The sequence below is a fragment of the Microtus pennsylvanicus genome, chromosome 5, assembly GCF_037038515.1.
Source record: "Microtus pennsylvanicus isolate mMicPen1 chromosome 5, mMicPen1.hap1, whole genome shotgun sequence".
NCBI classification, from domain to species: domain Eukaryota; kingdom Metazoa; phylum Chordata; class Mammalia; order Rodentia; family Cricetidae; genus Microtus; species Microtus pennsylvanicus.
In genome coordinates this window covers 55,791,122-55,935,300 of record NC_134583.1, presented here as the reverse complement: position 1 = coordinate 55,935,300, position 144,179 = coordinate 55,791,122, and the positions used below count along the sequence as shown (strand labels likewise).

The 144,179-nt window shown below is 44.9% G+C and overlaps 1 protein-coding gene across 2 annotated transcripts; it reads right to left on the bottom strand.

Moving 5' to 3' along the window:
* Positions 1-26,633: 26,633 nt before the first annotated feature.
* Insc (INSC spindle orientation adaptor protein) lies at positions 26,634-141,540 on the bottom strand. 2 transcript variants are annotated; one of them, XM_075974833.1, is made up of 13 exons: positions 141,445-141,540; positions 115,054-115,154; positions 92,678-93,023; positions 91,737-91,789; positions 89,914-90,037; positions 74,321-74,434; positions 65,371-65,496; positions 47,182-47,353; positions 43,793-43,971; positions 37,607-37,673; positions 34,655-34,810; positions 33,269-33,345; positions 26,634-27,270 (listed from the first exon to the last, which is right to left on the bottom strand). In XM_075974833.1, the coding sequence occupies exons 1-13, from the start codon at positions 141,538-141,540 to the stop codon at positions 27,142-27,144; spliced, it is 1,740 nt and encodes a 579-aa protein (XP_075830948.1). In that variant the 3' UTR covers positions 26,634-27,141. The 2 variants fall into 2 exon arrangements, with proteins under 2 accessions (XP_075830948.1, XP_075830949.1); XM_075974834.1 differs by lacking the exon at positions 141,445-141,540 and adding an exon at positions 139,325-139,699.
* Between the last annotated feature and the right edge of the window lie 2,639 nt (positions 141,541-144,179).

The window sequence follows — 144,179 nt, the reverse complement described above, 5'->3', positions numbered from 1 at the left end:
TTGACATGTTTGTTCTAGCAATGAGGGAAACTCTGTCTCATACTTCACAATGGTCGGTGATTATTTTCTTTACAGAACTTCCAGGAAGAACCATTAAAGAAAGTGTGACCAAGGATGAGCAGAAGGGGAAAAATAAGGACCAGAAAGGAAGAAAGAATGGAACGCTGACTTTCTCAGGCTCGTGAGACGCTGTGAGGCTGTCTTCTTTGTACTTTAATTTCTAAATTCTCTACATGTAATATATTCCATGTTCATGATAATACAGTGTTAGCTTTATGAAAGTGTCAACTCTGCCGTGATGTGCAATGACACATGAGGAACTAATTGAAATGCATTCTCCCATTGATGCACAGGGCAGTTTCCCCCCAGCCTAGGCAATGGAGCCTTTCCCTAGACAGCCTGGGGAGAGGCAGAACACAAGCAAAAATAACCATGGGTCAGTCACCTTCTCAGACCGTGGCCTGACCAGAAAGCATGTGCCCAAATAAGTACGCAATTCCCCACTGGTAGCTCCAAACAGGCAGGACTCAGAAAGAAAGCTGCTAGGTCTGCAGAGACAAAAGTCCCAAATCCCTGCAAATATTTGACAGTAGCTGGCCCGGCCACTGCTCGAGGTGGTCTTGCTGTTGCCCACTTAAACCCCCTTCCTTGAGTACACTGATCCACACGTCCTCATTTTCTGCTCTTCAGCACATCGACACAGAAGCTCCCAGTCTCAACAAGCACACTTGAAAACAGCTCTCGGAAGTAGGCGGAGCTCAGCTCTGACCCGAGTGGCTCACTAGGGCCTGCATCAGGACCAGGCCCTCCCTGGCTCTGAACATTTTACATTCACTGATAAAATTTAGTGACAATAGAGGGGCTTTCAGACAGAGTGTATCTAATTTGGAGCATCCTCTTCAAAGCCAGCTCTAATACTATCTATTCGTGTGATGTTAACAAAAACCTGGGACATCTCTGTGCCCAGGCTCATTTTCTGTAAAATGGTGATGCTGATCAACCATTCCCACGTCAGAGGCCAGCAGGGAGGAGCAAGGAGGCTCCCTGTGTTAACCACTCCCCAGCCCGTGGATAAGGAAGGCTCTTCTGCTCTGTTTTTATGAAGAAAAGGAGCAGAGCATTTAAAAAATCCTTTACTGGCTGATACTAAGATTAGAATTAAAACCCCTCAGATCTTGGTCCTCCACCACCCGATCTAGGAATTGTTTATTAATTTTTGGTTCTAGAGACATCAAAACAAATTTGCATCTTTTTTCCCTAGAGAAGTTCCAGAGGGACTGGGAGAGACAAAGTGAGAGAGGGGCAGAGAAAGAACAGTGGCAGAGAAAAGAGAGAGAGACAGAGATGGGGACGCATAACAGATTGAAACTGCCAGGCTGGCAGCAGGAACGAACCTCGGAAAAGATGCTCACTTGCCAGCTGGGCTCTGCCAGCGATGCTTTTTTTTTTTTTAATTTTTCTTGTACATTTGTGTTCACACTTCTCCCTCTTGTGGTCCATTGGAAAATCACAGATGCTCTCTTCCTCTCAAACATGGTAGCTGTGCCTGGCTAATGCAAGCCAGGCAAAGGTGATTGGGTCAAACTCTACTTGAATTACAGAATGGGGAGGGGAAGCCAGACTATGTGGTATACACCCCCCCCACAAGTCCTTCTCCAAATTTTATTTGAGCAAAGAGAACCTTCCATTCTCATCCCTGAAGGGAAGAATAACCCCCAAGAGACAAACAAAGCCAAATCCTTCAAGGGAGACCCCCAAAGAGCTTAAGGAGCTACTGAGAAAGAGTCATTTAGGGACAAGCCATCAGAGAAACAGAGGATATGTACAAGCAAGTCCAAAGAAGAGCCAATCCTCTACTGCTATACTTACCCCACTGAAGCCAGTCACACTGTCACTGACACCCAATGCGCCCCTTCTTCAAAGGGTTGGGTAAATGTCACTCTCCGTAATGCCTTCTGACACCTCTTCTTAGTCCCTTCCCTCTAGTGGATATGTGCTGCCTGTCCTCTCTCTCCCTGCTGCGCCTTCCCCCAGTGTAGCCCTGGCCTGGTTGGCTTTCTATTGCAGTTATGTGTGCCCTTGTCCCTCCCTCTAGAGATGTAAGACAACAGCCTGGGCTCCATGTAACTCCAGGGATCCATCCTCCTGCATGGAAGGTATACAGCCACATTTTATGAATGTGAGCCACGCACATACAGTGTCTCCATTCCATATCAGGGACTAGGAGAGGCTGTATCTGAAGGTAGGCTACTCTCAAAAGGCACTGAGACCTTTCCCTGAGAACTTTGGAAAGACAGATATCTATGCTAAATTATAGCCCACCTGTACTTAAATGATTCCTGCAACTTATCTTTAAATGCTTCAAAAATAGGAAGGAAGGAAGGAAGGAAGGAAGGAAGGAAGGAAGGAAGGAAGGAAGGAAGGAAGGAAGGAAAGAAGGAGAGAAAAAAGGAGGGAGGGAGAGGGAGAAGAGGAGGGAAGGAAGGAGAACATACAGGAGAGAGGGAGGAAGAAAGGGAGAAACAAGAGGAGCTCAGGAGAGATGAAACACAGGAGGGAGAATGGAGGTTAAAAGAGGCTGCAATGGAAAGTGACATCTAGCTGCAGGATATATTGCAATTCACACCCACTGGAGTTTTCTTCCTATCTTTCTCAGTTTTGAATTGTTTCAAAGACAAAAAGTTAAAGTAAGTGTAAAATAAACTATATTTAAGGTGGTTTACTTTTTAAAAGTGAAGTAAATACCTGGGTAAAAAAAATAAAACCAGAACACAAGGCAAAATGAGTTTTACATCCCAGAGCATAGGTGGGCTTTAGAGCTTACAAAGTAAACATAACTGAGTATAAATTCTGTGTGTGCATGCTTTTCTAGGAAGACATTATTTACAGCTTTTATCAAGCATCACAGGTTTATAAATCCCACATCCCTCTAAAAGTATTAAAATAGCGGCTTACAGAGAGACAAAAGAAATGCTATTAAGAATTCAACAGTTGGAGAGGATAGATTGAACAAGTCAAATTTCAAAGACAAGAATTATCTTGGAAAACATTCAGTCACAACACCACACCCTCATCCACATGGGACAGGGAAGCCTAAAGAGAGGGCAACGAGACTGAGTCCAACAAATGTAGTGTGTATCACTGATTCCGAAATAACTAGGACCACAACGATTTCCTTATGTCACGGGGCTTCCCCTGTCTCCTAGAAAAGTCATTCTGAAAAGCATTACCAGACAACAATGGCCATCTTGTCAGCTCTCATAGGCAAGGCCATGCATCTTCATTTGAAACCAGATGAGCACATTCTCACAGGGCTGATTGCAAAGGAAGCTTGGTAGAGGGGGTTGGTGGCAGATCACGGGGAACACAGATACTCTCAGCTGTAAGATCGAGGGAGCGGGCCACTAACTAAGATTGATGGGTGATGCCAGCCCTGACAGGCCGAACACAATGCTGGGATGGCCAAGTGGGGGAAGAAAATTAGTTTGCAAGATTAGAACATATTAACACAAGTCAGACAACTGTCATGTCACAGCTCCTCACCGTAATGCTGATTGGCAGGCAAGCATTTCTGATTCTGATGGCCATGGAGCTGAAGCGTCTGCAATCTGTCTCGCATGACATTCCTCCGGCTGGCAAGTCCCTGCTGCTGGAGAAGTCAGCTTTTCTTAGAAATCTGTGTCTCCTTGGGTCTTGTTTGGCAGGCCCCAGGCCAGAGCTACATGGTGAGGTGGGACAGGGAAGGGCAGATATAGCAGCAATCAATGGTGTCAGATCCCAGGGGAGAATTTCTCAACGTCGTTCAACAAGTGCTGTTGGACAAGGCTCAGGCCAGGCACTGGGCTGGGGAGAACAGAGAGATGCAAGAGAGGAGGCCCCACCTCACCAGAGAACCCAGACTTAGATGTGGAGTCAAGTTCAGTAATGAAGCAAAGCAGGCCAGTATTAGTAGCGGTCCCTTGGTTAAACCTCATCGGATTGATTCTAGAAAATGCTACCATCTCTCCTCCATCCCTCCTCTCCAGACCCCAAAGCAGATAAACATATTTCCTTTCATTAATACTCAACTAGAAGAGTTGGAAATCAGTCATGAATCCTTGAGACCCAACTCCTGAGTGGTACTATAGGACTGGTACTACATGATAGCTTGTACTGTTTGGTATTTTCAATGTGTCTTTTGTTTGTCTGTTTTGTTTCAAGACAGGGTTTCTCTGTGTAGCTCTGGCTGTCCTGGAACTCTCTTTATAGACCAGGCTGGCCTCGAACTCACAGAGATCCACCTGCCTCTGCCTCCCAAGTGCTGGGATTAAAGACGTGCGCTCTCACACCCAGTTTCTAGATGGATCTTTTAACTGATAGGATGAAATAGAAATAGAGAAGAATACTTTGTCAAGTGTATGTCTTAGTGCAGGAAAGATAGGCTGCCTTTGCTATGGCAGCAACTCTAAAACGCCAATGACTTACTTAACCCAGACAACACGGACTTCTCGCCTCTCTAAATCAGCTGCTAGCCACCTCCTCTCAGTTACTGATTCTTCTCAGGCCAATGGTTCCGAGATCCAGGTTGCACCAAGAAGTAACACCGTCTCACCCTGATCTTACTCTGACTCCATGTCATGTCTACTCAGAGTGTCTACTGCACTTTTCATCCCCTAACACCCTGAACAGTCACGTCCACCTCAGCAACACATTAGGACCCTGACCATGGGCCAGGTGTATAACCAAATAGATAGATGTTTGATGTATAACCACAACAGATGCTACAAGGTTCCCCTGGCCTACACCTGACAAGGATGTCATTGCGGGTTTTGCCTTTATTAACACCATACCCCTGAGCAGTGCCATGGGTTCACTGGAGTGAGGGCTTGTGCTTGTCGCCAGCTAGGAAATGGCTCTAGCTTGGCCTTATATGCACGGTGGTCTGTAGCTTTCTTCCCTAGACTATAGTACTTTGTCCTCTTGGTTCCTTCATTTCAGTTGGAGACCATGGGGGTAAAGGTCACACTTATTGGTTCTTTCATCCTTTGATCCAGAAATCATCTGGGCACACACATTAGCATATGCACACATACCAGGCCTGCCCAGTGTTTCTAGAGTTCATTGGTTTAAACCAGTCATATGACCTGACTTAACTTTTGAGGGATAAAAACTGGGAAGAACGGGATTGGAAGATGAGAGAATAATTGTACCACAACAGGCTAGTATAGAGCAGTCTTACACTTGTGGAGTTTACTAAGAACTTAATATTCTTATATGTTACACATGCCCCTCTGATACCAGCCCTCCCTCTTCCAGAACTTCCCCTCAGAAGCAATCACCATCCTGAATTTTGTGTTGATCTCTTCTCATCGTAATCATTTTAGCCACATGGCAATGTTACTCTAGGCGCCGTGAGAAAAGAAGAAAAGATAAAACACACAGTAATTATTAAGGTGATAGATAGGATAGAAACATAAATCAATTGGGCCCATTTAAAGACAAATACCATTAAATTGTTGTCTTTTTTGTAAGTGCCAACTGTGACCAGAGAGTGTCTTCAACAATAACACTGGGTGTCCAGGCACAGCCATCATGGGAGATCAGCAATCCAGCCACCTGTCCATGGCTCCTCTGTCTCTTCAACTGATGCTGTATTTATTCATCGAAATCAGTTGTACCTTTCTGCATTTGTGCCTGGACTGTAAGCATTTACCCACCACTGAACTTATTTATTGAAATGCTAGCTCCAAGTCAACTTTTCAAACATCTGTTTTCGGTTGCCATTTATAAAATTTTCTCATGAATATAGTAAAAAAAAAAAGAAAAATAATTTCCTTTAAAACAACAAAAACCACAACAACATAAAACTATGGTAGATGTTTAGGTGGATGTTAGAGATGAGTAGATTTGTTGTTTAACTGGCCCCTGGGTCATGGAAAAAAAAAAAGAACTGGGCATCAATCTGTGGCTCTAGGCCTAAATGGTTAGGCGGAAGGATTGTTGCCATCTAAGCTGAAGACGACCATAGGAACAAGAACGGGATGCTCCAGAAGTAGAAAAGCATCCAGAAAAAGATTTCTAACTCATGAAAAGCAACAGTTCTCTAAAAGTTTGTGAAGAATTTCACAATGAAAAAAACACCACTGAAAAATCTAGAGATCATTATTCTACAAGAAGATCTCAAGGTTAATTTACTGTACAAGCTCACCATGATGATTCATAAAATGCTGTGGGTCCCGATACTCAATATCTCTTCTGAGGAATCAAAGGGTAACATGGCTCAAGAGTGAGGAGTAGAATAGCACCAAAGGCTGCTGCATCACTGTGTCACAAGGTGAGTGGGGTTCCATGGCACTGCATTCAGCGGATGAGCGCCTGCCTAGCATGTCCGAAGTACAGGGTTCAGTCTATGGTACTATACAAATGAACGAGGAAAAATAATGCATACAGTATAAACTGCCTTCTACACATGCGAGATCCTCTCAGTTATTATTGAAGACATTTCTCCAGGATTCTTCAAAGGAAAAGAAATAAAATGTAAGAGACATTAAGAGTTGCACCAGCTAGAGGCAGACAAAAGGGCACCATATCACTGCTAAGAAGGGACAAAGGGCCTGCAGAAGATGGGAAGGGGAATGCACTGAGCGGTAAATACCTAGCAATAATTAGGAGACCACAGCACCGTGTAGGGACTAGAAACGGCAAGAGTGGTGCTTCAAAAGGAGGCTCAGAGCATATAGGAAAAGCCGTGATAATTCGTAACTGTGACTAATTGAACATTTAATAGGCTAGCTTAATATATAATAAACAAAGATTTAATCAAAGTACCCAATCCAAAAGGATTACAGAGTATTCTGAATATCTGAGCACCTGGAAGGAAAAAACTGTGTTACCATACTGATGAAATAATGACTGCTAATGATATATACATATATACCTTTGAAGACAAAATTGCTGGCATACTGAGTGGAATATCATTGTTTCACAAGCAGTGACTGTTAATTAATTGGCATATTTTATTATAAGGAATTCAGATTCAAATGAATGCAAAAATGTAAAAATTGCAGATTACTCTGTACTTATCTGTATGAATAGCAAATGCCGCATTTTCTGTATCAATTTGAAGTTAGCATTGTAGATATTTAGGGTAAACCTTACTTTTAAATAGCATTCTAGAAGCCAATGTAATCAGGAAAACTGCCATAGTATCTCAGTTCCCATGTTATTACACGAGTTTCAGCCCCCATGACCATTTCAGAAGGCTTAGGTGGGGGTTGCAGTCCAGTTTGCAAAATTTTTTAATTAAAATATAATATGGATATACCCTTATTATATACCCCAAATCACCTTTAAAAATCTATTTTAGAAGCTTTCACTTCTGCTATTTTGACTTTCAGATTCCTGGACCTAATAACATACACCATGAGATTAGGACATGGTCCTTACTAGTCAAGGAGCATTCCCCGGAAGGGGACAGTCTTGTTCCGCCCCCTGGTCAGCATCTGGGAGATGACCACTGTGTGTTCTCTTGTGTGTTGAAAGATGATCTGACAACCAGAAAGAATGTCCAGATTATATCAGTTTGTTTCTAGTCAGTGAATATCTGTGTTCTGACATTAGTGGGACAGCAACCTTAATAAGGTTTGGCCAAGCTTTCTATAAGAACTGGGGCTGGCACTCATCTTGAGCAGCTGAAGCTCAAGCTAAGGGAGTCTCACCAGAGAAACAAACTGTTCTTAAGGGAAGGATGCATGCCCCGTGGTAGATGGCCGACAGAAAGCAGACTCACCAGCATCGTTGCAGATTCCTTGTATCATAATGTCATATTTGGGCTTTTCCCTTTTTTTCTGTTTAATTTTATCTTAATTTATTTTTATTTTTTATTTTACTTATATATTTTTTCTTCTTTTTACCCTGCAGTCCTGTGTGTATATACTATGGCTTCAAGGTTAGTGTTTTATGGGGTTTCTGAATATATGAGCAAATGGGTCTTTGGGTCTGTATCTTTTTTGTGCTTTTTCTTGGGCTTTTTTCCCATTTGTTTTTGTCACAGTCCACGGTGCAAGTTGTGTCTTATCATGTTATATTATATTATACTATATTAGAGTATAATATACTGCACTATACTATTATACCTTAGATGTCTGTTTGGTTTTCTAAGGAGAGGAAGGGGGTAGATCTCTGGATGGCGGAAGGAACTGGAAGGAGTAGAGGGAGTGAAAACCATAATCAGTATTTATTATATGAGGAAAAATATTTTCAATAAGAGACAAGAAAAGAAAGAAAACTCAGGCTAAATATAAAGATGAGTTGCTTTTAGACACCAAGGAAAGGTTAGGCTCCCTGAGAGAGAATGACAAAGTGGCACTTTTGACATCCTTGTTACTAACTAGCAGATGGGTCTTCAGACCACAGGGCAAGGAGATGGGACACCAGTATATCCTAGTGACCTCACTGAAGTAAGAAGATGGATCTGGGAGGATAAGGCTGGCAGGAATAAAAGGCTCGGTTTGAGAGAGAACAGGGAAGGGGGTGGAGATCTGAAAATCAGGCCCCTTTCAAGGTTTTTGTTAAATGTTCTTAATAGAACATTTAAGGAAATCACTTGGGGCTAGGGAAAGGGAGATTTCAGAAGGATTAAAGGGAAAATATCTGGTGCTTAAACAGAACTGGGAATAGTATGTCGCCAAGAGCCAAAAGAGAAACACACATGTCATATCAGTGGTGACTATAGAAAGCTGCATTTCCTAAGGAGCAGGAAAGTTGCATCCACAAACTAAAGGCCACTTTGGTTCTCCCAGACAAAGGTGATAAGCGATCCTTGAAAGACTGTGTTCAAACCCTAACACACAATTAAAAGGTGTTTATAAAAACACAAAAATAATCTAGCACATGTTTTATATCAGAGCAACAATAAAAGGAGCCATAAAGTGAGAACCTAAAATCAAACCAAAACCAACCGATGAAAAGTGATCCCCAAATGGCACAGGTGATAGGAGGGCAGAATTAGTTTAGAAGGATACAGAGCTAACTTCTGGAAAGACATCCCAAATGCTCAGGAAGGGAGTGGCCATTAAGGAAGTGGAGGGACCACAGGACAGGATATATAAATGAGCATCTAGGGGTAGAAAGCAGGGTCTATGATGAGAATTTATTAGTTGGGACCACAGCAGACTTGGTAATGTAACAAAGGAAATACATGAACTTGAAGACACAGCAATAAAAGCTATCCAAAATAAAGCACAATCTTAGCAAAGGAAAAATACTGAATAGCGTGTGAATGAGCTGTGGAAAAATATCAAGCAGCCCAGCATGAGTGTGATTGGAGTCTTTGAAAGAAAGAAGAATGAGAACTGGAGAAAAGAAAACTATTTGAAGAAACAATGCCCCAAATCGTCTCAATAAGATTTGATGAAAATAAACAGAACCAGGAAGCTGACAGGGCCCAAGCTGCAATATTCACAAACAGAAGTGTCTAGCTAGTCTTCCATGGCTGGGATAAACACCATAACCAAAAGCAACTTGGGAAGGAAAGGGTTTATTCCGTCACCTAGGAAAGTCAGGGAAGGAACGTGGAGGCAGGAACTGAAGCAGAAGTCATGCAGGAGTGCTGCTTACTGGCTTAGAGTCATGGCTTACTGGATCTGCTTTCTCACACAACCCCGGACTGCTTGCCCTTAGGACGGTCTCCTTCTTTCCTTCCATGCTTTTCCTGTGAATGACTGCATCGTCTCTCACTAAAGCTGAGTCAACTTGGAACTTCTCTTTTGCAGTTTATACATCTAGTATAGAACCAAGACAAGGGCTTCTTTTCATTCCAGTAAAATACTGGGGGAAATGTACCTATTGTCTATCCCAGTAGAGTGGCCTCATGAATGATACTCAAGCCACATGTTCCAAAATTCCATGCTTGTATCAGTCAGGATTCTCTAGAAAGATAGAGCCATTGAAGTGTGTGATGGAGGAGGGTTTATGTGTTACTTTCATTGGTTAATAAAGAAACTGCCTTGGCCCTGATAGGACAGAAAATTAGGTAGGCGGAGTAGTAGACAGAACAGAATGCTGGGAGGAAGAAGGCAGTGAGATAGATGCCATGCCTCTCCTCTCCAGGCAGTTGCCATAGCTCTCCTTTCCGAGATGGATGGAGGTTAAGATCTTTCTGGTAAGCCACCACCTCGTAGTGCTACACAGATTATTAGAAATGGGTTAATCAAGATGTGAGAATTAGCCAGTAAGAGGCTAGAGCTAATGGGCCAGGCAGTGTTTAAAAGAACACAGTTTGTGTGTTGTTATTTCCGGGGCTGTTAACCATGTGGGAGCCAGGCAGCAGGAACGCAGACCACCGCTCTATACTACAAGTGTGTGTGTGTGTGTGTGTGTGTGTGTGTGTGTGTGTGTGTGGTGTGTGTGTTATAAATAGATTCCTTAAACTGACTTACCCAATCTACTCTGAACTGAGTAATCCAACAATGGATCTCAGTAAACTGGAGAAGCTGAGAACCTGGTGACAGCTCAGCCCACAGGACCAGATGCCTCAGAACTCCCAAACTGGTGCTAAAACCCTGGAGGACTCCCAGTGAGCCACTGGTCTTCAGTCTATGTTGGAAGGTCAAAGAAGCTGGGTTCTGATGTCACTGTAGGCAGCAGTGTTTTAACCTGCAAGGGACAGCAGGCAGGCAAAACCCATCAGGTCTTCCCTCAGGCTGCCTTATATCTGGGATGTCACTAACTATGCCATCTACTCTGGGGAGGGTCTTGCCTCCTCAGTCAATCGTTCCTAACACAATATCCACAGACCTGCTCAGTGATATATATCTTAGCTGTCTGGATCCAATCAAGTTAACAATCATCTTAGTATCATTAGTATCACATAAAGTGTTCTCACACTTGTACCCATAGCTGTAAAAAAAAAAATCAAGACGTTTCTCAAATATATACTATACAGATATTTCTTTTTTCCTATTTAATTGAACATTGTATTCAATTGGAGCCCTGATGTCTATTTAATGAATTGTTAGCATGCAGATTTTATTGCATTTGGATATAATTAAGTAAAAGTGTGAAATTTCTCTAAAAACTTTACATTTTTCTTTTTATATATATTTATACTACATTAATATTTCAATAATTATAATTTATGTATTGCTATTTTTGTATATTTAATAATTTCATTATGATTAAGAATATATTATGTATTAATATTTTATAATATCAATCTATTTTGATTTTACTACATTTATTTGTTTTTGTGCATATGTGTGTGCATAGGCATGCATGTATAGTGCTCAGAAGACAGCTTGTAGGAGTTGCTTTTCTCCTTCTGCTATGTGGAAGTGAGGTCATTAGGCTTTATGGCCATTGCCTTTACCTCTTGAGCCATCTTACTGGCTATCTTTCCATAAATAGCATAGAAATGCTTGTATATTGCCTTTAAACATCGAATGGAATTTTAAAGTACACCCAACAACACTTCACCAAGGACCATGGTCTTAGTAACTTCATTTCATCTTTGGTTAGGATGCAGTGTGGTATCCCTTGTTAACTGTGTAAGGGTATAAAATTTTTTCTTTTATTTTGAACCAAAATGGCATTTTCACATTCACCATGGAACTTCAGACTGGATTTCACTGAGGGATACACAAGTAACTTTATAACTTATACAGCAATTGGCCTGTTCTTGGTCTCATTCTAGAAAAGTCTCTAACCTCTCCACTCCTTTTCTGGGGAAAAAAATTCCATAGAAACAAAACTTGCTTTTGAGTTATTTCTTTTTCTGTATAACTAAAAGTCATTTTGTGACTTATTCCCTATATTCTGGGAATATTCTTCGTTGCTGATGACCAACCAATGCCGGAGCTTCCAAGTCTGTGGGTCCCTGCTCCTATGCATACCCATTTCTAACTCATCAGAACAAGACTCATTTAATTTCCATTTTCAAAGAATTTCATATCCTTACAAGTTTTAGATTGATTTTATGATAGTTGAGATATATTGCTAAGATATCAGGATATAAGAAAATGAAAAAAACATGTCTGAAAATTTCTGATGCAATCAAATTCATAATTTCAATGAATTATAAACTCACATAAAATAGAAAGTATAGGCAAAACCATGATTTAATTCTTGGAATGAGCTATTAAATTTGCAAGCTTCTGATAATTTTGAACAAGGAAGATATTTTCCAAAAGTCTCCCAAATACTACAAATGAGTAAATGGTTATAATCCAGAGGTATTTGAATTTCAAGAACTTATCTATAGCAGTCTGTGTCATTTGCACACTATTGCCATGTATTTTCTTTCTTTTAAAACTTATTCTGTGTGCATATGTATGAAAGGTGTGGGGGGGGTACGGGTGTGCATGTATGTGAACTCACAAGTGTGAATGAAGAGCTGAGTGTACCATGGCATGCTTATGGAGTCCAGAAGACAACCTCAGACGTCAGCCCTCGCCATGCATACCGTCTGGCGTGGTCCCATCAATCTCCTCTCTCCACCTCCCATCTCCCTCTAGCAGTGCTGGGATCATAAACACTCAAACTACATGTAGAGATTTCTGCATAGGATCTGAGGGTTCAAACTCAGCAAACACTTTCCCTCACAGAGCCAGCGTCCTGCCCAACATAATTTTGTTATTTTTCTTAACCCACAAACATTCCTGCTACTTACTGTCTCAACGATGATCATTAATATCTATGCACGTTCATGTATTTGTCACTTTCTCTGCTTTTCATCCCTTCTTATATCTCATAATTTCCTTCAGGGATGACATTTCTTCTACTTCAAACATTCTCTTTACAGTTTTCTTCAGCAAGGTTGCTTGATAAGGTGTCCTGGTCATCATTAAGTACCATTTTCCCTAACTCTTAAAAGATATTTCAAAATAAACACTTTCTCTTAATATGTGGTTGGCAGAAAAATGACGACTCCTAAAGACATTCATACGTTAATGTCTGGGACCTGTCGATAGATTACATTATACATCCAAAGGGCATTTACAGGTGTAATTAGAGTTGCTGACCTTTAGAGTTCGGGACTATTCATTCTACAGTATCCAGGAGAGTTCAATCTAACCACATGAGCCTTCGAGAACAGAGACCTTCCTCTGTCCCTAGTGAAAGACACGCACAGGGAAGAAGAGAATTGCAGGATGTCTGAAAATTATCAGCGTGAAATGAATTTCCTATTCTATTGCTGGCTTTAAGATAGGGATATCTGAGTCTAAGAACCAGAGAGAGGCCTCTAGGAGATGGGGCTGTGCCCAGGTGCTGACCAGCAAAAGAGAGAGAACTCCAGCCCCACAGATCAAGAGTATGCTAAAATCTTTAATGACCTTGTTGATGGAGTCTTCCCAGACCACTGCAGTTAGATGGTTTCCACCACCTGAGTTGGGCAGCTCACAACAGCCTGCAGTTTCAGCTCCTGAATATCTGATGCCCTCTGATGGCCTCCCAGGGCACCTGTACCTAAGTGGCAGATGTTTACAAAGACAGACACACACACATGAAATAATAATAAATAACATTTTAATTCAAATGCACATTCTTGTCTTTCTTAGGCAACAGTAAATTATAGCAGCAATTAGAGCTTTGGGTGGGCATGTATTCAACCTACCTCAACCAAAGGCATTTGAGGGATCATAGTCATCTGAACTATCCCCTCCTGGCTCAAGGCCCCACATTTACATCATTATAAACACCCCGTGGATCCAGAGAAGCAAGCGGGATTAAGCGATTCTAAAGAGACAATTGGGTAGTAAACTTGCATCTAGGGGCCAGTGGACCAAGACCTGACAGGATTTTCTTTTTCTTTTTCCTTTTTTATTTCCTACACAAAGGACAGAGCAATTGCTAAGCCTGGTCCTGAAAACAAGGCCTTTGTTTTGTGTGGTTACCACATGGTCTCGTCCTCTCTCTTTGGAATTTGACAAGCAAATTGGCATTTGTGTTTCTGAGACTGTCAGAGAATAGTGATTGTTAATTATACCCTAGTTGTCCTGCCTCATTCTGCCATGGATGTATTATGCTAAATGTGTTTAGTGAGCAAAAGATCTTAAATTTGATTTCAAGTTGCCTATCTCAGCAGGCCCGTCAGACCCGCCCCAGGTCAGAGAGTTCCTGAGGGGGCTGCTGGGAGTTCTCTTGCACTATAGTCCCTGGTGCTAACATAAGCCAGGAAGTATTCAGAGGGTCCAGCAGATGTCAGTGTGAAATCTGTGAGCCTCTACGGGTTGCATATTAACATATCGGATTACATCAGCCACTGCTCTGGAAAAGACACTGTAAGAGTGTTAGCTTCAGAGACAGTCATTCCCACAAAAGTCCACCCCTCAAATAGATAAAAATTAGCTGGGTAAGGGATACAGTTATCATGTTACAGAAACTTTAAGGGGTGAGATGTGGGAGTAAGGTGTCTATCTCCAAAAATAAGACTACTGATGCCCACTGTCTGGTTTCCCATGCACAGCCCCTCTTGAGTTGGTTCCCAGCACCATTGGTCTAATCTGGAAAGCTGTCCTTTGACAGCCATACACAGCCAGAGTTTTAAGCTATTCTGTGCTTTATCATTAGCACGCAACCCTGCCACACCAGTCCTGGGTATGTCAATATACCTTTACATTTATTAATTTTAGGATTCTTTGTGTATCAAAAATTGATAACTATATAACTGATTGTCCCCTATCTAGGTTTAATAACTACTGACATTTTACTATGGACACTGAAGGACTTTCATTATCAATGAAATGAACTAATATACTCCTTCTAAGTCCCATCCCCTTATCCAACTCTGTGGGGTAGACATTACTTTTAGGTTCATGTGTATCACACCCCTGTAATTGTTTCCTCAGACTGATGTAACAAAGCATTGGAAGCCAAGTGTCTTAAAGAACAGAAATGTATCATCTCATGCTTTTGGAAGGGTTGAGATGAATGTATTTGGGATGGTTGTGGTGGTTGATACCTAGTCAACTTAATAGGATCCAGAATCACTGAGGAGGCAAACCTCTGGGTGGGTGAGGGGTTATCTACATTGGGTTGAGGTGGGAAGACCCGCCATAAATGTTGGTGGCACCATTCATTGGGGTGGGAACCCGAACTGAACTAAAAGGTGAAAGTGAACCAAGCACCGATGTTTGCTGCCCTCTCCTTCCTGACTGTAGCCACAATGTGTCTCCAACTCCTGCTGTGGTGACATGCCAGTCATGATGGACTGCACCCGCAGACTGTGGGCCACAACAAACCCTTCCTTCTCTAGGTTGCTTAGACCATATAGTTTGTTACAGAAACAAAGACAGCAATTAATAAAAGAGTGTGCTTCTGAGGTAGCTAGGGTCAGGTCTACTCTCTTCTCCTCTCCTTGGCTGGGGTAGCGAAACTCCAACCTTGTATGACACCCTCTGTGGTTGTGTCAAAACTTCTTCATTTCACAAAGTGCCTATCACGTTTGATTACCAACCTAGCCTACTATGATAAGTCCTCAAACTAACTAATTACATTTGAAGTGACCTTAAGATCACATCCTGAGGAATTTTATCATATGACTCTCAAGGGGATAAAAGTCAATCCACATGTTCATGTTTTTATATCTAATTTTCTAATAACTGTACTATAATATATAATGCATTTTCAACGTTGGCATAAATAGCATTAAACTGTGTACATTTTCAAAACTTTTTCATTTTAACCAAAAATGTATTTTTGAGATGTATTAATATTTCCAGTTCAGTTAAGGGTCTCATGGTGTGACTTCACCACCATCAATCTATTCTCTAAACTGAAAAGTAAAATAACTACACAGTGCAAAACAGCATCCAACCAGAATAATAAAAACATGTGTGTTGGGCTTAGAGCACAGCTCTCTGATTTTGGCCCTTGCTAAGATCATGTATGCGACTCTAACTGCATTTCACAGCCTTGCAGCTTTTGTGAGTTCAGCCATCAGAAGACCTGCTTATTAAAGAAATTCCGGGCATCAAGAAATGCTGCTAAACAAGGAAGAGGTTTTCATTGATGGATAGGTTTAAGTGTGGTGTTTCAGAGTCTCTGGGACATCAGCTGAATGTCCCAAGCTATAGGCCTCTAGGGAGCAGGTGGGAGACCCATTCCCTTGACCTCTAAGAGTGTGTTTAAGGAGGAAAATGTCCTGACTACCTTTTGCCTCTGTGATTTTCCTTTTCTTCTATATCTTACTTTCACTCTTACTCCGTGGCTGGATGAGTGACTGGGTGGCTGCTCCTGATACCCTCCTCTCCTTGTTCTATCTTGCTCGTTTTGATCATGAGTTACGCCAAGCAGTCAACTAGCAAAGGGGACAATCTATCTCCTGAAAACTATAGCAAGGCTTCCAGGCCGTCCTGAAAACACGCTCTATGACCTATCTGCTTGTCTGCAGCCTCTGCCGCCCAGAGTTGTTGTCAGGGGGCCCAAGAGCTGGACAAGTGAAGTCTCAATTTGAAAGTCAGAAGATATGGCATGCCTAAGGTGGGCTGCCTTAGATCACAGCGGAGATGAAGTCCACCAGCGCAAGAATCTATGGGACTTCCTGGAAAGTGATCTCAGACAAAGAGATGTCAATGCCATTACCCAGCTGTTGGCAGAAGTTTCTGTCCTGCCCATTCCAGCAGCATTCAGTCCCAAAGAAACATACAGAGGCCTACATTAATTATAAACTGGTTGGCCTATTAGCTCAGGCTTCTTATTAAGTCTTACATACTACATTAACCCATAATTCTTGTCTGTTAGCCACGTAGCTTGGTGCCTTTTATCAATGAGACATTCTCATCTTGCATCCTCTGCATCTGGGTGATGACTGCAGACTGAGACTCTCCTCGTCCCAGAATTCTCCTGTTCTGGTCACCCTGCCTATACTTCCTGCCTGGCTTCTGGCCAATCAGCCTTTTATTTAACCAATACAAGTGACAAATCTTTAAACAGTACAAGAGCATTGTCTCTCAGCATCCTCCCCCCCTCCCCCATTTTTTCAAACAGTGATGCCATTTCTCCCCTGGATGTTTGCATCCTGAAGACTTCCCTCCTACAGAGATTTCTCCTAAAGAGATTAGATAAACCTGCCCTTTGATCATCTGTATATAATAACCTACCTCTTTGTTTATCTGTATACAATAATCCATCCCCTTGTTCAGCTGTATACATTAATCTCATCTGCCTGTTTGACTCTATATCATAAATACGCTGAACTTTGGGGTGTTGTGAATTTTCCACCAGAGAGTCAGTATACACAACCTCAGCATTTCTCAATACACGTGTTTGTCCTTTATTCGTTGCCGTGTTGCTGATAGATAGGTCCATCCCTGGAGACAAGCAAGGACACACAGCTGGAAAAATGGCTCAATCAGTAAAACTAAATCCCCAGAATCTATGTGAAAATGCCAGGTACGGCAATGCACACCAAATGTTGTTGGCTGTAATTTACTCTTAGCTCTTTTGGGGGGGCCCACCACCCAGCTCCCAAATAATTACACATGTGGAGGCTTATTATTACTTATAAATGTCCAGCTTTAGCTTGGCTTCTTTCTTGCCATCTTTTCTTAGCTTAAATTATCCCCTCTACCTTTAGCATCTGGGCTTATCCTTATCTTGTTTCTCTCTATCTTGCTTTCATTCTTACTTTGTGACCAGCTGCATGGCTGGGTGGCTGACCCCTGATGTCCTCTTTTCCTGTTCTATATTGCTCCTTCTCTTTATTCTCTCTGTCTGTCACCCCAGCCTATCCTTTCTCCTGATTTGTTATTGGACATTTAGCTACTTATTAAACCATCAGGACTTCTAGATAGGCAAAGAATCACATGTTCACAGAGTTAAATAAATGCAGCATAAACAAAAGCAACACATCCTTATGCTATAAAACAGATATTCTACAGCATAAACAAAAGTAACATACTTAAAACAATATGTGGTAAGCCACATTTTTTGGGTAAATTCTGCTGCTGTTCTGCTACAGTGGGTTCGTATGTTCCAGGGTAGGGACATGTGGATTAAAAATGTTAGGTGGGAGGAACAAAATAAGAAAAAAACTCAGAGACATCGGATAGTACTTGGGAGGGCAACTCAGCAGATACTGAATGATGAATTCTGAGTTCAGCCATGTGTAATTTTCATATGCTTTTATACCCCAATACAAAAAGGGGAAAGGCAAGTGACTGTTCTAACATGACACAAAAGACAACCAGAATAGTTACTTACTTCAATACTTGAGACATCAAGGCATTGTTTCCTGAGTAAAGTATCTGATGTTTGGAGCAGTAAACACACCCTAGACCAAGCATCCTGTAGGCAGCCACTCCCTATGTCGATCAGGGTGGAATAGATATACCTCTATGGAACATCTTAATGTCCCAAACACCAAGTAACCATACCCTAGGTCAGGATGTGTAGCTACACTTGTTTTTCACAATTTTGAAAGCGCAAAGATAAGTTCAAACTCTCTGACCTCTAGTCAAGATGGAACAAGCTCACATCTGTGTGCCCTGACAATTCCTTCTTTTTATTATATTTAATAAAGCCTGTGGTTCTGCTACAGAATAGAAGGCTGTGCTTGCCTTGGGAGTCATCTTCCCATTATCAGGACTTACCTGCCATGGGTACATATATTCTGTCATGTACATTATGTCTTATATTGCCGGGGAAAAGGCTCTTACCATCTCTGGCTACCAGCCTCTGCAAATAAAAAGTTAAGTGCTGTGCACCTTTGAGCCAAGTTTTTGACAAGACAGTTTACCAACAATAAAATCCAAGGAATTATACCCTCAGTCATCACATAATGCCTTAAACCATGCCCTTTTCACTCTAAACTGCTTGAATGTGGATACCCGTGAGCAGTCTGCCATGGATAGATTTTGACATGATGGTACCAAGGAGACCTTTGCTAAGGCAGGGGGGAAAGACCCTTGCACTGGATTATAGAGAAGACCTTACCCTGTATTACTATGGGGTTTAGACTATACATGTCTGTGCTTTTTCACAGGAGGACAGTGAAGCACAGCTTCTGGAACATCTGGTCTGACGTGTGCAGCAGAAAGATGCCAGCCCTGATGACACTGCAGTCACTAATGATCTCACAGAAAAAGGAGAAGGAAGTTCCTGAATCTGTGTTCCTGACTTAGGCCATCATGCTGCAGTCTGAGAAAGGAAGGAAGCTCGTGGTGATGATTGGTGATTCCTAGCTTCTTGGTGGACTTACTGCACAAACTTGCAGACCTTGTTGTGTCTTGTTGCTTTGGAGATGACCCAAGGACACTGAATGTTTGACAGTCTGTCCATACTATATTTTGAGACATAGAACTCATTTTTAAAGTATGGTGTTCAATCTGCTGTTGAATTAAAAGACCTGAAAACTGAGACCTCCGAAAATTTTCCCCTCTGAGGGAAAGAGACGTATTAAAACAATGGAACTCTTTTACGGAGGCAAAGAGTGACTGAATCCCCTTGTCAGAGATCAGGAGAAGGACATAAAGGTTTTTGCTGTTGCTCAGAGACTGGGAAAATTCAGACTTTCCTTAGAAACTTAGAAACAGCAATGCTGATGAACTATAGGAGAGAAAAAAGACTCCTAGCACATCCATCACAGAAACCTTTTCTTGTCTTCTGATTGGAACAGATTTAAGAGAACTCTGATTTGACAAATAGCATGTTTATTGTTAATTTCTACACTAGACTTGTGATATTGACTTTTTTTTCTTTTTTTTTTTTCTTTTTCGAGACAAGGTTTCTCTGTGGTTTTGGAGCCTGTCCTGGAACTAGCTCTTGTAGACCAGGCTGGTCTCGAACTCACAGAGATCCTCCTGCCTCTGCCTCCCGAGTGCTGTGATTAAAGGCGTGCGCCACCACCGCCCGGCTGATATTGACTTGTTAATGTCTGTAACAGCTTTAGTTCATTATGAAGTATCTACTAATTAGTAAAAGGTTAGAGCTTGTCTAAAAGAATTTTGACATTGCCAATGAGTCATTAGATTGGATATGTTTATTGTTTTTTTTTTTTTTTTTGAGACAGGGTTTCTCTGTGGTTTTGGAGCCTGTCCTGGAACTAGCTCTGTAGACCAGGCTGGTCTCGAACTCACAAAGATCCGCCTGCCTCTGCCTCCCGAGTGCTGGGATTAAAGGTGTGCGCCACCACCGCCCGGCGATTGGATATGTTTAATAAGACAAATTTGGATTTTGATCGTAACTGAAAACTGCTATAGACATCCTAGATCAATTTAAAAAGACAGTACCACCTCTGATCATCTTCTACTCCTTTATTAGGAGATATTGCAACCATAGGAGCATGTACATGACAAAGCATTATCTGATTGTTATCTAGTTGTCAGTAAACTCTCTTGACAAAACGTTAGCTCAAAGGTGCACAGCGTTTAGATATGCTTTCTTCCGTAACCCTTATTTACAGAGGCTGGTAGCAAGAGATGGGTAAGATCCTTTTCCCCTCAGGCAATCTAAGACATAATGTACATGACAGAATATATGTACCCATGACAGGTAAGTCCTGATAATGGGAAGATGACTCCCAAGGCAAGCACAGCCTTCTATTCTGTAGCAGAACCACAGGCTTTATTAAATATAATAAAAAGAAGGAATTGTCAGGGCACACACAGATGTGAGCCTGTTCCATCTTGACTAGAGGTCAGAGAGTTTGAGCTTATCTTTGGGCTTTCAAAGTTGTGTAAAACAAGTGCAGCTACACATCCTGACCTAGGGTGTGGTTACTTGGTGTTTTGGACATCAAGATGTTCCATAGAGGTATATCTATTCCACCCTGATCGAAGGTCAGAGAATTCAAGCATACTCCTGTGATCCTTCATTTAAAATAGGCAATTTGACATAGATAGGATACTTGGTCTAGTGTGTGTTTACTGCTCCAAACATCAGATACTTTACTCAGGAAATAATGCCTTGATGTCTCAAGTATTGAAGCAAGGAACTATTCTGGTTGTCCTTTGTGTCATGTTAGAACAGTCACTTACCATTCCCCCTTTTGTATGAAAATTACACATGGCTGAACTCAGAACTCAGAATTCATCATTCAGTATGTGCTGAGTTGCCCTCCCAATACTATCCTATGTCTCTGTGTTTCTTTCTTTTCCCTGTTCCTCCCACCTAACATTTCTGATCCACGCACCCTTACTCTGGTTCATACAAACCTGCGATGGATAGACTGCAGCAGAAGTCACCCCACAAAGGTGGCTTGCAACAATAATACTCTACAACACACACCTATAATGCTGGTAGTACTGTAGCAGCAGAGACTGAAGGATCCTTCACACTGGTGCCCAGCTAGTCAAGCTGAACTGGTGGTGGAGAGTGATAGAGGACAGCAGTATCAGCATCTGTCCTCCATGCACATGTGTATCCTCCACACATGTACCAAACATACAAACAACCAAACAAGCAATAATAGCTTATTAAAAATTCGGAAATTCTTGGGCTGGAGAGATGGCTCAGAGGTTAAGAACACCAACTGCTCTACCGGAGATCCTGAGTTCAATTCCCAGCAACTACATGGTGGCTCACAACTTCTACAATGAGATCTGGTGCCCTCTTTTGGCATGAAGACATACATGGAGGCGGAAACAAGTATTGTATACATAATAAATAAAATCTTTAAAACAATTTAGAAATTCTCTCAAAAGTCTTTTGTTCAAAAGCATCAAATAAAAATTAAGTTGTGAGTTAGCTGATTGTGTGATGTGTCCTCTGGACAAACCATCTAAATGGAACTCCCCCAGGTGGACTCTGAAATGGAGGTATGAGTCCATCACTAAATATTAACATCTAAAGAATAAAATCTGATATCTAAAGAATAAAATTTTTGAGCACCCTTAAATTATCAAACCCCCTCCCTATCCCACTCCTCAAGGGATGTGTGGATTCAGAGAAATCAAAGCCGGGATAGGAACATTCAGTGGAGCTCATATCCCAAGAGCTGCTCTTTATTCAGCCTTCCCTGAGGGCTGATACTGAAGGAACCTCACCCATCTGCAAGGTGACTACCAGCTGCCATCCATGGTCACCAGACCCTACAGTGACAAAAGTTGTTGTTTTACTTGACAGTGGATTCTGCCTAAACTGGGACTGATTCAGTCTCAAGCTAGAAAGGAGAGAGGCCATGATCCTGAAAGAAAATGTCCATAAACTGATAAGAATCTTATTTTTGAATGATGGCAAAAACTGAATATAAACTCACAAGACTTTATGGATTTTTCTTTGGACTTCCAGTTAGATCTCTGAAGTTTCCTATGATACAAATATGTTTCAGATAAAATGAAATTGTCACATTCATGTAAAAATATATCCTCTCATTTCTGCTTCTATCAATCACATAAAGAGCCCCCCAAAATCTCTGTAAGAAATCTGAATAAAAGTGACCATGAAGGATATAATAAGATTATGAGCACAAACAGAACTTCTACAAATGGATCAATGGAGATATCTAAAAAAAAAATTAATACAGCTGTTATCCAAGTCTTTTGGTGACTTGGAAATGGAATCAATAGTGTGGGCCATTGATCTTGATTTGTCTTCGGCCTTTTGTCCAAAGCCAGAGTAAAGAGATTTTTCTGGCAATAATCAGGAGTCATCAAGGGTTTCTGCTTTTATTAAATTATATTTTATTCCCAGTTCCATGTTTTCTTTCTGAAATAATTTTCATGTCTACTTTGGATTAATTCAGCAGCATTTATAAACAAGTATCTTTTAGTAGCTGCTGCTCCTTCCTCAGCATTCAAGCAATTCAAAGAGAGCATAATAACATACAATATCAAGATTCTCTATGTATTTTTCATCTTTACATGGCTTTATTTTAACCTCTATTTCTTTTATTTTTACTTTTAATTTTTGGATTTTTGAGACAGGTTCTCTGTGTATCTTTGGTTGTCCTGGAACTCACTCTGTTGACCAGGCTGTCCTTGAACTCACAGAGATCTACCTGCCTCTGCCTCTCAAGTGCTGGGATTAAAGGTGTGTGCCACCACACCCAACTACTCTCTTTTTTATATTTTAAGGACTTTATTCTTTTTCTTTTCTCTCCCAAGCCTGCATATATTTTTAACACATTGTAAAACATTTAGAGGTTTTCTTCATCTTTGAATCTCTCTTTACTGTATATCTCTCTTTTTTTGACCATGTGAGTCTTTAATTTGCTAAGCAGTATGGAGAGGATTAAAGCTGTGGCTTTGATGGCTGGATCCAGCCCATTCTTTAGCTTTCTGAGATTCCAGCCTCATGGCAGAGGTACTGGCCTGAGCCACATTTATTGACACAACTCTATGGTGTTTCAAGGTCCCTGCTACCACCAAAAAGCATGCTTTTCATCAACACCATTTAAGTGTTTCGTGGTAGGACCTCTTAAAAGAGCTGCAAAGTTTTACACCTAAAGCTGAGTCAGGAAGCCTCTCTTAAGTGAGACACATTTGACTCCAGTAAACAGAGCCACCTGAAAATGCTGCTATCAACAATCTGTGCTTAACTCTATTCTTTTTTATCTAGAATAACTTCCCAAGCTCTCTCAGGCTTTTAATTAGATTTGGTCAACCCCACCTTGGCATGCCATTTGTTGTCTGAGGTTTCTGTCCTGCCCGGTTCCTGCAATCGTTAAGTCCCAAAGAAATCACACAGAGGTCTACATTAGTTATAAACTGATTGGCTCATTAGCTCAGGCTTCTTATTAACTCTTATAACTTATATTAACCCATTATTCTTGTCTATGCTAGCCACATGGCTTGGTACCTTTTTCAGCGAGGCAGTCACATCTTCCTTCTTCTGTGGCTGGGCCAGCACTGCAGAAGGAACTTCCTTCTTCCCAGAATTCTCCTGTTCTCCTTGACCTATCTCTACTTCCTGTCTGGTTGTCCTGCCTATACTTCCTGCCTGGCTACTGGCCAATGAGCATTTATTTAAAATATAATTGACAGGATACAGACCATTGTCCCCCAGCAACCAGATGTGTTCTCTATTCCATTCTTCTCGGTTCTTGAATGTTCCATCATCTGGCACCCAGAGCAGGTGACTAGGCAACAGGAGACTCTGTGGGTGATCAGAAGGTAGGAAGACAGAGTGCAGATGTATCCAGTCTGCTGCCTCTCTGCCCATGCTCCCCACTTCTGTTTATGGCTGAGTCTCTGTCTCTCACTCCAACAATTGCTCCCTTGGCCTGTGGCAACTCTCTTATCTCATGTGACCCTCTGCCCAAGATTGCCAAGAGTAGTCTACTGTTAATGCCTGGCTGGATCAACAATTTCCAGTGGCTCCCTGCACTCCTCCTGCTAGTTCTCATGTAGTCCTTTTACCAAAGGTTTTTTATTTGAACTGAGTTAAATTCTGTTTCCTACCATAACCTTGCCTGATATACATAAAAAATAACAAGTGTTACATTAGAACTTTCCAAGATGCTCCTTTTCTTTAGTCTCAGCTATTTCTGCCTTACTGACCAACTAGCATGCAGATTGCACAAAGTTTTGACCTGCAACTCACCAAGTTTTCAATTTATGTGTTTATGAGAAAATCACTTTCTTCCCATCAACACACACTCCAGTTTCCTTACTAACTAAATGAACAGTTCTCCTAAAACAGTGATGCTCAAAGTGGGGCCCACAATCTCCAGGGGTTCACAATATCCTGTTAGGAATTCTCAAAGGCCAAGGCTATTTTCATAGCACTGAAGATTTGCTTGTGTGACTTATATTTCTACTTGATGACATTACTAATGGTACACAAGTAACAGTAGGTAACAGTAGACATCCAAGGTTCAAGACAGCACTACCAACTATGTTCCCATTGAATTCTACCACACTTCAAAACCTGAGTAACATCTTTACTTAGGAATATTCTTAACCTAGTATTGATAATGTTAATTTTATAGTGCTGTTTTAGTTCCTGGAACTCTTACTAGCAAAAATGAGAACCAGACTTGAAGGCTTTTTGCTTTATACTGAGATAGAAGGGTATCTTTAAGTTCTAAGAAGGGGAAGCTACCTGACTGAATTGTGATCTAGCCACTTCCCCACTACTTCTAGTCAAAAGATTAACTGACAGGCAAAGTGTAACTGTTAAGACTGAGACATCTGGAAAGATATTTTTTTAAAAAATGAACAAATAAAATAACTGAAAATATTTGTTCCCAATAATACATTTTGAACTTCAAAGCATGGTACCTTCCCAGTGTTTAAAGACTCATCTGATGAGGTCAGCCATGACATTAATAAGTCATATGTTGATAGATGGTGAAAAGTGTCAACACCCAAACAACTAACTCAGAGAGATACATCCAAAACCTTCTTCCTGGAACCGGAGAGATGGCTCCACAGTTACGAGCACTTACTGTTCTGCAGAGAACCTGGATCCAGTTCCCAACACCCACATGGTGACTACAGTCGTCTGTAACTATAGTCCCAGAATATCTGGTCTCCATGTGCGCTGCACACACATGATGCATCATACATGTAGACAAAATATCCATAAACATAAAATAAATAAGTCCTTTAAAAATAAAAGCCTTCCTTCCTAACTGTGTGAGCTTCAGACAGGGTATCAGAAGCTGTTTACTTGGTGTCTGAACTCCATTGTCTGAGCAGAGAAGAGAGTTTATTTCCTCTTCTGTAAAGTGACCTTGCCCAGCTAGAAAGTAGCTAAATGAGTAATATATAGATCAATAATAATATATTCATAAATTAATACAGAGACTTCAAAGGAAGGACATGGTAAATGGCATGCAAATGTTTCCCACTATTATCATTATTGTCACTTCTCTCTTTGGAACTTTGGAACAACAATGGCTCTGGCAATAGAAGCTGCCAGACTCATATTCCAGCATAACTTACAAGCCTCTGACCTCGGCCAAGTGATTCAGTAATATGATCATGCATAGTAATATATCTGCATACAGTGATGAATGACCATAGGATTATCATGAGGGATAACAGAGATATTAGACGCTTAGTCTAGGACCTGATGCATTAGATTAATTCATTTACATTAATAAGTTGGTGTTTGATAAATCTTTCTTGAACTTTATAAAATCATCTCATGGGGCAGTCAAGATGACTTAAAGGGTAAAGGAACTTGTCACCAAACCCGATGACCTGAGTTGAATTTCCAGGACCCACATAGTAGAACAGCATAAACAATTTCCACAAATTATCCTTTGATCTCCACACACATACCATGGCGCGCGCATACACACACACAAATAATCAGGTCACACACGATGACATCATAAGTCCCAGGACTCACAGTCTGTATACTACTTCTGAGCAGTGACATTGAAAAAGAGCTCACGGAGGAGGTCAAAGGCTTATTTCTGTGGGCGAATGCTGTCACTAGCGTCAGTTTCGGTCTGTGAGCATGAGGACACTGGAGACAGAGCTGGTGAGAAATTGTTCCTATCAGGCCACTTGGACACTGCCCTTCTCAGAAGCCTTCTGTAGAAGACCAGGCACTGTGCCTCAGCTCGGGACTCTTCACCAAGAGGTGACAGATCACCAGGGTGGAGGAACCAAGGGCAAGTAAGATGAAGTGTCTTCAGAAACACATTTTAAATGTACCTGTAAAACCAAGACAGCTCTCTCTGTACTTTGTTGGAGAAGATTCTGTGTCATGCAACCATGAGAAGCAAAAACTGAGTTTAAAATACAATTCAAACATAAAACAAAAGGACACATTTTCCATGGTTCTGTTTATTAAAGGAAAGCATTTCCAAATGTGAAATTTGCTTTCGATTTTTGAAGAGTAAAACTAGCTTTTAAAAATGCCGGGTAGTTAAAATACCCCGGTTCAAAGTTGTTTTGTTTTTAACTAGGCAAGAGTACATGCTGAAAAGAGAGGAAGTATCATAAGGGGAATCACCTGTGACAACCTGTCATGTGAGCATTGACACAATTCAACTTCTGCACCAGCACAGCTGCAGAAGTCAAAAAGAAAAAAGAAAGAAAGAAAGGAAGGGAGGGAGGGAGGGAGGGAGGGAGGGAGGGAGGGAGGAAGGAAGGAAGGAAGGAAGGAAGGAAGGAAGGAAGGAAGATTAATTATTCCCAAGGCCCACCTCCTCTCCTCACTAACGAAGATTTCCCTTTCTATTTCATGTAAAAAAATAAATTACATATAAATAACGAGGCGAGAAGAGCTAGTGTTCTGAGGAGTGTCCACTGTGTGCCTCTTCTCCTACACAAAACTCTCCTCCATGTTGCTACACAGCAGGAAGGAATCCACAAGCCGAGGCTGGACCAGCTGCTGGAAGTCAGAGTCCTGGAGGCCTTCTGGGCAGACCCCAGCCAACCGACGCAGGGCAGCCTGGGGAGAAAGCAGAAAAGAAGATGCAGGTCACACTGGGCCCCACAGAGGAATGTGCTTCCTTCAGCTTCCCTGAAATGTGCTGTGTTAACAAGACAATTGGAGCTGATTACCAGATGCTTGTCACATGACACTTTAGTGGCCATTTTGGTCACCGTTGTGCCCGCATCATCATGTCACCTGGTTTCATTTGCACTTGAGCCAATGTGGCAGGCATCATCTGGAAGCTCTTAATGGTTTTAATAACAGTCTTGCTGTCTCACGTTTTTTTTTCCTAATCACTCTGGGAAACTGGACATTTTGAAACTGTTGTTTTGAGGATCTGGTCAACTTAGTACTATATGTAAGTTCAAAATATGTTCTTCTCAGAGACTGGGACTTCCAGAAGGATCCATTGACTCAAGTTATCATTCTCTGGTTCTCTGAGTAGTTTACAGAAACCAGGCTTCTTAGCTCACCCACAAACGCAGGAGTCCTTCACAGAGCACTAGGAGATGGAAAGGAAATGAAGGAAATGGAGTTCAGGTGGTTAAGGATGCCATGGCTGAGAAACCAGAGTCAAAGAAGGGGGAGCAGGGGTGGAGAGCAGAACAATGAACCAGCTCCCCTGCTCACCCCACTGATGCCAAGGCTCACTACTGCTCCTGCGCAGGCGCCTTGCATATGTGCTTCTGTATGACACGTCCCTCCCTCTCTTCACTGTGACACGTCTCTCCTTCTCCTCACTGTGACACGTCCCTTCTTCTCTTCACTGTGACACGTCCCTCCTTCTCTTCACTGTGACACGTCCTTCCTTCTCTTCTCTATGACATTTCCCTCCTTCTCTTCACTGTGACACGAGTGCCTCCTTCTCCTCACTGTGACACGTCCCTCCTTCTCTTCACTGTGACACATCCCTCCTTCTCTTCACTGTGACACGAGTTCCTCCTCCTCTTCACTGTGACACTTCCCTCCTTCTCTTCACTGTGACACGTCCCTCCTTCTCTTCTCTATGACACGTCCCTCCTTTTCTTCTCTATGACATGTCCCTCCTTCTCTATGACACGTCCCTCCTTCTCTTCTCTATGACACGTCCCTCCTTCTCTTGACTATGACACGTCCCTCCTTCTCTTCTCTATGACACGTCCCTCATTCTCTTGACTATGACACGTCCCTCCTTCTCTTCTCTATGACACGTCCCTCCTTCTCTTCTCTATGACATGTCCCTCCTTCTCTATGACACGTCCCTCCTTCTCTTCTCTATGACACGTCCCTCCTTCTCTTGACTATGACACGTCCCTCCTTCTCTTCTCTATGACACGTCCCTCCTTCTCTTGACTATGACACGTCCCTCCTTCTCTTCTCTATGACACGTCCCTCCTTCTCTTCTCTATGACACGTCCCTTCTTCTCTTCACTGTGACACGAGTTCCTCCTTCTCTTCACTGTGACACGTCCCTCCTCTTCACTGTGACACTTCCCTCCTTCTCTTCACTGTGACACGTCCCTCCTTCTCTTCACTATGACACGTCCCTCCTTCTCTTCACTGTGACATGTCCCTCCTTCTCTTCCTTATGACACGTCCCTCCTTCTCTTCACTATGACACGTCCCTCCTTCTCTTCACTATGACACGTCCCTCCTTCTCTTCTCTATGACACGTCCCTCCTTCTCTTGACTATGACACGTCCCTCCTTCTCTTCACTGTGACACGTCCCTCCTTCTCTTCACTGTGACACGTCCCTCCTTCTCTTGACTATGACACGTCCCTCCTTCTCTTCTCTATGACACGTCCCTCCTTCTCTTGACTATGACACGTCCCTCCTTCTCTTCACTGTGACACGAGTTCCTCCTCCTCTTCACTGTGACACGTCCCTCCTTCTCTTCACTGTGACACGTCCCTCCTTCTCTTCACTATGACACGTCCCTCCTTCTCTTGACTATGACACGTCCCTCCTTCTCTTCTCTATGACACGTCCCTCCTTCTCTTCTCTGTGACACGTCCCTCCTTCTCTTGACTATGACACGTCCCTCCTTCTCTTCACTGTGACACGAGTTCCTCCTCCTCTTCACTGTGACACGTCCCTCCTTCTCTTGACTATGACACATCCCTCCTTCTCTTCACTGTGACACGAGTTCCTCCTCCTCTTCACTGTGACACGTCCCTCCTTCTCTTCTCTATGACACGTCCCTCCTTCTCTTCACTGTGACACGTCCCTCCTTCTCTTCACTGTGACACGTCCCTCCTTCTCTTCACTGTGACACGTCCCTCCTTCTCTTCTCTATGACATGTCCCTCCTTCTCTTCACTATGACACGTCCCTCCTTCTCTTCACTATGACACGTCCCTCCTTCTCTTCCTTATGACACGTCCCTCCTTCTCTTCACTATGACACGTCCCTCCTTCTCTTCTCTATGACACGTCCCTCCTTCTCTTCTCTATGACACGTCCCTCCTTCTCTTGACTATGACACGTCCCTCCTTCTCTTCACTGTGACACGAGTTCCTCCTCCTCTTCACTGTGACACGTCCCTCCTTCTCTTCTCTATGACACGTCCCTCCTTCTCTTCACTGTGACACGTCCCTCCTTCTCTTCTCTATGACACGTCCCTCCTTCTCTTCACTGTGACACGTCCCTCCTTCTCTTGACTATGACACGTCCCTCCTTCTCTTGACTATGACACGTCCCTCCTTCTCTTCTCTATGACACGTCCCTCCTTCTCTTCTCTATGACACGTCCCTCCTTCTCTTGACTATGACACGTCCCTCCTTCTCTTCTCTATGACATGTCCCTCCTTCTCTATGACACGTCCCTCCTTCTCTTCTCTATGACACGTCCCTCCTTCTCTTGACTATGACACGTCCCTCCTTCTCTTCTCTGACACGTCCCTCCTTCTCTTCTCTATGACATGTCCCTCCTTCTCTTGACTATGACACGTCCCTCCTTCTCTTCTCTATGACACGTCCCTCCTCTTCACTGTGACACATTCCTCCTTCTCTTCACTATGACACATTCCTCCTTCTCTTCACTATGACATGCCCCTCCTTCTCTTTCAACAACACTCTCGTCTCCCCAGTGAAGCTGTCCTTGGCTACCCTAACAAAGGACCAATCTGTGTCCCTCTCCCTCAGCACACACCCACAGCTCCTGTGCCCTCTCAAAGCCTTGTTCTCAGAGTCTCCTTTCTTGGGAGGGTTTAAGTCAGTCATCCCCAGATCTCATTTCCAGACACTCAAGTATAAAAACAATTGCCTACTGCCAGCCACTTTGCCATGGAAAAATCAATCCTGTTTGCCAGGGGAAATTCATGCTGCCATTTCCTCCACAAGGGAGAAAGTAATTGAATCATCTTATCCTCCCCTCACCTGAGGGCAGTCATCAGACCAGAAGAAGGCCCTGGGAACAGAAAAGAAGCTCCCAACTCCATTGACCCAGCTAGGCTCCATTCATCTCTCATCTTGCTGCCCAGAGGCATGCACCCCAATATTGGAGCCTTTAATAAGCCAAGCAAAGGACATCCACCAGAATCAGTGGCTAGGGGATGGGAACAAGTCAACTAATTACAAAGTCATGCAAGACTTAGTATCCAAACTCAAGGTCATGTAAAAATACAAAGGTCTATACAAAGACTTTTGCCCTTAGAACATTCTAGAATTGGGGGAGACATATGAATCTTCCTCAAGTTAGAATAGTGAGACCAGTGTCATGAGAAAGTGGGAAAGAGAGAGAGCATGGCCAGAAACAAGAGGGTCTGTTCAACAGGCCCAGGCCTCCACAGAATTTCAAGAGTCTAGGACATGAATGATATGGATTATATCAAAAGACAAGCAGGGAAACTGAGGAAATGCACTGTGCACTCCCTGCTTTTGTATCACAGAGGGCTCCTGGGAAACATCATTAGATGAGTATTTCGAACTGAGCCTCCAAGGCTGAACAACAGAGTTGTAGAGATGGTGTTTGTTGGTGTGTGCGGAAAAACAACACTTCCAGGCAGAGACGGGCAAGACCTGGAAACTATAGGAAGCCTTCAGGCCCCAGTGTCAGGTCAGACCCACAGCAAGAAGGGCAGAGTTGGTGGACAGTAGGTGGGGCAAGTCGTGGAGAACACCGTCAATTCCACGCAAGTTTGATGAAAGCATCACAAGGCAAATTCTCACGGGAGAATTCACTCAGCATCTGCATGGTGGCTGGGTTAGAACAGGGCTCTTCTCAAGTCTCAAGAACAAACGTCATCCCTTTCTACTTAAAAGTTCTCTGACTGAAGGTGCAGCCAAACTTCCTACGTTCTCTGGAGAAAAATGCCAGCAGTAATAGCGACAAGCCCTCACAGCTGAGGCAGCCTGTAGTTTCCCAAGTGCTCTCTATGCCCTTGACTTCACCTGTCAAGTCCTTCAGTCAGGCAGTTGCTGCGGCCAGAGCAATGAAGATTAGGAGAGTTGGGGTCAACCATTATGTGTTTGTCAGGCTATGAATTTCTCCCCATTTTGCTTGATAGGAAAATAGACTCAAGAAATTGGAGGAGAAAGGGTTCTATCTACTGATCCTCACTGAAACAGCATCTCTGGTTGTCACTGTTGCAGATCTCTGGCCTTGCTCTATAACGGAGATCATAGACCCCATTAAAGACATGGAAGGTGCCTTCAAATGGTATTTACTACCATGAGCAAGCGCGGTTTTAATATGCTATGTGCATAAATATTGAATAGTGGTTTTAACAAAATTGGTGCCCTTTTAAAACTCCACATTAATTTTTTTATGCATTTAAAAATTATTTAGAAAATGGGAGAGGAACGTGTTGAGAATAAGTATTCCAGAGGGCATGGGGGAAAAGAAGGGGTTAATGGGGGTGAATATGCTTGAAATAAATTATATAATTGTATGAAATTGTCAAGAAAAGAGTCCGAGAAGAGGTTTAAAATCTTCACCAGACTTCCCAAGGCACAGAGGAGATAAGAATGTCTGGTCTGTAGGAGAGCACTCTCCTATCCACAACTATAGCCCCAAAACCTAGAAGAGGAAGAGGCACATAAAACCATTCAACCAATAGTTACTAAATATGAACTAGAGCACTTTGACCTATTCAGTGACACGCAGCTCACCAAAGTACAGCCAGCATGGGCCTGCTGATGGCAATGGCAGCTGCCTTCTACAGCTCCACGGTGCCCATCTAGAACTCCTGGAGATGAGCTGAGCTCAGTGAAGAGTGGGCAAGGGCAGGGCTTTGTGATGATTCAAGTTGAAGAAACCCTGTATTCACTATTCCTGTGTGCTCTTTTAGGGCCAAAGAGCTGGCTCTCTCTTCTACTGGCTGTTTCCCATGATGCCACACTTCCAGCTGTCCTGCTACTCTGTGCTGGGGCTCACCACAGCCCCTCAGGGGCTCCTCACAGCCCCACAGGGAGATAAGTGTGAACAGAGCATCCATTGCCCATCTGCTACTGTTGGTTAGTACCCTAGTCCCCGGAAGTGAAAAGCTCCCAGGATGCACTTGCTGGGGTTCACAGAGATCTTAGGAGATGGTTGAGTAACCCTCACTGTCCTTTCTTGCCCTCTCTGGTCATTTCCACAGCAGACAGTGCACCTAGTCGGCAAGAGGGCCCCGCAGAGTTTCCCCCGGGAGGAAAAGGAGACTTTCCTCATAATCTGCTCACTTTGGACAGATGGCTGTCTATTTCCTGGTCCCCGTGTTCTGGGGGCTCCATGACATCAACCCTACCACTCAACAGCCCTCCAGACCACCTCTCCAGTTTTAACAGGCCCTTGTGAGTCCCTAGACCTAAAAGGTCACTGGGGATGTGGGGATTGGGTGGGGAGCAGCTTCTCTCTCCTCATATTTTCCTTGAGCTTCATCACACTTTTATCAACTAATAGTAATAGAAAACATCAACATTGCCATCTTAATTTGAAACCCAAAGCCTGGAGAAAGATCAAGGCATATCCAACTGTGGCCGAACCAGCTGCCCTGACCTCAGTCTACCTTCCTGAGAGCTTTGGGGGAAGTGGAGGGCAGCTGAGAACTCACCAGGCAGGCCACGAGCACAGCGTCGCTGCTGTTCCGCTCAGAGGGCGATCTGCAGAGCTCAATCAGGCGGGACATACCTGCACAAGACACAAGGAGAGCGTCACAACTGGCTTAGAGAAGCCAGGCCAGGCTGACCGAGGGGCGCTGGCCAGTTTCACCCATGGTACATGTTAGTGCCAGTCTGCAGAGGGGCAGCTGAACCCACCTGAAGGAACACTTTCAGGAGAATTCCCACTTTCCGCTCAAGGGCAAGAAAAGTAGAGCGTCCGAGCCAAACCCACAAGTGGCAGAGCGCTGGGCTGGGCTCATCTTTGGTAAATGGTACAGGCGTGTTTTCCGTTTCTCTGAGCAAGGACTTGGGAGTATGTACTTCCAATTTTACCGACACAATATTTAACATTCGCACCTGTGCACTGGGGCCTCACAACTGTGTATTCCTCCAACTGGCTATGTCAGTCAGAAAATAGACTTTAGCTAAAATTATAAAAAACTGTAGACCCCATTAACATTTCCTGAGGATTTATTGGGAAAATGCTGTCACAAGCCAAAGAAGATACATGCCCTGCCTAAAAACCTTCTTCAAACCACCGGCTCAGCAGGCCTACGCTGCCTGCCAGATGTACTTTGAGCCTACTCTCAAGGTTCTCACGTGCAGATCACTTTATCTGTCGCCACCCTGTGCTCGGGGCTGGCACTGTCGTCCTGTACAGCAGTGGTTCTCAACCTTCCCAGTGCTGCGATCCTTTAGCACAGCTTCTCATGTTGTGGTGACCCCCAACCACAAAATTATTTTCATTGCTACTTCATAACTGTAATTTGCTACTACTATGAACCGTAGTGTAAATATCTGTGTTTTCAGGTGGTCTTAGCCAGCTCCTGGGAAAGGGTCATTTGACCCCCAAAGGGGTCATGACCCACACCTTGAGAATCACTGCGTCAGAGCTTAGCATAGAATGGAGGTTCTGGAAGTTTTAAGCAAATAGGAAACTAACAACCACAGAGAGAAATAATGGATCCTCTGCTGGTGAGCAAGCGAGTATCACTACTTAGATAACAGAATCAATGAATCGCTGCATGAATAAACAAACGAATGGAAAATGAGCTAAAACTAAGTGAATAAATGAGTAAATGGGTGTGAAAGAAATAATCGGGTTCTGAACGACAAGGAGTCTGCAGGTGCATCAATACTCTGGCCAGCTTTATCTCTTGTTACAATCTAGACTAGAGCTACACCCACGGTTTCTACCCCTGCATTTCCCACCACACGGAAGAGTGGGCTTCACCCCAGTGAGTCCTAATATGCGGCCCACTGACACCACCATGAAACCACAGCTACTTCTACCCCAAGCTCCCCATCCCATTCCAACCACAGCCAGCATCACTTACAGCTGAGCCGCACGGCCTCCTGGGCCACATCTGGGTCTCGGCAGAGGCGGGCGAGAGTCACCGCAGCTTTCTGCTGTACCCTTTCACAGGCTGCCACTTCAGCAGGAGTCCCAGACCTTGGCTTCTCGGACAGCATGCCCATGATGAGCTGGACACCTGGCCATGAAACAGCAAGCAATTTGGATAGCTTAGACTTGCTCCCAACATAGAGCGAGGGGGGCTGACTGGACAGATGGAAGCAGAGCACAAGCAAAAGCAAAGGTATAGTCTCAAACAGAGGTGGGAGACAGATATGACCACCTCTTTCTTCTCATCTAGAGGGATGTGTCTGATTCTAGTCTTACACTGTGTTATGTGCACAGTAAATGCTCAGTTCCCTCAGACTTCACAATGGTCTCATGGGCATAGCCATGGTAATTCTACTTTGATGTCCAGAGCAGGGTAAGCCTGTTGTCCAGAGCACATATCACATAGGGGTGCTGGGTGGAGCTTGGAAAACTGGGCCCATAACCTTGTCACCTCTGATAGGGCTGCATCTGAGACAGGTCACAGGTGCTGAGTCCTGTGGCAGGAGGTGTCTTAATTGTAGGCTGGAGAAGCAGCAGAGCAAACGGATTCGCAATGGGAGTCCCAGATTGAGGCTGCATCTAGTTCACGCAGGAGCCTCCTGTCTCCTCCCCAAACCAGATCTGTCTCCTGAGTGTTCTATAAAGAATACCCACATCCATGCCACTCGCCTGCCTTTGCCCACCCTTTCTGAGGGAAATGCCCCTTTGCCTCTAATATCTCCCATCCTACAGGCTTACAGCAGAAACCCACCTTCTGTATGAGCTTCCCTGACCCTCCACAATCTTAGCCCTGATCAGCTGTTCCAGCTGGGAACTTAAACTAGACATAATCTAAAGATATGCATTACTTTATTTTGTTGCTTCAAGAATTAAGTTGTATGAAAGTTGATGAATTCCATACAAATCTAGATTTCTGATTTCTAACATTTATCTTCTGAATTGGCAGCAGTGACTCCCACACACATTTCTGTATGGCCAGAAGCTTATTATTCTTGTTAATTTCTATTTTTGCTTTTGAATTAAGACAGGGATGTGCTATGTCTGTCAGGATGGCCTGGAACTGACTATGTAGCTGAGGCTGGCCTGGACCTCCAATCCTCCCACTGTAGCCTCCTGAATCAGTAATTTGGGGCATGTGCCTCCACACCTGACTTAAGCTTACTATTACTAATAAGATCAAGCTAATCCTTATCCACCTCATCTATTTCACTGTCTGGATCCTGCAGGCATCTGTATTTACAGCCTATGACTTAGCAATGGGTTCTCAGAGCCCAGACTACCTAACAGGGTTTTCCTTATTGAGACCCAGGAGTCTTCTGGGTTCTAGTGGCCTCTGGGTAAGTCACTACCATTTGGATCCCCCAAATCCTGTTCTGCACTTACAAATACTGCCTTCCTCAAACTCTCTCTGTGAAATCCCATGAGACTGCCATTGGAAGAGATGCTAGGCCTGGTTCAGAGCTCACCCTGGGCCAGACACTATGTGGACACTCTTCCTGGTTATCCTCACACATCCCTGAGAGCAGGCATCACTGTTCCCACTTTTCAGAGGGAAAAGAGAGGGGCCACACTGTTCACGAATAACAGCCATGATTGCAGCCCACCAAGTATGGCTCCTGCATTCATTCATGCTCTGATACCCCCCTGCCGCCCTCTGTGGCTATGTTATTTTATACACCACACTTCAGCCAGGGAAGGCCCTCATTCTGCACAGAAAGAACCTTGAGGACAAAACTGGGAGCTCATTAAACGCCCTGTCCTCACTGCCTAGCTCGATGCCAGGCCAAGGTAGGTTTCCATCAGTGTGGACTCAGTGAGAGAGTCAACACCACTTCGTAAGCCCCAGAGTGGTCTCCAGATGGCAGCTATCCCAACCTCAAAGGCACAGGCAAGTGGCAGCCTGCTGTCAGCGGCCACTTCAGCCAAGACTCCAAGTGCCGAAGGAGGACGTACAAGTGACACCACGCAGCCTCTCCTCTTGGCCTCAGCTGGCTCAGCACAGTTTCTCATTATTAGCTCAATCACATGAAATTAACACAAAATGGTGTGTTTCAATTAGTCGTGGGGAACAGGGAAGTGCATGTTTGTTAAGATAGCAGGGCAGCCTGGGGGAAGGGATTTAGGAGAGCAGAGGTACCCAGGCTCCCTGCTCACTCTCATTAGTGTCTCAGGTCTCCAACAGCTTGCTAATTGCCCCCTTATTCCTCCGTCACAGGAAACCCTAGCCACCCAGCTCTGCTCCCAGCTGCAAGGCGGCCACCTTGTCTTTTGACAGAGACTGCTGGCATCAGCCTTCAGGCAGACAAGCCCAGTTCCAGCTCTCCTTGACCGTGGACACATAAGGTAGAACAGAGGGCCAGTCGAAAGGGAGATTCCCATGGAGGGTGTGGGGGCAGCCCAGATGTCCTCTCCTCCTCCCCTCCCTCACTCCTTTTCCTGCACACCAGCTTTCCATGGATGCAATAAGGCGGGAACAAAGCAACACCTCCCCACTTTGGGACAACCTTACCTCCCTTACTAGTTTTTTTTTTTTTGTCCTCATGTTACTATTACAACCTGGCATTATCTTTTCTATTTTCTATCTTCCACTAGAACTTATTTGCCAAGAAAGGCAAATAAGCATTTTACTTTTGACCAAGATATACACAGAATTCTCTCTCTCTCTGTGTATGTTCATGTGTGCCACATTTGTGTATTTGTATATGTACATGCTCATATAGACATAGAAATGTATGTCCATATATATATATGTATATATATACATACATACATATAATATATATATATATATATATATATATATATCTGCACATAGGATTTATACAAGCTCAAGGGCATGTGACACCTTATACTCTGATGGTCCACAGGGCATGCCCAGACATACCATTCTCCTGAATGATGTCAGAGGCACACTGCTCCAGCACAGACATGTTTGCCAAGATGGTCACAATCTGGAAAATGAAATTGAGAAGCTATGAAATAGACATATACATTTTCCATGGTACTCAATGAAGGCAGGTCAGCTGGGGGCTGCACAGTTTCCCTTCGGTCTGGCTCCTGTCCATCTTTCCATGGTATTGTCTTCTATTCTCATGGGCTCCTGCCACCCAGATGTAAGTCCCAGTGACTAACGCCCATTAATCGGTGGGTGGCTCTGGGATGATTGTCTGGAGCACCCAGTAGACAACAGCCTCACACTGGATGAAGCTGAGGCCCAGTCATTTGAGTGCAGGAACCCTTTTAGCCTAACCCCTAAAATTTAGGCAAAATTGGCAGGTTTCAGGCCCCTTGATCCCTTCCATTCTGGCTTGATCTCCTGACTCTTTGATCCGCCTTTGACTGGGTTCACCTGTGTCAATGTCCTGACGCTGCCCTTCAACGTGAGCTCTAGGCAGAGAGCATGTACAAAAGGTAGATTCTGGTGAGAAGATTAACTTAGCCACACTTTACACGTCTATGGTATTCAAGCCTCAATGACAGATCACACGAGAGGACTTTGCCATTAATGATCGGATGCTGACATTCGATGAACATCCAGGATTGGTTGCAGTTTCTTAGGTTTTAGCACACCCGTCTCCCACAGCAAGATAAAGAGATCTCATATCACAAAAATGGATTAAGGAATATCCAGCAAGAGACCCAAACTATAAATGGTATAAAAAATAAGAAATTAAAAGAAGTTAAGGATGGGCACTATGAGCAGAGATGCCTGTCATGCTGTTTCTAAAAGAAACCACACAGGGAAAATGTGCCTGTCTCTCCAGAAGCAGAGAGTATGCACAGATGGTGATTGAAATTAATAGTAAGCTAAAAAAGTATTTCTCCCAGATGTGAGCCACTCCCCAGACAGCTTCTCGCGTGCTGGTGGGGTGGTCTAGGCAGGAGCTGTGCTTCTGCCTCTGAGACGGTGAAGGGTAGTGTGCAGAGGGCAGTACAGGAGGCTTTGGTCCTGAGCGTGGACAGAACAACAGCGTTTGCCGAGAAAGAGCACCTGCTGGATTTTAGCTGGCTTGTGTTAGCATATCACTCTCCATAATAAACCATCTAAAAGCCGCCTTAAACAGAAAGGAAAAGGTGTCATAATAATAGAATATCCACCTCCGCCTCCCTCTCAATACACGTTGACTATGGAGACAGTATCTCTATGCATCATCTTCTCTCCACCAAGACTTGGTCAGGGGCTGGATTAAGTTGTGACTGCAGTGAGATGCTGGGGGGAGGCAGGGAAACACCTCCAAAACCTTGTTCTGAAATCAACTGCAATGCCCAGGGTTTCGTGAGAGGAGTGGTGAGTATATATTGAATGTTCTGTTTCAGAATCGGAAGTATTTATGGGCTCAGTGGAAGAAGGTAGAGAGAAAAGATAGGTTATAGATCCAGCCCTCAAGTGGAAGGTTCCCCAAGAGCCACGAAATGCACAGTCATAAAAAGACGTAAGGGATCAAGTCTGTCAGCTTCAGTGCATCTGGCTGTCTCTGGGCTGATAATAAGAGCAGGGCACAGCCTGATCTCACCACACAGAGGCTGCCTTGCTCCACCCATCACCAGACAGGCATTTCTGAATGCAGACTCTTTCTTGACCTGTACATTCATGAAAAAAAAAGAAGGAAGGAAGGAAGAGAAGGAATGGGGAAGGGAGGAAGTAAAATAAAACCTTTGTCTGCGGCAACGGCTTCATTATATGGCAATCATTAGCGGAGTCAGAGGCACCAGGTAGGTCTTTGTGTTAGACTAATTTAGATCCTGTTAATGAAAATTACTTCCTCCTTACAGAGCCTGTACCCCATGTGGTTTTCTGAGGTGCAGATGAAGTAATCAATTAAGCACAATTTGAATAAATGCCAATTATGCCCTGCTTGGAGTCTCCCTTTTGAAACCTACTTGTATGCACCATGATAGAGAGGGGCAAGATGCCAATGTTTTCACCTAGTAGTTAGCTCCCACCACTGCAGTTTTACCCGGCTGGAGGCAAGCTGGCAATGCTGTCAGGATATGGAATGCGGGAGTCAGGTCCACGGTTTCTCCTGGCCCAGGTTTATTCAACTGGTGTAAAATAATTAAGACCTGTTTTTCCTGACCCTTCTATAGTTACCTGGTGAGCATAGAGGACATTTGGCCTCAAGAAATCCCTACATGATAGGTAATGTAAGCTCAGATCCTGACTCTGTCTCTTGCTATCCTCATGACTCTAGAAATGGTACCCGACCTTCTGCGCCTTGGTTAATGAAAGAGTATATATTTCCTATTGCTGCTATAACAGATTACTGCAAACGTAGTAACTTAAAACAATTTTATTAACTTGCCATGCTGGAGGTCTGAAGTTCTAAACAGATCATATTTGATTGAGATGCGCGTGCACGTGCGGGCGCGCGCGCACACACACACACACATATTAATTCTGGGGGCTCCGGGGGAGAATCAGATGAACTGTAATATGTTTGACATGGACCTTCTCTCTCACCTGTGCTGGGCAGATAGTTTAGGGCTGCCAGAGTTTGAACTCCAGCATCCAACTGGCAAGTTGAGAAAGGCCCAGGTTAAAAGGCCCCAGACCTTGAACAATTGATTCAAGGAACACTAGCAATGTGACAACAGCCACATGAAGGGGCTGAGCTCTGCCTCATGCTTATGGATCAGATGTGAGCTCTTGGCTACTGCTCCAGCACCATGCCTGCCTGCCTGCTACCACGTTCTCAGCCTTGAAAGGCATGGACTCCAGCCCTCTGAAACCGTAAGCCCTGAGGAAACTCTTTCTTTTATGGGTTGCCTCAGTCATGGTGTTTTACCACAGCGATGGGAGACTAAGGCTGAGCCCTTCCCAGCTGGAAAACAACCAGTGCCTTCTATGGCATTCTAAAATCGCCTTTCATTTGACATACAAAGGCCTTGGGAAAATTGAAGTAGATAGCAAATTACCCCAGATCAGCAGGTGCTCTCCAATGTCACTAATTCAAAAATAAACGTTTCTGATTGGTAAGAAGTGGGTTGGTCAAGTTTTCTGACAGCAGTACACACAGAGAAAGTAGTTTTCTTGGGCTCCCCTAGAGCAGGTGGTCTGGAAATCCTGGCTTGCAGGCAGACATGAAGACTTGGTCCAGGATGTATAACCTCTTAGAACTCTCAGCAGTCACGTTGACCACACCCTGACTCCACAGCATCCCTCCTCACCTGCTGTGCTGGAGGATAGCCCTGGAGACTGCAGTGCATGGAAGACAAGTGAAGTATGCCCAGAACACACAACAGAGACAAGTGGTCTCGCCTGACAGACCGTATGACACAGAACACCTAGTGTACAGCTAATGCTGAGTCATGGGTACTTCCATGTCACCCAGGGATTCAGACAAAAAAGCCAATGTTCACAAAACTGAAATTACCATTACTCTTCAAACTGAAGCTATCCAACAATATCAATCATGGCTCTGGAATCATCGTCTTCATCCTCTTCTTCCTCTCTCTCCTATGACATACATGCTCATGTATGTATGTATGTACAAGCCAGAGAGCAATCATTCTCCACCTATATATATTGAATTGCCCTTGCTCTGAACCTAGGACTTGTCAGCTCAGCTAGGATGGAGCCAGTATGCTCCATGGACTCACTTGTCTCCTCCTTCCAGAACCAAAACTGCAGGTGTATGCTCCTTTGCCCAGCTTTTCTGTGGGTTCTACACATTTGAATCAGGTTCTCATACTTGTGCAGCAAGCATTTTCCCAACTGAACAATCTCCCAGTTTATAGTACTTTTCACCTTACACACACCCACCCACCCCCCACACCCACACACCTTGCATGCGTTCACACATAACCTGAAGCCATACATGTCACCTATTACATCACACCGTACAATACTCCCCACTGCATTAACTGTATTTCCTAGCTCCATTCCTACCCTAAATTGGACATCTCCATCTAGACCCATTTCAATCTATCCTACTACATTTACCTACCCCAGTCACTACTGAGTACCCAATTTGGTTCTAAATGCTTTAAAATACCGTCCCATTTAATCACATGAAGGCTGGAAGAGAGAAGATCTGTTATTATCTCCATTACACAGATGAGAAAATTGTGGCTTAAGAGCTTAAGAGCTTGGTCCGAGGTCACACAGTTAGGAACCAACAGAGACAGGATCTGAACACAAGTGCACCTAAACGTGTGCTGTTTCTGTTAGTTATACCCATGGCAGAGATTTATAAACCACCGAGGGCTTTTGAGACACAAGTCACTATTACAATTGGCATTTTGTAATTTGCATTTCTGATAGATGGATTCCTGGTAAGGAGTGTTGACACTGAAGTTCCAGAAATGCTACAAAATCCGTTCATTCTAAACTGCCAAACAGACTACGAATGTCTGGAAGTGTAGGCAGCACACTGCCTCGGTGAAGGCAGCTCACAGAAAGCTGGTGGCATTTCTATTTTCAGTACCCTCCATCCACTTCAGAGGCCAAGGACACTGCTTGCACAAGGCCTTAGAGGCTGCCCTTCCCTACCCTGTTGTGTCTGTGATTAGCCTCTATACAATACCCCATGGGTGTGAAATCAAAGGACCATGAAAACTACCAGTTGAACAGGGTTATCTTTTCCTTTATTTATTTTCTTTTTAAAGATGGGGTCTCAGGTTGGCTTCAACCCCTCTAAGTAGGTGACCTTGAACTTTCGATCCTCTTGCCTCTACTTCCCAAGGGTTGGAACTACAGGCATGTACCACTGTGCCCAGTTGTGGCAGTCAAATTCAAGGCTTTGTGGATGGTGGCCAAACATTCCACAAACTGCACTCCCCCCCCCAGCCTAGGACCATCTTTTTGATGCCTGATATCCAGGTATGACCTGTGCTCTCTTCTTCAAGATGAGCAGAAGTAGATGGAAACCCAAGACTGTACTCTGGGGTCTTTATCCAAGGGCGAGCGTAGACAGAGTGGATTTTGCCAGTGAGGATTCTGCTTGACAAATGAAGTGGACTTGGCTTGCCTAGATGATGGAGGACTTCTCACTGTCCAAACAGAGGTTCACTGAGTACATACATAGCCAAGACTAGGAGGCTTTGCACAGCATTGGCGTCACTGGCCTGCTCATTACCGGAAACCTCACAGGGCATTTAATTTCTTAAGTATTTCAGGGGGCGGTGAGCACTTCAGAGCCCAATTCATCTTCTTTGTCTTCATTGCAGAGAGCCCTCTGATCACCTTAATCCTCCCTCTGCCATAGCAAAGAGAGCCATTTGTTTCTTTAATGGATTTGCTCTCTCTAGCTAAGTGGCTGCTCAGAGCCAGGGCAGAAGGCAAAGCCATCCTGAGGACAGTGGGAGATGGGCTCAGCTCAGACAGGGGAATAAAAAAAATTCCCCCTGAACCCAGATGCAGGGAGATTGTCCCTTTGCCTGCTGTTTAACCACATTCTCACTCCTATGAGGTACCCTCTGTGAGACCTCATGAGGGGGGCTGCCAAGTCATGGGCCATTCATGCTGGAAGCAACATCACATGATACACACAAGGAGGCTACACTCAGCAGCTTCTCACTCAGTGCTGTGCACAGCGTTAGCCCCAATGGGGCATCTGCTCACTTTACAGCATCTTTGTCCTGATCTACACTAAGAGTCTGTGTTCACTAGTCCATCCGATTCCTTCGTCGACTCTGTCGTTAGAGATACACATTTTACAAATGAAGAAAGAATGAATTGCCCAAAGTAGCATGATTATTTACTGCAAAGATCTGCTGAATCCATATTATCTGTCTTCAAAGGCCTTGTTCGTATTGTGTCCCTACTGGATCTCATCTGACATGAGCAGAGTAAGCCTAGCGTAGGGCACTTGAAGGTGAAGATGCTCAATATCATGCCATGTGGGAGAGAGGTTCGGGGGAGGCATCTAGCTAAAGGAGACACACAATGGAGGCCAACATGGGGTAGACACTCCAGCCATGAGCCCATGACTAACACCTAGAATTACAATAGGCACTGGGCATCAGAAGCCAGTCAATCAGGCAAACAGCTAGGCCTATGTGAACATGATCTCTTCCTGCTCGCACCCTGATTATTTGTGGGAAGTCTAGGCCTTCCTGGGCTTTTTACCTGGTCCCGAGTATAAGGTGTGTCCACTCTCTGTTTGTCACTGCAGGCTTCCAGGAGAACACGGATGGCATTCAACTGCAGAAGCATCTCACAGGCCATTTTGTCAAAGAAGGTGATGTTGGCAAGGGCTGCAGAAGCCAGTAAGAAGACTTCCCCCGATGAGGCCTCTTGGCACAATTCTGGATAGTGAAAAGGAAGAAACAGTTCAAGGCCAAGTGTTTGCACATGACTGATCTCCCTTGGCCCCTACAATAGCTCTGGGAGAGAGACTATTTTGGTAGGAGTTTTGATACTCTTTTTGGAGATGAACAAATTAGTCACTATCGAGGGAACTATGCCATCTGCATAGGTAGCAGAGCTGGGATTCGAACCCTTGTGTGTGACTCCTGCTCACCCACAATTATTTTAATGAGTGAACCCAAGTCGCCTAAATTTTTGGGATGGTAAGATGGACCAAACAGGTTAAACCCTTGTCCTTGTGATACTTATTCTCTGTAGAAGGCAATAGAAAGTGAGTCTTTAGGAGTGTCCATCCCTCCACTACCTAACACAGTTTCCTTGGCCCTCACAGAACTTGCAACAGATGCCCAGCTTGAGGCACAAGAGGCTCTGTCCATGGTGCTGTTTGTCCCAATGGCCCTTGCTTCTAAGTCTCAGTTCTAACTTGGGTCACCACAGGATGTGACAAGTCAAGCTCTGTCCCTCGTGTAACACTTCTACAGAGACAAAGAAAGGAGGAACACACTCCAGAGAACATCTCCTGAAGAGGAAGGAAGTTCAGAGACAAAGAAGAGCTAGGCCTGATGCTTGAGGGTTCCCACAGAGCAGCCGGCATCTTCACAGATGCTGTTCTAGTTCCCCCCTAAGGTGGGACGGACAGGAGTATCAGCCAATCACCCGAGGTCTTCCTTTTGGCCCATCCTCAAGGGAGAAAATGATAGGTGCAGATATGGAGGCTGAGTCTCATGGGAGCCGTCACAAGTACAGTTTCTCAAGCATTTGCCGTGGACCAGGAGCTGCTTTAAGTGCGGCCATTTATCTTTACAGTAATCCAGTTTTGTTGTGGCCTCAAAAATTAAATACCTGATGTTGTGATTTGCTAAGATCTTATAGCCAGTGAGGAAAAAACATCTAGGCTAGCCTGCTTCCCAAATCCCTGTTCTTTCTATCCCTCACATTGCCTCTTCTTTCAGCCACTTGGCTCATTCTCTGTGATGCCCCCAAAGACAAAGGTTCTATCAGTTCTATTGGGCAGTAATGCCTACTGCCTCTGGGGTTTTCTGTTTCCTGTAGACCAGCCCAGATGTGACCAGCAAACATCTAGATCTCATCATCCAGGGCTGGGACCACAGATTAGCCGAGTAATTAAAAGCTCTTCATAGCCAATGCTCCCCTCATCCCTGACTGGGGAGAATCACTGGGGGCCACTGACTCCTTCCAAGCTCACCTCTCTGTATACAGACGTTGGTATGGGACCACTCTACTGCTGGAATTGTCCCTATGTATAAATGCCACCCCTCATTTTCCTGCACTTGCCACTGATGCTGACACATCGATTATTAGCACAGCCATCTAAGTGCCTTTTAATTTTGCTGCACATTTATTTGAACTACAGTCTGAGTCACCTGAGATGTGTTAGGAAGATTAAATTGAGGATACCAGTGACTCATTTTTAAATGTTTCCAGGGAACGGCAAGAAATTAGAGGGCCGTTTCCCACCAAAGAACAGAGTTCTGGCATCCTGCCCAGAAGATATATCCCATCTGCTGACTCTGAGGGTGGGCTGGACAGTGCGTCTTCATGGGGATGGGGGAAATACAAAGGCTTCTCCTCCTCTTTGTCCAGATAAATGCAGTCTGGACAAAGGAACAGGTATGGGCAGGTAACAAATGTGAAAAGCTGTTGGGTCTACACACTTTGCCTTGCTTATTATTTGGGAGGACTTCTGTACAATTTGGCATTTATTTCTTATCTTAAAATGTGTTAGCCTTCCCCACAAGGCCATAATCAACTGTGCTTCACCAAGCCTGTCCACACTTAGTCTGTGCATGTGTTCCTCAGCTTCAAGAGCCTCTTGTTTTCTTCTTCCATCTAGCTCCCTCCAACTCATTTCTTTCCTGCCAGGCCCTAGTGGGAGTTTGAGCGTGAGAATCCTGGCATAGTGGGTCCTAACAGAATTCTTGAGTCTCACCCTTTCAAACAGAGTAAGCCTGGACTCTGTGGTTTCCTGTGCTCCCTCCAGCCAGGGTTTTCTATGGATTCCATGTTTTACTGACTTTGGATCAATGTAGATGTCTGTCCCCACATCCATCTCTCCAAATCTGGCCCATAGGAGACCTGATGAGGGTTGACAATAACTCTAGATAGCTGATACTCCCATATGCAAAGTTCTTTCTGGCAGTAAAATCCTAGAACCAGAAGGCTCCTTTAGAGAAGTGGGTTGCAGTCCCTCATCACATATAGGAGGAAAGCTGTCAAGTGAAATTTACAAGATGTCATGGTACGTGAGTGGCAGAATCACACACAACCCCACACAGGGTTGCTGGCCAGTAGCTGTTTGTTGATGGATAGGTGAAAAGCCAGAACCCAAGCTCAGCTGTTTCAACTCCTATCCCAGGGTCTTACACTTTTTCTAAATCCAAGCAACTGCAGATATTCTTAGACCTGGTGTGGCAAGTCCAAGAATTAGTCCTAATTAATTTTCATCTTAAAATATAAAGACGGATATAGAGATGACAAAGGTATGCTATAGAGAAACAAGTTATGAATGGAGGGGGAAACAGAGCTCTCCAAACAAGCTTCCTGAGCATTGTTACCCAGACTAGTCCTAGTTTCTGCAGTTCTGAAAAGGAAAGGCTAGGGAAAGAGAATATTCTAGATAGCATAAACCTCTCTCCCGCCAAGCCTGCAAAGGTCTAAAAGGGGGAACAAAGAAGAGTTAACATGTTCATGGCTCCATGATGCAAAGCCAAATGGTGACATTTCCTGCAGCAAGTTGTGGAGAGCTAGTTCTCTCTGGAAAATCATTTGTGATAATTAGTACTGCTTCAGTCCCTGGGTGCAATGACCGAAATTTTAGGAACAAAACCTACTGAAGTCAAACTTTGAGTACCTATTTGCTCTGAACTCCCTCTGAAAGGCCATGTGACCCATAACTACTGTTCAAGTTGATGCTGAAGGAGCTGCGTGTGTTTCCATAGGAGACTCTTGACTACAAGGTCCCTCAAAACCACCTCATCCGTTAATGGTGACCTTTCAACTGGCGTGACTGTCTTCGACGATTGTGAATTTGGTGAGAAGTAGGTGGGAAGTCCTTCCCGGCCCTTCTTGAAGACAATTGTGCCAAGTCCCTCTCACGCAAGGGTTCCACTCAACCCAGGATAACTCACTGATGAGGGCTGTCACAATCTCCTCCATGTTCTCCAGGAAGCTAGTAAGGTGCTGAGTGAAGGACAGATGCGGGGAGGTAACCTGGGCCACCACAGCTGCAGCCTCAGCTCGAGTGGCTTCGGAGTGGCTGTCATCAGTCAAGATGTCGGCCAAGCACAGGATACCATCCACCTGCAGATGGAAAGAAGAAACTTCCTTGTGTACCTTGAAAGGGATGGTACCTCTTCTTATGACAGCAATGAGGCAGAGCCAACTCCCAGCATCCTACAAGTTCAAATTTCACTTCTGAGAACAGTCCACACCCCTTGTGGAGCCAGAGAAAGGCTGAGGATGAATGACCCAAAGTTGGGCATTTAAGTGCCTCTGCTTTGAGCCCAGGAAGAATAAGTGACCTTCCACGGATTTTCTAGATAGCAGACAGTAAGCCAAGTGTCTAGGGACTGACCTTGGCCATGTATCACTGAAAAATGCAGTAGAAACAATGGTTACTTAGTGATCTTCTGACCCCGAGCTCCAAGCCAGGCTCCATCTTTCACACTGTGTGACTTCACATCCCTGACCCTGATCCCTCATACAGCATCAGGTTATAGGAGGCCAAGAGATGGTAAAACCAGCAGAGCCTTATAAAGAAGACAAGATCGAGAAGGTGGGTTCCTCCTCCTGTCTTCACCCTTTGCAGCAGGCTGAGCTCAGAGCTTTCCTTTCCCAACTTGTCCTCCACCATCTTGTCCTCCATGGAGTGCCGCTTCCATGGAAACCTTACTACCTCTGCCCAATCAGAGAAGTAAAAGTCTCATGGGACATACATGCCAGCAAAAGGCTTGTTCCCCAGCCCCACTCCAGCCAGACCCGCTCTTGGCACAGTAATAGGAGACACTTTCAGAGTGCCCATAGTGTTCCTGTGCCAAGTTCCATGCTTAGTAGACCGTGTATGTCATTGTATCACTGCAGCAACCTTCCCATGGTCACAGGAAGAAAAACTTTGAAAAGACTGCTCACCTGCCGCAGATCCTTAACTCTCAAATTCGTGGGTTTGGGACTTAAACTGAATAGTCTGCTCTGCAATGCCTGGGTTCTAAAAAGGATATTAAACTTTCCCCTTGGAAGTCACATCTGAGTTTAAAACTCCCCCTCCATCAGGGTCTCCTTTAGGTAGAAGGAGTCGAGTCTTGCCACAGATAGACCATCGGTGCTCCTGCAGGTCCTCCCGGATCTAGGATGCTAAGCTGCTGAGGACCAGTGCTGGAGGTGTGGCAGGGGCCAGGGAAGAATAGGAAAAGGCCTTGGCTGAGCCCGCCACATCTGCTACTAACGTAAACCTCTGGTCTCTGCATCCTTACTTCTTGCTTTTAGCTCCAGCGGCCCCCAGAGCTCACCTTTCATTTGATCAGTGAGTCACCAACCTCCAGTCCTGCACCTCCCTTAAATGACTCTCAGAACCTGAAAGACCCATTAGCTGCGAAGGCCATTGGCAGTTTCAGGCTCAAAGGAGACAAATGTGGAAACGAGAGCCCTGGGAATAGTCCACAGTCAGCCCCACCTGGATGTGCCTAATAAAAGGAACAAACAGCAGTCAGCCTGCCCCTGGCAGGCCTGGACTCAAGCCAGGTATTTTATTAACAGGCCCTTGGAGAGGGACCTCGTTTGAGCCCACAGGGCAGCTGCCGGCCTGGAAACAGGAAGGAAGCTCTCGATTGACTGGCTCACGCTCCTTCTCCTCCTTCGAGCATCAATCAAGAGGGTTGCTATGAAGCATGAGGTCCCTAAAGTGAAAATATCTTCATCGATCCAGTGCCCTTATACGTGTCTTGACTGAAGCTTCCACTGCTACCCTGGTCTCTGGCTCGGTTGGAACACCAGCAGGACTCAAATGAGTGTGCAGCCCTGATGCTCAGCCCAATCTGAGCTGAGGGTCCCAGGACCCAGTGAAACCCAGGACCCGAATATGAAGCCCTCTCCCCAGGCCAGAACTAAGTAAGTCTGCAGCTTGCATAAGCACAGACCAAGTGCCAGGCCTTGGGCTGTGGAAACACAGATCCAGGAGAGAGTGCTCCTGTGGCAGAGGAAGTGACTCTCACCACAGGTAACCACCATGTAGAGTGATTTCCCAAAAGAAACTCTACATCTTCTGGAAGCCACCCTTGACTTAACACACCCACAATTCAGCTTGGGAAGATGGCTCAGTCTGGGTTCCCATGCTCAAGTACTTCTGCTACCTTCATTATATTATAATGCTAAAGAACATTGTTTCTCCATGTGGGATTATGGGTGCATCTAATTAACTGCGGGTTACTTGAAAGAGACTCCCTGTACCCCTCCCAGAGCTCTCCTACCATATTCATAGTTAGGCCAAGAGTCAGCTTGGCAACAGCTCCACAGTGAACTTTCATGCTGCTCCAGCATTAAGAGCACACAATGAAGGGATTATAGGATCCCATGTCTATCTGGACCCCTGCCTGTACGCATGGGGACCACAGATAGTTCAGTTTGAGATGCTTGATGTCTGGCATGAGTTGGGCTTTTGGGAGATGGGGAACAAACCCAAGGAACTAATATTTGACCTGAAACTTGAGGATACAGTGTAGATTTATGCAAGTAGAATGATGACATTGTCAAAAGGAGGAGGCTATCAGCAAAGACTCAGAAAGGACAGCATTGGACAGAAGTCAACTCAGCATCAGTTCCCCAGATCTTTGGCCCCAGGTGATGCAGATCTGATGCCCTTGCTGCTCCTGGGTTTCTCAGAGGACCTGTAGGGTCTTGGATATTTAAGCGACCAGTTCTCCATTGTCTTGACTTCTGATATGTTGACTATGTTTCAGATTGCCTCTGAATCATTAAATACATCATTCCTTCAACACAGATCACATGACAGAAAATATTACAAAGATAGTAGCATACACACACACATATATATACACTCATAAAATATATCACCCATGTAAGAGAATATAGAACATAAGCTTATTTGTTTACATTTGAATACATAGACTATGTAAATGTATAAAGGTTACATGGTTTATAATGGATCCCAATAATTAAATGAAAAACAATGGCAAGATCTATGTATGCCAGATATTCAGAAATTCTAAATCTTAGAAATGACATTAAGCTAAGGCCTCTTCTTCATCCTCTCTCTGATCACCTAACCACTGAAAAACCTCACCCTGGGTTCTGTGTTGTTTCTGTTCTTGTTTGCATTAGATCTCTGCCTAATAAACTAAGCTCTGTGGGTTTTACAAGTGATGTAAATGGTGCTATAGTCTAGAAAAGGATTTTCTTTCTCCCCTAGGCACCCCTGTGTTTATGAAACTCCTTCCTGTCATGTGTGTCTGTGGCTCAACTGTTTTCACAGCTGTATGTACTTTCGCTGTGCCAATCTATTGCAATTCATGTATGCATTCTCCCGACGATGGTCACTTGAATGAATGTCTTTTGGGCTTTGCTATCCTGAACAGTGATGTTACAAAGATTCTTCTAAACATCTTCTGGGCATGTGCCAGTTTCCTTGAGAGTCTTGACATATGAATGTCCAGGGCACATCTCTACCAATACTGCTAATTTGCTTTGTCATATTATTGTAGCAAGTGATACTATAGAAAAATATTTAGTGTTATATCCTTCTCTGGTTTTCATATTCTGTTTATAGTTTTTAGTAATTTGATGGTTTGGATGAGCAGTGTTCCTAGTGGGCACTTCATCTCTAGTTGATGGCGCTGTTTGGGGTGGTTATGGAACTTTCAGGAGATGTGGCCTTGCTGGAGGAGTTACATCACCGTGGAAGGGCTTTGAGTGATTATAATCTCACCCGCTTCCTCCTCTCTTTGCTTCCTGTGTGTAGATAAAACGTCATCAGCCAGCTTCATATTCTGGCCACCTGCTGCCATGCCTTGCCCACCACTATGGACCCTCCCTGTAGCACTGTAAAATAAACATACTTTTCTTTAAGTTTCTTTAGCCATGGTGTTTTTTTTATCACTGCAACAGAAAAGAAGCTAATAAAGATGAACCATAAAACTGTATTTTAACTCATGTATAGCAAGATTAATCATCTTGGTTTTATTTTGGTGTGGTTTACTTGGGCTTTTTTGTTTGGTAATTTGGGGAGCCCTGTTCGTATGTCTTGCTTGTTTTTCTATTTGGTGTTTTTTTGTAGGGACCGGGTTTCCTTGGCCCTTGGTTCTGAGGCTGTTGCTTTCCCCCAGCCTGTCACTAGCAGGCTGCCACACAAATTCTTCTTCATACACACCACCAACTCCAAGCTTCAACCCAGCCCAACTCAGCACGACTCATCACCCAGGGCCACGAGCCACTGGGTTATGATCTTTTTAGCACTTACATCCATCCCTAGAATAACAGAATGTGCAGGCTTGGGGCCAGACCTAGTAATCTGAAACTGACTGTCTCTTACTGCCTAAACAATGTTCTTACCTCTTTAAGACTTTATCCTAAAATTTAGGGCATCAATGCCAATATCCTTAGTTTTTCTTTTCCTTACAAAATGGGTATTTAAAATATCAACTGGAAAAGAATATTGACATTATTCAATGAGAGACTGCATGAGTAGTGCCCGCCACATGGTGGAGCCATCGCTCCATCCTATGCCCAACTGGGGCGGCTTGCAGTGATCTCTTGAGGCCTGCAGTCTCTCGCCTCAATTTCCTGTGCCTCAGAGACTCCTACCAGGGCTTCCCTCCAAGGTTTCTTTCTGTAGGCGCCTACAAAAGTGAGAAGCTCAGCCCTCTGGGTAATGTGTCGGTTGCATTTCCTCCACTGTGACAAAATCCTTGAGGACATCACCTCATCAGGGGGTCAGGTTTATTGGGGCTCCTGTTTTTGGTAGTTTTATGGCCCTTATTGCTTGGCCTCTTTGTTTTGGGATCAAGACAGCGCAGTCCACCACCACGGTGGGAGCATGTTACAAAGAGGCCTGTTCACATTAAGGCAGCCAACTGGTAACGAAAGTGAAGAAGCAGGGTTCCAACGTCCTGGCTTCCTTCCATTAATCCTTACCTTCCGGGGTTCTACCACCTCCCAGAAGTACCACAGGCTTGCAACCAGGCTTCTAGCATCATCAAGGAGGCATTTAGATACAGACCATAGCAGGTTCTGGAGGTCCACAAGCTGACCCACTTGTGTGAACATCTGATCACACAATCCAGAACCAGGACTTTTAACTGGGCACCATCCATGACTAACTGGGAATGCTAAGGTGTGCAATTAGAATCCCTTAGCAAGGAGTCACCAAGATACACATCCATATTTTCAAACTTCTACTGGATCATTTTATATTTGATTTCAAAAAACAATTGGCCTGGATATTCCATGAGCACCTCCAACCCGAGCTGCTTAAAGTTGGAATGTTGTCCCCGTTTCCCTCCTGGCTACCATTTCAGACCCAGGCCAAGTCACCTGCCTCACAGGCCATCTCTGTCCTCCCAGCTGCCACACCACACTTATCTGATCGCAACTACAGCACGCAGTTATCTGGTAGGGTCTGTGCAAGTCACATGCACAGCCTCCTCTTATTTGGCGCCCTCTGGGTAAACCCTGCACTGGATTCTAAGTTCTTGAAACCCAGCTGAGGCCCAGTATTCAACAACATGCTACAGTACGGGAGGAATGATGAGGAAACAGAGACGCATGGAGGTGTCCCAGGCCACACAGCATAGCATGTTAACTCTGATCCTTGTTCTGAGTTCCTTGCTATGTTCCGCCCTCCATTGGGCTTTTGAGAAAAAGAGAGAAACTGGAAAAAAGGTTAGATCAGTGGTGATCATGCAGTCCTGCTCCTACGAAAGGCCCAGGAGTAGCCCTGCCTGAGGCCAGCGCCTTCAAATACTGGTTCCACTTCAGGAGAGTCTCCAACTTCTAATTGCCATTTCCCATCCCTAGTCATAAAGTTGGTGCCAAGAGAGTCATCTAATCAAAGTATTCTCACATCCTTAAAGGAACGGATGTTGGGAGCACTTACAGATAATTAGCTCTGACACGGAGTGGGATGGGCCTGGCCTGAAGTCAAATGTCCCTGGCTGGTGGCTATGTACGTGTGGTTGCAGTTGGTTTGGCTGGGGCATCACCTGGACAGCAAGACTCATGGACCTGGTGTCTAACACAGAGGGAACTGACAAATGCAGAGATTCTCGCTGGGGGTATGGAACTCATGCATCTGGGGCTCTAAAGGTGAGAAAGCAATGTCAAATTTATGAGTAGCATTGTCCCATTGATTGAGCCCCCCCAAAATAGTGTCAGAGAGGACCATTATACAAATATTGAAGTAACGAAGGCTGTATATAAAGTTCCATCGCTGGTATTGGTCAGCCATCTTTGTTTCCTGTTAGAGCATTCATTTTGCTTCTGCACTGTGTTTAGTTTTTGGTGACTGCCAGGGGAGCTATCGAGGTGCTTAAGTGAATGCAGTGAAAACTTGACCATGGAGATAAATTACAAAGAATTTCAGGGTCTCCCTCCCTCTCTTTCTCTCCCCCCCTCTTCCTCTCTCTCTGTCCCCTCCCTCTCCCCTCTCTCTAGTCTATGCCAGCCTCTGCCTCAACTTACAATCCTCATTCCTCAGCCTCTCAAGTGTTGGAATGACGGGCAGGCACCACCACACCCAGCTCTGAAGACTGCTAATATTCTCCTTCTTGATTCTGTCAACTCAAATATCTAAGACATACAGGAAAACAAAAGACAAAAGAGAATTTCAAAACCACTGGAGACCTGTTCCTGGCTGCAAGAAGAATGGACCAGTTCTCCTAGCATATAATCAGTCAGAGGGAAAATCTAATTGAGGCTGGAGAGAAAAACAAGGATAAGTGGAAGCCAAGGACCAGGCAGAACTTCTGGTGGGTCAGAAACAGACATTGAAGGAGGAAGCAGACTGAGACAAGACGCAGGTCAATGCCTGTGGTCCATGGCTCCCTTATGAAAGAATGAACTTGCTTTAGAGTAATGGTAGAGGTGACAACTTAGTAAAAAGGCACAGAAACTAAGCAAACATCCAAGAGATAACAGCACCCTCCCCTAAGCCAACATATCTACCCCAGCAGGCTCCACATCGCATCTCCTGACATTTCAAACACAAGTGGATAAATATAAACATGACATCATAATAGAAAATGGAAGAGTAGGTAGAAAGGGCTGTGTGGCCCCTCCAGGCAAAAGTCGGTAAGGGCAAGGAAGGAAGATGTACAGGCAAAGACAGTAGAGGGGAATTGGGAGAAATTGTGGTTTGATGGCTTAAATCACCTGGGAGTATAACTAGAAAATAATCTCTCTGTTAGTAGATTTTCTTTAAAGCACATTTCCAATGGGTGTTCTGAAGACTTTTGGCTTGGGGGTGACTGATCCTTGGGTCAGTGACGCTAGCCCTGTGCTGATGAGAAAATGCCGAATTTTCAGTAAAATCCCATGGAGGCCCAGCTGGGATCTGGGCTGCAGCCAAAGTGCTTAGGTCGGCAATTCTCAGATGATAGGTGCCACCATCTGGGAAAGCACAAAAAGTTATAACACCAGCTAGGTGTGGTTGTGCAGGCCTTTAATCCCAGTTCTCGGTAGATGGAGGCAGGTAGATCTCTGAGTTCAAAGCCAGCCTGCTGGTCTACATAGTGAGTTCCAGGACAGTCAGAGCTACACAGCGAAACTTTGCTTCTCTCTCTCTCTCTCTCTCTCTCTCTCTCTCTCTCTCTCTCTCTCTCTCTGTGTGTGTGTGTGTGTGTGTGTGTGTGCACACGCGCACCTGAATTTCAACCACTAGAAATTTGATTTTAATTGTCAATCTTTAGTGTCCTTTAAAAACTTTTCATGGGCCAGGCGATGGTGGCGCACGCCTTTAATCCCAGCATTCAGGAGGCAGAGGTAGGCGGATCTCTGTGAGTTCGAGACCAGCCTGGTCTACAGAGCTAGTTCCAGGACAGGCTCCAAAGCCACAGAGAAACCCTATCTCGAAAAACCAAAAAACTAAAAAAATAAAAAAAATAAAAACTTTTCATGAAAGTCTAATGGACATCTTGGTTTGAACGCCAGTGTCCTAGGGACAATTGTAGTACAAGAAAAATTTACTCTCCAAACTCTTCAGAGTTTGGAGAGTCTGCCTGCTTTCTTACTTCACTTCCTCGGTGAAATAGTCAATGACACATCAGCCTTCCTTCAAAATCAGCGGCAAGACCTAGGAATCCAGCAGCAGCACTTCCATCTAACGCTGTGCTAGCCCTTGCGATCACACAAGAAAAGACGCGGTGACTGAAAAGAAGAAAGCATGCTGCTCTTTGCACCATCCTTTGCATGTGTGCTGATGTGCAGCAAACGTGACATGCCCACGCTCTACTAAAATGCGTCAGTAGATTTAGCACAACCGCTGGATACAGTAGCAAACATGTATTTTCTATGTGTTAGCAGCAACATTTCAAATATCTTCATTTAAAAATACCACTTGCATTGCTGTAAAACATAGCGATAAATATTTAAAAGATGTATAAGGGGTAAGTACTTAATGACAGTCTATACTAAGGAGAGAAATGTGTTGTGTTCATTGACTAGAGCACTCTAATTGTTTGAGGTGTCAAGCTTATAGAGAAATTTAAAGAACTCCTAATTAAAATATCAGGAAGTATTATAGACACTAACAAGTTGGTTATAAAATGAATACAGGAATACAAAGAACTGTCAATATAATTTTAAAGAACAAAGGTTCAAAGAACAAAGGCGTATGCAACTCAATATCAAATTGTATTAGATTGAGTTCTCATTGTTATATCAATATGAGAATGGCCCCCAAAGACCAATAGAACAGGAAAATGAAGTCCAGAAATAGGCTGTATCCATCACTTTATTTACAAGAAAATATCTCAACTTAGGAACAGTCTTTTCAATAAATGGTATTGGCTCAACTGGCTAACTGTGTGAGGGAAAAACTAAACGCTGGACACCAGGTAAAATGAGTAGCGAGTCAAAACTGTGAACAATAAAACAGTGATGGTAACTTTGCCAACTACACACAGCCCCACATCTGGAAACAGAGTCTCAATGAGGAACTCTCTAGACCAGGTTGGCCCGTGGGGCACATCTGTGGGATTTGTCCTGGTTGTTAACTGATTTGGGAAGACCTTGCCCATTCTGGGAGGCTCCCATCTCTAGAGAGGGACTCCTGAGTAGTACAACAAAGGAGGAAGCTAACTGAGAGCAAACAAAGAAGAATGTGTTCATTTGTTACTCTCTCTTCTTACCTGAAGATGCCACGTGACCAGCTGCTTCCAGCTAGGCCGCCATGACACCTCCTCCCCCGGTGACACACTGTAATCTAAGATTGTGAACTCAAATAAAACCTTTCTCCCCTAACCTGCTTTTTTCAAAATATTTTTTATTACAGCAACAGAAATAAAACAAGGATAATCCCAAATAAAATACAAGAGAATATTGTCATAGTTTTAGAGAACACAAGAATTTCTTAAAGGGACAGAAGCAACACTCGCTATAAAAGAGATCACTAAATTGGACCTTAACAAAATCAAGAATTTCTATTTATTAAATGACAACATTAAGAGAATGACAAAGCAAACCTCAGGCTGACAACATTTCTTCTTACTATCTATATCTGAGAAGGGATTTGTGTCTGGAATACATTTTAAAATTTATAAATCAATAGGGCAAGACAAACGACGGAACATTTTTAAATGAGAAAACATCTCAGGCTGACGTTTCGCCCAAAATGGAGACAACCAAATGGATAGCAGGGATATGAAAAAGAGCTCGGAATCATTACTCATCAGAAAAACAAAGTTTAAACTCATCATAAAAGATGAGTGTGTGCCTGAGTAAGTCAGAGGCAGGGGAGTGCCTCATGCATCTACAAGCAACTTGATCTGCACTTCTGAAGTCCTCTAGGGAGAGGCCCCTCTTTGGAGACTGTATGCATTTGTCATCCCCAGGGGCTTTCTGTCTCCTTGTCTCTTTTCACCTGAGAGCCCCCTCTTCTTTCTCACAGCCCTTCCCTTTCCCCATCTCTCCTCATCTCTGTGGGTGACCAGCAAGCCCACCACTTGCTCTCGGGGAACAACAGATGTTGACTGCTGACCCATAATTTAAGGGATGCCTGCTGTCCCTTCTATACCGTCAGTACCAGAATATCTCAGGGAGGGCATTTTCTCGGTCCAGTTCCACTCCCTTCTGCACGAATGCTCCCAGTCTCCTATGTCCTTTTGCTGCCAGAAGGCTCATGGCTCCTGTCCCCTTCCCAATAGCACTTCCCCACTCAGAAGCCAAATGGGAGCCTAGCATTGGTAACCAAAGCATCTCCTCTACACAAAGTCAGGTCCTCTTTTGTGACATCCATCCCCTAGGGCACAGATCTCTTTACCCCAGCACCAGCATTATAGTCACACCCAGATTCCTATGTGTTTTCTTTCCTCTCTGAATCCTTGGGATTCTAAGGAGGAAGTGAACACTGATTAACGTTTTACCTACAGACCTGCATCCCCTTACCTCTGGTCACCACACGTAAAGAGGAGGAAAGGAACATTCAAAAGTAGGGCATGGGATAGAAGGCTGCAAGGTCTGTTCTGGAGTCTTCTCTGGGGACATCACCTCACACACCCAGGGTACCAGAATCCCAGCTGATTCACACCCAGATTCCTACGTTTTTTTTTCCTCTCTGAATCCTTTGGATTCTAAGGAGGAAGTGAACACTGATTAACGTTTTACCCACAGACCTGCACCCCCTTACCTCTTGTCACCACACGTAAAGAGGAGGAAAGGAACATTCAAAAGTAGGGCATGGGATAGAAGGCTGCAAGGTCTGTTCTGGAGTCTTCTTCGGGGACATCGCCTCACACACCCAGGGTACCAGAATCCCAGCTGAGAGAGCTCAACACTTGTTAGTTTTCCTCATCCCACTGTGTCTCACTAAATCCCTTCATGCTCCATATGCTACCAGTAAACGTTCTCATCGGTATTGGCCGATGACTTGTTTCATTAGCAAACCAGTAGCCAAGAGACGGGGCCTCACTGCTAGCCCCAGTGTGGCAGCCTCTACCCAGGAAGCTGCCACTCTCAACCGCTGTCAGTCTTTCCTTCCTCGGGCTACTCATCCTGGCTCACTAGCCGCCTACATCTGCTCAGAGACGCAGGAATTGGAGCCCAGGACAGAGAAGAATCTGGCACAAACCATACACACAGAACACACAGACACACAGATACACACACACACAACCTCTATATCTTCCCATTAGCAACAGTTACGTCTAATCATCATTTTCCTACGCATCTGTATATGCAAGCCATTTCTTTGACAAACCAAAGCAGCTAGCAGGATAGTGTCCATTGGTGGGGAAGCCCAGGCAGGGCTCTGGGTTATGAACACCAAAGAGGCAAGAGAGCTGTTAGGAAGGCGGTCAGAGCTGGTTCTGAACTTGAAGCCAACACGCAGAGATGACAAAAGTCAGTTAAGATGGCCCAGCAGAAGCAGAGACCCTGCACAATGGTGCACTCTGCCAGGGAGCAATAGTATCTGTACTAGAAGTATGCGGAAGACCTCCATCCCAATTCTGCCTCAAATGAGCTCAGATGGGTGCAAAATCACAAGTGTAGCTGGACAGTATCTCCAGTCCTGCCTGCCAAAGGGCAGGGAGCATGCTCAGTAGTCCCTTGGGAGACAGAAGTGCTTCTGTGCCCAAAAGGCACAGAGCAGAGCCAGCTGCCAAGCCTGACAATCTGGGCTCAGTCCCTCAACCCACATGGTGGAAAAAAAGAAAGAATTAGTTCTGAAAAATTGTCCTTTGACCTCCACGTGTGCACTGTGGTGTGTAATCCCTCTATCACACATGATTGGTAAATCAACCGTAAACGACGCAAAGATCCTGGGAAGCCTCGGGGATGGGGTTTAGGATATAGTCAAGATCTGTCTGCATCTTTCACCTGGAGGATGATATCCCAGTAAAAAACATTGGTTGTCTTGAGTTTTAGACACCACCCCCATATATGTAACAGGATATCTCTTCTGGTCCTAACAGCTGGTTCTGGGGCCCAGAGCTCAGAAACCACAGCAGTTCCCGGAACAGGCTGTCTGACAGGGCTGCGGGTGGAGCTTTTGTCCACCAGGGGCCGCTGTTGCACAGTACATGGTGTCCCACACAGTCCCCATTTGAGTCACTAAGGTGTCCAGACTGCCAGGCAGATCTGTCCCTTCTTCAGATTCAGGCTGGAACTGATTGGCAGGGATTGTTCAGATCCACCAGCTACGAGCACTCTGGACAGGACTGGCCCACCATGCCAGCAGAATCCTAGCAAAAAAGCAAAGGAAAGGCACTGGGCGGAGGTTGAGTGTGTGTGTGGGGGGGGGGGGAGGGGGTGCTGAGTTTGATTCCATGTTTTCAAGCCTTTTAATCCTTTTCATTCCTGCTCTAGGAGACAGACTGGAAGTTAGACTGTAAGCGAAAGGAAGGAGCCACACTCCTTCCCATGCCCCCCAAACACATCACACACCCTGCCCCAGTCAGAGCGAGCCAGCTGACAGAAACCCTGAGGCTCTCTGCTCAGCCCCAGCCTATTCCCAGGACAGTTGACCATTGTCAGGCATAGGGGCAGAAGGAGCCCATAAGCACCTGAGGGAAAGGGAAGCATCTGGGATCTGTTTTCAGGGCACTTTGTCTCTTAATCAGAGCTTCCCCTCGGGAAAGGAGGGGCCTTGAGTCCAATCGAAGGCCTAGCATTCACAGCCTTGCTCTCCCCACACGTAGGCTCAAACACCAGAACTGAAGCCAGCAGAGTAAGTGGCTGTCCTGCCCTAGGGCTGCACACTATGGCCACTATGGCCCCTTTTGGATCATGGAAGACGGAAGGAATAGGAATGAGAGAGGAAAAGCCCAGGACTCAAGCCTGGCCCTATGTCCCCCACTGTCTAGTTTGTCCGCCTCCGCATGCACCCTGTAAAACGGAATGGGAGGTGGCTACTACTCCCTGCTCACTTGAAGAACAACTGGGAGACTTGAAAAGGCAGTGAGATGGGGAAATTGGTTGATTTTTTTTAATGTGCTATTTCTGACTCGCAGTGGTGCAGAGAGACTCCTGCTAAGCAGGCAGTGGAGTCTCCCTATTGCCCACTTGCAGCCCACTTCCTCCTGGCCAGGGTCTCTGCCTAGCGCCCCCAGATCCCGTCTCCATCTTCCATCCAGTCCAGAGCTCCGCAGCTGAAGCGAGCAGCAGACTCCCTTCCCGCACCTGCCTCCACCCCCAGAGACTTTCTACTGTGACTTGAGACTGAGCGCGTCTACTCTCCCCGCTCATCTTTAATTTCTTTATCGATCTTCATTAAACTCTCCCTTTGGCTCCAGGACAAAGTGAACCAACTCCTTATTTCACACAAAAAAGGGGAGGGTGAGGGTATAAAAATAAAAGAATGTTCTCCTCAAAGTGAGACTGTCTCTTGTTGAAAGCCAGAAGACTCATTTCTAGAATGGTCTAGAGAGCTGGCTAAAGTTGGTTGAGCACTGGGATTTGAAGGTCCCCTGCTCCTTCTGGCCTTAGACCTGAGGCATGTTTCTATTCTGCACGTAGCCCGCTCCTCGTCTAGATCACATCCTCAGTTCTGATCCTCTTTGGTCCCATTATTTGAGCCCTCACTTCCGTCAGTCCACTAGGAACTATTGGATCTCTGCTAGGGCTTTTGCAAAACCCTCAGCACCCAGTCTCCTTAGAGGACATCACATAGTCTCCCCGGGCCACCCTGTGGAGACAAAAAAAGCTAGATGCAGCCAGGATGTGCCCCACTTTCAAGTACCAATTAGAGACCCATCACATGGCTACCCTCTGACAAGGGAGGTACCACTTCCTTGCGTGGAAGACAAAGCCAAAGATCGGAAGGAAGTAATTAACTCCTTGGGACACTCTCTTCTTCCCCAAACTCTGCAGTCCTTGGCAATGCCACTCTGTCTTGCTGGCCTTTCAGGAACGCAACTCTGACCTGCCCACGTTAGCAGAGTTTGGTGCATCTGCTCTCACCGAGCTGTGTGACTTTGAGGCCCTCCCCACATCATTCTGGGCTCTGGGTCGTCTTGCTTTAGCCATCTCCCAAATGTGGTACTGAGAACACGAGCATCTCTCTGGGCTTCCCTGATTCACTGAACGTGGAGCTCATTGGAGACACAAAACCTTAGGGTCCTTTGCATCTCCTAAGACTGCTGTCCCCTGTCTGCCATCAAGCACTCCTATACGCCTACTGTGACCAGGTCTGCACGGACTCTTCGGTCCTCTTTCTCCAGGAGTTCTGAAAGGAGGGACCATCCTCTGAGGTCACAGGCCAGCCTCCCTGCTCTATCTGTATTTCTGGGCTCTCCATGCCTGGTCTTTGGAACAAGCTGCTCACCTTCTCCGTGGAGTGTAGCACAGGACAAGTGAGTGCGGGATGACTGTCTGCCAAGGACAAAGGAAAAGCATAGCTAACTTCTAAAAGTGTGCTGATCCTGGGTACCAAAACAGCGTGGAGCCTGGGGCTGACTAAACTAGACCTCTACAGGGAAGACCCCCTTAGGCATTGCCAGAGAGAGCTGTGGGTGTTCACAGTTTATCTCTTCCCGCTCTGCACCCTCCCCTCACCAACACCTTGAGCCTAGATCCAAAGGAGCCATTGCCCTGTGATCCCCATATGCGAAGGGCCAGATCTGTGGCAAAGAAAGAGCCTGGGGTTTGAAACAAGCCAGGGATGTATTAGTGTCAGTGCTGTGCATGTCCACCATTATCTCCCCATCTGTGAAGTGGGAAGGGAAGACTGGTGCTCCAGTCCCACCCAGATGCTCCACGCTGGACCTCATCACCTCCCCTCTGAGGATAGCCCTCCCTCTTAGGCTAGACCACTTCCTCCGAGAGACAATAACCTTCCAGAGCCCAGTCTCTCCTAAAGCCCTTGCCATGAACACTGCCCTAATTGAGATCGTGAGACCAGGACTCAGTTCCACTGTGAACTAAGTGCCATGTGTACAACAGTCCCATGAGATTTGAATGTACCCATTTATCAGGAAGGTGTTCCAAGAGGCTCAGGAAGTTCCCTGGCATAACTTGTGGGTGTTCAAAGCTCGTAGTGTGGAGAATCAGGGGCAGCCTGCCTCTCAAAGTCCTCAGGCTCGGCTGCACTGGAGAGATGGCTTCCCAACAGACACGTGATGAAAACGGGAGTCTGCAGAGTGAGTGATGGACAGTGTGAAGGAGCAAGCAAGTGGGTGACTGACAGCCAGAAGGAAGAAACAGCAGTAAGTGGCTTAAAGTGAGTGATTGAGTGTGACCAGGTATTCATCATTGCCTTGGGGATCTGACTTGGAGGAGAGGAATACCCATCACATCTTTTTTTTTTTTTTTTTTTTTTTTGTGGTGGGAGCTAAGTGATCTGGGTTAAGTCACAGAGATATTATTAGTATTCTCAGAGTATCCATGAAGCAAGCAAGGCAGGGATGATACATGACTTTGTAATTAAGACTTAAATCCTGCCTGCAACACTTGCTAATGATATGATTTCTGTTTGCTTGTTTGTTTGCTTGCTTTTTTACTTGCTTGCTTGTTTTGAGACAGGGTTTCTTTGCGTAGATCTGGCTGTACTGGAATTTGTTCTGTAGACCAGGCTGGCCTCAAATTTGGAGATTTGCTTACCTCTGTCTCTGGAGTACTGGGATTAAAGGCATGTGTCATCACCACCTGGCATGATGATGTGAGTTTTGATAAGTCACAAAAACCGTCTGGGATTCTGGACTTGTTGCCTATAAGCCGGAGCTGTTTACAGAGCTGGGCTCCTAAGTCACTGGTGATACTGAAGGCAGTGTGCACTGGAGTGGTTAGGATTCCGTGTATATTCTCACTGATGAGCATCCCTTCTCCTCATCTTCAGAGAGCAAACATGCTATTCAGCCAGCCCACCCTGGAAAAGATGAGCTGAACCACCCTATCATCTGTGAGCAGCATCAGATGGGCGCAATGAACTGCCTCCAGTTTCTATGGCTGCAGCTTTCAGTTCCAAGCATGAAAGGGCTGCCGAGTTTCTTGCTGGGTTTCTTCCTACCAACCCAAAAGCTCACTGAAGTCAAGCAACTGACCATTTTGGAGGGGATGGTGATACCACCCCACCCCACCCCCACTTTTTCCTCTATGCTCCCTACCATGCCAGAATGAAAGAGGATGAGAAACAAACCTCATTTGGCCATTTGGTCAACATCCAGGGAAGATTTACAGGAGCTAGGATGGTGGCGGATTAGGCAGCACATAAGCTTAGCACGCTTAACCCATTTCCTTCATTGAGTTTGCCTGTCTCGTCACCATGCAAACCAGTGCACGCACAAACACACTGTGTGTACATGTTCAGACAGAGCACTGGGAAGGAGAGAAATGATATCCAGTTTAGTCTTGGAAGATCTAGGGTTTGCTCTGAGCTCTTCTACAACGTTAACTGTAAGTCCTTAAGCAAGTGGCTTCCCTCCTCCAAACCCATTTGTCCGTCACGTAGCAGGACCAAGGCATGGACACCTTTAACCTCGACAGATTACCTCCCATTCAGGGCTCTCAGCATACCACGAGGGACAAAAGCTTCTAGCCAAGTGGAAAGGAAGCATTCTGCTCAGAGAAGTATCAGCTTCTCTGTGCTCTTGCTGTGTGGCCTTACACAAACGGCTGCCCCATTAGGAGCTGGAAAAGAAGCGAACTCACTATTCATCCTTCACCTTGACTAAGAAGAGCACTCTGTACTCCTCTGCCGGGTCATAGGAATGGATTTGGACAGAGGCAGGGTGGGAAGGCAAGTGGTTTGCTGACTTAAGAGTCTAGACCTAAGCCAAGAAACTGGGGAAAAGTTGGGGTCACCTGGATAGGTGGGCTCAGGCTACGGGATATAGTGTGAAGGAAGGAGGGCTGTTCTCCCCAGAAAGACCCCCTGTAATGTATGAAGAGCACCCCAAATCCCACAGTCACCACAGCTATTCTGAGACACATTGGGCTTTAAGCCACAAGAATGTTCACCATGCTTCCTTCAACAATTTGAAGAACACCCCGAATATCAGTTCAGCCTCCCTAGCTCTCCAAGCTAGTATCCTTAGGAATGACATATCTGAAGGGACCCGAAGCATTTTCAGGGTCAGGTGACAGACCATCTGTAGACCCAGACCTACAACCTGGCTAGGGGTTCAGAGTACCTGAGGTACTACCCCAGCTTAGACTGACACAGAAGCACCTAGGACCTCCAAAGCACCAAATTCACTATGTGACCCCACACCGCCCTGGAACACACTGGTGCAGCAAGCCCTTGGAATGGTTCCAATTCCCCTCCCCAAGCTGTCCAGCCCTTCATGGACTGGAGTCATCCCTGCTTATCTAGACACCTGTGATGGCTTATCTTGATTGTCAATTTGATTGACTGATGTGACATCTAGAAGATTGGTAACGCCTACCTCTGGGTGTGTCTATAAGTGAGTTTCCAGAGATGATTGGCACATGAAACTGGTAAGGAAGACCTCAATGTGGGTAGTGGCATCCCACAGGTTAAGGCCCAGAGGGAATGAGAGCAAAAGCCAAAAATTCCTCTTTCCCTCCCCGACCTTTCTCACTTTCTGGGGGCTACCATAACATAATACATAATAAAGAAGCCAAGCTTACCCTCTCCTCTGCCACTCTGGTGCATTGCTTACCTCAGGCCCAGTGTAATGGATCCCATCAACCTCAGACTGAAACTAAGAACCAAATTAAACCCAAATTCCCTTAAACCAGTCTTCCCAGGTATTTTGCCGCAAGGATGGAACACTGACTGGCACGGGACTCAGTGGCACTTTCCCTTGCTGCTCTCACCCACCACTGGTCTGGATCCACCTCCTCTGGCATCCTGACATGAAAGGACCAACCATCCCAAACTCTGAAACCACTCTCTACCAGCTTTCCTACCAGGACCTTGTTCGTCTCACACACCGGACTCTCTTGATCTGTCACCCAACCCTGAACATGCTGAGTGTCCCTTCAGATCTGTCGTTCCTGGTTAGACTCCAGGGCCCCTTTCCCCTTCATTTCATAAAACCCCACAGTCAAATTCCCTAATAGTTCCATCTGAAAAGGGTCTGGCAGAAAAGGGGGCTTAGATTGAACTTGCTACATGAAGAGGACCAAATGCCGTTACCGGGCTCCCAATACCAGTCGGCTCAGAGACTTCAGCCCGTCGAGAACACTGCCCTTACCTTCTCCAGCTGATGGACTCCCTCTTCTACACAGCAGATAGAGGCCAGTGTGCGGAGTGCCTGTGGGTACACGCACCGGAAGCTGTCCTGCCGGCAGACCTTGAAGAGGGCTACAACTCCACCTTCCTGTGGAGGAGAGAATATGGCATGATCTTACCGGGTGATCTTCCCTGGATTGACTCAATTAGAGCTGACAGCCCTCACTCGGCAGACATGATGTGGGGTATTGCTCACACACACTTAGACAATGAAGTCCATATCCCCAATACTACCAGTTGGAAAAGGGATTCCCTAGATGCATCTCTGGTTTGGGGACCAGCAACAGACATTTTGGTAGGGTTGAGGACCCACATCCTTCTGCTCAGCCCTCAGAACGGTCCTGTTGACTGGTAGGAAGCAGATAAAGGGACAGAGTCTAGGATTCAGTGTCTGTTCCGCCTCCATCAACCACCATGCTTCTCCTTGCTCTTTCCCATGCCAAGGAAAGCAGGCAGAAAAGGTTTATATCAACTCTGTTATTCATTCCTACTGTACGATGGGGGCAAAACGTACTAAAGGCCAGATGGGGAAAGCGATTCCCCTTAAGTCCACACCAGCCTTACTCCTGCTTGTAGGAGACAACTGCTTTCAGGTCGCTCGTGCAGCTCTTGGGAGTGAGTCCTTTGTATTTGGTAGGAATGGGATCATCTTTCTCTCACTTCGTGGAGACCGCCCAACAGAGTATGCACTGCCCCCCGTGGAATCTGGGCATAAGAAACATTCTGTAATCATCACCGTGGACCTCCCATGTTCAGAGTGAGAGCACGCACAGACCATACAGGGACACACCACAGTATCACAGACCAACGGCAACACTACCTTGTGAATGCAGAGCAAAAGTTGGTAACCCCCTCTGGCTTTGCCTTCTCCCTCTCTATCCCCCTTTCCAAGGGCTAGAAGGCACTTAGACGTGGCATCGAGTGAGCAAGAGATCTGAGCACTCAGGGCAGTCACTTTTAACCTCACTACCACATCTAACTATCCTAGCACCTGTTCCAAGAATCAAGCAAAATAGAGATGAGTTCAGCAAAATACTATCCCAGGTCCAATTTTTGATAATATACCATAAGTAGATTAGGAATCTACCATGTACTAGGCTCTGTTTTACATACTGGGGATGCAGTCTTGACTCACTGGAAGGCTAATGAATGAGCATCTTCAGAGGAAGCAAGGACCACTGCAGCCCAGCACAACTTTACTGAAACAACCTCAGATCTTCCTCTCCTCCACTCCAAGCAGGGGCTCAGGAGCTTTTCTTGCTCTAAGAGTTTCGCCTCTGACCACTGATGGGCTCAAGATGAATTGTCCAATTCAGGGAGAGGGTATTTACTAACGCCTAATGTTTCGTCGATTCCATCTAACATTGACTACAAACTCTTATACCTCATCTTTCTCCTGGGGTGGTTGCTTTGGTGGGGAAGAGCTAGGCAAATGCATTCATGCATTCAAAATATAGTCGTTTATTATGTGCTAGACACTGCCATGGTCCTGGTTCATACTCAACCCATGGTTTGGCAGAAAGAGCAGACAGTTCTAAAAGCAAGAACAAAGCTTGGCAAAGAAGAAAAAGAAGGCAGGCATGAGGCAAGTTCTGGATCACAGAGCAGGAGCCCCTTCATCCGGGAAGGGTCTGTAGAGTAGCAAGAGAGAACCTCTCTGGTTTCAAATGCATGTTATTATTAGAATGCATGTTAATATTATGCATGTTAATATTATTAGAGTTATTATTAGAAAAGATGCTCACCCCTTTGATTCCTTGATCTATAACCCTTTACCCTGCTCTCTGATTTTCTCATGGCATATACAGATCTCTCATGTAAGTTCCACATATAGATCGCCCTTAGACAGCAAAGCACAGTCAAGCGGCAGAAACAGAAGTGCAGGAGTTGTAAGCTGTTTCTGCCAGCCTCGCTGGTTGTCAGTAGTCTCCCTCGGGATAGAATACATAAAGATAGATATTTACATCTGGGTGTATTCATATCTAGCCATTTCAGTTGCATAGGTATCATTTTATTAGACTTATCTATTGGTAAAGCATACACAAAGGTTTACATTGAGGGTAGACAATGAAGAAATGGTGCCAAAGAATCTGAGGTGGGGAGCTCATAGACCCCGGAATGAACCTACTACTACTATTTTACTACATGTGAATAGTCTCTCAAACTGCCTTCCAAATGTGAATCTTTCTACCCAGAGACCAGTGCAGCTCTTGGTTCACATCAGAGAAATAGATAGCACTTAAAATGTGATCGAAAGCCACTTATGAGCGAATACATATTATATTTGTCTTTCTGGGTCTGGGCTAAATCACTCAATATGGTGTTTTCTAGATTCATCCATTTGCCCACCAATTTCAAGATGTCATTATTTTTACCACTATGTAGTACTCCATTGTGTAAATGTACCACATTTTCGTATCCATTCTTCAGCTGAGGGGCATGTAGGTTGTTTCCAGGTTCTGGTTATTACAGATAATGCTACTATGAACATGGTTGAGCACATGTCCTTGTGGTATGATTGAGCATCTTTTAGATATATACCCAACATTGGTATTTCTGGGTCTTGAGGCAGATTGTTTCCTAATTTTCTGAGAAGTCACCATACTGATTTTCAAAGTGGCTGTACAAATTTGCACTCCCACCAGCAATAAAGGAGTGTTTCCCTTGCCCCACATCCTCTCCATCTTACAGGCCACAACCCCAGAGAAACTATACAACAAAGAGGACCCTAAGAGAGACATGGATCTACATAGGAAAGTGAAAAAGACAAGATCTCCTGAGTATTGGGAACATAGGAGTCATGGGATAGGGTAGAAGGGGAGACAGGAGGAAGAGAGATGAGTGGATAAAAGTGTATAGCTCAATAAAAACAATGAAAATGAGTTATGCTCTTGAATACTAAAGAAAAAATATGATCAAAATAATTGTGTTGCATGGATGAAATTCTCAAAGAATTGGTAAAATTATGGGGGGTTGGCGGTTCTTGTTTGTTGTTGTTGTTTCTTAAGAAATCCAAGATCAAAGCCAGGAAGGCTGTGGCAGCCTCCTTTGGTTCAGAAGGCACTGAGACCAGAAAATCCACCTGAGCTCTGCATTTCCATCAGCCCCCCCCCCCCCACATCATGTCTTTTCCCAAGCCTGTAAAAAATGTCCTCCTTAGCATTTTCAGTTATAAAAAAAAAAAGCCATAGACCCTTGCTAAGGGGATTCAGGTCTCAATCCTGGCTCCTTGTCTGGTTAGTTGGGGCAAAAATGCTACGTAACTGTTTAGCACAAAGAGCTGGTCTGTGGGGAAGAACCTGGGGCTAGCTCTCTGGACAGTTGCATGAGAGTTTGGCTATGGAAGGCTTCCTGATCAGAGGGTGGCCTTGTCCCTTTATTAAAGGCATATAAAGACCCAGGCCATGTGGATGGGGAAAGCAGGGAAGAGAGCTACCGAGGAGTTTAGACGGATTATCTGACAAACCACCCCAGAGCCCCCACCAGGACTGACGACAGCACTTATCCTGGGGTAACACTGGGATTGACTGAGCCAGCAGATCACGCTGTTGGCTGGGACTTGTTTAATTTTATAGAAAGCTCTGGGCTCTAAGCCCAGATGCATAACAATATGAATTATTCAGACAGCTTGGGATGAGCTGTCATAATGTTGGCAGGGGCCACTCCGGGGTGTGGAGGCTGGAGATGGAAGGAATTAAAGAGGAGCTGGGGTAACTGTGACACAGCATCGTGGCGTTTGTGTGCTCTGCGTGGAGGGGGAGAGGGCTGCCACCATCATCGTGAGGAGACTGGGCTCATTCATGGGTGTCTGGATCCAGATACACTCAGAGGACCCACCCCAGACAGACTGCCTAGGTCTCAACTAGGAGCGGCTGGGACCGATGAATGACCCAGAGGTCACAGTGGGCTCTGCAGGTGTCATGAAGACCACTGGGGCACCTGTCACATTGATCCCAGTGTTGAGTTCTTTACTGCTTGTCTGGGGTAGGATGTTTTTCTGCACTGGACTCCCACATGGTGCTTCTGCTACTGGAACTCACTTTGCCATCGTCTGGACTGAAAAGATAGAAGGCATCACCGTGTCCTCTCCCTGCTTCTACCCTCAGCCTACTTCATCCCAAGGACCAGACACAATAAGGTTGAAATGAGGACTGGCATCAGAAGACCTGGCTAAAATTCCAGCTCCGCATGAATGGACATAACTTAAAACAAGCCCTGACCATCTGAGAACCTGCTTCCTCCCTTTAAACATGTAAATTTTGGGCTCTGGGGAGATGGCTCCATGGGTAAAGCAGTTGGTGTACAACTGTGAGGACCAGTGTTCAGATCCCCAGCACCCAGATAAATGCCAGGTAGACTTGGCAAGCCTATAATCCCAGTGCATAGAAAGTAGAGACAAAAGATTCCCAAAACCAGCAGGCTAGCTAGATTAACCATGTCAGTGAGTCCTGAATTGACAGACTCTGCTTCCATGCACAAAGTAGAAGGCAGTCAAGGAAGACAGGCAAGGTCAACCTCAGACTTGCCAATGCATGTGCCTACATATGTAGCTCCACACACATGAGCCTACACACATGCAAACATGCATACACACATACACACCACAAAATACACACATACACACCAAGAATGTAACAGTTATAACTCTTAACATATCTGAGGACGGCTGATTCATCAAGGAGGTAGCAAGCAGAAAGTACAACACAGTGCTTCGGTCGCCAATGAAAGATATGGAGGCCTAGGGAGTAGGCAGTGGGGAGAAGAGGAGGAGTGGGAAGCAAGGAAGGTAAAAGGGAGCGAAGAGCAGCACTGCTGGGAGACAGTTCACAACACACAAGGGCATGTCACCTTTAATAAACAGCCTAGTTAATCTTATTGGTTCCCATGCCTCAGCTCCCCACTTATGCAACTGGAGTGGGTGCGGTCTTCTGCACAGGACTTTGAGAAGGCTTACACAAACACTCAGAACATTATCAGGCACATAGTCAATACTATCGGAATTGTTTTTAATACTGATACTACTATACCTATCGTCATCATCATCACCACCACCACCATCATCATCATCACAGTGACCGTTTCCAGCTTTAGAAAACTCAGGCTCCAAGTTTCCCCAATTCCCATCAAGACCTCCCAGTCCTTACTTTCACCAGCCTCACACCCAGGGAAAGTTAATCATTCATTGTGTAGTGCACCAGAAGCCAAGACAGAAGAAATGACAATTGAGACGGAGATGGCGTTGTTGGAGCAGGGACTTGGCCCTGTCAGGAAGGATCCTAAGTTTTAAGCAATGAAGCTGGTGAAAAGCAGAGAACAGAGGTAGGAGGATCTGGTTTCAGGCTGGAGCTGGGCAGGGTACTGTGGGTCATGTGTGACAGATGCTCGTCTCAGGGATGGGTGGGGATCAAATACCATAGCTATGCAAAAAACTACCAGTCCAGGGCCTGGCACATGAGGAACAGCCAGGATACAGTACATTTGAACATTTTTTTAATGTTTTGGTCACTACTGTTCACCTTGGAGAGGCTATGGTGGGATATAGCTCCAAGCATCATGATAAGATTTGAAATTTCTAGTCAAGGCTGTTAAGAGTCCAGGCTACACTGGGAGCCCAGAGTTGTGTGGGTAGCTGGGGGCAGGGAGACTGGGAGAGGTGAGGAAATGGAGGAAGCAGTGACCAAATGAGGAAAACAGTTCACCATGGCCGCCTGTTCAGACTGGAGTTTGACAAGATGAGAACTGCAGGCTTCCTGTTCCACCAGGAAGGCCAGACACTGTGGTGGAGTAAGGAAGTCTCTTAAAATCCCACAATTCACAAAGGCAGGGCTGACGGTACCAGGCCTGGCCAGCCTCCTTCTATGAGCAGGACTAGTATGAGAACTGCCTATGGTTCTTGCCCAGGCCTTTGTCCCCTGCCCTCTCCCCTACCAGGTCTCTCTCTCCTTCCCTTTCCCCTCCTAGGCCTCCTCCCCTGCCCTCTTCCCCTCCCAGGTCTCTCTCCCCTGCCCTTTCCTCCCAGGCCTTCCTCCCCTGACCTCTCCCCTCCCAGGCCTCTCTCCCCTGCTCTCACCCCTCCCAGGCCTTCCTCCCCTGCCCTTTCCCCTCCCAGGCCTCTCTCTTCCTGCCCTTTCCTCCCAGGCCTTCCTCCCCTGACCTCTCCCCTCCCAGGCCTCTCTCCCCTGCCCTTTCCTCCCAGGCCTTCCTCCCCTGCCCTCTCCCCTCCCAGGCCTCTCTCTTCCTGCCCTTTCCTCCCAGGCTTTCCTCCCCTGCCCTTTCCCCTCCCAGGCCTCTCTCCCCTGCCCTTTCCTCCCAGGCCTTCCTCCCCTGCCCTCTCCCCTCCCAGGCCTCTCTCTTCCTGCTCTATGCCCTCCCAGGCCTCTCTCCCCTGCCCTTTCCTCCCAGGCCTTCCTCCCCTGCCCTCTCCCCTCCCAGGCCTCTCTCTTCCTGCTCTATGCCCTCCCAGGACTCTCTCCCCTGCTCTCTCCCATCCCACTGGACATGTTTGGAATCAACATTAGCCCAGGTTGAGTCCCAGACTCCTGAGGAGACTAGCAGGAAGTTAAGCACTACCCATAGCTTAGATTCAAACTCACATCTCCTTTCTGTTTTCACGAAAGAGGAACATGGCAACAGGCAGGTAGTAGGCATTGTCTACACCAGCAGCACACAGAAAGGAGGTTTTGAGAACCTGGGCCAGCCAAGATTTGCCACTTTTTTTTTTTCTGAAGAGAAAAGCATTCTTTGTTCCAAAAGAAATTCAGCTAAGTCTGGGAATTTAATCTCCAAACTGGAGTTGAGAGGTTGAAGAATGTCTTTGTTCTGCACAGTATCATGTGACCTCTGCAGGACAAGACTCGCCACCAAGAGAATGATGGAGTCACAGAATCCTTGGGAGAGACAGCCCAACTCCTTCCTTGTTTCCTTTTCCCCAGTAAAACCACATGCATTCAAGTAAAATCTTAACTAATGCCCCCAAAAGAGAGTAGCAGCCAACAAGGGATTAGAAATCACCTGGAAAATAAACCTATCTACCATTCCAGACTAATTAAAACAGAATCAGAAATTGTTTAAACCTCCCGTGATTCTGGATCACACTTTGGCCTAAGGCTTGAACCAGGAGTCACTACTGTGGGTTTGGGGCCATGAACTTGGAACCAGAGCTCTTGGTTTCTAATTCTGAACTGACCCATTTATTAGCTCTATGACTTTGGGTAAGTTCTGCAAGTCATGAACTCTGTTATAAATGGGAACAACAGAGTCCCCACTACGTAGGCTGTTTTCATGTTTTAAAAGAACCAAGTTATGCAAGGCATGAATGATAGAGCTATAATGTCAGATATTGCCATTAAACACAATCCACTTGTTTCCTGACCAGAGCTGACAAACCTTTACCCCAGTTTCATTTCTTTAAGGGCTTTGATCAGTGACTCTGAGGTTTATCATCTCCCAGAGAACTTGCTGAAATGAAGAGTCCCAAGCATTACCCAGAACTGCAAGATATCGGTGAGGATTGCTATCCAGATGGGACTGGAGGCCACACACATGGATCCCCCTCCTGAGACTGGCATCTGAATCTCCAGAAGAAAGAACTGAGTTCTACTCGGGTCACTAGCTCACGTAGCTTCTTTTCCCAAGCAAAAGGAAGACAGCAATAAACCTAACTTTGGCCATAGAGCCACAGTCCAGAGTGAGTCAGCCAGGAAGCTGGTGATTCACACAGTTGTCTTGTTTATTCCCTCTTCCTCTCATACAGTGCTGGAGTGGCCATGGGCCTTTGAGGATCTGACCAAGAAGCTTAGAAGGGGATATTCAGATAGATCCAATAAGAACATACGTGTCTGACAAGATGAAGTCTCTGTTTACAGACACTTTCTGCTTCTTTCTTCTGAAAACGCTGCTGCTAACTATTATGGGGTAGAAGGTATAGTGAAAGCTATTAAGGGATTTGAATGGAGCCTAGCTACAGGTAAGGCTGTACCTAAAAAGGGTTTTTTGAACTGAGTTTAAAACACTATATCTCTTACTTCCACAATGAAAGGAGGCCGATAAAATCAATGTTTATGGATTTATTTATCTGTTTATGGCAATGTTGCTATATTCCAAATGGTCTTTCAATCACTACATCTTTTATAGACAGACACCAGGGACCCCACATTGTCAAGAAGAGACGTATGGAATGGGAAAGAAGGGTTGACATTTGTGGCAGGTGCCTTGTTAGAAAGATGGCAGACTTCTGTGGACATATCTGCAATGATTAATCTTGGCTGTCAATGTGGCTGAGTCTGAAATCAACTCTCGACTAGGATGGTTGAAGTGGGAAGACTCGCCCTAAATGTGGGTGTTATCCACTAGCAGTGGCCTGAATATCAGGAAGTCGGGGAGAAACTTTAGCTTTTTGCCTTCTTGGATTATGTATCTTGCTGGCAAGTTCATCTACACTTTGCAAACCTGTTCTCAAGCTCATCATCTTTGTAGTTGCTGTTGCATCCACCACATCCTCTACTGACAATGGAAACCAGAATTTTCAGTCTTCCAATACAGAATAAAGCCAGCGGCTCTCCAGGAATCTTCCAGGCCTGAGTGGCTATTGACTCTCAGTCTCTCGAATGTGAAGGCAGCCATTGCTAGACTACCCAGACAGCACTGTGCAATACACTCTAGTGAGTCCTGCTTTAATAGATGCATTTAATAAGTTATGCTCTTTTGGAGAAGCCTAACTACTAAATCCGTTTGTGTCAGTTGGGAAATGAAGTCATGGGGTCTAGGAAACACGGAGAAAAGTGACTCTTCCAAAGTCACACAGCAAGTTTGGCCAAGACAAATCTGAGCCAGCTGTTCCCACCTACCCAACCGGCAGATCTTCCTCCTTCTTCCCCCAGCCCCGCTCTCTGGTCCCCAACCCCGAAATTCACCTTGGCTATGATGCGACACAAAGGAGCCCCCTCCTGGGTCAGGCTGAACAGGTTCCCTGTGGTAGACTCCATGATGTAGATATTGTCTGAGGTATCGATTTTTCTCACAAGTGCCTGGGAAGAGAGAAAAGTCAACTGATTAACTTCCACCTGCCTCTGTTGCTCTTCCTCAATGGAAAACCAGGGGGTCCATGCTTCTCATAGCCTCTGTGGAATCTGAAGTCCTGTCCCATGTACTTGTGGAACAATATGACACTGTCTGGGGTGAGGTCTGAGCTCCATTGAAAAGATGCAGGGATGGAGGATCATGTCAAACCAATAGTGCATGGGTACCAAATGAGCTCCATCCTAGTTCCCTGAAGGCCTCAGCAACACCTTTCCATTGTGCTGTAACTCCACAATGAGAACAGAAACCACAGATGAAATAAGCAAGCATCAACTGTGACAGCAAAGGCATGCCAATAGCTACAACCAAACAATTTGCTCATTCTGCATGGCTGTTAGACAAGGGTAAACCCCAGCTGGTGATGGGCTCAAGGGCTGAAACAAGCACTCCCCAGTAGCATCACACTGGCTAGGATATTTAGATTGGGGACATAATCGTGACAAATAATGACACCAGAATTTGACGGACAAGTAGGTAACTCCATGAGTAATGAATGCTGTACTAATCAAATATGAAGCACTCTAGAATATGTGGAGAAGGTTAGATATAGGACCACAATCTTAAGGAAGAGCCAGGAAAGCCATTAACAAATAAGATATGAAAATTATTCCTAGAAGAGTTTAGCTAATTTCTGGGGGAGAAATGCCTTACAAATGGAAACACTTCATAATCAGCCATTAGCCTTGGCTCGTGTGACTCATTATTGATTATCAGCTTTTCTTACCAACTAATGAACGCACTTATTCAAGTTTCCCCAGGGAAATGTAGATATGGAGACCTACCTCCATGGACCTCCTATGAGAGGACAAAATCTGCAAAATATGGCTGCAAATCTCAGGTATTTTTAGTTGCTCTCTGTGTGTATATATATATATGCATACATGTGTGTGAGCATGTGTGTATGCCTGTGTACTCTTGTGTGTTTTCATGTGTATGCACATGTGTATGCATGGCTTTGTGCACTTGTATATGTGCCTGTGTGCATGCGTGTATGTATATATGTGTGCATGCATGAATGTGTACATGTGTATATACATGTGTATATATGGACCTCTCCATCCAATATTTTGATTCAAAGTCTCTCACTAAACCCAGAGCTCACTAGTTCGGGCAGTGAGCTCAAAGGGTCTTTCTGTCTTCCTGTTCAGCTGTGTAATGGCACACACATACCACTGCACCAGCTTCTCTAACATGGGTGAATCTGGGAGGTGGAATTTAGGTCTTCCTTCTTGTACAGCAATTACTTTACAGGTTGAGCTCTCTCCCCAGCCCTTTTTTATTTTGTCTTGAAACAGAGTCTCATGCAACTCAGGATACCCTTGAATCTATACCTCAATCCTCCTGCCTCTGTCTCTGAGTGCTGAGATTATAGGCATGTACTGCAACCCCTGCCTTACTTATTTTTAAATATCAAGAGGCTATGTTTTTAAATCACCTAGTGTTGTAGAAAGGAAGAAAGGGATTCAGGCTCTAGTTTCAGTTTTCCTTTAATTCTCTATTCTAATCAAGAATGCATTGGGCTAAGAGCAGATTCTGAAACTAAAATGCCTGAGTTCCAATCCTGGCTCTGCCACTACTGGCAATGTGAAGATGGTTTGTGATAGCCTTTCTTTGCCTCAGCTTCCTCACCTGTACAATGTTGGAATAAACAGCATCTGTTTCTCACACTAAGGATGCTCTTATCCTGAATTTGCCAACAAGCACTGAGAGAACTTCTGAAAGTGCCCACTATAGTGAAGTAAAACATTGTTAGAAGTCATCATTCATTTGGTCTCGGGCAAATTAGATAAACTTATTAGGACCTGGTTTCACCACTTACAAATTGATGAAAATGAAGCGATTTGGGTGTGTCTCTTTTGTTCTCTTTACTCATACACACAGAATTCTTCACACACACACACACACACACAGAGGTTAATCCTTAGATTGAGTGTATATTTAAGCAAACTACATTAAAAAAAATATTCTCTAAGATTTGGTAGGTACCTCATATAAGAGAGTCAACAAAAGCAGGCCTTAACAACCAAGATTTGCCAGCACAGATCTCTGTAATGAATATGCATTTTTGGTCCCTTCCCCCTGTTGACTTGAGACAAGCCCTACTCTTTCCCATTATGCAGAGACTTGACAACAAATGACACAGCTACCTCTCCCAGGACCCATTTTTTTTCTTTTCAGGATCCCCTAAAGATACTGCCACCCCCAGACAACAGGAAGTAAATTTAAGAAGACAATGCCTATATTCCCAAGAGGTGGGGTGGTGGTTTTTGATCTTTTATTGGGTTATGGATATTTGTCATTGTTTAGGGAGATTGATTAAAAGTTGTTATTGGTAATGGTGAGGGGAAAAGTTAAATAAAGAAAATTAGATACAAGGTTCTTGCTTTGAAAAGAAAAAAAGAAAGATAAAGATATAATAGAATAAAAAAGTAAATTATTGATTCTACTCTGAAAAAAGGGAGGATATAGATATGATAACACAAAAAGGTAGATTATTGAATCTACTTTTAAAAAGCAACTAGTTTTAAGTGTTTTACATTGAATTGGACATTTGTATATTATATGCAAATACTTTTATATATTGATAAATAAATATTTTGTATAGTGATACAAATTTAAAATTAATTTGTTAGAACATACTGTACATACATTTCTACTCTTGTTTAAGGTATTATACCTATACAACTCATTTATTAATGTAATGCAAATACCTTTCTTTGAAAATTATTATTACCAACTGTTTAGAATAATAAGGAAATGCAGGTTAGTAGTTAACTGCCTATTACAATTGAGCTTGTAATCACATTAGGTATGTTTTCAAGGTCAAATAAATATATATTTCAGATAGACAGGTCATCTTCAAACAGTCATAGCTCTACAGAATATGGCATTTAAGATACCTTAATAGCATAGGCTTTTTTTTTTTAAACCATAATGAGACATGATGGAGGAAGGTCATTGGCTAATAAACAAACTGCCTTGGCCCATTTGATAGGTTAGAACATAGGTGGGTGGAGAAAACAGAACAAAATGCTGGGAGAAAGAAGCTGAGTCAGGCAGTCACCATGATTCTCCCACCCGACACAGCCACAGGTTAAGATCTTCCCTGGTAAGCCACTTCGTGGGCTACACAGATTATTAGAAATGGGTTAGATCAATATGTAAGAGCTAGCCAATAAGAGGCTGAAACTAATGGGCCAGGCAGTGTTCAAAAGAATACACTTCAAATTGCCAAAAGACACTTAAGGTCATGCTCAACTTCCCTAGTGATCAGGGAAATGCAAATCAAGACAACTTTAAGATACCATCTTACACCTGTCAGAATGGCTAAAATAAAAAACACCAATGATAGCCTTTGCTGGAATGGTTGTGGAGAAAGGGGGACACTCACCCATTGCTGGTGGGAATGCAAACTTGTGCAACCACTCTGGAAAGCAGTGTTTCGGTTTCTCAGGAAATTCGGAATCAACCTACCCCTGGATCCAGCAATACCACTCTTGGGAATATACCCAAGAGATGCCCTATCATACAACAAAAGTATATGCTCAACTATGTTCATGGCAGCATTGTTTGTAATAGCCAGAACGTGGAAACAACCTAGATGCCCTTCAACGGAAGAATGGATGAACAAAGTATGGAATATATACATATTAGAGTATTACTCAGCAGTAAAAAACAAGGACTTCTTGAATTTTGCATACAAATGGATGGAAATAGAAAACACTATCCTGAGTGAGATAAGTCAGACCCAAAAAGAGGAACATGGGATGTACTCACTCATATTTGGTTTCTAGCCATAAATAAAGGACATTGGGCTTATAATGCATGTTCCTAGAGAAGCTAAGTAAGAAGGTGAACCCAAAGACAAACACCTAGGCATCCTCATGAATATTAACCTTCATCAGGCGATGAAAGGAGACAGAGACAGAGGAGCACGGGACAGAAATCTCAAGGTCCAAATCAGGAGCAGAAGGAGACGGAGCACGAGCAAGGAACTCAGGACCGCGAGGGGTGCACCCACACACTGAGACAATGGGGATGTTCTATCGGGAACTCACCAAGGCCAGCTGGCCTGGGTCTGAAAAAGCATGGGATAAATCCGGACTAGCTGAACATAGAGGACAATGAGGAATACTGAGAACTCAAGAACAATCGCAGTGGGTTTTTGATCCTACTGCACGTACTGGCTTTGGGGGAGCCTAGGCAGTTTGGATGCTCACCTTAGGAGACCTGGATAGAGGTGGGCGGTCCTTGGGCTTCCCACAGGTCAGGGAACCCTGATTGCTCTTCGAGCAGATGAGGGAGGGTGACTTGATTGGGGGAGGGGGAGGGAAATGGGAGGCGGTTGCGGGGAGGAGGCAGAAATCCTTAATAAATAAATAAATTAAAAAAATAGGGAAGAGGTAAAACCATAAAATCCAGTGCCATCCTACAACTTGGTTATCAGTTCCTGCACACTTTCCTTGCGGATTCTGTGGACTATTGTTTATTATGCTTCTTATTCATTAAATATCCAGAGATTAAAAAAAAGAATACAGTTTCTCTGTAATTATTTCCAGTAAAACTAGCCAGGTGGCAGGACGCAGCCTGCTGCTCCTCCTTCAACAGAGACATGTGTGCTCCTTGCAGAACCAATATACTTCTGAGAAGATGGTGGGCATCAAAAAAACTCTACATTGAATTTATTTTCTTTGTTGCAAAAGTAAGCCACTGGGCAAGAAAATGCCCTTGCCTTGACTGCTGACAGTATGCTATCACACAAGCAGGATGCACAAAAAAAAGAGACCACCAAACATTATCAAGAGAAGGAGGGACAGCCCTTCAGAATATCCCGCTTCACAGAAAAGTCTGTTGGATATGCTAGACCTGTAGACCAAAGATGGATGCAACGTTCCTTTGCAGAGGAACCTTGGGTGACTGTCCAGGGAGTCAACTGTTTTTGTCATTTCTTGCATTTTTTGGAAGTGGCTTGCTCTCACTTTCTGCTTACTCAGTTAATGTTATTTCCTTCTTGGGTCTCTGAGGGAGATTAAGACTAGATAGTTATTGTTTACCTTGTTTGCCAGATGCAGAAAAGAAACTCACTAAAGAGGTGTAAAGTGTATAAGGTTGAGATATAGTAAAAGATAGTTTTGGATGGTAATGCAAGTTAAGACAGAAAGTCAATTAGGTACAAGATTTTGGAATCACCAAGATAGGATATATAATCAAGTATTTTCTCTGAATTTGTAAAACGCAAATGCACTAGACATTGTTGGCTTACTTATTGCCTGTATATATTGTATATAGCTATTGTATTTGATATATATATATTTTTTTCTTACACTAGTTATAGCCTTCTTTTTTATTTTAGACAGAAAGGGAAATGTGGTAATATTTTATTTGTATTTTAATAAATAAAGCTTGCCTGAAGACCAGAGAGAAAAGCTATACCACTAGAGGCCACTGGTGGTGACACATACCTTTAATCCCTGAATTGGGAAGCAGAGGCAGACAGATCTCTATGAGTTCAAGGCTACACTGAAATACACAAGATTGACCCAGAAACAGGTCCAGGTGGTGGTGGCTCACACCTTTGATCTCAGTGTTTGGAAGTCACACACCTTTAATCCTAGCACTAGGGAGGTAGACAGGAGTGATATGACCGGGTGGAGAGAGAAATATAATTAGGAAGAGATAGGAACTCACTAGAGTATGGAGTCTGAGGTTTGGTGGAGACACAGTGAAGTCTGGGGATTGCCCCTTTAGTCTGAGCATTGGTAGAGGTAAAAGGTATCTCTAGCGGCTTACTGCTCTGCTTCTCTGATCTTCAGCTTTAACCCCTATATCTGTCTCTGGGTTTTTATTATTCATGTTACAGCCATGAGTAGCAAAATAACTCAAATGGAAATGTAGACTTCATATATTATGGTCATGTACCTAAATGATAATTACCTAATGTTCCTGATGAGTGTTTGCACTTGAAGCAAATTAGCATTAAATTAAACAATTCAAGCCCAATGTCTTCTGCAATCAACTGCTAATATTAGACCATTTATGTCTGAGAATAATTTTATGTTAATGTCTAAACACATATATACAGTAATTACACCCCAGACATATCTCGGGGACAAAGAAAAGTTGTAAGCATACTTTTCCACAGCATGAATTTGGAAAAACAGATCTAAGTCTCCTGAAGAATCCATAAAGCTCTGAACATTACAATGTCAGTCTTTAATTCGACTCTTGTTCCACATTTGAGGAACCTGAAAAACACATAACTGTCTAGGTCATGGTTCACAAAACTATTGTGATAGCTAATACTTGTGGCCAACCTGACCAGAGTTTACATCACTGTGGAAACACACCTCTGCGTGCATCTATGAGTGTTTCTAGAAAAGTTTAACGGAGGAGGGAAGTGGGGGCCATCCTATGAGCCAGGGGCCCAGAATGAATAAAAAGAAATGAGCTGAGTATCAACATTCCTGTCTTCTTCCTGACTGAGGACAGACACAGTGTGACAACTGCCTCTGTTCCTGCTACTGTTGTGCTTTCCCCATCATGATGGACTACACCCCTCTTTCAACAGTAACCCAAAATAAACCCTTCCCTTTTAAAGTTGCTGTTGTCAAATATTTTGTCATAACCACAAAAAGTAACAAATACTCCCTATGAGTCTGTATTTCTGCATTGAAGGTTAACGGTCCCATTACTAATGTGCACATGACCTCACTTAGACTAGAAAATCCAGAAGCCAATGCAAGTGTGCCTTTCAATCCCACTCACAATATTTACTGTGTCCTGGCCTCCACCATCATCTAACAATCCGTGAACTCACCAGGCTCCCACCTGGTGAAAGAGGCAGAGCTGACCCAGAGCCCTTTGCTGATCCCAGGCTTTTCCGTCATGCTCTTGCCGAAGCCACACTTCCCCTGAACTACTTCAAGGTGAGATTTTTCCAGCATGTCTATAGTATGGAGGTCTCCCCCAACTAATGCCTCTGTGTTCAATCCCTAGGTCTCTCCTCCTACTCAATCCCTTCTTCATCAGACTTAAAACAGCTTTCTACATCACGGTCAACTTCCTGCCTGTATTCCCAGGAAAAGCCTATCAATTTTGGTAACTGATACATACACATTTCTAAAAGTTAATTTTTGGAGGGTTTGCTTGTCATAATTTTGGGGTTTTTTTTTTGTTTCTTGTTTTATTTTGTTTTGTTTTAGGAAATCAAAGAGAAACTTGAGCACTGTAGGATAATGTTTTTATACACTATAAAGATTTGTCACATGTATTGGTTTAATAAAATGCTTATTGGCTAGTAGTCAGGCAGGAATTATAGACAAGGTAACCAGACTAAGAGAATTTTGGGAAGAAGAAAGACAGTGACACAGTCACCAACTAGATGCAGAGGAAGCAAGATAAGAATGCCTTACTGAGAAAAGATACCAACCCACATGGCTAAACATAGATAAGAATTATGGGTTAATTTAAGTTGTAAGAGCTAGTTAATAATAAGCCTGAGCTAATAGACTAAACAGTTTATAAACAATATAAGCCTCTGTGTGTTTCTTTGGTATTAAATGGGTGCATGACCAGGCAGGACAAAAACTTCCATCTACACTGGAGACATTTCAAAAAGATGCTTCACTCTAGATCATAAGAAGGGTCAAAGGCTGTAAACAAAATAAAACAAGACAGACTTACAAGGTAAGTGACAAGTACTTTCTTAAACAACAGACCACATATTCTTGTTTTTCTGAAACAACAAGAATAATAACAATGTCTTTAAGAACAAGAGAAAGGGGTGTGAAGGAGAAAGGATTTATAACATCCATCAGTCCTAAACAAGGCACCAGAAAGTACAGTGTCTTTCAGTTGTTTCTCAATCAGAAAGAATCAATGAGCATCAGTGAAATCTAGCAGAAGCAAGAGAAACCAAGGTGGCTAAAACGCATTTCTCAAAAGAATCAAGGAAAACATTGTGAGACTTTTCCTGGAGCTCTAGCTGGAAAGCATGCAGTTGGATAAAGTAAGCCAAGGAGTTACATCAAACCGAGACAGATGGTCAGGGCATAGTGGATTAAAGAGAGCTATAGACTCCAATCTATTCCTCTCAAAAAAGTCTGCATTCTAATCACCCTTCCTTTGAATTTAATGCCTTGCTTGCCCCATAGAGCCAGTGACTGGCAGTAGTGATGTCCCAGAACTTCCAAGATAAGTTCATAAGAAGCCTTGAGCAGTCAACCCAGGCTTCTTTGGATAGTCCTTTGGAAGCCCTAGAATGGCATGTAAGACATTTGAGAACCCAGAAAAAGTCTCCTGAAGAATCCCTATCTACACTCCCCCTGAGAACAGACTTAAGGCACACATACATGTGACAGAAACTCACTGAAGGTCATCAATCAGCCAGCTGGATAGCATCTCCTTGAAGGACAGGAAACAATAGTCACTCAGCTAAATCACTTACACTTATGATCATGAAATATAATGAAAACTATTATTAGAGTTTGCTTTTATTCTTCAACAAGGTTGTGAAACACAGGGACATGTCACAAAGATCGGCATGGATACCCCAAAGGGTGAATGGACAAATGCCCTGATGAAATTTCTGAGAAGTGGGAAAAGGAAACCACTCATGTCCTAGAATACACACTGGAGAAATGCATGATTCTGGGGAGATAGCACAGAGTGGACACACTGGACAGAACCTGGACAAAGTATCAACAACCCAGCATTGGATTAACTGTTGATCAGGGAGAAAATGTCTTTTAGCTGAGAATACCCCACTTAGGAAGGTAAATGAAGATAATATGTGAGACCCAAAACTTGGATGATTTCATTCCCCTCAAGAAGAAAAATATCCCTAAGTCTAGAAGAAAATGCTACACACAACAAAACAAAAGAATGTGCCAGAAACCCACGGTATGTGAGAAAAGCTGCCCAGATCTGGAGGCCGTATAAAGAGACCTGTATGAAAAGAAGAGTGGAGGCTCAGAATTCTATAGGGCCTCTTTCGGAGTGTTAGTGTACTAGCAGGAAGAAAGAGAACTAGGGACCCAGACTGCTGCTGAAAAATAACGGTACAGCAGAAAGAAACACCACTGTTCAAACGTATCAAACAATGGCGCTGCAAGCAGTGTCTGGCTCCAGAGCTAGCTAGCTCTCATGGATCAAAGGTGCCAAGGATCTGGCAAGAAGGTGCCTTGGTGCAGAAAGAGTAGGAACCAGATGGAAATTCTCTGTAGGAGCCGGGGGATCCAAGTCCAAAGGATCTTCAAGTGAGAAGCAGGGGCAGCAACCATCATGACTTAATTCTATTTGTGTCTGTGATTTTGCATATTTTTATTTTGATAGCTAAAATTTTTCAGCATAGTATTATGCAATTTCCTATATATTATCTGTATTGACATAAAAATAAAATCCCTGCATCAGTCATTCAGATGTAGTGACTGTAATTTGAATATCAAAACAACCTAACATCATTTAAAATATGTGAAAAACATTTCTTTAACATTTTTGTAACTTCTCATCATCAAATTTATATCCCCACTGTACTTTCCTCCCAAAATTTTCCTTAAGGTATTGAATTTAAATTTTAAAGTGTTTTATTGATTACTCTTATGATACTTATCATTGATATTTTGACACTTTATTTTATATACCTTTACTAGAAGCTTCCAAGTGTCACAAAAAAACAAACCCACATTTTTCCTGGTAGATTGACATCACAATCATCACCAGTACAGCTGGCAAACATGGAACAAATTTTGATAACTACAAATCTTACAAACCAAAATTTTGTTGTAAACATATCTTGATGGAATGGGTATGTGAAAAAATATATACATTATAAATGGAATTAGTCCAGCTGCTAGTAATTAATTTTAAGCATTAGATATTTTTATTCCTAGTATAAATATTTCAACAAAAGGCTTTAATTGCTTTTTTAAAAATCTGTGAAAAAAATCTCAAAAACAATCCAGTTACATCCAGAATAATCTGCATCATTTAGAGTCTTTGGCTCTTCTATGACACTTTTCTTTCCAGTTAATGCCACAGTCTAGGGATGATTATGAAAAATGGCTGAAGGGAACTGCTTTCATTTAAGTATGTACTTTAAAGCAGCCATTTATAAGAGTTGATACATTCTACCAATAATCTCTTCATTCTGATCCAAGAACCGTACACTATTCCAGAATAAAATAGACGGGAAAGACAAAATAACTGGAAATTCCCACAACCCATCCTGGTCCCCAACAGATCACACATTCTTCCATCTATCCGATCAGAAAACCCACACTGGAGAAATACACAATGTCTAATGCCTCTCTCAACACAAGGGCAAAATCTATGGGACTAATCATGACGGCCCAAGGGCTTTATGATTCCTGGATGGAGGTGTCCCCTTTGCTTGATTTCCCACCTCCACCCAGGTTTTTGGAGGGCAGAGTATCTGGGATGTTCTTCCTCTGGAAGTAGTGCAAGCACTAACAAAACCACATGCATCCCTGGGAAAGAAGACAAATGAAAAGAGGAGATCTAGAAATAGATTTTCTTCAGATGCTATGTGCTTGCAAGTCTCCTGGGAACCTGAGCAAGGCAGTGTATCCTAAGTGGTTCGACACTCACCAGTGCAAGTCACCTGAAGGAGCCAATACAGCCTGGGCTGTCAGGAGCACATTGTCCAGAGGGAGCTAGAACTGAAGAGATTCCACCACTCAGGACAGGGACAAACACATACCTAGCAGATCCATGTAAAATACTTGTAAAATTCCTGATTTTTCAGAAACGAGGAATGTCCAAATGTCCTTCTGTGAAAACAGGGACATTTTTCTCCCATATATGGTAAATACAGCAGTACATTAATCTGCAATGGCTCTCTTCCCCTGGCAGGTATGTGTTCATACATGCTTGTGGCTGTGGACAACTGAAATACACACTCGGACTGTCATCCTGTCCAGGTCACATCCAAGACTGTATTCTCTTTTCCTCAGCTGTGATGTATGTTTAAGGCCTCTGAATGCCCTAGGGATGGAATCTAAGGACAGAATGATGTCTGGGTTTTCTGCCCTCAGGACTGAGAATTGGCCAGCTTCAATCTTCTTGGAGTGGAGTATAGTAGTAAGGTAACACCGAGTCTAAGGTACTAAGTCTCTGGGCACTGAGGTTATATTAGGGATGAACCAGCACAAGTAGATATTTCTCCAAACCCCCTCCCCATGACTGCAGAGATAATCTGGACTGTAGTTATGAAGAACCAGACTCTGCCTATGATGGTTAACATTGGTAGTCACCTTGGCAGGTGCTAGAATCACCCAGGAGACATACCTCTGGTCATGCTTGTGATTTGTAGATTCAGTCAGCTGAGCTGGAAAACCCATCTTAAGGTGAGCAGCATCATTGTAAGGGCTTGAATCCCAGGGTGAATAAAAAGGGGAACACGAGCACCTATCTGTCTGCATCTTGGCTGCAAATGAGGTGTGACCTCACACACATTCCTGCTGCCGTACCATGACGGACCAACCTACAAACCCGAAGTCAAACAACTTCTTCCCTCAAGTTGCTCTTCACTGGAGTTTTTCACAGCATTGAGTAGTGAATATACTCCCCACAAGCAAACTGGAAGAAAACTCTCCTGGTCGGGATAAGCAGTGAAAGTGAAGTTTGTTTTCCGTTTGCCTTTTCTCCTAGTGAGTTATATATACATAATATATATATATACATATATATACACACATACATTCATACATACATACATACATGAATACATATAAATAAGGCAAGCCTGGACTTCTTTGACAAGTGCACTTGGATTATCTCTGTGTTGCCATTTAATCTCACTGCAGTCTTGCTTTACCTATATGGGCAACATGGCTGAGAAAAATCAGAGCGTGTCAAAGAGAATCAGAAGCAAATTTTAGACCCAAGTGTCAAGGAATCTACACATGATTTCATGGCCATGGCATTATGAATGGCATCTGAGCCTCCTAAAAGCAAACAGATTGTTGGCTATGATCCCAAAAGAACCCACCATGGAGCAGGGATTTTTATTCAGGGCAATAGCTTCAGGAAGGTTAAGGGTGTCCCACAGACAGCTGGCTTCCCTCTGCTCCATCTGCCACCAGACTAAGAAATATCATCCTTACAAAATAGTTAAAATAATATAAGTACACAATTATGAAATTATAACACTCCAGTTATCAAAATTACTGTTTTTAAGGTAGAGCATATTTCTAGTTGATAATATACAATCCAGAGAGTGTCACCAATTACCATGTGTTATTTCATTTATTGTAACTCAACCTATTGTAGCAGCAAAGAAAACAAGGGTCAATAAGATTAAGTAATGTGCACACGTCTGCATAATGTGTTAGGAGCAGTCAGGATTTGAACCCTGACTTGGTTCCAAACCCTATACTTATCTACTATCTCCACTCCATAATACCCACATTCAGGGATTTACAGCTTATTGAGAGAGAAGGAACTTATAAGACATTCAGCCCATCTCCCCTCTGCTGCCTCAGTCCTCCAGGCATTGCCAGTCCACCTTAGGGATAGAACTTTCCTAAGACAGCCCCTCACATTACTGGGAAGCCTCACTACTCCATATGGGATACCCTGGAGGTGAAATCCAATGACCCTGGTACATTTCCCTTTGTGGATTTGAGTGTCCACTTCTAGATTGAGCACCTTCTGCCCCCTCCAAGTATTCTTCACAATCTCCATTGACAGCACTTCCCTCCGTTCTGGGAGCTTCCCCTGAGTGGATGCTGATAGTCACCGTCTAGTGACTAGATTTGGAATCACCCAGGATGTACACCTCTAAGCATGCCTGTGAAAATACTTTCAGAAATGCTTAACACGAATGGAAGGTCCCCTGACTGTGAGTGGTACAATCCAGTAGGCTGGAATCCCAGGACAAATAAAGGGGTGGAGGATAAGCCAGCTGAGCATCAGCGTTCTCTGCACTCTGCTCCCCTCGTCTCAGATGTGAGGTGTTCCAGCTGCATGTTCCAGCCCCTGTGAACCCTGCCTGCCTTCCTGTCCAACCAGGGGCCAAAACAAGTCCTCTTCCTTTAAGGTGCTTTTTGTCAGGCTTTTTGCAAACACGGATATTGTCAATAACTGATATAGGGCCCAGTACTGGGCTTAATTATATTCCAGGATGAGTCAGGGCAATATGACATAATATCATATCATTATCACCCTTGTTTGCATTGCTTCACTGTTTTATTCATATGTGATTTTAGAGAGATGACTCCCACTTTCTATCCAGCATAACTCCATAGTGCCAAGAAAATATCTCCCAACTGCATGCTGTGAAACATCAGGATCCCAGTATAAGTAAACAGACTCTTAGCTTTCTACTGTAACCCTACCAGTTTGAAATAAACTACTCGACTTTCTCCACCATATATTGTTCAAATCATCAAGACATGTGTGCCTTAGAAATACATGGACAAAACAAGTCAAAGCTTATTCTACAAGTAGCCAAGAGTCTTGTGAATGTAAGAGGATAATATCTGAGCAGCTCTGTGAAAACGTTTGCAAAGAGGCTTAAGGAGGATAGAAAGCCCATCCTGAGTCTGAGTGGTACCAAACAATGGGTCCTCAGGAAGATCTGCAAAGCAGAGTGGGCATCATAGTTATTCCTGTGCAAATAAAGAGGTTTTATTTTATTTAAGACAGGACACCGGTTCCTGCATATACAAGTTCTGGGCATAATAGGCTCCCCTAGCATCCTAGGAAATGACATTGAGGAAAACACCAAGAAAGGAAGTTACCAGGAGGAAAATAAATGCACAGAAACATCAAGACAGACCTTGTCACCCCTGACTGAGGATTCAACAATAACAGAAGAGCTGCTGACCATGGTCACCTGCCAGGCCAGCCATCAGAAACCTGGACAGTCACACCTCCCAGTGAGCGGCAGCTAGCCAGAAGCTTGGGAATATGGGGTCAGGAGCTCTACCCAGAATAAACTCAGAATGAGGGACAAGTGGCATGAAGTTTGGCCTAGGAAGTCAGACGCATGGTCCAAGCCTCCAAAGAATCCTGGCCTTTCCCATGACTCTATCAGCTAAAAGCAGGAGCAGCCCTACCTTACAGCACCCTGTTAGAAAGAGACACTGTACCCTTGCTTAGCAATTCCTCTGCTGAGATGGGTCCCCAGGGTTTTAGGTCTTTTCCAGACATCAATACTTCCGTCCATCACGCCATTAGATTTTCTTACCAACATGGACAGTCATGTATAATGATTCAGTTTGGAACATGAACACTAAAGTGACCACCCTTCCTCCTCTATGTCATTGCTAACACTGATTCATTGACTTAGGGTGCCTGAGCCCCAATCTCCAGAACTCCAGTGTTCTGGGGTCTCAGAGTGCCAGCCCCTCAGCATTGAGACCCTCTGTTTCTTTATTTCAGATTCCAAGGCCAGGGTGGCTAGCCTTTGAGGACCCTTCTGCAGCTGACTTGGTGAGAGCACTTAGGGCCAGTCACACTGGCACAGGTGTAGAGGCATGGGCCAAGGCGGGACTTGCAGGAGAATCAGGCCAGAAGAGCCTCGGTCCCGTGCAAAATGGGACACACACAGGAAAAGAAGAGAGGAATCTCTGAGCTCATCAGAGAGGCCAGTATGGAGAAAATCAGACGTTTATTATTTATGGGAGGCTTTTATTTGGTGGTGGGAAAGAATGGTAAGTATGTGGCACAGTATTCCCGGACTATAAATAACATGTAAATAGCTTCCTAATGAAAACCTTAAGGGGCCTGGCGCTGGGAGAGCTTCCGGAATACCAAAGCAGGGACAGGGAAATGATGTGCATTTAGCTCACAGGCTTTCCACCTGCTCTGTACTTCTTCTTACTTCTGTTCTTGAGAAAGTTTCGCCTCACGGACGAAGTAGAGAGCAGAAGTGAAGAGCCTCCACATACACTGTGCTGTGACATCTGACAGACTACAGAGGGCGCCACACCCTCCTCCCGGAAACAAGCATGAGCCTGCCTAGAAACAGGATGACCCTTCCAGAGTCCTCTCTGCGGCCAGGACTTCAAAAGAATGGCCTGTCTCCTGCAGGTAGCTTAAGTTCTTCAGGATAAGAAGGGCCCCCTGTGTGCTGTGAATAGCTTAGCAGAAATGATTCAGGGTGCTGGAAACAGTACCGGAAGATACACCAGGCCCTGGCACTACCTTGTGTGACTTTGGCTAAATCTTTCTTTCCTGGACTCCAGTTCTCACATTCGGAAACTACCGAGTTGGGTTAGATATTCTGGAAACCCCAGCTGAACCCTGACAGCCTCCATCCAGATGCTGGCATGGACACTGGTGATCTGAAGAGGATGTCTCTCAGGAAAGGCCATTTTGCATTTTCTCAGCCTGGCTGAGTTACTCAGTGCCCCCTCCCTGATGACCCCACCATGTCCTCCGTCTCCCAGGCCACACTGACCTGCACTTCCCGCGTCAGAGCCAGCTCCAGTAGCTGGCCAAAGTGCTGGCCCAGCGTGCTCAGGGTCTCACTCACGCAGGCCTTCATTGACTTCAGAACATGCTCATTCTCCACCTGGAGGCACCTGGGAGGAAGAATCGCAGAGTGGGCCACTGGAAGGGGTCCTTGGTTGGACCGCAGCAGTAGCTAGGACAGACCTGGACTTTCTCGAGGCATGGTGTATGTGCAGAATAGACGAGATGGAAGACGCAGTTCCAAGAGAATAAGAGATGATATCTGCCAGCTTGATTTGTTCCCTGGTCTCTTGCTCTACGGAGAAGGGCTGGAACCATCACATTCCCTGCTACTGGGAAGTGCTAACACCAGAAGGTGGCAAAGTCAGACCTCTGGGTTCTCCCTGGGATGGTGAGCTATCAATGGGTGGGACCAATCGTCTGGTCTCAGCAGCGCCTGAGGTGGAGGGGCACTAGCTTTGGAGAAGGTAGCTAGAGCACAGTGCACCACTACTGCTCTCGCTATAGCTTGGAAGAATCGATGTCCATCATTAACAAGATAGAAAGGATGGCAATACCAATAGATATGCTAACACGGAAGGGGGAGCATGGAGATCCCACCCCTAGACAAAGAGCCACAGGCAACAATGACTAGCAGAGAAGTGTTGGCCTCTTCCTGGGATAAGGTTCTTATCAACTGTCCAATCCAGAGTAGGTCAGCCTTGACACCACATATACACCTCCAAGAAAAATGGACTCAGAAAGTTGGACTTATTTATATTTGTGCATGCACATATGTACACAAACACACATGCATATATTATGTAAAAGATACTATTAAGTTCAGAATGGGAGTCATGAGAGGCACTGAGGAAGGAAAGGGATGTAGAAAGACAAATGTTTCTATTTCAGTTTAAAACTTATTTTAACAAGAAAAACAAAAAATTGCTGCCACAATATGATTTTAAAAAAAAAAAAGAAGAAGAAGCTTCCTCAAAGATTTCCTCCCAAACAGAAAAACTAGAGGGGATTAGATTGACCTCCATCTCATGGGCTGAAAATCTCCTGCCCAGAAGAAGGGAAGACTCTCCAGCTTCCCACAGATGCCAAAATCCAGATTTGAGGCATGAAGGGTAAAGGAACATGTCAACACACACTCAAAGTGAGTCCATATGAAGCTAAGTGGTATGTGTGCACCTGAGTGTGAACTCATGTATGTTTATGGTATGATATAGGGGCAAGAGACTGTGGGCAGAATTCTGTGATCTTATGAGTGTGTGTTTATATGTCTGTGTGACAGTGAGTGAGTGTCTGTGGACATCTCTGTCTCTGCGCATGTGTGTGGAGGTGAGAGTTCACCTTTCACCTGACCTGGGATCTTGCCTTCACTTTACAGGCCATGGGGGCCCTCCAACTTTAAAGGAAACCTTCTCCCGTTGTCAGCTTACCCCAAACAGCTTTCCACTAACGCCCAAGGCTTTCTCCTAACTTTCCCTTTCCCCAGGCTCTGAATATGGGACAAAAACCTCGTGGGAGCCTTTTATTATTTTATTTTACTTTTTGTTTCTACTATACAGTCCTTGCTGGCCTGGAGTTAACTAGGTAAACCACGCTGGACTTGGAGCAATCCTCCTGCTTCTGCCTTCTAAGCACTGCAATTACACACAATGTATCACTACACTGACTTCAAGATAGTCTGTCCTTTGAGGTTTCTGGGAATGCCTAGGGGAAAAAAATCCAGCCTACTACCAACTAGTGGAACCCCCTGAGAAGATACCCTTCCTCCCAGAGCCAGGGGGCCAGCAGGCTACGCAGCCCAGGCACACTTACCTCTCAGTGACCGCCGAGAGCTCAGAACATTTCTCCATGAGTAGTTTCTCCGCCTGTAACCAGAAAAGATCATGTCATTCCATTGGGGACCAGCTGCTGTGCTGGGTCCTCTGTGGCCTGAAAGTGAGGGAAACAGGCACAGAACCCAGAATGCACTGTGACCTGGGGCATGGGTAGCCAAAGAGGCCAAGGCTGGATGCACTGAGAGAGTAAGAAAAGGAAGCAGACAATTAGTTAGACTGTGAGATCTGCGAAGCCTTGGGGAGGAAGAGGCACTTAAGCTGGGTTTAAAGAAGGAACCAACACCTGCTGCCTACAGTGAAGGAAGAAGTTGAAGGTGAAAGATAAAGAAAGAAAGGAGAGAGAGAAATCCCAATAGGGAGGTGGGAGTTCAGTGGTTTACTTTTGACTGTGGGAAGATTCGAATGCATTTGGAATCAAAACTGCTGGGTCTGGCCCTCCTCCACGTCATCCCCTGATTAACGTGGGACAAGTGACTCAGCCTCTGAGTTCACCCCCTCAACCATAAAACGGGCATGATAATACTAATCTTTTCAGTCAGCTGCGTGGCGTGCTTTACATGTATTAGTCAGTCGTCCTCGCGGGACAAATATTGCTGTAGTCACTGAGAGAAAGCACTAGAGCAAGGGGGAGTCAAGTGACTTGCCAACGTCACATAACACAGACTGATCATTGAAGCCACGCATCCTGTTCTAGAGCTCTTTCTGCTCACAGTGGGCGTCTGGATTAGAGACATTTGTGGAGAGAAAACACCTGCCACAATGCCTTGCACAAGTCTATATCCATTAAATGTCCTCACTATCCTTCTCTACTTTATTACAAGACAACGGAAACCACTAGCCAGGAAAGGTTCAGACCCCAGAATACAGGAAGGCTTCCCCCCACCCAGCACCCACTAGCCCTATCTTGGCATGGCTGACCTGGCCCATTTCCTGTGAGGAGGTCCTGCTGATGGTGCTGTACTCGCTGACCATGGAGCGCGCATGGCATGTCAGACGCACACTCATACTGTGCACACGCGCCCAGCGGTCCTGGGCCAGCTTCTGCCCGATCCTGCGAAGCTCTGTGCTGATGACCCAGCCCCGCTTCAGGAGCAGCTGTAGTGGATCTCCTGGGCCAGGAGCCCCTGCTAGGATAAGGTCACCTTGTGTGTCTTCCTCCAAGCTGATGGGCTTTGCCTGCAACACGCACATGCACTCACACTCCGTCATGAGCTTCAGGTCCTCCATCCAGCGCTGGACCGAGTCCACCTGCATGAAGGGTAGCCTGCAACCAGGGAACAGTGGCAGGGTGACGGCCAACACTCCACCTTTCCCACAGAGTTCCCGTCCCAGGCCACCGATGTTGGAAGAGCATCTAGTTTAAGCTCAGCACTCTTTCCCCAATTCTCTCCATAATTTCTCATTATCATCACCCAACAGCTAATAAGATGGAGACACAGTACACTGAGAGCAGGTGACCAGATTGATCTATGACAGGCCATGACTCCTGATAGGAGGTATCAAATTGCAACGGCATAAAGTGAGCTGTGGTAGACCTATATGGACATATTGTGGGCATGTTCTTAAAACAATGCCTTCTAGAAAGTTTAACAATGAAAATAGTCTCCCAAAGAAGAAGAGACAGCAGTGTACACAGACTATAAGCAGAAAGTGAAAACAGCAACGAAGACATGATAATCTAGAGAAAATCTTCAAAGAAAAGGTAGAAGTCCTAAGGATTTGGGGGAGGTGGCATAAAAGCTTCTTCCCTTCTGTCCTTCAACTTTCCTGACTTCCAGTTTCTCTATAATGTGGATGTAAACTTGTAATGAGCCAGAGTGACTGCATTTACTCAGTAATTTCAGACATTAATGAAACACTGAACACACTGTGAGTTCATTGTATTTAGTGTCACGTGTATATCACGTACTGGGGAAAGCTGACACAAAGAACTTTGGGACAGCTTAAAGGAAGAAGAGGAGTGGGGAGACAGCAAGAGAGCTCACCGTCATCCCCCAGCATGGTAGGATAGTTGATTACAAGCTCAATGGGCCATGTGTGACCTATGCACAAGCTGGCCACTGGGATTAGCTGCTCACTGCTTCTAGTGTGAATGCAAATGGGACCAGCCACCTCATGTCCCTGTGGCCACGCCTCCACCATGAATTGAATCCTCTCACATCATAAACCAAAATGCACTCTTCCTTATATTACTTTTCTGAGGCATTTGCTCACAACAATTAGTTAGATGTAACTAATACATCTCGCAGGCAGAATGGCAAAGCTTTGGCACTAAGATGCATTAATCTGATCCTCTTCCTGTGCTGCCAAACTAAGCCAAGAATCATAGTAACTGGAGCTATTGCCTTCACGTTGTGCTAATGGTAGAACTTGGGCTGTGCAGGAGAAACTCCAGGACCACTGGGTTCCAAGAGTTATACCTGTTGCCTGTTAGCTGCAGAACTCTGTCTGAAACACACAGGAACACAACTGTCTAGGCAGAGTTTGATCTTCACTCTCCCACACAGTTAAAGGTCTTCTGGGAATTGAAAGGAGGATGAGGCTGTCTCTTCAGACAGATCAAGGCAAGGTGTTCTCAGAGGGGAGGGCTGTAGGGCAGGGTACTGTTTAAACACACTAAGGCAGAAGAAGTATATTTGAAGTATGATAAGCAAAGGGACAATGCATCAGTCCCTTGGGTTAGATTTGTACATTTGAAAGCACAGAACAGTGAGGAGACAGAAGGCCAGAAACCTGGCCTTGAGGGTAGGATCCAGACATTAATGCTGAAAACCCTGATATGCTGTTGAAGGGTGACAGGGCAATACAGCAGGGTTGGAGACTGGAGTAGACAGATAATAGATAATTCACAGAGTTAGGGATCATGTTCCAGGGCCAGCTCTCAGTATACCACCTTGAGATAACATGAGCACTGGATCTTCTGAGTGGAGACACTCTTACCCCTGGATAGCAGGGGTATGTTAGCCAGCTTTCTGAAACTGTGACAAAGCATTCAAGGAGACTCATGAAGAAGCAAGAACTGGTTTTGCTCATGGTTTCAGAGCTTTCAGTCCATGGTTACTGTGGTGAGGTACAAAAGCCTCTTTCAAGGTCCATGTCCCTACAATCTCACATTCTCTCACTAGGCCCTACCTCCTATTATTCTCAGCAGCTTCTCCAGCTGGGAGCAAAGTGTTCAACAAAGGAACCTTTGGAGGACATCTAGGAGCCAAATCATAACATTATCAAAGTTGGGGCTGCATTGAAAGAACATACTGCATGCCTGTAAACAAAGACGTCCATCCTAGACTTAGTCTAGTAAGAACACTGCACAGGAAACAGGCCAGGTGAGGAGCTTGCTACCTTCTTGAGACAGAATAATCAGAAATTCATGGTCATCGCCAGCTACGTTCAAGGTTAGATGAGACTACATAAGACTCTCTAAAAAGAAATAAATGATAAAGACTAACAAAGCTAATTGAAGAAGAGACTAATGGAATAAAGAATAAGATGGGTGCAGAAGCCCCTTGTATATCTAGAAGAAAGTCCAAGTTACAGATAAAGAATAGAAATTTATGTTAACATTGGATATTTTTAGACCAACATCTTATTCAAAAGTAGTCACAAGGAAATGAGCTGAGAGCCAAGGATTTTTTTCTATTCAGCCAAAACGATTCAAATAGAAGATGGAGAGGAATTTTGAGCTCCAGTAGAGAAAGTGTTCTTGAAGAACAATCCTTCAAGAATGGTTAGGAAAGAAACCTGCAGAAATGGCTCAATGGTTACGAGCACTGACTCCTCTTGCAGAGGACCCAGGTTCCATTCCTAGGATCCACATGGTATCTCACAGCCATCTGCAACTCAAGTTCCAGGGATCTGATGTCCTCTTCTGACCTCCATGGGCACTGTGCAAGCGTGTGGTACACATACATTCATGCTCTCAAAACACTCGCACATATAAAATAAATAAACAAATTTTAAATGGTCAAGAAAGGGTTGGGGTGCACTTTTGTGACAGAGTACTTGCCTACCATGCCCAAGGCCATGTGTTCAAACCTCAGAACCAAAACAAAGACTATTACTAAGATAAAATCATAAAGACATTGGCTCTGGTTTGTTGGTATAGTGAACGAGAAAAGAGTCAAAGACCAGACCCTGATATGTGACTGCAATAGCAAAACGGGTGCAGAAAGGAACTAGGAAGAGAATGATGAGCTCTGATTGAGACAGACAGACAGACAGAACTCTAAAACACTCTCTATATCTGCTTTTCAAGATGTTCAGTCTTTCACCGCCCTCATGGTTCTTCCTTCCACATGTTCTCACAGAGGCTATCTGAACATTCATTTTTCTGTTTAACCGTCATTCACATAGTGCCTGTGATGCAACAGGAGGTGAGATAAAACAGCAAATAAAACAACCAGCATCCATCCCTTTGTGGAGAGACCATGATAGGCAGGAAAGCAAATAATAAGAACAGAATAAATGAGAACTGTGTGGTGTTCAACAACTGAACATTTCTTCCGGAAGGGTGAGGCAGAATCAGAGAGATCAGGAATGCTACTGTGAAGGCAGAGGGGTCAAGGACAACAGAGGGGCCTCAATTAACTAATATATAGGGTCGCAAAGACTGAACTGACAACCAGGGAGTCTCCATGGGACTCACCTAGGCACCCTGCATATATGTGACAGTTGTGTAGCTTGGCCCTCTTATGCGACTCCAAACAGTGGGAACCAGGGCTGCCTCTGACTCTTTTGCTGGCTTTTGGGACCCTATTCCTCATACTGGGTTTCCTTGCCCAGTCTTAATATATGGGGAGTTGCTTAGTCTTACTGCAGCTTGATATTACCATGTTTTATTGATGCTCATTGGAGACCTGCCTTTTCCTGGATAGTGATGGGAGAGAAGGGGATTGGGGGTAGGAGGGGTAATGGCAGAAAGGGACTTGGAGAAGAGGGTGGGGGAAGGCTGTGGCTGGTATATAAAATAAATAGATTAATTTTAAAAAATTAATAGAGTGCTCCTGTGAGACATAAGTAAGTCATTGCCACTTTCACTGAGTGGCCATGACATAGCTTCCTGAGAATGTAAATCCCGAGCAGACTCTCCCAGGAGGCAAAGACATGATAAAATATGGAAACTGAGTGTTCGTGGCAGAGGAAAGAGCCCAGGCAAAGGCCCTGGAAGGGAACTACTGGGGAGCCAGCACAGCTATAGTGTATGGGAGGTGAGCTCTGAAAAGAGACTGGCCAGCACATCAGTGGCTGCTGAGGCAGTGTAAACACTTTAGATTTCGCTCTGAGTAATAGAGTGCTTCTTGGATCCCCCAAGGAAAAACATCCCAGTGTCATCTGGAACCCTCCCCTCCCCCAGCTCATATGCCTCACTATGACCCAAAGGGTCCAATGAGGAAACCTAACTGTCTCTCCCTTCCCTGCTCTCTCTCTCTCTCTCCCTCCTTTCTCCCTCTCCCTCTCTATCTCTCTTCCTCTCCCTCTCTCTTTTCCTCTCCCTCCCTTCCCCCTCTCTCATCAAAACAAGGATAGATTAATTTAGAATGACCTAACCTCTGTGGTGCAAAACTATATACTGTTTACTAGGCAGCCAATTTAAACATAATAATTTATGCAATGAGTTATAAATAATTGACAGTGTGGTTGGGGTTTTAACTTCCAACCCTTCTGCCCCAGGCACTGGTGGAATTAGAAAACTCCTCCACCGCGTGTTGCTTAAGGTTCCCACTGTGCTCCTCACTCTGCCTCTGCTCTTTCTGAGAGTCCCGTGCTGAGTGGCACCAGCATGAGTCCCCGCAGGGCACTGGGACAGTCAAGTATCTTGTGGCGGACTTCTTTACCGGTGACGGAAGAATGACCACCACACCAGGATTCCACTCAGATCACGCTTTACTGGAGTGCCCTTGATTGATGGGGAGCAGGAAAGGAGGGGGCAGGAAAACGAGGGACAGGGAGCGAAGGGGCAGGGAGCGAAGGGGAGAGGCAGCAGGAAGCGAAGGGGAGGGGGTGCACTTAGGCAGCCGCTTAAATAGGGAATTGGCATATGGGTCGCCCTGTGATTGGCTGCCACCAACAGCTGACACCAGACCGCATCGGGATAGGCTCAAGGATCCTCATCCACCGCACATGCGGGAAGCAGGGACGCGCAGCTCTCAAAGCCATAGCCAAATATGGAGTTGTTTGTAACCAACAAGACAGGATGTGGGCGCCATCTTGTAATGGCGATCCTGTCCGGCTCACTACAGTATCTAATTCTGCATTCCTATCCACACCTAGCTACCAAGTTAGCTGAGCGCAGTCGCCACTCTGCAGTGCTCAGACGGCGTGATTCCCCACATACCCCGAGTGCATCTGTGCAGTGCTAGGAACATTAGTGAGCTCTTCTTTATCTCAGTCAACTGTACAAACTCCCTCCGTCCATCCATCATGTGACAAATGGCCTCCAGTCCCCTCTGCTCCTCTATGCTGTCTCCTATCTCCATGCACTGACCTTCTTCTCCAAGCTAAGTTTTTATCCCCAAATTAACCAGAAACTCCCAAGTTTATTATTCATTCTGCCCTCTTAATATTTCCCTTCTATGCCCTATGCCATTTTTTTCCATTAAAATGCTTAGTATAACATGGTAAAAGGTTGGACCCTGTATCCTGGATAACCCCAGGAGTCCTGACAAAGGGGAGTAGTGACCATCAGCAACCTGGGTACAAAGGACAAAGCAATTGTGCACAGTCGTTCTGAGGTCTACAGTACTCGCTCAAGAAATAGGCAACTTTGAGGGTATCTTACTCATCCCCCACCCCATTTTTTGTAAGACCTAACATAGTTTCCAACAAAACAGTTTCAAAGAGAAACTGTTCTCTGCATCCTATGATAATTAATAACAAATACCAATCAACTTGACAGGATGCAAAGTTACCCCGAAAAAACAAACCTCTGGGCTTGTCTAAGAGGAATTTGCCAAGTTAGCTAACTGAGGGTAGCACCGTGCTAGGGACTGGAAGCCCAGAACACACACAAAGGGGAAAGCAAGCCGACTGCCAGCACTCACCTCTCTCTGATTCCTGACTACTGATACAATGTGACCCCTACCACACATCCCTGCAATTATAACGTGAACAGCTGTCTCAAGCCCTGCTGCCATGGCTTCCTGACCATGCTTGTACCCTCAGACTGTGAGCCAAAAGAGCCCTTCTTTTCCTCAGTCACTCTTGCTGGCCATTTTATCACAGAGGTTAGAAATGTGGCCATGTAGATACCTCCTGCGCACTGAGCCCGTGTGATCTCTGGCCTGTATTCACCGGCATGCCTTAGTCAGTATCCTCACTCAGAGGGGTCCCTATAGTGGGCTGATGACAGGGCTAAGAATTGGGCCCAGGCTCAAATAATAAATAAATAAATACATACATACATACATACATAAATACACAAATAAAGACAGATAATTCCCCAGCATATGTCTCTAAGAAAGTGAAACAGTTTTTTGCTTATTATAATATAAAGCATATTACAGGTTCACAATCCTACAGGTTAGGTAGTTACAGAAAGATCAAACTGTACTATAAAGGATATGTTAAACAAACAGAAAGGGATGAAAAAGACTCCCAGAAATAGATTGCATAATGCTTTATTAACCTTGAATTTTCTTAATGCTAATGAGATAGGAACAACGGCTGCAGAGAGATTTTGGATAGTAGAAAAAAACTTCTGAATTAAATCAGCTGGTGTATTTCAAGGATGTGTGGAAACCAGGAGATGTGCTACTTTAGAGAAGGGGTTCACTCTTGTTTCTGTGGGAGATGAAAAGCTACAGATACCATCAAAATTAATTAATATTCAGTTGAAAAAGAGAAATGACAGCTCATCCACAGAGGTGACAGTCCTTCAGGTTGTAAAGAAACCTCATAAAGATTGGAGCAGGGTTCTGATTCTCTTTGCAGGAAAATACCCATCTTCAAAAATTTGAGAGATCTTGGACATCTAAAACTATCCAGAAAAAATCACCAAGCAAAGAGAAATCTGACTTATGGTACCAACATCCTCTGCAGGGTAAAATTTTACTACCTAAACATACATATCTCCCTTCTTCTCAGTAAAACGATAGTCACAACTCACTTAAAAATCAAAGCGGACTTTGAAATTGGACAGTGGATCTTCTTCTCTAAATCAAAGCATATTGTTTAAGGAAAAATTCAGAGTTTCTTTCTCATATCAGAAGCCACCTGGCGTGAGACAAAAGGAAACTAAAAATCTTGAGACTAAGGCTATCAAAACTCTGCTTCCAAAAATTCCTTCTCCTCATACTTGTTTTCATCTCTATGGTACCTTTCTTTGAATGCATGTCTATCAAAATTTAAACTTTCTGTTTTGATATGATTAAAGTTTAGGCTTTCTACAGTGAACAACAAATTTTCCTACAGTAATATTTGATGTCTCCAGAAAGAATACAGGGCCCCACAACAATGATTCCACTGGTTCATATGATGCCAGTCAGCTGATAGCACCACTTAAAGGTCGGCTTTGTACTACAAACTGCTCACAACAATTTCAAGGTGGCTAGCTGAGACGACCAAGTCTCACAGACTCCTCTAGCCAGGACTTGAGACAACCCTGCACTTTTCCATGATGCATAGATACAGCTCCCTCTCCCAGGACTTGATGATTAGCCCAAATTTTTCTTTCAGGATCCCTTAAAGATACCTTCGCCCCCGGGAAGTAAATTTAAGATGATGATGCCCACATTCTCAAGAGGTGGGTGGGTGGTTTTGGTTGTTTAATGGATTATGGATAGTATAGATATAATAGAATAAAAGGGTAGATTATTCAGTCTACTCTGAGAAGAAAAAGGGAGGATATAGATATGATAAGATGAACAGTAGATTTAATAATCTACTGAAAAGAAAATGGGTAGATAAAGATATAAGATAAAACAATAGATTATTGAATATGCTCTGAAAATAAGAAGGTAAGATATAGATATGATAAGATAAAAAGGTAATTATTGAATCGACTTTTAAAAAGCAACTACTAGTTTTAAATGTTTTACATTGAGTTGGACTTTTGTATATTGTACACAAATTTTATATATTGATACAAATTTGAAATTAATTTTTTTCATACATTCTAAATTTTTGAAATACATTTTAAATTTTAAAAATTAATTTTGTAATACATTTCTAATCTTGTTCAAGGTATTACACTTATATAACTCATTTAATAATGTGATGTAAATTTCTAGTCCTTGAAAATTATTATTACCAACTGTTTAGGATAATAAGAAAATATAAGTTAGTAGTTAATCACCTATATAACCAAGCTTGTAGTCACATTGGGTATGTTTTTAAAGTCAAGCAAAGATATATTTTAGATAGATAGGTCATCTTCAAACACTTCAGAGATCTACAAAATACGGCATTTAAGATGTTTTAATAATCTAGGTTCTTCTTTTTTATGACAATAAGACATATGCTCCTGGCAGAACCAATCTACCTCAGAGAAGACAATGGGCATCAAAGAAACTCCACGTGAAGCTTACATTCTTTTGGGCAAAATTAAGCCACTGGACAAGAAAATGCCCTGCCTCAACTGTTTACCATATGCTATCCTAATTAGACAAGCAGAACACAAAATATCCTGCTTCACAGAAAAGCCTGTCAGATATGCTAGGCCTATAGACAAAAGGTGGATGCCAATGTTGCAGAGGAACTTTGGGTGGCTGTCTAGGTAGCCAGCTGTTTCTGTCATTATATTTTTTTTGGAAGATTATTTCCTTGTTGGGTCTCTGAGGGAGTTGAAGATTAGATAGCTATAGTTTATCAGATGCAAAAGCAAGTTAGGATAGAAAGCAAATTAGGTATAAGACTTTGGACTCACCAAAATATGATAGGTATGAAATATTTTCTCTGAATTTGTCAAATGCCAATGGACTAGACATCATTGATGTATTTATTGTCTGTATATATTATATATAGTTATTGTACTTATTGCAGATAGTTTTCTTATAAACTAATATAGCCTTTTTATTTTAGACAAAGAGGGAAATGTAGTGGAATTTCAATTGTATTTTAATAAATAAAGCCAACCTGGAGATCTGAAAAGCAAAGCAGCAAGCCCCTGGCTCTTACCTCAACTTCAGTCTAAAATGACGATCCTACCTCCAGAAATCTCAGGGTGAGACTACATGTTCAGAGGTTTTTTGTCCCATTTTATTTTATTTTATTGAGACAAGGTTTCTCTGTAGATTTGGTGCCTGTCCTGGAACTAGCTCTTGTAGACCAGGCTGTCCTTGAACTCAGAGAAAGCTGCCTGCCTCTGTCTCCCAAGTGCTGGTATTAAAGGCATGTGCCACCACCGCCCAGCTCATACCATTTTCTATTCCTCTCTAGGTCTGGTATTAAAGGCATGCACCACCCAGTTTCTATGGCAACTAGTGTGGCTACTGGGATTAAAGGTGCTTGTCATTTTGTGGCTACTAGTGTTAAAGATGTGTGTTACCATTACCTGGTCTGTAAGGCTGACCAGTGGGGCTGTTTTACTCGCAGACCTTCAGGCTCATTATTCTGTTTCAGAATGCCAAGGGACATGAACCAGGAATCTGTTTCCAGCACAATCAGCTAGCACGTACTTTTGACAGCTTCCCTCTCTCTAGTAACTCAGAGTCCTCCCTTGTTAATGTTGGCATTCCAGATGCCTTTAGTTTAAAAGAAGTTATTAATATGGCTTGTCTTTCATTAATTCCTTCATGACTTACTGTTTTTAATGTTTGTTTATTTATTGCATTGTGAGCACACACATACACATATAAGGCACTCAGAGGACAACTTGCAGGAGTCAGTTTTCTCCTCCCACCATGTGAGTCCTATGGATCAAACTCAGACAGCCAAGCTTGGCAGCAAGCCTCTTTACCCACTGAACCGTCTCTCCAGCCCAAAGCTTATCTTCAAACCTCTGTGAAGGGTGGGGGGGGCTCTGTATATGTCTGAAAATCAGTATGATAGTATCCACAAGAGAGACACCTACCTCAGAGCCATTGCCTAGGCCGTCCCCCCTCTTCCCCTTCATAACGGCTATGAGCTCTGGTGCTCTGGGCCCCAGTTCTCTCGCCTACATCTTCCCCATCATTTCCAATCACTGTCCCCAAGTCCTGTCAATCTCTCAGTCCTGACCTCTTGCCCACATGTCTCTTCACATGCTGACTCATCTCTGAGGAACTCCTAGATGAGTTCCTCCTATGCCCCCATGTCTGCATGCTCCAGAGAGTTCACTGTCATGCCCCAGTATCAACCGTTTAAATCCTTGTAATAGTTTCCTACCATCATCCTCAACGTGTAAATACCAAATCAGCATATCCTTGAGTTGTATTAGAATTCTTGACTTTAAAATGGCTGTTTCAGTTTCTAATTTTAGTTTCATAAAACATCATTCATTTTGGCTTGGGACTAGGATGGAATTTCTAACAATTTCTGAAATGGCACATATATACTTCTGTTATTTTTTCTATGTATTTAAGTGAATATAATTCATTGTACTGACAATGATAAATTTAATTAACTATAAAGTAACAATATTAATCAGCTACAAATCATAGATGTTATCCTATGTTCTGCAGTCATCTACGATTTAACTCTTTATGAAAAACCAGCATATTCAATCTCTTTAGAATGCAGATATGTTTTTATACCTGAAAAAATGTATATATACAAAAAGAATTGCTTTAAGATAAATTTATTTCTGACTTATTACTAATAACTATTAGATTATATACATAGCTTATATGCCTATATATTTGGGGTCATGTAAACATTTCTTTGGGTAAGGGGGATCACAGGAGATAAACTGCCGAAGTCCAGGACTATCCCCTGGGCCAGTTCAGCTTGTGTATACCTCACCTCTCCTACATGTACCCCAGCTGCTGGGCCTAGCACCCTGAAGCTGTTCCCCACTTATATTAATTAAGCTTAAATTCCTTGAAAATAAGAATGACAAACACTAGTAGCTGCCAGTCTGTCTGTTTCTTAGGGGTATGGAAATCCAGGGAGGAAAGAAAGCCCATAGTGATTTAGTAGCATGTATTGAGGCTCGTAAGTAGCAACATTTGGTGTTGAACCCAACACTTCAGACTCTAACACCATGTTATTACGTGCTACATTAAAGGATCTTACAAATAGTCCCAAAGTCACATTCAGTGTCCTTAGGTAGAGACTACAAATGCATCCACACACACAGGGATTCAAGTTCATCTGTCCCTGTGCTCAAGCTCCATTGTCATGACCGTGCCATGGAACTTGATGTGAACACTAGACAGGTATGAGCTGTGCCTTCCCTGTTCTCTTCTCTTCCCTGCCTCAAAGGCTTCCTTTGACCAACATGACCCATATAGGAGCCCTCTCAGATCCAGTACATTAGTGGCCATGTTAAGAACACTGTGTCATTCTGTGGAAAGCAAGTAAAAACTAGGTGCCATCTCTAGAAGATTCCCCAGCCAGCCATTCTACCACCTGCCAGGCTTCTGAAGCTCCCCTACCATCCACCCCAGTGACTGGACCTCATTTCATCCACCATGCAAGCCCCAGGCTCTGACACAAATCCCTGCCTCCAGTTATGGGCAGGCTTGAAGGACATAGAGTTCTTCCTTTGAGTTGCATTGCTGGCTCTGTCCTCCAAAACATCCTCAGATGCAACTAGAAGAAGTTGTTCATCGTACCAAGTCCCCTAGCCAGGATGTGTCAAGCCCAGTTATAGTCAAATGTTTTCTACGTACACACCATACACCACTAGAGACTCCAAAAGCTGAGCAAGAGAAGCTCTTAGTCCTAACAAGGCTCATTAACACCTCACACAAGTGAGGCAATACCAGCAATCAAATCTGGAAGTAATCCTCACAGTAGCCGGTGTGTTGAGATCCAGCAAGAAGCCAACTGGGACTCCAAGCCTCTATCTATACTGCCTCCTTTCATCCTGCCCACAGCAAAACTGTGTGAGACGGACTACTATTACTTCAGATGAGGAAACTTCTGCCGGGTGGAGCTCATGGTGGGTACACAACAGAGCCTAACATCTCAGGCTCACTAAACACGGGCTGTCATCAAGAGGCTGTGAAGCAGTAGCTCCAGGGTCACAGAAGACTGAGCCTGCTTGACCTCGCCGTGAATATTTACACAAAGGAAATAGCATTTACCCTGTCTCAGAAAAGAGAGGCTGACCAACATGACAAGTCAGTGGCTTTCTATGCAGAGGGGTACATGCTGTCCAAAGGTCAAAAGAATCAAATTAGTAATCCTACCGGAGCTGTCCTGACTAAAGCAGGGAGCTGCAAAGGAAAGAGTCTGGAGAGATAGACTGGTTTGTCCCTCCTCATAGACCTTGGATGCAGTCAGTTTATGAATCTGGATTTAGCTCTGAGCACATTTGGAGTCACTTGGAAGAGGAATAAAGCAGGGTTAAAATACCAGTTGGGGGCTGCCTCAGAGACAGTGTTCATGGAAGAGAGAAACCGAGCCTCAACAATGACAATGACTGGGAATAGAAAGAAGTGGCTGTCCTAGAAGGGAAGGAAGTGAGGGGACATGAGGGAAGGAGAGAAGATGAAACTTGATCCCTGGATGTCAGTGACTAACGCTGCCATTGTTGGGATGGGATTCACAGCCAAACAGGAGCTAGGTTTCATTTGGTTTGGTTTCAGTGCAAGGTACTATACAAGTAGGATCCATAGGCCACTGCAGAAGGGGGAGCCTGGTCTTGTGGGGACATACATCTAAGAGTCCTTAGGGTCTCCCAGGGAGGAGACAAGGCAAGGGAAAACATCCCCTCCCCCAGATGCAGCCCCAGTACCAACTCATCCACACCCAGCCTTGGTCACTGTGCCGCCACGGAATGAGATACTCCCCTCAATTTCAGAGTCTGGGGACTGTGGCTCATTAAGGTTTGGACTGCGTTAGCACTGAGCATCCCATAATTGCATAGCTTGCCTGACTCTCTGTCATTAGCTCTCTGGACCTCTAAGCCCCACCTCTCTATTGGATTTGCTGACTGACCCCAACATAAAATGTCTAGCTAACCAGGGCAGCTCTGGCTATGCGGTGGGGGATCCTGCTGTCCTTGCCACACCCTAACTTCTAGTGGTTCAAATGTCCTCAACCGTGAACTTTAAGCTGCCATCTCACTATGCATGAAATCTGTTTTTTGCGAGCACAGACAACTGATCCTATTACTCACACAGAGGAGAATCGAAAATTGAGGTCAAGGCAGAGGGCCTGGCAATGAGTCACATTCCCTTCATGGTGGAAAATCACCAGTCAGGAGCCTGAAGGGTCTCCGCTCAAGGAGTCTGAGGGAACGTGACTAGGACTGGGGCTCCATTTTTGCCATATCCACAAGAAACTGGAACCTGAACTTGATGCTATAAACTTCCTTCCTGTGCCTGGGGAGCCAGGGGACAGTATCTCACAGGCCTGGTGTTCCAAGGAGCTCTGCCAGGTCTCTGAAGATATCCTGTTACCCGTGTTGCTCCTCCATTGCTCTTAGACCGAGGCTTTCCTAGACATCTAGAATGAGGCGACTAAGCCCCCAAATCTGGATCTGCTGGAGACTTGCAGACTGCAAACACAACTCCAGATGCAACCACAGTCGTCTCCGCGCACCAGACTCCTGACCAGATGATGCTGTTTAGGCTGGAATTAGGCAGGGTGGGGTTGGAGCAGGGGGAGGGAGTGGCAGAACCTCATCTTAAGGAACCAACTCCAGTACCAAGCAAGGCACTCCTAAAACATTTCTCCTGGAGGCTCTAGGTCAGAAGGAATAGATTTCTCACCCTGCCCCCAACAAGGGAGGGATTGCCAATTAGAGCCCCTGATGGGTGGTTTGATGGTGGGAGATGACCATTCTTCCTTACAGATGCAGAAACAGGGATGTAGGGGCATCATGTAAGAGCCCACTGCAAACTGTTTTAATAAACATCCTTGGCACTGGGCTAAGTGCTTAACTCCATCTCAGTGGCTCACTTTAACCCTCAAAGCAGTCCCATGAGGCTACCATCACTGAAACTGTGTGACATTTGGGCAATGCCACACAGTGAAGATGAGAAAGCAAATCTCAGAAACTGCAAGAGCAGAGTCTGGATCTTCTCTATTATGCTTACATCATTCCTTGGACGGTGTCAAGAAACTCAACTGATGGTCCAACCTCTAGGACCCAGGGTCAGCTTATTCCACGATGCAAAATTGTTCTTATGTTGTTTGTAAAGCTTGGGACCATCTAGAGCCCGTGGTGTGCTGGTTACTTCCCAAGTCCTTCACTCATTTCTTGCTGAGAAGCCATGGCACGGTGTGAGACTTCAGGACGGCTATGCTGGCTTGGGCCCTTCAATATAGATCTCTGGTGATTCTGTAGCAAAGCAGGGAAGCTGGGGGGATCACATCAACAGTGGTCCTGGGAGAGTAACACTATCAGAACGCTGAGAGCCTTGGGGTCTCTCCACCCCTTCACCGATCTCACCCCTGCCTTTGCCTCTTGGATACTGCCCCCTGCCTTCATGCTTTGAAGTCCACCACAGAGAACACATCTCTGGGACTGATCCCAAGGGAATGATATCTCCACCTTGACAGACCTATACCAGGCCTCCAGTTCCTGGTACCGTTTCCTCATTCTTAGCTTATCCCATTGGTCCTGTGTACGGTGCACTCCCAAACACTAGAGTAGATAGTCAGTGGAACACCGTATCTGTTCTCTGCTTGACTCATTTTCATTTATTCATACTCCAAATGGTATTTTCATTTCAAAACCTTCCAAGTCTAGAATTTGGATTCCTCTGTCTCACTCCTTCCCACTTGCTGGGTGAAGTGAATTCTCTGTAAAGAGATGCTTCGCTATATAAAAGGCACTAAGAACTAGTATGCAAAATCTATTGTGCACACTGGGCTAGGTGTTCTAGGATTCTACAGCAGAGATACTTGTGATAGTTTAAACAAGAATGCCCTGCCCCACCATAGGCTCAGGCGTTTGAGTATTCATCTCAAGTTGGTGGCTGTTTGTGGAAGCTTAGGAGGTGTGACCTTGTTGGAGGAAGCATGTCACTGGAGGCAGATTTAGGGTTTCAGAGTTCTGAGCAATCCCCAATTCATCCTTTCCCTCTTGCTTTATGTTCAAGATGTGTGAAGGCCTAGCTCTCAACTTACAGCTCCAGTCACCAAGTCTGCTACCTACTACCATGCTGTCTCCGGCATGATGGACCCTAACCCTCCAGAATCATAAGCCCAAAGCAAACACTTTCTTTTGTAAGTTGCCTTGGTAATGGTGTTTTATTATGGCAACAGAAAAGTAACTAAGACGATGCATATATGATCTTCATGGGGGTGGAACCTCTTATTATACAGATATGTTCCTTCCACCGAATGTGTGCTACACACAGTGTGTGAGAATTAGCAGAGAGTCATGAAAGAAGAGAAAGGAGAGCTTGGCTAGAGCTAGGATATCCCTGTTTCCTACCCTCGTAGCATGCTCTCAAGTTCAGCGGGCTTTGGAAGAAGATAGCTCCAGACGGAAGGAGTATCATGTGCCAAGGAGAAGATGCATAGGATCATGACGAGGGAAGTGGGGAGCTGCCAAGTGTAGCCAGAGGAGTAGTGGTGAGTTTGAAATGACTGAGGAGAGTTCTGACATGTGTTGGAATTCTTTTACTTGTGGGTTTCTGAGCACTATGCTCCAACAAACCAGGGCAAACCTTTCTTCCTTAGCACTCATCCAGCCCTATCAAGGAGTTCTTACAAGCTATAGAGCTCACCATCAGAGCTGAAACTAATATACTTTGAAGCTAGTATAGTCTACAGTTTCAGCCCAGGTACAAGGCAGGTGCCAAACCCCACTAAGAATCCCATAGGAGAGACACAGGGGACCTCCTGCTAGTCAAAGGAGCTGCTTTCCCCACCCTGTGGTACTAAAGGTCATTTTGTTCTCAAAGGGACAAAACCATCTGAAACTCCTGGAATGTTGAATCTAGAGAAGCCTCAGGGGAATTTGCACCATCTCCCCTTCCTGGGATGAAAAATTTGAACCTTGGAGGAGAAGGTTTGTCCAAGGACACACAGCAAGTTGGTGGCAGGCTGGCCTCTGACTCCCAACCCATGCTCCTGCTGCACTGTGCTCTCCCACAAGAGATTTGATGAGCAAATTATAGACTTTCTCTCTTCCAATGAACTTAAAAGCAAAGGCTAAAACTATTTCTGAATCATTCTTCTTTAGATGGAAAGAAAATGTCTCTCTCAACTCTCTGAGTCTTTCAGCCAACCAAACCTTTGGCTCCCACTCAGACTTCTCAAGATAAATAGCTTATCCTTTCCCTCCAGACAGCTGTTTTCTCTGAAATAAGAAAATAAAGGAGGAAGGAGCGGAAAGAGAAACATATAAATGGGAGGGAGAGTGGGAAGGAAAGAAAAAAGGAAGTGGGAGAGAGAGGGTAGGAGGGAGGGAGGGAGGGAAGAAGGAGAAAGACTAGCAAGCTGGAGACAGAAGATAGTGTATTTTTTTTATTTGATTGATTTCTTTTCTTTTTTAATTTATTTATTTATTAAAGATTTCTGTCTCTTCCCCGCCACCGCCTCCCATTTCCCTCCCCCTCCCCCAATCAAGCTCCCCTCCCTCGTCAGCCCAAAGAGCAATCAGGGTTCCCTGCCCTGTAGGAAGTCCAAGGAACCCCCACCTCCATCCAGGTCTAGTAAGGTGAGCATCCAAACTGCCTAGGCAAGAAGATAAGTGTCTTAGGGAAAAGAACGAAGTCCCATCGCTAAGCCATGCATATATGAGTTCTCTTACACACCTGAAGCTCCCTAACAAAGGCTTGTCTACTCATCAAACATCTAAGGGGACTTGGGGAGGGACATGCACACAGAGTCTGCTGTGTGTGTTCATGCATGTGAGTGCAGGTGCTAGACAGGAATCAGTGCCTTCCTTAATCATTCCTCACCTGTCGCCTTTAGACAGGGTCTCTCACAGAACTTGAAGAGTGCTTTCTGGATAGTCTGGACAGTCAGTGAGCTCCCAGGATGTGCCTGTCTCTTTCTGTTCCCCAATTCTGGGGTTACAGTCACCTTGTGGCCATGCCTAGATTTTTAGGTAGGCGATGAGGATTCTAACTAAGGTCCTCATGCTTACGGAACGAGTGTTAATGCCCACTTAGTCACCTCCTCAGGCCATCAGACATTTGATAAATTATTATTCCTTCAACAAACACTTATTGTAATCCTATAATATACATCTGATCATAGCAGGAGAACAAATGAAAATGAGCTACTCATTAGTTCCTTGGTGATAAGGACATTAACTATGGATTGGATAAGGTGTCATGTCCCAGATTAAGTAAACTCATAATCTTTAATCTTATGATTAAAGGCATAAAAGGAAATTATGTTTTAAATTGTTTCTTTATTACAGATCCCTGCCATAGAAAATTTCTGGAGGCAGGGTGGGGAAATAGACTTATGAAATAAAAGCCAGGGAAGAAAGGTCTCAAAGATGGGGAAGGAAGCGTAAACAGCTCCCCTCCCTGCTCTGAGCCTCAGTTTCTCAGGCACAGATAAGCTCGGAGGTAACTCGCAGCTACAACATTCAATGCCTCTGTAACCCCAGTTCCCAGAAGTGTGTGGGAATTTATATTCAACGTCTTCTTAAAAATAACTACTGAATCACTCCTGTCTGCCTGTTCAAGGTCACACACTGTGTTTCTGTGGATTTCGCTTGAGAAATGAGAGAAGGGAGGGAATTTAATTCTAGCTTTGGTTGGCCTGCCTTTTGGCTTCAGCAACAGAAAAACGTACAATTATCCCATTGACAATTACAGTCTGCACACTTCACCACCGTCACAGAAAATGACCCTCAGCAGCAGAACCTCAGCCACAGAGCAGGGAGCACACATGTAAGTCATTACTGACTCAGAGATGGGCTGGCCTGCAGCTGCCCCCACTGCATCTCCACAGTAGGCTGGACAACCAGGGGACTACTCATCACTAGCTACAGGGGCACCCAGCCCTGGTCATCTCAGACTTCTGATTAAACAGAATTCACAAAACAAAGAGCTTCTTGCTCAGTCAAAGGGTCAGAGGTGCTGCAAATCTAAGACAACCAGCCCAATAGAGAAGTCACTGGATAGAGTGGGAGTTTCCTGCTGGCAGGGACCACATCTAACCAGGTCATTGCATGTCCTCAACTACACTGTACCATACAAGATATGGGATCTACAATCAATAAATATTTGTACAATAACTTTTCAGGAGGTGGATAAACACATGACCGCTGGAATAGTTGAGTGTGTGGTTGTGCAATGCCCCCAAGAACACTGTGGATTAAACAGACCGGCTTGAGTCTCTTCCAGCACAGGGGTAGAAGTCTCATCCTAGCTCTGCTACACAGCAGCTCTGTCTCCTTTCCAAGCCTCGGTGTCTCATTGGGGTACAGATTAACCAGTGCTTCCAAACTTCTTTACAGAAAGACTTGTTCCATAGCTGCTAGAAACATCACAACCTGAAGCCTTTAGCTGTGAAGCCCTCTGGGCATGTCCTCAGAGGGGTGAGGCATGCCCTTCCTATATCTACCCTTGCTTCCGAAAGAAACTGAAAAAAATGTATTTCATAGAATGTGATGGTTAAGATTGCTTGTCGGCTAGCCTGGGTCTGGAATGTCCTTGGAGACCAACCTCTGCCCGTGACTGTGGGCAGGTTTCTATATGGGTCTAACTGAGAACAACCTCTGCCCGTGACTGTGGGCAGGTTTCTATATGGGTTTCACTGGCCTAGACAGACACGCCTTAAACAAAAGCAGCATCATTCCATGGATGAAGAAAACAAGAGAAAGAAAAATGAACACCATTATTTAGCCCCATCTGCTTCCTGACTACAGACACAATGTGATCCCACTTCAAGTTCCCGCTAACCTGCCTTCCCTTCCGTGGGCAGCACCTCAGTCAGGTTCTGTGGGCGGCACCTCAGTCAGGTTCCCACTAACCTGCCTTCCCTTCCGTGAGCTGCACCTCAGTCAGGTTCCCACTAACCTGCCTTCCCTTCCATGGGCTTCACCCTCAGACTGTGAGCCAAAATAAATCCTTCCTTCTGTAAGCTGCTTTTGTCTGGCATTTGGTCACACTAATGTGGAAGTAACTGATGCATAGAGTTTCTTTGAGCAAAGAGTGGCTCATTCATTGGGCAGCACTCGGAACCAGGAAGTCACGGGGCTGTGCTGCAGCAGCAGAGGCAGTGAGCTCTTCCAGGCTGAACACACACAGGAAACAGAAAATCTCCCTGGCTAGTAATGGACTCCAGGGAGGGAGTGGCTGGTGGCTTCTCGTTGGTGAAATCTGTAGTCTTTCTACTGAACTTCACTCTGCCTGACTTGGAGCAGAAGGGCAGTCCCAGCTTCCTGGATTCTGGATCGGAAAGTAGTTTTATTCCCCAATGACACAGCAAGGTAGACTCTAAAGTACTTGCCACTTGGACCTATGAACAACTCTGATTCCAAAGCTCCCTGTGAGTTACCACAGAGCCAGTGTTGAAATTCAGTTTAACCCTCTACCCAGCCCTCTCCCTCCCACACTGACAACTTCAGCCCAAGGGGCCTCCCAAAAATCTATCCTGGACTTTGAGCAGCACCACCGCAAAGGCTGCTTTCCAGAAAAGCTAACCTATGACTCCCTTGTTTACAAAATAGAGACAACAATGATTGCATAGGCCACAGTGAAGGTTCAGTGAGTAGCAACTTGCCATAGAAGGTACTTGTGCATTTGAGTCCATGGTGCGACGGGCTGTGGTTAAGGCCAGCCCCTTTAGCTAGCTGTGAGGACCATGCTACAATCACCACAAGAGAGACCTCCACAGCAAGAAACAGTAGTCTCTGCTACTGACTGCCTCTAATATAGCACCCAACTGAGCAAACTAATATAGACCCCTGACATCCTGTGAGCAGGAACTAACTTTCTCTGCGAGCAATACCCCATAATCCAAAAATACAGCTCAAGAACATACATGATAGACAGGTCTCCAGGCCCAGTGGTTTTACCCCCAAGTATTTTCAATCAGCTTTGCAAAGCTAGGCTAGGAACATGTGAATCATGCTAGGATCGTGTGAAAGGAAACATGTTTCTCCCTCTCTTGGACTCACTGACCCGTCAGAAATACAGCATGACAACACTGTAACCAGCTCCTTCCACAGTCCACAGCTCTTCTACCCAGATGACTGCCCGTATTTCCCAAGGAGGGCCTGCTAGATAAGGCCAGCCAGATTCCCATGTTGTGGTCATGTGATCTAACTCCTGCTACCCCTTAAAACTTCTGGAACATTGGAAGTTGGAGAGAGAAAAAGAAAGATCAGTGGATAACCAGGGAGACATAAAGGCTGTCAAGATCAGACCCTCACCCCTTATCCTTTATTCAGGGACCCTATTCCTGTTCTGAAGGAGAAGCTAGGGAACCGAGGAGACCCTGTGTGCCAATAGGTTTTGCCTTGCACATGCATGTGTGTGTGTTGATAAAGAAACGGAATTTTACATTTTTGGTTGGGTTGTGAACCTAGCCTTTAACAGTTGAGCCATAAAATGAACTTAAAAATTAAAAAAAAAACCAACAGATTTTTTTGTTATAGCAGAGCCCAGAGTCAAGCTGAGGCACCCTCCTTAACACCGCCCTAGACACTTCTCCAGCCCTAGAGCAGACTTTGTCCCACCCACTTAGGATCCCATTGCCAGACCACTGCTGTTCCACAGCCTGATTTAATGTCACACGGGGAAGGGATGGGCGGTGCAGTGGCAGGCAGACTGTGCCGTCTATACCAGGACTCTTCCAGTTGTTCCTAGTTTAAAATACTAGACTTTTAAAGAGTCTGTGTTTTCCTATTTATTGGTAAGGTCACCCGCCGGTGGGGGAGAGGGTCAGAAAGGAGAATTCTCGAACAACACCTACACAGTGACCCTGGCATTAGCAGACTTTTGTTAAGCAATAGTCTCTCTACATAGCTCTCCACATAGTTTGCATATATTCATCTGATTAGCCTCACATTGACCCTGCATGGTATGTACTGTCATTATCTCCATTTTAAACATGCGGGGACTGGAGGACAGATGGGGCTCCAGAATTTTCACCAGCCACACAGTGAACAAGAACAACTCAGCTCTAAGGCTGGGTAGCCGCCTGGCCGTAGCTGACTGCACTTGATCATCTCAGGACAGCTCTACCTCCAGACTCCTGACAGTCACATCCCACCATTTCTGAGTTTCACCATACATACTACGTGCAAAGATACAATCACTTATTGCCTGCGTCTGTCCGTACAGGAAGCTTTAAATTACACTTCTAATAGTGTTGTGCCCTGGGGAACATGCAAGAACTGTGTGCCAAATTTCTCCACCTCCTTCTAATGATGGCTTTGGGAGAATAGACAAGACCTTCATAGAGAGTGATTAAATCTGTCCCACTAGGGAGTTTGGGGATGTAATTCATCCTTTTATTTTAAAGCATCACACTATCTTCTGTGTACCTACCTGCCAACGATCATCTATCTATTCATATGTCTGTCTATTCATCTATACATATATACAGCTATCCCAAAACCAAATGAGCAGTATGGAAAGGAAGGTAAGGTGGCTCAGCATCCCGAGCAGGTCTGGTGGGAACTTGGGGATACAGAAAAGGTGAGATAACAGCAAGACATAAAACAAAACATGACAAATAAAACAAAACAGGATTTAACAGAATTATGTCTTCTCTAAACAGCTCATCAAAATGCCTCAAAAAAATCAGAAAAGACACAGGATTTTAATGAATGCTGATTGCTAGGGCTGAAGAAGAAGTTCCTGTGATGATGGAGGGTCTCAAGGATCCAAGGCTAGACCAGTTATCAGAAGTCCAGAGCAACGGGCCACACAGCTCCTTTGCAGATTAAGCCTTCCTCAAAGTTACCAGCTATCCATGTGCCTGAACCTGAAGGATGTCTAAGGATGCGGATCTTTCATGTCAGTCAGGGCAGTGCAGAAAAGCTCATCATGTATAGACCCAGCACCCTGGACTTTCACCCCTGCTTCTGGTTCCAAGCTCCATGGCCTGCCAAGTCAAATCTGCACTGGTAACTCTCTGTGGATTTTCCAACCGGAAGTAGGCACCTCCGATGGCCACATATCTCTCTTCCAGACTAAATACCTTCAAACTCCTGTCTTCATACACTGCTTAAACCACCTCCCTCCCTCTACCCACACCACTCCATTCAAGGCAGCTCGTACCTCCCAAGGACCAGCTGTTACCAATCTTCTCCTGGGCAGTACAAGCGAATGACTTACCTCTGCCCTTGCAGAGGAATGGAATCCAGGTGGCGGCCTCCGGGTAGTGCCATCATGTTCACCCCAATCTGCAGCAATGCCTGCCCACAGCGGTCGGGACCCTGAAAAGACAGGCCAAGGTGGGCCTATGAGGGAGAAGGTACAGTCTCTTTCCTCTCAAATCTGGTCTCTAAGGATCCAAAGTAGGTGTGATGGAAGACCTTCCAGGCCTTCTCTTCTCTGAAGTCCTCACACAGGTAAGGCAGGACTCAGATCTGACCTTCCTTCTAAATCCCTGGCTTACTCTAACCCCCTACAATCTTTCCCTTTGTCCTATTGCCAAATATTTACCCGTTTTGGTGTGTGAGGGACACTGGGACACACAGGCCAGCAAATACTGTGCAGGACATACGCATACCAAAAGAGCAGCCAAATGCATTCCACTTCAGGTGACATCATTGAACCTAACAGCAAGTAGACCACTCAGGGTGTGACCCAAGGCTTTAGTGACTTTAGGCCACTGAGTCATGACAGAGTGGATCTTAGGAATGGTTTTCTTTCTCAAAGCAGAACCACCAGCTGAGATAGCCTCTTCCCTATTAGACCCAGAGATACTGCAATCCGACTTCAATGAGAGCAATTCTGCAGTCATGAGAGGTGCTAGTGACAGAACAGAGCGAGAGTGCAGAGAAAATTGTCTGGGTCCCTGACCACAGACCCTCTGAGTCAGCTGATCCTGAGGTCTGACCCACCTCTACACTTCCTACATCTAAGATCCCGTACAGTCTTGTCAGTGAAGTCAGTAGTCACGAAGTCCTGTACTGTCAAAAGTATACCAATGGAAAGAACCGGGGTGGGGTTAGAGACTTCCAATGCCAGAGCTGAGAGTCCACTTGGCTTACTTTAACCTCACAGTAACAAGCTTCAGGGTTAGCCCTTCTCCCTCATAAAACTAACTGCCCAGCTATTGATCGCTCCTCTCACCTCACCTCACCTCACCTCACCCCTTCTGTGCTTGATAAAGAATTTTCTCCACATTCCCTCTTCATTCTCTTCCTGTAGAATGAGCCTCTAATCCAAGCAGAGAGTGGATTGTTACCCTTTTAATAGTAACACTATTACACTAATCGGCATATCTTACCAGGCAGGTCCTCATTGTAGCTCAAAGGATGCATGGCTGGGTAGGAACGTTAATGATTTTTCCTCTCTACGCAGCTTACGTAGCACCTAATTCCATCACTGTGGAAGCTAGCCAGCTAGAAGGAAATTCCAGCTCAGCTTGATTTCTCAATGTCTTATAACCCAAACGTGTGGTGTCTTCAGTAACAGAGTCTTGCAATCTCATTCTGGTGGGCAACCAAGAGCATTGCAAATCACCTGCTATGTTCTGGGTCAGGGAGGTCCTAAAAGCCCCCAAGAACATAAAGAGTGTAAAGGAAAATCCAAGTTTCTCAGGGTAAAATCTAACGTGATGAGATAACAATAATAAAATGACATTTTTTATTTATATTTTTATTATGGAGAAGAAGGGGCAAGTGAAAATATTGACGAGAGAATTTAAAGTTTATATGGCAGCTTAGAAGACTGGGAGATGCTTAGCAAGCATCAGGGCCCTTTACAGTGTAAACCGAAGGATTCTGAAGTCAAAGAAAAGGCCATGTAATTCTGGAGGGATCCCCGGATCTGATTCCAGTTGAATCTGAGGGACCCATCAGATGGACTTCCTCCATCTGAGGAAGCACAGTAGTCATGGACAGAAACCAAGATGTACACAAATGTTTGAGCTTCTACGATAAGATTCAGAAACATGGCCTGGAGACCACAACGTTCTGGCAGTGACTTCTCACCCATCATCTGTGCACCCTTCAGAAAGGAGCAGCGGGTGTTTCATTCATGGCTGCCCAACAGTGATGCAGGCAGAGCCCTCAGGCCAACAATCCTTCATTAGGGTGTTCTCTTGAATCCTGTGTCTTTTCACAGATGGGAATTGTCCCTTGGGGGCATGTGAAGTTCTTATATATCACTAACCCATTCACAGGCTCCATTTTAAGACTTTTCATTCTCAGATTAGAGTAGAAATAGGACCTACACAATGACCACCATATAGTAAAGAGTCACTGTAGGACCATAGCTTATACTCGTGGGGATGACGAACAGGTGAGAGAGACTCTCTGGAAGACCAGATAGTAAACACCAGGCATTCAACCTAGATGATGTTTATGAAGATCCCATAACAATAATTTTAATAGCTAATTAATAATCATGGAGCATGAAGTATGTGCCAGGTGCCCTTTTAAATACTTCACACACCTTATAGAAGAGAGAAATATGTATTGGAGATAATGCACTAGAATCCACATGTGAGACTTGAGGTACTGTAGGTTTCTCTCCCTCCACCAATTTCTGAATAACCACTCTAAGGCTTAATATTAATTAAAATCTATTTGACCTATTAGTTCAGGCTTATTATTATCTAGCTCTTACAACTTAAATTAACCCATTTCTATTATTTTATATTTTACCGTGAGGCTCCTGACTTGTTACCTCACATCTTGCTTCTCCAACAGTTGCTGTCATATCTCTGACTCTGCCCTTTTTCCCCCTGTATCCCTGTTTGAATTTCCTGCCTGGCTATTGGCCAAATCAGCTTCCTTATTAACCAATGGGGATAAAACATATTGACAGCATACAGAGAGACACCCTGTATCAGAAGATAGGTGCTGAGTAGGTAAAGATGAGAAGAAGCATGGCTCCATTCCCTGGAGGCTCTACCAAGCTCCAAGGAACTTCACTAGAAGCCCCAGCTAAAGTATCAAATATGGCTGCTACGCTTACAGTATGGACTGCTAAGCATGCAACTATCACGGAATTTCTCCCACCAGTTCACCACCTCTTTATGATGCCCTTTCATCTCCAGCATCTCACTGTACTTCCCATCCTCTGAGCAAAGGTTCAGATAGTTAAGGTCAATCCAACGCATCAGGAAACCAAAAAGGATTCAAGGGGACACCCTACTTCTTAGTGGTATGAAAGAAAGAGTTTAAACAAGAGGATGATAAATTCAAACCCCAATTTTACCTGGTTAGCATGTGACCTTGGAAAATCACTATGCCTCTGTGACAGGGGCTCCTTTAACTATACCTATTCTAGGCGCTCCCTGAGGATTAAGCACAGGCAAAGGGCTCTGACATTGTGCTAGGTGAACAAGGGAGTACTCTTCCTTAAGAGCTGGAGTTGAGAAATGTGGAAGAGGCAAAAAAGGGCACATGTAGATGTAAACAGCAAAGACAAACCCTCTGTCCACCACTCACCCCCACCAAATGGCTCCCTGGATTCTTAGTCTGGGTTTTCCCTCATTGTTTTCCTGGGCTGTGTCACACCATGAGTGTCTGTTCACAATGACTTGAAGCCCTGAGTATTTCTGACTTAATTCAACTCAATGGATCAATTTAGATGCCTTAGTTCTGTGCCCAGGTCTCATTAGGGGCAGCCTTTGCTCACCTGCACTTAGCTAAGGAGACTGGCCTTCTGCAGGAAGTTGAGACTACTTATGGTAAAGTATTCCATTAGAATCAGAAGAAAAGGGTATTTCTGCTTTTGTCTAATAGGACAATCTGGGGACAGCTCATTACAGAGCTGGGATTATTTAATCTGATGAGTTCAGTACAACTGACCACATGGGAGAGACAGTAAATACTGTGGAGATCACTCAGTTCAGAGGCAGTACCGAGAGACTGCTTAGGGTAGCAGGAGAGCAGGACCATGCATCTAGGACTCTGGTCCCTCTTTGTCCAGGACTCCAGAGTACAGAGACTGGAAGCTATGGGACCATCTTGCCAACCCGCCATTCTAAGTCATTCCACATTTAGAGCTAAAACATCTCTTAGAGAAGAACACTACTTCATTGGGAAAGCAGATAGAACTTTTCTAGGGACCCCATGCTTGTTTCCCATCTGCAGAATGGGGCACTTGTAATATTGTAAGCATTAAGATAATCCTAAAAAAAAATCCAAACATTGTTCCTTTGGTCTTTAACATATGCCGCCCCCCACTTCCTACATCTGAGAAATACCCCTATGTTACGAAATTTCATTATATAATATATAAACAGAAACGGCCAGGCAATTTGTATGCAACCCTTTGCAGCAAACAAATACCAACCAGTCACACAGAACAGAAACCCATGACCTCAGCTTTATCAATTGTGTGCAGAGCTTGGATTTTGAACCTGGGAGGTTCTTCCTGGAGCCTCTGACTGCAGGAGGATCAAGTTCTCCTGTACCTGGCATGCAGGTAACACTTTGAAATAGCCCTGAGATGTATGTTTTGTATTACAGTTTTCTTCCTTAATCGGTGATTTTGTGCAGAATGCCTAGCAGATAAAGTTTGGTAGATTCTGCGTGCACAGCCTGCAAATCATCCCAAAGAGTTTCACTTTCCTCGTTCTCTGTATGTCACTACCCCAGCCATTTCCCACTTTAGCTTATGAAAGAGCTCCTGGGGGTCACCACCTACCACTTACTTCTCTCCGCATTCATTCAACTCAAAGCTTTCTCAATACAACTTCCAAAGCGATCTAAACCCAAGTCAAATCACACCATCTCACTATTCATCCCATCCTCACAGCCACCACCAGTGACTTCCTACCACTACACCAAGGCTAACCCAACTAGCCCACTCCCGTCTATGAAGATCTGACCCTGACTACCACTTTAACCTTTCATCTGGCCCCTCTCTGCTATCCAGACACTCTGTTATTATTCATTGTAGCACCCACATCTCCTCTTCCCAAGCACTTTCTCTTCCAGGAGAGTCTCACCACCATCTTTCTCATCAAATTATCCCTGTGGTCCATTAGAGCTCTGCACAAAGATCACCCCCATGGCAAACTCCCCAGCCCACGGGGTCAAGCCCTTCAGGGTGAGAGCTCCCTTAGTGTTTCCCCTCCTCAGAACCTACCAAACTGACCCTGGCATCAGCAACTTGTATATCTCTCCCCTGAAAATCCTGGGACAGACACAGAGGCTTTGCCTGATCAGTGCTGCCTCCTCCGTATCTGACATGTAGCAAGAATCTGGGACCCAAATGTTTCTCATGAAGCTGGAGGGAGTGTGCCATATGGTAAAGGAAATAAAAGATACAGATGTTTTTAGTATCTAAGTATCAGTATTGTGGGTGGGAGGAGCCACTGGAGATGTTGGGGTAAGGAAGTCAAGGGGGAGTGGTGCTGCTGAGCAGTGGCTGAACTCCAGCGAGAGAGAGTAGCTCCAGGGGCTTGATTGACAGTGGGAGCTTCCAGGGAAAGCACTAGAGCCCTAGGAACACAAAGGAAAAAGAAAGAACAGAGAAAAGCTTTGGAGTCCTCAACATCTGAACTCGGGGCCTACAAACTGGGACAAGAAAGGCGGTGGTCACTGGAGCTATCCCTGAGGCACTAACTGGGTGCCTGACACCCTAAAGCAATCAGATACTTCAAGGCCTCTCATCCCCCAGGGAGTTGCAAGAAACCAAGCAAGCTGCCACCTGGCCCCGCCTAACAGACTGAACCTCATGAAATATAGAAAGTACTGGCTCCCTGGAGAAAGCCCTGGTGGTCCCTCACAGATGCCAGGCCAGGAGGCCAAGAAGCAGGCAGAAAAGACCTCCAGGCCCCACAGGGCTGTGTGATACAGAAGAGCTTCAGCAAAGCACAGAAGAGGTCCCAACCCTCTGCCTGATGAACGGAATCTATCTACCTTCGAGACTTTACCTAAAAGGGCACAAAAATTCTATCTATGAAACTGATGTAGGATTCCCCTCTGTATGCTGTGAATGTGTCTTATTATCATTGGTTAATAAAGAAGCTGCTTTGGGCCTTTGACAGGGCAGAACAGAGCAAGGCGAGAATTCCAAGCAGAGATGGAGGAGAAAAGTAGGCGGACTCAGAGAGATACCATGTAGCCTCCGAAGGAGAAAGATGCCCGGGAACTTTACCGGTAGGCCACAACTTCATTGTAAAATACAAAATCATAAAATTTAAGATGCAAGTTAATTAATAAGAAGCCCCGATCTAATAGACCAAGTAGTGCTTTAATTAATATAGTTTCTGTGTAATTATTTCGGGTCTGGGCAGCCAAAAACAAATGAGAAGTCCTTGCCTACAGGAAACTAAATCACAAACTTTTCTGGACTGAGTCTGTGGTACCCAGGAATAAGTAGGCTAGTCTTCTTAGAGGACCTTACATCAATCATATTCTTCAGATATTGGAACTTGTGGGCATCTTGGGACCAGCTCCTTGCCACTTAATAACAGCAATAACCATGAAGAGAAGGAGAGTGGAAAACACTTAATGGCTATAAGACTATTCTAAACACTTTACCCTTAGTCTTTAAAGTGGTTACCTTAGTTAGATTACTATGTCATCCCTGTTTTTCATATGAGTAACAGAAGCATGGAAGAAGTTAATGTAGACAAATGGAAAGACAAGTTCACAGGGAGAGAAACCTTCTTGCTGAAGAACACAGCTATGCCCGGGTCATGCACACATGTCTTGTAAACTGCTTGTCTTCCCCTGGGAAATCTCAATATGCCTTTGCCTTGGTGAGATCTGCAGAAAGATCAACCAAGGCTTACCATAGTCTGTGGTAGGAAATCAGTGGGGAATTGGTGCCCAATAGTAAATCACAGGTATCTATGCCTGCTTTTATTATTTGTTGTGGTTATCATGAGCAAGGAAGCAACATACTAAGGGAAATTTAAGGGTCCTTATTGGACACTATCTTTGTATGAATGAAGTAGAATAGGTAAGTTAGCTGTAGCACAATTAATAAAAACCCAGAGACAGATATTGGGGTTTGATGTGAAGGTCAGAAAAGCAAAACAGCCAGCCACTGGTTCTTACCTCTACCTCAGTCCAAAATGGCGATCCTGCCTCCAGGAATCCTCAGAATGAGACTGAGCCTGAGCGCTGTTTCCTCCCATTGTCTATTCCGCTCTAGTGCTGGGATTAAAGGTGTGCACAACTACCACCTGGTTTCTATGGTAAACTAGTGTGGCTACTGGGATTAAAGGTGTGTGTCACCACTGCCTGGTCTGTAAGACTGACCAGGGTGACTGTTTTTCTCTCTGATCTTCAGGCAAGCTTTATTTATTAAAATACAAATGAAGTATCACTACAGTTATCTCAGTAATGTGTATGAGTCTCTAGAGAGTCGGATACAGAGAGAAAAACATCCTGTACTAGCTAGTTTGATGTTAACTTGACACAAGCTAGAGTCATCAGAGAGGAGGGAACCTCAAATGAGAAAATGACTCCATAAGATATAGCTATAAGTCAATTTTTAAATTAGTGATCAATGGGGGAGGCCCTGGTCCATTGTAGGAGGTGTTACCCATGGGCTGGTGGTCCTGAGTTCTATAAGAAAAGCAGGCTAAGCAAGCCATGTGGAGCAAGCCAGTGAGCAGCACCCCTCAATGGTGTCTGCATCAGTTCCTGCCTCCAGGTTCCTGCTCAGCTTGAGTTCCTGACTTTTGATGATGAACTGCTATATGGAACTGTGAGTAAAATAAACCCTTTTCTCCCTGGATTGTTTTTGGTCATGATGTTTCAATAGTAATCTCAAGACATACAACATCAAGATATCCCTGCTGGAATCCATGCACCCAGTACCTGGTTTATACAACCACTCCTCTCTAAATGGTATCACACCATCCAAGTAAACCACAATGCAGCCTCCACCAAAAGTCTTGTGTAGAATCAGAAAAGCCACTGCTACCACCATGGCATGTCTTGAAATACAGCCTTCCTGGTTCTGGGACAAACCTGTGCTTTGGATGCTGCACAGGAAGCTATTGTCTCTGGCACCTGGTTGAGATGAATATTTTCTCTGAAGGTTGTAACTGAGAAACTGGTGGCCAGAACTCTTGAGACCTGAGGTGGACTGTTCCCTGCAAAGGAGCTCACCTGGGCTTTTGAGCCTCCCCTACCAGAGTTCTGTGGATTAAGAATATACATTCAGGGGCAGACTCCCCATGTTTATTAGTGTGTGACCTTGGACACCAGGTTTCATTTTTCATAAGATGGGAAATATAATCAATCGAAAATGAGAATTCTATATATACCAGTGAGTTTATATCTACATGATCAGTGGGTGTTTGGTATAAAGATCATGCCATGTCTCTTCTCGTGAAAGCACAGAAGTACAGGAAGAAGTCAGAGACCATTCCGTCAACTCAACTCTAAGTATTCAAAGGCCTTTTCATCCTCAAACTTTAAATGATAACTTCTTACTTTCTAACTTTCCCTGATATAAATATTACCCAGCTTCTCAAATGTTGCATATCTTTGATTTGCAGAAGAGAAAGACCTTCCCCACTGGGCCCAGATCCCAGGGTGTTAAAATGAACCATCGCCAGGCTCCAAGCTAATGACTTACTGGTTGTAACTGCCACAAATAGACATAACTCTCAGATAAAGGCCATTAGAGAAAATTGAATAGCTTCTATGTGGCAAAAATTTGGATACATCCTATTTCATAAATCACATGCAGAGGTCTCATTCGGCAAGCTACTTCCTTTTCTGTGCCATGATGAAGACCCAACTTGAAGGGGTCTATAGACTCTTGATAAATAGGACATAAGAAGGAGAATTTACATCTTATATCCTCATGAATGGAACCTCTGCTTTTGTCTCAATCCATGAGAGGATGATAGCACAGATGTAACAACCAGGACAAGTCAGGCACCTCTGGTACCTTCCCTGGTCCTCTGCACTGGTGGTCACTAAGTAGCCTTGGGAGGGTAGAACATTGAAGTCATAGAAATGTATGAGTAATCCCACTTTAGCTCTTTGATCTTTTAATCTGTAAGATCAGAATAGAACCCATTCTGTGCTGTTAGACTGTACTAAGAGCATTAATGCCTACAAAAAACTTCAGAAGCCAATAACAACCTAAGAATCTGCTAGGACCCCAAAACCAATTAATAAGACAGTATGTGAGAAGTGTCATGGTATCCTTCCATCTGCCAAATTTCTCACCTAGATGTCAAAGATCTGCTCTCCCCAAAAAGGCTGAAAGGGAAATCGTATTATGTGCATTTGGAAAGAAGCAAAAGGAATTTGAATATAAAGAAAAATCAGTACATAGAGACTGCTGTTGTTTGAAAATTCAAGTTCCCACCTGGATATAAAAATCTAATGCCCAGTGTGAGAGCCTAGGGAGCTAAAACCTATGACAATGAAGCCCTGCAAATGGATGAACACTATTGTATAAGAGCTCACAGAAGAGGGTTTGCTATCATGATCTTCCCGTCTTCTGCTCACACAAGGACCAGTCCTTTCTGCCCTCTGGAGGGTGCAGCATTCAGCTCTCATCTTGGAAGAAAAGCAGTGCCTCTCTAGATGCAAAGTCGTGGGTGCTTGATATTGGACTTCCTTACCTCCTGTACTGCCAGCCAATGCATTTCGGTCCATTATAATTACAGTTTTGACATTTGGAAATAGCAGCATAGGACAGAAAGCGTGCTTTCAATTGAGCACAAACATTGCAACATTTCTGTGCTCAGCAGCACTAGTCCTGAAGAAACAGCTACCATCCCAGCTTGCATACCATGTGGCCAAAGGATTATGGGACATTCAATGGTCAAGTCAGTCTGAATCAGAACCTTGGCTCAGCCATAAAAGTATCCTCACCAGCTCATTAGTGAAAAGAAAACATAGACAAGATTTAACCCACCCCAAGGCTTGACTCGTTCTGTGTTTCTAAACAGAATAAACCAGAGTGTGAGAAAGCACAATCACTCTCAACACACTGTTGAAATTTCTGTAATGTGCATAGCTAAATAATCCTTTAAGTTTGGAAAGGGGGATGTCAGAAACACCGTCTACATCTTCCTACTCAGGTTAACTATGTAGACCTCAAACACGAATGCTGATCTGTAGAGTGCTGCTTCAATGACACTTGTCACTATTCCTAGCACGCCACATGTCACACAGCACTTGGACGGTGTCTAAGGCACAGTAGGAGCTCAGTCAACATGAGAGTGGGCTTGAGTGAAGTCCTATCCATTCTGTCCTATCCATTGAATCTGTCTCCAAGACATGGCCATCTCTGCTTACACACATTCATTCATAAGAGCAGCTAATATTGCCACAGCCATGCAATTCTAAGATGCAATTTATCACACCCTAACCAATGGCACCTTGACTTTGCCAGCTTTCCTTTTTATGAAGCAGCAGGGGATCTTTCATTTTAATATATCTTAAATTCAAGGAAATGGAATGTATGGTACTTAACTATGTGCCAAGAACTTTTCTAAGTGTTTCAAACAAATAAACACATCCAAACATCCAAAGTAATCCATCCCACTGCTGTGCCTCTTTCAGAGAAGAAGAAACAGAAAACTGTAAGTCCCTTAGCTTGTTAGCTTACATGGTTGAAAAGTTGAGTGGAGGTAAAAACACTACGTTCTACTCCAGCCCCCCTTAACATATTACTGTTTTTCAGCAACTAACTTTTAGCTGGCAACAGAGCCCTTTTAGTTAGTTAGTTAGTTAGTTAGTTAGTTAGTTAGTTAGTTAGTTCAGAACCTCTTTCTTACACAGAAAACTAACAATATGTTTTTAATTCCAGTAAAATGATAGATCAGACAGTTTAAAATACTTCTCCATGAAAATGGCTTTAAATATAAAGATATTTATAAGCATCAGTTACTGCTCTTGTTTGTGTGACAAACTCCGTCAAAAAGCAACCTGAGAAATGAAAGAGTTGATTTTGGCTCATAGCTGGCTGGTGCAGCTCATCACGGTAGAAAAACACAGCTGCAGGAGAATAAGGCGCATTGTGGCCATGGTCAGGAAGCGGGGCGGTGAATGCAAGTGCGAAACTGGCTTTCTCCTTCTTTTCATTTTAACTTAGGCCCAGATCCCAGACCAAAGGATGGTGCTACCCACAATCAGGATGGGTCTTTGCCCTTCAGTTCAACCATTTTGGAAGCATCATCCTAGACAAGCTCAAAGGTGTGTCTCCCAGGTGATTCTAAATCCAATGAAGCTGACAGGGAACCACTTATGGTCTTAAAAATATATCACTGAGCTGGCAGGAAAAAATGGAATAAATCTGGAGAGTCCAAAGTAGGCTGAGGTATCAAAATCATCTGTGAGATGTTGCCTCCCTTGAGTATTTGTTTCTTTTGGGTGTGGGGCAAGGGAGATATGGGGCTAAAGACTAGGGATTTTCGAAGGGGAAGAACCAAACACAAGCCCAGAAGAGAAGAAACTCAATGCACAGAAAAATGAGAAACTAACCTTCCCTGCAAAGTGTCCGTCATAAAATCTGAGAATTAATCACCATGGCATGACCCTCATAGAGACTGAGGCTTGGGTTTGCATCACCTGCTAGAGGATTGATGATGGAGCTCAATTAGAAATTTCCATTCCAAGAAATAAGAGAATTCTTGGAAACAGATTCAAGAAACAAAGACTACAAATTCTAGCCATGCTATTCTAAGAAAGAACCCAGAAGAATGAAAAGATATATTGGTATGCTAAATGATAGAACCAAAGGAAGCTCAGAGGACACAGACACCTTCAAAAATGAGAAACCAAGGCTCTGAGTGAAGAATGACATAGTCTAATGAACATTTTACCACCATTGCAAGAAAGATAAGAGAGCATATGTGCAAAGTAGCATTCAAACATAATAACTTCCATATCCAAAAATAACAGTGAGTATCAAACAAAACAAATACCAAAGATGCAGACATCTTAGGAAGTTAAAAAGACCAAAGACAGAGGGGATTTTAGAAATATTTAAAGGTGAGTGGATTCCATTACACAGTGGTTAGCGTGCTGGAAGTAGCCAGAGAAAAACAGGCGTAGAATGAGCACAATTGCTAAGTGTCAACCACAAGGCAGAAGACAACCAGAAATCACCTGGCTGGGGAGGACTGTCCTGGAGCTCTGTGTTCAGAGGAATGCACTTAGTCAGAAAGTGGATGAAGTAAGACCGTCTCAGAAAAGTAAAAGTCTCGCAAGAAAGAATTGCGAAGGCGTTCAGAAGAAATGGAATGTTGCATGGGAAGGTGAACAAGCAAGGAGGACTGTGCAGTCCCAGACACCACGCCTTAGGCTAGCCTAAGCATCAGACCTCAGTGCTACCTCTGCGCACACACGCAATCCAAGTGTCTGCTGGAGGCTATGGCTCTCCCTGAGCTGCTCTCCCTCTGACTGGGAGGATTTTCTCTTGTAGTGGTCCCAGGCAACTTCTTCACAGCCAAAGCCACTTTACCCAAGTTCATGGCGAGGGAGACATAACTGGCTGTGAATGAAAACTGCTCTTGAAGAAAGTCACATGAGTACATAAAGTTTCCTCCATGGGCAAGTAGGTCTTCTGGTCAACCATCTCTGAGAGCAGACTTCTGCTCACCTTAGTCAAGGCCGAGTGGAAGAAAACAGCATCCTCTCTGCCTCAAGCCCCAGGTTTATGCTAAAGATGAAGATGGATGAAATGTCCTCTTTATAGGATTTCCTTTTCCACTGGTAGAGATATGCAAATGCATAATTAAGTCAAGCACAGTAATTGGTGTAGCCTGAGTTCAATGAGATGTCCAGCTTTCTCTTGCCGTGGGTAAGCACTCTCTATGCAGACATCCTGGCGGGAATGGAGATGCTCTAAAAAAAAATGTCTTGCTCCTCCCTTTGCCTATCAGACTATTGAAACAACTGTTTCCAGGAAATTGAAATTCTCCCCAAGAGCTGGATGAAGGAAGAGCTGACATCTGGTGTTGGCCTGGAGTGTTTGTCTCCAGAAAGAACGTACCCGATGACAACAACTCGCCTTTTCGTCTTACAGGAGAGACTGGAGTGAGACAATGGAAACAGGCAGGACGACACCTTGACCAGGACTAGTTAGTGACGCACGCCTCTTACCTTCAAATAATATAAACTTTATATCAGGTCCCTGAAGACAATCTTGGGAGGTCACTGGCCCTCTTTATGTGTCCCTCTTCCCATATGACCATACTGGACAATCTCCTTTCCAGAAACCAGATCCCAGTCTTCTTCCTATAGCTTACTCTTCCCCAAACCCAGGCCACGCTATGGTCTATGTTCAAAGATGGCTTCAAGTGACAAAAGACATCTGAAATTTATCTGAATGATGAATGTTCATTTCTCCTGCTGACCGTAATATCCACTGACACCCCAATTGTATACCTAACTACTGTACCTTTAGGGCACAGCATCCCTCTGCCTATACTCCCGGGCTTCTCACCCAAGGCTGTTACAGTCTTGCTGGTCTCCAGCCCCAGCCCACCTTGCCTATGCTAATATCTGTCTCATTCTCTCCAAACACAATTCTCACTGTAAAGCCCTACTGGAAACCTGCTGCTCTCCCTCAGACCCATGTCTCCACGCACATCTAAGTTCTGTAGACTCCTCACACACAGATGTCAGCCCCTGACCCTAGCTCTCCTTACATCTTTTAGGACTACCATCCTGTACTCCCGTAGGTCCCAGCCCCAAGAACACTGACCTATTCTCTTCACAATTTCTCCTAGAGAAGGCAGGCTAGTCCTGAGGAGATTTAAACAAGGCCATAGCTTGAATCTTCCTCTGGCCTCCATGACAGGGCTACTGCAACACTGCAGTGTTGGCTCCGTTTATGCTGGATTTGCTGAGAATGTTTGACTTCCTAACTGTCCAGTGACCTCTTAGTACACTTTGTCTCCCTGTTAGAGCCAAAGTCCACAAAGATATGCCCACAACAGCTAGTATCCTGCATGGGGTTTCATGTGTTAGAAACAACCAGGCCTGAAGCTGGAGTGATGGCTTAGTCATTAATAGCACTTGCTGGTTCTCCCGAGGACCTGTTTGATTCCCAGCATCCACATTAGGCAGCTTACAACTGCCTGTAACTCCTTCTCCAGGGGATTTGACATTGCTGGGCTCCTCTAGCATCTGCACTCACATGCACATATCCACACACAGACATATACCTTACAAATAACTAAAATAAATAAAAATTAAAATTAGAAAATCCATGAGGCATAATGGAAAGATCCTATGGAACAGATGGTCAGTTATGACCACCCTCTGTCCCTTGAGTTAACAGAAGAAGCTTTAAGTTCTCTCTCTTCTATTTCATCCCCTTCTGCAATCTGTTCTCTTTATTGCTACCAAAGCATGACCACACTCAACCCTTCCAAGCATTCTGATTGCCGTATGAATAACGTGCAGGAACCCTCTGGATCTGGCTGCCATGACTGCACTGACCTCAGCTCCTTTGGACTCTGTCCTCACTTCATCCAGTCATACTGACCTTCCTCACACATGCCTCCAGGCCTTCGCCCTTCTCTCCACAATGCTCTCACAGCTTGCACCTTTTCCTCCTCCAGGCCTCTGCTTGATCTTAACCAAAAGGCAGAGAAGATGCTGGCCTCTGCTTCACCAGTGCTTAACCACACCCTTCCCACTCTTGGAGCTCCTTCGCCATCTCTTACAGCTCCACATAGTGCTGAGAACTGTGTTTGCACCCTGCATGTGACCTGTTGACTGTCCTCCCAAGCCAAAAAGCAAATCCTGCAAGGAACTGACATTGGCCCGTCATACTTCTCGGGTGTCTAGAGCAATGCACAACCCATAGCAGATGCTAAGTAGATGCTTGAACAGATGCGAGAGTGAGCAAGTGTGTAAATGAGTCTGTAACTTAGCCCCTTGGCGCCCTGGGCACTGGTCCAAGATGCTGCTATCTGATGGGGCTGCCATTGTCCTCTCCTGCTCAGTCCCAATCCTGTCTGCTGCGGCAGACGGGCAGCACAGTTTGGGGAGTTTCGTAAGTGACAGTCCCCAGAAAACAGGGAGGACAGCAGCATCTGTAGAGGCGGGGCCGGGGCTACCACTGCCTTGTTTCTAAATGCCATATTTTAAAGCTTGTTCTCCCTACACCTCCAGCCTCTCTAATTCCACAGAAGTAAAGGACAATCAAAGTAGAAAATTAAAAATAAAAAACAGCTCCAGAGGGAGCAGTTTGCCTTTCTCTTTGGGTCTGAGCCCTGACCTCCTCTGCAGAGCCCGACAACCACTTCACATCAACTAGCTACTAGGTTGAGGAGCCAGTGCCTAAGCTATCATGGAAGGGAGGTCAGGAAAGTGGAGAACAAGAAGGGAGTCAGGGAAGGGAAGCAATAAAAGAGAGTTGGTCAGCAGGAAAAAAGCAGACAGAGAAAGAGAAAAAACTGCCACGCTAATCAACAGTAGCCAGTCAGCATGGAGCTGACCCCTCTTGTCTCCTTACCTGGGCCTCTGGGCTCTGAGGACAATGGATTAAAATAGTTCAAGAGGGAAGGAGATCCTCAGCTTCCAGCGTGGCTTATAAATCCAACATCAACTCTTGTTTGTCGATAGATGGGTAGGTGGTGGATGTGTGGGTGGGGGAGATTGGTGGATGACGGGAGAGTGAGGAGTGCGGGAATGGATGAGCCAGGGGGACCACGCGGCCTATTCTATGCTTGACTTCTCTACAAGGGGGACTGGCTGAGTCTGTGAGCCCAGTTTCCTGTATTCCCTTCAGGCTTATGCCCAGCCGAGTTGCATGTTGGCAGCTGCTGATCATATAATCATTCAGGAGACTGGCCTGCTCCAGGGAGCCTTCCTGTGACAGGAATGATATTTCCCCAACACATAATATATGGGCTCCACAAAGCAGGGTGGGGAAAACAAAGAAGCCCAAGCTCAGGGATAGCACTGGATGTCAGCTGCATTCTCAAGAGGGTTATACAGGAATATGATGCGACCTGATCAGCATTTCCACAAATCTCCTAGGGGACAGTCCAAGTCATTAAGATGGTACACGTCCCAAGATGAATGATTTATCTTTATCTTCAAATAAAGTTCTCACTTAAATGTTCTTTATGTTAAATCGTGCCATCATCTTTTTGGTTGCTCAGTAACACTTCATTCACCCACCAGCTTGCTCATTTATCCATCTATCCATTCACTCAGCATGTCCCTGTGGCGTGTGTCGGCTGTATGCTGCTACCAACTAGGATAAAGCAAACTGCAAAAGGGAAATGTCCCAGACAGCCCAGAGCCATAAAAGAAAACAAGATAAAATAAAATGTATTAATTATTACAGCAGAAAGGGAGATCCATACTGTGATGAGGTCGTAAAGGAGGCACGATGTGTTTTAAAAACTCTATAAAATGGGATTTGATCTAGTCAGGGAGATCATGGAAACTGAGGGATAGGTAGACATTTGGCAGGTGAGGAGAGGAAGGAAGAGAATTCTAGACAGCAGAGCAACTTTTGCAAAGGTCTATGGCAGCAGGGATAAATGAACAAGCCTGGGAGAGGATCGCTGAGACAAAGAGGGAGGGGAGTACTGTGGTGTGGGAAGATGTGGGCAGGGCCAGACAAATGAGACCTCATCAGCTTGCTTGGGTATTTGACCTTTATCTCAAGATCAGTTGGAAGCTACTGAAGTGGTTTAAAGTAGAGAAATGGCAAAATCAGAAGTCCCCTTTGGCTGCTCTGTGAAGATGTACTGGAGGGCAGCAGGTATGGACACATTGTCACTCGGGTGTTTAGAGTGGTACCTTGAACTAGAGGATGCTGGTGATGATGGAGACAAGTGATGGATTTAAGGGATACATACTCATGTGACCAGGCATGAGGGTGGCTGATTCAGGCTTGGAGCAGAGAGATGAGGAGGAGAATGGTTTCATCTCTCTATCTTAGAGATAGTGAGGTTGATGGCTCCATCTCTCTGGTTTAGAGATGATGAGGATGGTGGCTTCATCTCCATGTCTTAGAGATGATGAGGAGGATGATCTCTCGTTTGTGCAGCTGTAGAGATGAGTGAGATCTGAAACACCTGGTGAGGATCAGGTACTCCCAAGATTGACAGGGCAGGAAAAAATGGACAGGCATTCCATAATGAATGTGTTGAGTTTGCCAGGCCTTGGACACGTCAACCTGGGAGACTCCTTGACTGCCTCTCTGTTATTTTCTGTTTTCAACAGTTACTGCATAGTATTGACTCCACTGTGTCTCCATATTGACTCAGCTCAGACCCCTGTGATTATTCCCTGTGTAGTTAAAGCAATATCCTGGCTCTTTCCTCTCTAACTTTTCCCCTGCACACACAAATCTTTTAAAATAGTATCTCCTGAAAGAGGCCTTCGCTGAACCACCCTCACCCTAACATGCCCATACCCTGTTACTCTCTACATTAGGCTAACGGATTATTTCTTCTAAGAAAACACAGCATCTATCATCTTGGTTTACTGTGAAAGGAAATAGACATGCATTTCTTAGCTCTGCCAAGAGACCATATACACCAATAACAAGGGCATGGGTTGCCCACAATTGGGTTTCTAAATGTCATTACCCCATAAAAGAAGCCTGGGATCCTCAAACAAATGTCTAATTCCAAGCTGGAATAAAGAAGAATCAAAATAAATCCTAACTTCTTGCTACTTCAGATAATAAGGAAGCACTCTGAGAATCATGGAAACTAATTGAAGAGAAACAGAAGCCAGTTTACAACAGCTTCCCACTAACTGAATCTGAGATTGTGTGACTATCAGAACTAAAATAAACAAAACACTTGATTCATCTGATGAATTAAAAATTTATGAGACTCCCCCATTAAAGAAGAAAGGGAGGAATAGAGGGAGGGAGAAAATGAGTACTCTTTCTTATAAGAGAATAACAATAAATAAATATGAAATGAATAATGAATTCAAAATTATGACTGATATATCACTGTAAGTTTTATGACAAATATAGTCTGTCTATATTCTCAAAATATATATTTTCTCTGTCTGTATTCTCAAAGTATCTTTCTACAAGTTACTTGTTAACTTAGATGAAAACAGCAATTTCACTGTGGAAAACTGATAGACATCACCAGAAGTGAGCAAGGACAACCTCCATCACCAGAAGTCAAGGGCTTGCTGAACTGAAGACTCAAGAGAATACAGTTGCCTGCCTAGATCATACAAACTTTAGCTGTGCAGACCACCAAACACCCAACATGGATGATACTTAATGCAATAGCCACCTGCACTGTTCAAAACAAAGGGGGCAAGAGAAATAATGCAGAGGAGACAAAGGAGACACAAGAGTTAGAAGAAAGACGGTAAAGCCACAAAGACCGTATCAGGGCTGTAATAGATGATCTTCTTTGTCAGCTTGTCTGAAACTGAAATCAGTCAGAAGACACGCTTCTGGGCATGTCTGTGAGGATGTTTCCCAAGAGGTTTAACTGAATAATGAAGACACACAACCCTAAATACAAGGGGGGGGAGTAGGAAGCCAGATGAGTATAAGCACCCCACTTTCTCTGCCACTACACTTACGTCTTCATCATCCTGATAAGCTACATCTCCTTAGATTATGGACCAAAAAAGCACCCCTTTTGTTCCTTAGGCTGCTTTTGTCAGGGCTGCCACAGCTGCAAGAAAGATGAGTAACACAGCAGAGCCTGCCCTAAGGCAGAAGACTGTCCTTCTCTAGACACACTGAAGGATTTAGGGATAAAGAGGGAGTGTGTCTCTAATTCATTCTGAGATTGGTCAGAAATATAAAAAATTGGTTTGCATTCACATTCTTAATAAAAATAAAAATATAATGTATTTATAACCATGAGAAGAGTGTATTTTCTCGTTATTGGAGAGAACAGAAAGCAGAATGGATTTTTAAAAAGATATACAATCGCCTGAAAACTGGATGAAGAGAAATTTCTCATCTGGTCTTGCAAATTTTAATTAAGTTTAATGTAAGATTAAAATTCAAAGTGACAGTGGGGCGATGGTGGCGCACGCCTTTAATCCCAGGACTCGGGAGGCAGAAGCAGGCGGATCTTTATGAGTTCGAGGCCAACCTGGCTTACAAGAGCTAGTTCCAGGACAGGCACCAAAGCTACAGAGAAACCCTGTCTCAAAAACCAAAACAAAAAAAATCAAAGTGGCATAAAATAGTAAGCAGCTAATAAACATTTACTGAACGAATGAGTGGACTCCCGTTGCTCTATAACCTCTCTATTGAAAATGTACAGTGCCCTGCCTGTCAATATGTGAGAACTATCTGGATAACCGAGCATAGCATCAAGGCCCAGTACCATTTCCAGGCTCTTTGCAGAGTCTCCTGTCTCATTTCCATCACTACTGAACCACACCGCAGGCTCCAGTCACAGTGACTGAGAGTCCCCAAAGCACACACTAAGAAAAGCTTCGTGGGGTCTAGAGAGATGACTCAGTGGATAAGCACTTACCATGCAGGCATGAGGACCAGGGAATGGACCTCCAGTACCACGTGAAAGCCAGATGGGCACAGCAGTCCACTTGTAATCAGTGCCCGGGAGACAGACACAGGATCCCCAGGGCAAGCTTACTAAACTAGACTGGCCCATGGGTAAGCTCTGGCATCAGCAACTCCGTAAAGAATGCCGAGAGTTTGAGGAAGACATCCATGGGCACAGATGTTTATACATGCCTGCACATACATGCGAACACACACGCACCAGAGAGAGAGAAAGAGAGAGAGAGAGAGAGAGAGAGAGAGAGAGAGAGAGAGAGAGGGGGGGGGGCACTAATTTAGCTCCTGAGCACAAGCCTGTCCTCCTCTTCACTTTCTGAAATTGATGATGTTTGAAGATGAAGAGAATGAGCGTCCATCTCTGGAAAGGCCTCTCTGATGTGCACTTTTGGAGAGGACCCGGCCCGAATGGACCATATCTAGCAACAGACGGGCCTCTGTGTATGTACGTCTATCTTGGCACATGATCAAATGATGACTTGGGGACTAGGGTGTTCCTTTGTCTCTTTACCACAAGCTTTGCCTGGGTCCAGAGAAATGGGTTCACTTATATATCAGCCATGAATTAGCAACTCACTACTAACTGAACGTCTAGATTTGTCCCTGGGTTCTTCTTCATCATCCTCAAAATGTACAGAGGGCTGAGGGAAAGGAGCTTGGCTCTCATTTTACACAGAAGGAAGAGGGATCAGGGAAGGTAAGATAACACAGCATTCTCAGAGGCTGAGATCTGGTACCCACCTCTCTTGCGATCTAGTGTTCTTTCGTGAAGGCAGATTGGACAGGAAGCAGCGAGATCGTCTTTCAGGGTTTGTTCTTTCTATGACAAATGCTTGGTTCCTGATTACCCCCTGCTTCTATCATCACCGCTGAAATAAGGCACACCCATTTTCCAGGCCAGCAAACTGAGATTAGACGTCGGATCTTACTTTCTGCCTGCAAAGCTTATGGGCTTTTCCTCTCGCATTGCCAGTGTGCACAGCACAACTCTGACTCCATCAGGATGAACGACCCGGATGTAACACTCTGTCCCACAACAGCTCACAGGCTCACAATGCAGCTCACACTCTCAGACCACAGGCCACACTTCCCAGGGTTTCCAAACCGAGATGTTTGGTTTGTAAGACTAGCTTTCCATCTCTCCCGTGCAAACTGAACACCATCCGCAATTACTCAGCCAAACTGCTGACGCCCACAGACACTGCATCACGCCTGGCAGAATCCTGTCTGCCCAGAGACAACCTCAGGGGATCTGGGACACCCCAGAGCTTGGCACTGGGGGTACTTAGAGCTGGAGGAGGGGAGTTTGGACTGACAAGATCCTGGAGCTTTGGTGGGGACTGTATCCCAACAACAGAGATTGCTCTGGGGAAGAATAAAACCACAGAAGCCCAGTGTTCCCTACCACATGATGTTGTCTGGGAGACCTGAACCTGGCCCATGAGGCCTTCCCTCACCTTGTACTCCCATGTCCCAGAGAATGACTACCACTATCTGAGGTTGGGAAGGCCAGGGATGCCACTCAGCCATGAAGCTGGCAATATTCACTGCCTAGTTCGAGACAGCGACAAGCCCTTAGCGCCACCCCTAGCTTACCCAAAGGGGTAGTTTTCCTGCTTTCGGGTTTCCATAATTGGGAGAGTTGCCTGTCCTGCTCAGTGGCCAGCATCCATCCACTGGAGATTCCAGTGGGCAGACCTGGCAAAGGAGTATGGCAGGCTCTGACCTGGGACTTATGGGACCTAGCTATGCTTCCGTACCCTTGTGTCTAAACTGCAAATGCCCATTTCAGAAGGGGTCTTAGAGGTTTCATGAAACAAAAGATTTAAAGAGCTCAACAGAGAACTGGCTTTTACTAGATGTTCAGTGTGGGAAACTGTGAGTGGCCTTCCGCTCCCACATTCTGGCATCCCACACCACGTTCTCTTGCTGGTTTGAAGCTTGCTTACCAGGTCAAGTTTCAGTGTCTGGAAGCCAACAGAGCATAACCAGAATGAGTACTCGGCAGAGGTACAGTCTCCTCTTTGAGGTCACATTGGTCCAGAAAAGAGCAAAACCGCTAAACCTTACCCAGTAGCAGGCCCAGGGTATTTCCTCTTTCGCCTCTGCGGTCAAATGCTTCTCACACAGTTAGCCTTGAGCATGGGCAGGGGCCACCATCTCAGTTGATTTAGCACTTGTGGAGTAGCAGACACCCACATGGGGCTGGAAAGGTCACCACCAAGCACCTCAACCTCTGCTCTGTGCAAGCGTGGCCTCCGGTGTGGGATTTTCCCCAAACGCAGCAACCTCTACAAGGAAAATAATCTTCCAGAAGGAATTAAATCTTTCACAAGCCTTGTGATAGCTTGAGCCCTGCCCTGGATCTCTACCAGTAACAAATGGCTTTCTGTCTGTCTGGCAGACTTGAGACCCCTTCTGAAGAAAGAGATGGGGGCTGAACACCATCCCATGGCCTTAAGACTGAGGGGAGGAGACAAGATAACCCTCCATGGGCCCCTGCATGCTCTGAACTCCGACATTCTTCATCCCAACCTCTGTCTCCACAAGGCCTCAATCAAGTGGAGGGAAGCAGGGCTCAGACCCAAGAGACACAGACCTCCTTAGCAAAGCCCTAGGCAAGGCAGGCTCACATGAGGAAGGGGCAGTCGTGGGGCCATGGCCAGGTTTAGGGCAAGGATCAAACCCCTTTGGGCACCCAGACACTAGGGCTTTTGAGACACAGAGGGGCTGAAGCCCTCAAAGCAGGGGTGTTGATCAATGCCCCAATTCATTCTAGACAATCCCCATTGTCTGAACCAGCACAGAGATGGCCATTCTCTCCACCAGCCACTAGGAAGAAAAGCCCCAAGACATGGTTACCAATCAGAGCTCAAGCATGGAAGTCACAACTGAGACATATAGATTAAAAATCAGATGACAGATCTCCAAAGGGGTTGAAGAAAGAAAGAAAGAAAGAAAGAAAGAAAGAAAGAAAGAAAGAAAGAAAGAGTATGTCCAAATAATGTGGTTTCAATCTTCAGAGACTAACAGAATTATTGATTGGTGGTTATTCTTTTATTATTAATATTATTATCATTATACTTATTCTCGTTTCTTCTATAAAGTATAAGGAAATTTACATCTAAAGATGTAATCTCTGCAGTTGTTAAAGTAGAAACCAGAGCTCAAGTGATAACTGTTTCTAACTTAGCAGAATGGAGCGGTATGCTGTCCCGGGGGGTTCCTAGAAGTCAGAGTGCGAAGGGAACCATGAAAGGGAAAATACTTCCTTCTCTCGGCAGAAAGCCTGCTAAGCTAGCCACAGCCAGCCTTTGTTTATCCTTCTCTCAGGGTTGGATCTAGGATCAGACCAAAGGAAAAGTAGACCCTAGTGGACTGCTCTGGAAATGGTTAAGCCGGGATCCTTTCAAGAGACTGAAAGGGCAGCATTTAGGCCAAATCACAAACTCAAAACCTTCCCCAACTTCACAACCAAAGAAGCACATTGAGTTTGGACACAGAACAGAAGCCTACAAAGAAGAGAATGGCCAGGGCAGGAGGACTCGAGATATCATAATGAAGTAATAACCGTAAATGTAAGTACCAGCCCCTGGCATTTGGGGGCATTCGGTGTTCCAAGCACTGTTACTGGTCTCCCCATGGTCTCCATGTAGCTGCTGAAGGAGAGGGAGGGGTGTTGAAAGGGCTATCTCCCCAGCAGCTGCAGGCAGAGGGACTCAAATCCAGGAACAGAAAGAATGGGTCCAGGTCCATTCGCCACCCCATGCCCTGCCCAGCCCCACAGTCTCCCTGCACCTCTGCAACTGAATGCACCTGAATCATGAACTTGAGTCTGGGGCAAGCTACAGGTGCCAAGGTTCACGCACACCCTCGTCTAGCCCATCTCACCTGGTAAGATGGGCCTTCTCCCCTCTAAAGGAGCAACTGCTGTGTTTCCAACCTGTTCCGTGGCTCGGCTCCATGGACAGCCCTCGTGCAGATGAGATGAGATACCCAATGGTGTCATGTCACCTCCTGCCTTAACCCCCAGAAAAAAACCCTCAATGCAAAGTATTCTCCTACTCAGTTCAGGTTTCTGAGCCCATTTTTTATAGATTCCCAATGAAGGGTACAGGAAGTAAACTGGGCTAGAGGTAGATGCCAGGGTCAATTCAAGGCTGTGGGATTTTGCTTACACATTTACAACATGAATGCACGCTGCCTACATGCCATTTGCCATGGGTGTGCAGTCTGTGTGCAGTGTGGCTGTACTTGGTGTACATGAATGAGTGTCCCCTGTCCCCCATTCCCGACCCCGGCCTCTTCTCCTGGTTATGAAAGTGGAGTTCCCATCCTGGCCCCATTGTGTACATCACAATTTCACTCGCTCTCATATCGGATGAGAGCTTTAAACTCCAGTGTGGGCCAAAGCCCTGAGAAACCAAAGCTGCCTGACCTACAAGAAAGTCACCCAGCTTGAGGACAACAGCTGGGGACAAATCAGGTCACCCTAGAAAGTGTGAGTTCTGGTGTCTATTGCTCCTTATTCACCTCTGCCTCCTGAGCTGTCTCTCACCCTCATCCGTCACCCTCACTGGCAGGTTCCCTTCCTCTAGACAACTCTCTGTCCCTGTTCACTTCCACGGGCACAGCTTAGACCCACCTGTGTGCCATGGACACAGCAGCCACCTGTGAGCATGCTCCAGGCCTCCTCTCTCTCTCTCTCTCTCTCTCTCTCTCTCTCTCTCTCTCTCTCTCTCTCTCTCTCTCTCTCTCTCTCTCTCACACACACACACACACACACACACACTTGGGAGGGCATGTTAGAAAACTCCACATGCTGGCATCCTGTGCTAGACACACTCCCTTCCACTGACACCCACTTGTACTCACAAACTCCCACACTGACACAGTCACACCTGCTTTCCTAGGGGACACAATTACGCCAGCAACTCCAGCCCCAGCCCCTGAATCCAGTCACGGGAGCTAGCCATCCCCTCTGTTTACTTACTCTGAGCTTACAAGGCAGAAAGCGGGTGTTTGCAGGGGCCAGCGATGGGTGGCAGCTCCCAGCAGTTGAAACTCCGGTGGCCAGGCGCAAAGTGGCCGCGGGGGGCCGGCGCCGCCGGAGGCTGTCTGCTGCCCCCACCCCCAAATCTCAGGCTCTTCCCTAGCGGTGCGCACCCCTCCAAATGTTTGTCCTGAGCCAAGCACCGTGGCCTGCGAGGCTCTGCCGGGGAGCGAGGGCTATTTCGGAGCCCCTGGCCACAGTGGAGACCGCGCGCTGTCATCTGTGGGAGCTCTGGAATGGGGACGCGGTCGGGTCTAATTAGAGACCCGGCTCACCCCTGGGCTGGGCCATCACCCGGAGCCACCAGAGCCGGCCAGGCGAGGGCGCCCACATGTGTCCCGCATGCCAACATCTGGAGAGGGGAAAGGACTGAGCTGCCATGATCAGTTTCCTGGAACTGAAAGAAAACAAGGAGAGATTTGGGAGCAATTCACATCCCTAAAGAGGGCACAGCCTCGCTGAGCAGCCCCAAACGCCAGGAATGCGGCTGGGTTTGTCCACTGCAGGTGCTTCCCTTTGGAAACTCAGTTACCCACTTCAGTCACCCTCCACATGACAAACCTGCCAAAAATGACAGGGGGTGTTGGTGAGATGCCTCCCTACCTCGCCCTCACCCCTGGGCTCCATGTCAGATGGCTAAGTCCACAGAAGTCTGGGCCAGGCCCAAAAGCTCTGGAATGCTACATTTTCAGACGGAAAGGAAGCTTCTAGTTCATTCCATCCAATACCTTCCACCCTGGTTTGAATCCCCAGGGCCTGAGGTGCCTCTACTTCATAGATTGCCAAAAGACATTTGTCCACTACCTGGGCCCCATGATGGGAGGTTTGCAGGTTTGCACACATTATATGTTCGAGGAGAGCAGGTTAAGCACCACTTCTATGGTCCAATGTTCCAGATCCCTGCCTTAATGCTAAACACTCCTATTTCTTGCTTCGAGCTCTGGTTGGCACAGCTGTTGCCTGGCCTTGGGCATACCACAGCTTTGATATAAAATCACCAACTTTGTCTCTTTGGGGACTCAGGGCTATGCAGGTGGCCCAGCCACTGCCAGGAAAGCCAATGTCAACCCCTGTCTGCTTCCATCCAGGCAGCAGGACTTTGCCCCTTGGGTCTGCTTCCTTCACTAGAGCAGAACTGGAGCCTCTAGGGGATATTGTCTGGGCACTGACATTACATCACACCGTCCTCAGGTGGGAAGTCTGCAGAATCTCCCCATGCACTCTTGGTGGGTTAAGGTGTAAGCAGATAACCTGGGCTCTGTCCTCCCTCTACCGCTCCCTAGCTGTATCTTAGTCATGGCATCCAACTGCTCTGACCTTTATTTAGTTTTCCCAGATATATAGTGGAATCATAACCAGATCTGCCTGCTCTTAAGGCTTTAAAAGTCTGAGAGCTCAGGGCTGTGACGTGACCAGGAAGGCTAAGATGCTTTAGCATGTCAGAAGTGAGGCTTAGGTCTTAAACAGCATCCCTGTTAGCAAGAGGCCTCAGAAGGCTTTTATTCTGATTCCAATCTTGTACCTATACTTGAGAGTAAGGAGAATCACTAAGTTTGCTACATGTACTCTTTAGGCACTTGTGGTTAAAACTTCAACCTAACATATACACATGCACACCATACGTACATGCACACCATATACACACACATAAGCACACACACATATGTACACACACCACACACATACAGACACAAACGCTTACATACACACATATATACACAAAGATACATATGCACATATGTATATACATATGCAGACCCATAAATACACACAGACACAAACATACATATATGCACACAAAGACAGAGACACCCAAACACCCACATATGCACATATACAAACACCCAAAAATACACATACATATGTATAATGTACAAAAACATATGCAAATGTATACAGGAACGCACAAAAGTACACACAGGCACACATAGCAAACATACACACGTGTACACATACATAGGCACACATGCATGTCCACACACATGCATGAACACACATGTGTGTACACAAATAAATGTATGCACACAAGTAAATGTATGCATACAAATACAGATACCTACAACACAGCACAGCCTCCTGGACTCCTGGGCTCCCCATAAGCCCCAGTTGCCTGGACCCTCTTGAGTGGATTCGCCGTCCCCTGGGGGCCGCCTCATGATTACAGTCTGGACTGCAGTGATTCAGGTATCCTTACAAAGGCCCCTGAGAGCAGCTCCGTTCTCTCCACCCATCCTTCTGGGCCATGACTGATGAGACCTTCAAGGCTAATCAGGACCAAAGCTGCCTCTGGAGCTCATTGTTAAAGTACCCTCCCTTGCATCCCCTCCCCTCTGCTTGCTTGGCCTCCACAGTGCTATCCTGCTTAATTCTTAATGGAAATTCCATCCCCTTTCTAGCTGGCTCAGGGAGCCCAGGCAAGAGCCAACAGTAAACCCCACCCAGGGAGAAGGGAGCCCGCCTGGCCATATAAACACATACAAATGTTCACAGACACACAGACAGAGACAGTCACAGAGTCAGACTTCTCCACACATTGAAGGAGTGTAAGATACCAGTGACTAAGGTTATACACCTTACTTGGGGTTTTCTCCTCTCGAAGCCTCCTACCGGCACTAAGTTCAGTATCATCCCCATTCTATACACAGAGAAACTGAGGCAGGGAATCAGGGAGCTCATGTGAGGCCTCTGGTAATTAATCAGTCCCACACATGAACACCAGGAGCTGTGCACAGAGACGCATGCTCACTGCGCATGCATTTTGGCAACTGTAGTAACTTTTGGCAGATGTCATTCCCATTACACAGACAGGGACTACAGGAAGCCGCACAGTTGGTGATATAAAGGGTGTTGTGACATGGATGTGAAATATCACCCACAAGGTCATGTGTCTCCAGCTTGGTGCTGTCTTGGGAGGCTGTGGAGCTGTAGGTGGTAGATTATCAGACGACAGGACCTAAGAGCTAGAGTCCAGCCCCTCATTTAGCATTTAAGTTCTCTGGCCCTCTGCTTCCTGGTCTATAGGGAATCCTGGCCTTCCCTGCTGCTCAGTGCCTTCCTTACCATGGTAGACTGTGCCCTCAAATCATGAGCCCAAAACAAGTATCTCTCCCCTTAAGAGCTTCTTGTTGGGGTTTTTGGTGGCAATGACATGGAGAGTAACTAAAAGAGAGGCCCAGAGATGTTCAAGGGAACCCACGGGGGTGCACAGCAGACACACGGTAAGGAGACAGACTTACGCAGCCTAGGTATAATTACAGATAGCTTGTGGCGCCTAACCAATTAGGAATCTGGGAATTTCTGCGTCAGGCAGATGTCCATTCCAGCCTGACTGCAGGTCCTTTTCCTCTCAGAGGGTCTAGGCTCCACCCACCAGTCTCACATACTGCTTATATGTTACTTCTAGAAGCACAAGTTCACACCCGAGTGGATGAAGACTTAAGGCTTACAATCCACTCCACCAGGGCCATAGTCACCCCCCAGGCTTGATCTGAGTCCAGCTTTCCCTACATTCCCTTCTTGGTCTTTGAGAGAAGGCCCAATGCTACCACATCCTTTTGACTCAGTCACAGAACACAGGCCAATGAGCCCTCAAAGAATCTGAGTGAGTACTGCCCACGGGCTGCTTAAAGGGCTTCCCACCCCACAGCCTGAGTTCTGCTCTCCAGGCCCACACAAGGCTGGAGGGAGCCCATGGGCATTCACGGCATGGCATTGAAGCATTAACACCATTTCAAAGAGAGCCATGCTTCAAAGAGATGGTAGAGAGGAGCAGCGGCTCAGCAATGACACCGGCAACCTGAGAAGTCTCGCGCCTGAATGACTGAGAGAAGGCAGCTACAGAAAGAAGGCAAGATCAGTGGTGTCAGCAGCTCAGGAGCTCAGGCATTGCCAGAAGGTTCCCTGCCACACTAGTAGCATCTACAAGCTGGGCCAGAAATGGGCATCCTCCCAAGCCCCCCTAAAAGAGCATGCCTGGGAGGCTGGCGAGATGGCTCAGCACTGGATGTTCTTCCAGAGGTCCTGAGTTCAATTCCCAGCAACCAATTGGTGGCTCACAGCCATCTGTAATGGGATCTGGTGCCCTCTTCTGGTGTATGTGCAGATAGAGCACAGTATACATAAAATAAAGAAATCTTTAAAAATAGATAAATAAATTTTAAAAAATAAATTAATACATAAAGCACTCATACATATAAAATATATCTTAAAATATTTTTTAAAAAAGAGCATGCCCAGGATGGCCTGGGAGTGGCTTTGTATGGCAGCCTGGAGAGAGGGCTTTGTAACCTCAGTATCATCTGTCTAGTTACACCAGCCAAAGATGTAAACAAGCATCTCAAGGGACAAAGGATCATTTGGGCTCCTTGTGTAAAGGGATGCAGCTTATCATGGTGCAGAAGGCTTGCTAGAGGACTCTTGTTCACTGTGGCAGGAGCTTGCAGCATGGCCCCAGCAGTGTGCAGTTGGTGTTCCTCATCGCCTCACATCTTCATAGGAAAGAAAGCGGACAGGAAATGGGACCAGGTTGTAAAACCTCAAGGCCCTTGTAACCTTTAGTATCCAAACACATGAGGCCTTTCACATTCAAAACACAACACCCCCACAATCAGATCAGGAAGTGCAGAAATGCAAGCAATGGCTCTAGGAACGGCAGACTCCGCCCAGTAATTGACATTTCTAAGGAATTCATTTGGAGAATATATTTAAGAACCACTGCCTTCAAGAATAAGAGAAAGTCAAGGGTCAGCTCAGGTCCAATCTAAATCTCCAGCCTAACTCCCAAGTAGAATCCAGT

What these genes read in the sequence shown, in the direction of transcription:
- Insc (XM_075974833.1), bottom strand. Translation starts at nt 141,540, where the DNA reads ATGAGGCGGCCCCCAGGGGACGGCGAATCCACTCAAGAGGGTCCAGGC. An exon ending in CCTCACAGGAAATGGGCCAG is followed by an intron (nt 91,790 to 92,677) that starts GTCAGCCATGCC and finishes TTCTGGTTACAG; the next exon opens with GCGGAGAAACTACTCATGGA. An exon ending in CTGTGCTCGTGGCCTGCCTG is followed by an intron (nt 27,271 to 33,268) that starts GTGAGTTCTCAG and finishes CTTTCTCCCCAG; the next exon opens with GCTGCCCTGCGTCGGTTGGC.